The 140,864-nt window shown below is 33.3% G+C and overlaps 18 protein-coding genes and 1 long non-coding RNA gene across 33 annotated transcripts; 8 read left to right on the top strand and 11 right to left on the bottom strand.

Annotated features, from left to right (window-relative positions):
- Positions 1-1,193: 1,193 nt before the first annotated feature.
- LOC124835327 (uncharacterized) lies at positions 1,194-6,990 on the bottom strand. Its single transcript, XM_047310242.2, has 5 exons — positions 5,931-6,990; positions 3,360-5,628; positions 3,013-3,073; positions 2,696-2,919; positions 1,194-1,651 (listed from the first exon to the last, which is right to left on the bottom strand). Exons 1-5 carry the CDS (start codon positions 6,043-6,045, stop codon positions 1,597-1,599), a joined length of 2,724 nt encoding a protein of 907 aa, XP_047166198.2. The 5' UTR covers positions 6,046-6,990; the 3' UTR covers positions 1,194-1,596.
- Positions 6,991-17,832: 10,842 nt separating this feature from the next.
- On the bottom strand, positions 17,833-22,201 carry LOC124835328 (jasmonoyl--L-amino acid synthetase JAR4-like). The gene is made up of 5 exons (XM_047310243.2): positions 21,992-22,201; positions 20,754-21,053; positions 20,555-20,656; positions 19,435-20,246; positions 17,833-18,489 (listed from the first exon to the last, which is right to left on the bottom strand). The coding sequence occupies exons 2-5, from the start codon at positions 21,044-21,046 to the stop codon at positions 17,951-17,953; spliced, it is 1,746 nt and encodes a 581-aa protein (XP_047166199.1). The 5' UTR covers positions 21,047-21,053; positions 21,992-22,201; the 3' UTR covers positions 17,833-17,950.
- Positions 22,202-28,480: 6,279 nt separating this feature from the next.
- LOC124835329 (mitochondrial adenine nucleotide transporter ADNT1) lies at positions 28,481-33,710 on the top strand. The gene is made up of 8 exons (XM_047310244.2): positions 28,481-28,806; positions 29,536-29,584; positions 29,737-29,900; positions 30,104-30,141; positions 30,646-30,758; positions 30,945-31,058; positions 32,229-32,573; positions 33,271-33,710. The coding sequence occupies exons 1-8, from the start codon at positions 28,676-28,678 to the stop codon at positions 33,352-33,354; spliced, it is 1,038 nt and encodes a 345-aa protein (XP_047166200.1). The 5' UTR covers positions 28,481-28,675; the 3' UTR covers positions 33,355-33,710.
- Positions 33,711-34,209: 499 nt separating this feature from the next.
- LOC148198777 (uncharacterized) lies at positions 34,210-35,692 on the bottom strand. Its single transcript, XM_088114956.1, has 2 exons — positions 35,059-35,692; positions 34,210-34,643 (listed from the first exon to the last, which is right to left on the bottom strand). The coding sequence occupies exons 1-2, from the start codon at positions 35,391-35,393 to the stop codon at positions 34,625-34,627; spliced, it is 354 nt and encodes a 117-aa protein (XP_087971082.1). The 5' UTR covers positions 35,394-35,692; the 3' UTR covers positions 34,210-34,624.
- A 1,363-nt stretch (positions 35,693-37,055) lies between these two features.
- LOC124835330 (Nucleotide-sugar transporter family protein) lies at positions 37,056-41,536 on the top strand. Of its 4 annotated transcripts, none has more exons than XM_088091956.1 (9): positions 37,056-37,212; positions 37,343-37,426; positions 37,530-37,744; positions 37,841-37,919; positions 38,853-39,022; positions 39,663-39,801; positions 40,026-40,103; positions 40,250-40,424; positions 41,080-41,536. In XM_088091956.1, exons 1-8 carry the CDS (start codon positions 37,162-37,164, stop codon positions 40,391-40,393), a joined length of 960 nt encoding a protein of 319 aa, XP_087948082.1. In that variant the 5' UTR covers positions 37,056-37,161; the 3' UTR covers positions 40,394-40,424; positions 41,080-41,536. The 4 variants fall into 4 exon arrangements, with proteins under 4 accessions (XP_087948082.1, XP_047166203.2, XP_047166202.2 ...); XM_047310247.2 differs by having other exon boundaries at positions 37,057-37,212; positions 39,615-39,801; positions 41,104-41,536; XM_047310246.2 differs by having other exon boundaries at positions 37,057-37,212; positions 39,615-39,801.
- A 4,667-nt stretch (positions 41,537-46,203) lies between these two features.
- On the top strand, positions 46,204-52,726 carry LOC124835331 (tubulin gamma-1 chain). Its single transcript, XM_047310248.2, has 12 exons — positions 46,204-46,518; positions 47,124-47,324; positions 47,863-47,974; positions 48,369-48,769; positions 49,007-49,060; positions 49,136-49,240; positions 50,312-50,386; positions 50,478-50,522; positions 50,698-50,826; positions 50,957-51,061; positions 51,135-51,211; positions 52,465-52,726. Exons 1-11 carry the CDS (start codon positions 46,390-46,392, stop codon positions 51,201-51,203), a joined length of 1,425 nt encoding a protein of 474 aa, XP_047166204.1. The 5' UTR covers positions 46,204-46,389; the 3' UTR covers positions 51,204-51,211; positions 52,465-52,726.
- Positions 52,727-55,565: 2,839 nt separating this feature from the next.
- LOC148198776 (arabinogalactan protein 20-like) lies at positions 55,566-56,554 on the top strand. Its single transcript, XM_088091657.1, has 2 exons — positions 55,566-55,840; positions 56,235-56,554. Exons 1-2 carry the CDS (start codon positions 55,714-55,716, stop codon positions 56,333-56,335), a joined length of 228 nt encoding a protein of 75 aa, XP_087947783.1. The 5' UTR covers positions 55,566-55,713; the 3' UTR covers positions 56,336-56,554.
- Positions 56,555-57,961: 1,407 nt separating this feature from the next.
- On the bottom strand, positions 57,962-61,913 carry LOC148198775 (mitochondrial carrier protein MTM1-like). Of its 2 annotated transcripts, none has more exons than XM_088114799.1 (10): positions 61,635-61,913; positions 61,472-61,546; positions 61,284-61,397; positions 60,393-60,452; positions 60,111-60,281; positions 59,952-60,033; positions 59,657-59,748; positions 59,414-59,563; positions 58,593-58,651; positions 57,962-58,481 (listed from the first exon to the last, which is right to left on the bottom strand). In XM_088114799.1, exons 1-10 carry the CDS (start codon positions 61,782-61,784, stop codon positions 58,346-58,348), a joined length of 1,089 nt encoding a protein of 362 aa, XP_087970925.1. In that variant the 5' UTR covers positions 61,785-61,913; the 3' UTR covers positions 57,962-58,345. The 2 variants fall into 2 exon arrangements, with proteins under 2 accessions (XP_087970925.1, XP_087970924.1); XM_088114798.1 differs by having other exon boundaries at positions 59,937-60,033; positions 61,635-61,912.
- Positions 61,914-68,563: 6,650 nt separating this feature from the next.
- Positions 68,564-69,562, bottom strand: LOC124824749 (ethylene-responsive transcription factor CRF4-like). The gene is made up of 2 exons (XM_088115912.1): positions 69,122-69,562; positions 68,564-68,989 (listed from the first exon to the last, which is right to left on the bottom strand). Exons 1-2 carry the CDS (start codon positions 69,560-69,562, stop codon positions 68,564-68,566), a joined length of 867 nt encoding a protein of 288 aa, XP_087972038.1.
- Positions 69,563-74,781: 5,219 nt separating this feature from the next.
- Positions 74,782-78,661, bottom strand: LOC124824750 (ubiquitin-conjugating enzyme E2-17 kDa-like). The gene is made up of 4 exons (XM_047297249.2): positions 78,455-78,661; positions 77,459-77,586; positions 75,893-75,997; positions 74,782-75,207 (listed from the first exon to the last, which is right to left on the bottom strand). The coding sequence occupies exons 1-4, from the start codon at positions 78,522-78,524 to the stop codon at positions 75,064-75,066; spliced, it is 447 nt and encodes a 148-aa protein (XP_047153205.1). The 5' UTR covers positions 78,525-78,661; the 3' UTR covers positions 74,782-75,063.
- Positions 78,662-80,860: 2,199 nt separating this feature from the next.
- LOC148198774 (uncharacterized) lies at positions 80,861-83,260 on the bottom strand. 2 transcript variants are annotated; one of them, XR_015779799.1, is made up of 3 exons: positions 82,260-83,260; positions 81,340-81,418; positions 80,861-81,094 (listed from the first exon to the last, which is right to left on the bottom strand). XR_015779799.1 is itself a non-coding variant. In XM_088091724.1 (2 exons), exons 1-2 carry the CDS (start codon positions 83,117-83,119, stop codon positions 81,403-81,405), a joined length of 876 nt encoding a protein of 291 aa, XP_087947850.1. In that variant the 5' UTR covers positions 83,120-83,260; the 3' UTR covers positions 81,116-81,402. The 2 variants fall into 2 exon arrangements, 1 of the variants encoding a protein (XP_087947850.1); XM_088091724.1 differs by lacking the exon at positions 80,861-81,094 and having other exon boundaries at positions 81,116-81,418.
- A 3,037-nt stretch (positions 83,261-86,297) lies between these two features.
- Positions 86,298-91,977, top strand: LOC148198773 (exosome complex component RRP41 homolog). The gene is made up of 12 exons (XM_088091940.1): positions 86,298-86,431; positions 87,562-87,627; positions 88,461-88,507; positions 88,588-88,648; positions 88,818-88,853; positions 88,944-89,011; positions 89,781-89,859; positions 89,945-89,981; positions 90,102-90,218; positions 90,343-90,428; positions 91,498-91,587; positions 91,688-91,977. The coding sequence occupies exons 2-12, from the start codon at positions 87,574-87,576 to the stop codon at positions 91,733-91,735; spliced, it is 723 nt and encodes a 240-aa protein (XP_087948066.1). The 5' UTR covers positions 86,298-86,431; positions 87,562-87,573; the 3' UTR covers positions 91,736-91,977.
- Positions 91,978-93,317: 1,340 nt separating this feature from the next.
- Positions 93,318-98,011, bottom strand: LOC148198772 (putative glucose-6-phosphate 1-epimerase). Of its 3 annotated transcripts, none has more exons than XM_088116326.1 (10): positions 97,293-98,011; positions 97,083-97,178; positions 96,329-96,766; positions 96,070-96,144; positions 95,557-95,613; positions 95,311-95,474; positions 95,018-95,152; positions 94,299-94,401; positions 93,978-94,077; positions 93,318-93,862 (listed from the first exon to the last, which is right to left on the bottom strand). In XM_088116326.1, the coding sequence occupies exons 3-10, from the start codon at positions 96,437-96,439 to the stop codon at positions 93,654-93,656; spliced, it is 954 nt and encodes a 317-aa protein (XP_087972452.1). In that variant the 5' UTR covers positions 96,440-96,766; positions 97,083-97,178; positions 97,293-98,011; the 3' UTR covers positions 93,318-93,653. The 3 variants fall into 3 exon arrangements, with proteins under 3 accessions (XP_087972452.1, XP_087972454.1, XP_087972453.1); XM_088116328.1 differs by having other exon boundaries at positions 96,329-96,542; XM_088116327.1 differs by having other exon boundaries at positions 96,329-96,542; positions 97,083-98,011.
- Positions 98,012-100,831: 2,820 nt separating this feature from the next.
- On the top strand, positions 100,832-103,696 carry LOC148198770 (uncharacterized). Its single transcript, XM_088115911.1, has 8 exons — positions 100,832-100,864; positions 100,949-101,575; positions 101,663-101,788; positions 101,888-102,381; positions 102,467-102,548; positions 103,219-103,322; positions 103,420-103,510; positions 103,595-103,696. Exons 1-8 carry the CDS (start codon positions 100,832-100,834, stop codon positions 103,694-103,696), a joined length of 1,659 nt encoding a protein of 552 aa, XP_087972037.1.
- LOC148198771 (uncharacterized) lies at positions 102,640-103,145 on the top strand. Its single transcript, XR_015786871.1, has 3 exons — positions 102,640-102,730; positions 102,814-102,936; positions 103,025-103,145. It is a non-coding gene; the product is annotated as an uncharacterized LOC148198771 (long non-coding RNA).
- Positions 103,697-106,809: 3,113 nt separating the features above from the next.
- On the bottom strand, positions 106,810-116,924 carry LOC148198767 (uncharacterized). The gene is made up of 5 exons (XM_088115910.1): positions 116,884-116,924; positions 116,384-116,441; positions 107,273-107,347; positions 107,077-107,142; positions 106,810-106,986 (listed from the first exon to the last, which is right to left on the bottom strand). Exons 1-5 carry the CDS (start codon positions 116,922-116,924, stop codon positions 106,810-106,812), a joined length of 417 nt encoding a protein of 138 aa, XP_087972036.1.
- LOC148198769 (protein FAR-RED IMPAIRED RESPONSE 1-like) lies at positions 108,830-111,286 on the top strand. The gene is made up of 2 exons (XM_088092003.1): positions 108,830-110,983; positions 111,077-111,286. Exons 1-2 carry the CDS (start codon positions 108,830-108,832, stop codon positions 111,284-111,286), a joined length of 2,364 nt encoding a protein of 787 aa, XP_087948129.1.
- Positions 114,928-115,739, bottom strand: LOC148198768 (uncharacterized). The gene is made up of 3 exons (XM_088091999.1): positions 115,680-115,739; positions 115,450-115,584; positions 114,928-115,365 (listed from the first exon to the last, which is right to left on the bottom strand). The coding sequence occupies exons 1-3, from the start codon at positions 115,737-115,739 to the stop codon at positions 114,928-114,930; spliced, it is 633 nt and encodes a 210-aa protein (XP_087948125.1).
- Positions 116,925-129,304: 12,380 nt separating the features above from the next.
- On the bottom strand, positions 129,305-135,463 carry LOC124837796 (common plant regulatory factor 1-like). Of its 8 annotated transcripts, none has more exons than XM_088116208.1 (13): positions 135,009-135,463; positions 133,336-133,467; positions 133,193-133,255; positions 132,436-132,534; positions 132,247-132,321; positions 131,834-131,875; positions 131,584-131,744; positions 131,311-131,359; positions 131,124-131,172; positions 130,524-130,759; positions 130,293-130,370; positions 129,965-130,090; positions 129,305-129,882 (listed from the first exon to the last, which is right to left on the bottom strand). In XM_088116208.1, exons 2-13 carry the CDS (start codon positions 133,396-133,398, stop codon positions 129,640-129,642), a joined length of 1,284 nt encoding a protein of 427 aa, XP_087972334.1. In that variant the 5' UTR covers positions 133,399-133,467; positions 135,009-135,463; the 3' UTR covers positions 129,305-129,639. The 8 variants fall into 8 exon arrangements, with proteins under 8 accessions (XP_087972334.1, XP_087972330.1, XP_087972337.1 ...); XM_088116204.1 differs by having other exon boundaries at positions 133,336-133,472; positions 135,009-135,462; XM_088116211.1 differs by having other exon boundaries at positions 130,524-130,756; positions 133,336-133,472; positions 135,009-135,461.
- Between the last annotated feature and the right edge of the window lie 5,401 nt (positions 135,464-140,864).

Below are 140,864 nucleotides of genomic sequence, written 5' to 3'. Positions count from 1 at the left end.
ATGTATTTATTTACTCAAGAATGTTCAATTTTTTTCCCAAAAATGAGTGTCTTCTAAATAAAAAATAATAGTCAATTTTTGTCCTAAATTAAAGGATCAATTTTTCAAATTGAAATATAAGTGTTAGAACTGACACAGATAGTATTAATTTAGAGACGATTGAAAACAAAGTGTAGCAAAAGGCTATAACTAGCCTATCTGAATTTAATAAAGTGCAACGGATAGTATTTAGTGTGACAATTTGTGCAGTTATGATTAGTTGACTATATACCTGTGACATGCATGACATAAACACAACAACAAAAATTTGCTTTCAGTCTTTAATATGATTATGTAATCCTTTGTTCACTTGAATGGATTTGAAAAAAAGTGATAGAATAGATTCGAGAGAATTTGAAAATAATTTTTTTTGTTGTTTATTTAAATAGATTTAAAATAAGTGAGAGTGAATTTAAAAACAAATATTTTTAATTTGTCATATCAATCAAATCTTACACTAATTCTCACAAATGATTGTTTTCAAATTCACTCAAATAAATAACAAAAAAATTTATATTCAAATTCACTCGGTCACTCTTTTCCAAATTCATAATTCATTCAAATGAATACTGCATAAGTGTAGGATTTGGGTGAGTTTTTTCTCCGACAGAAACTCGTCCCCATTCAACCCTACTTTTGCTAAAAACATACCAACAAACACTTGGTATTCAACTCGTAAGCTGAATTTTTTTCGATTTCACTCAATAACATGACTCACCCAAATGAAACTGAAAAACAAGTACAGATGGTTGGAGTAAAATGTGAGAAAGCGTGTGGGTCCGCTTCATGCTAATTAACTAAAAGAAATTGTATAAATTTGCACTATTAACGAGTCCACAGTGTGACGTTTCCACCTACGTCAAGTAATATTAACCGTACTTACCTTAATGGCCAAGTAACAGGCAAGGTTATTTGATGGGAATGAAGAAAGAGTCATGGCCAAATATTATAATCACATACAATATTACACAGATCAAAATGGAGATATGCACAGGCAGAATATGAGTCTTATTTGGATTAGGAAAAACACTGATACTAAGTCAATAATTCTTGTTTAGTTTTTTTCCATTCTTAATAATAAGATTTTAGTTACATCTAATCAAAATGCGTGCACACAAGATAGAACAAATGCACACTAATCTTGGCCCAGATCATAAAAAACCAACCATTTCCATGATTCAATTAGAAACGCATAACTACAAGCTGACCAAGGAATAAATTACAATTTTTTACACATCAAATTCTACACTACATGACTTTCCGCACAATTACTTTTACTTTTCCTAAGACTGCCTGATATCAAGCGTAGAACTTCTAATGCAGTTTTCTTTTTTTGTTACCTATAAGCATTTAAAAAAAATTACAATTATATATGTAATATAAATTCATGTCATGGACAAAACCCCTTGAACTTGTCTTACAATGGAAAATTTTCATTAAACTTGCAAATATCTCCAGCTTGTTCCATTAGCACGTTCCAAATAATGTTTTCCGAATCAAATGAAAAAAGATTCACCTTTTCCAACCTGCGGTAAAATATTTCTTTCTACGTTTTGATTATGTAGAAGCCCTGGGTGCTTTCATGCCAAATCCATGCTTCACTTTCTCCACTCTGTTACATTGTCATAAAAGCACGGGTTGAAAATTAGCCCAAGCAAAATGAATGTCCTTCAAGATAAATAAAAATTTAATGCAATATGAACAAATGTATAAAAAGTCAAATGCTGGAATCATAGTGGGAAGTGAAGTAAACACAATCATGTGGACTTAAGTTCGGACAATGTACGGAGAAAGAAAGAATAATCAATTTGGGGCATAAAATTGAGAAGTGAAGCATCCGCAGGTTTGCTTGCCTGTTGTCCACGTGAATTTGTACGTTTCTACAGAAGCTATCAGGCTTTAAATTCAGCAACTTTTAATCCTTTGACTTGATATTTTACATTTCGGATGTTGTTTCTAAATATTCTATGTCATGCTAACATTTGATTGGTATAAATTTAATACATGGCCATGTATGCTCAATAGAGGTGTAAGTGGCTCGATTTGAGTTTAGTCTAATTTCAATCCAATCCAAAAAAGAAAGGAATATTACTGTCAGAGAATTGGGTGCAACCCGCTACACCCCTCCTCGATGAGAAAAAAAAAATGACAACATCAGAAGTGTACCCTAGATCACTAGTACCAGAAAATACCCAACTCTTCAGCTGTCTTATTTTCTTCATTTTCACACAAAAAAATGATAAATAAATAGTGAACAACGAAGACACAGAAAAATAATTAGTTTATCATATCCCTTTCACAGAACGACAATATGATTCACAAACTATCAGCTGCGGCCTGCTGCAAAACCATGCCTCTCACCCTTGGTAAATCTATGATGATTGGTAAGATTCTGATTATTCTATTTCTAACCTAAAAACCATCTTGCAATAATTGCCAAGTCAAAATGTGTATCTTGGGAAACCTGTTTCCAATCTAGGGCTCAAGATCACAGGCAACTGTGAACATTTGAGTTGCTAGTAAAAAATGATGAAAATGGTGTTTTAGCAAATCAGTAAAAACATATCATCTCTGCGTATAAAGTAGGAAAGAGAAGAGTGAGTTTAAACAAAAACAGAAGACTGGTATTAAATATTAGGAACAGAATAACACTTACGTTGGTGCCAGTTTGCCAAGGCTGTCCAGCTCTTCTCCTGTGTCTTCATCCAGGACTTTCCCAGAAATTTCAATGATATATGATCTATCTGTATCTGTGGGAAGTCCTCTCCCTGCTAGCAAATCCAAGTCTTTCGGGTGAAGTTCCCTACCGTTTACAAAAACACCAGTACCCCCACCAGAACATTGTTTTGGCAAGGGATGATTGAACTCGTCTATAAATGGCTGCAGGAGCATTCACTTAATTTAGTTAGTATGATTAGCTCATGTCTATAAGCAAACACAACAAATAGGTTGTGATAGAATGGTAAAACTTACAGGAATTATTCCAAGACAAGGCCCTCCCAAGACACCCCAAAATCCAGCCCGAAAATCATACCTGTACATAAGATAATCGATTAGTGCACTCTAAGCAATCAGCAGAAAATTTATAATTAGTTCAAAATCGCAAGATAGCACAACTACAAATGCAATTCTGTAAAGGGAATGTAGGCATGAAACTCAGTTTTATTTGGTCAATCGAAATTCACAGCAGCCAATTGCAATTTAACTGAATCCACTAGCTACATCAGGAGTTGATTGGAGCTCTCAGATATAAATCAATCTAAAAGAGCATCAGGTATAAATAGTGTGGAAGGTTACAACTGATCGTAAAGCATACTAACCAATAATTTCCAGGCTGGATTGTTCCTGCTAGCTTTTCAGCCTTCTTGACAACACGATCAGATAATGGCTGCCCGTTTACAGTAACACTGATTTTACTACGATCATCTGTATGATTAGACCGCGAGAAATCTCGGAAGCTTTTTTTGATAATGTTTGCAAAAAATGAATCACCCCCTTTGTTGGATTTATGATGATCATGTTCTCGGCTAGCATATCCAGAATCCTGGGAAACACCTGTGTTTGAATAATCATGGACATCCATCTCCGTTGCAAGTGCAGCCTCTTTCAATGAATTTTGACGTGATGACATTTTGTCCACTTTTGTCTTCTCTTGCTCTGAGCGACTGCTTTGGTTTCCTTTTCCAAACCGATTTACTGCATGGTTATTATTGGAGTAATCAAAATACTCTTGTAGAGGCGAACCAGCAGGAGGAGATAGAGAATCTGTAGTTGGCCGATGAATGGACTTGGTGGCCTCCCTTGGATCAATCATTGCTTCCGGACTATTTTCATCTTCAGAGGTACTGAGAGATGAAGAACGAAAACTTGGCATCTCCAGGGACTTGTTAGAGTTCAAAGCACCCATAGAGAGAGGTTCCCTGTCTACAGAATGAAAATCATAACCAGAATAATCATCAGATGAAAAGTTAGCACCAGTCCTATTGGCATGAACTCGGGAATGTGACAGACGGCTACTCCCAACCTCATTAGAGCTGTTATCACCTCTAGAGGGAACTCCCTTTGTTTCTAAATTAGGAGAAATAATCAGCTTGTTATTGATGACAGAAAAGCTTATTTCTGAGGAACAAGCTCCACATTGCACTTTCTGCCGACGATTTTTCACCAGAACCAATGCTTTTTTAGGCAGTAACAGCAACTCAGAGCAATTATGACATGAGATGAAGGGTGAACCGCCAGCTATAGGATAGCAACGCTGGCTACTAGTAGCTAACATTACTTTGCGAGGACGAGTTCGAACAAAACTACCCATCTCAGAGTTGAAATCACTGCCCCATCTTGCATGTAATTGGCTTTCACGATAAGTCCCAGGAGGAATGGCTGTTCTAGAATTATGAACTTGGGGACCAAATGCCCCTGGGAGGTCATGATGGTATAACATTGGATCATTTGGAATATCAGGGAATCTGCTGTTAATGAATGAAGATGGTGCTGGCACCGAACCTCTTCGTTTGTTATCATAACAATGGAAACATGAGCAAGAAGGTGGATGAAGCATTGAATTATTATGTGAGTATAGTTCATATGAATCTGGATTAGTATCAACATACCGTCCAGGATAGTAGGAATGCAATGGTTGTTTTGGGAACTGGTGTTGACCTCCCCTCAGCATTTGGGATGCAAAAGGATCCCCATATCGATTTGGATTATGCATTGACGGAGGGATGTTGGGCATAGCCATGTCATGACCCCTGGCATAAGGATACGAATCATGATGATGATGATTGAAATGAGTGGAGCCTGCCACGTGCTTATCAGTGCCATAAAATTGCCTTGAAGTTCTGTTCAACCCAGATGATCCATCTGAAAACCAAGGATCGGAGCCACCATAGGGATGAGGATCCGGAGGAATCGTCCTTTCATCAGGAATAATCTTTTCCTTTTGGTTGTTTACCAATTCAGAAGACTTACTGAGGTGGACCTTCAACTCATCTAGCTTCCTTAGAAGCTCAGCTCGATCCTGCTCAAGGTGCTGAACCATGTCTGCACCATCTGCTTCATTGCGATGCCTCCACGATCCCATATAATTACTAGAAAAGCCATTCGAAGGTCCTTCATCAGGATACTTCGAAGTGGAAAATCTCACACTTTCCATCTCAGTTCGTGGCTTTCTCCAAAACCCCTCCATCTCACCTCTCTCTCCATTCTGCATATTAGAAATTCTCCCAGAGAATTTAGACCCATTCTCACGGCTAATTCGAGACTTGTGTGGTTCCTCCTGTTCTCTTCCTATTGATTTACCCACTTCATCTTTACTACCATTGACATCAACACCATCATCAAATACCCCTTTCTCAATAATACCCTCAGGTTGATTCAGAAATTTCTCCTCCATGTTATCTACTTTATCCACTTCCCTTTGAATTTCGTTCCTTGAGGGACCACTACTGGACTTAGCATCAATGTCCGAAGCATCACTGCGATCCACTAAGCCCTTCTCCAATAAACTTTCCGATTTACCAGAATCTCCGCCAACTCCAACCTTCCCGTCATCCGACAAGCTACCACTCACATAACCCTTATGCTTTGCTGCAAATTAAAATCAAACGCAACTAAAATTAGAAACTAGAAAGCCTAACCCGTTTCCAATTTCTTTCCGACTGCAAAATATACGATCATGATACTCTGCCGCAGGTAAGACGCAAACAAAAACTGATTGAAAGTACGAGATCGTTTACTAACAATGAAGTAAAATATAAAACTGCAAATTTCAACCAAAATTTGTCTAATGAGAATGTCTTAATTTTATTAAAGAAATTCGGAAACACGTCAAAATCAAAAAGTAAAAACAAAACCAATGTGACAACACAAGAGAGGGGGGGAAAAGCTACCTCGAAGAACCGCACCACAACCACCACATTGATAAACAGAGTAATCGGCGAGTTCGGGAAGAAGGTTTTGACACTTTGGGCAACGCACCAATCGCACCTTGGCGGAGTCCGACATGAAGAAACGTTGACGGAAAAGGGACTAGGCAAAGAGCATCAACAGCAGCCGAGAAGAATAAACGTTGAAGCACATGAGAAACGAAATGAGAAGAAAGCATATAAAAGAGGGTGTTTGTTTCTCCCTAAAGTGAATGCTTGGCTTCTTGGAAACAACAACGTTAGAAAGGGAAGGGTCGAAGGTGGTGATGTCGTTAAACAAACAACGCTTTCTTTCACAAAGTGAAAGCAATAGGCTCAGATAGTGTGTGTCTGTGTGTGTGAGAGAGAGAAAGAGAGAGAGAAGACTCAAAAGAGAAAGAGAAACTCTTTTTCTCGCTTTTTCTTTTGGCGCTGCAGCTGCTGCTGCATCTTCTTTTGGGTTTTCTTAGTATTTTTCTAAGAATCCAAGCACCAAAGACAAGGAAAAAAGGAAGAAGGGGTAATTAATTAAGAATCACAGCGCGGACAAAATTTCCTCTGGGAATCTAAGAATCTGGGGAGGTTAAACTCTGAAAGCTGGAATTATCATGGAAAATTACTGAAACATCCTGATTAATTTGTGTGTTTGGGCTTCAAAGAGAAAGAGTGAGGGATTAAAAGAGTGTACGAGAAAAACACGGGATCATTTTCCAAGGTTGTAGTGTACTGGTTCTATGCCAACGAGGAGAAACGACCAAATAATTGTGTCCAAAAACCGAAACGAGTAGGCACGAAACGACGTCGTAGGAGGAATCCCCTTTGCTGAGTTGCCTAATTTGTGCATAGGGAAGCGAGAATAGTAGAAGTAGCAGCAGTTTGAGACAGAAACCAAAATCTAAAACCGCAACTTGGTGGGTTAGAATCGAAGTGTGAGGTAAAAGTTTATGACGCTCTTCTCTTCTTCTCTGCTCTCTCTGCTCTGATTCCCACTGATGCAGCAATCACTTCTCAATAGAGGGCCTTTTTTTTCATCCATTGGATTCTTACAAAATTCTAATGCAAATTTACTTTTTTTCGTTCAATTACCATTTCCTAAGATCCAAAATATTCAAACTTTTTTCTAAGAATCTCTCAAAATACTTAGCTTATTTGAATTCCATCTAATCACATGTTTAAGAAAAATATTACCTATAAATGATGTCCAATCATATTTGAGAATGCACGTTTACTAATTCCTCCACAACTTTAGTGTTGGTTAACTTTGCAATGGAGAAAATGTTGCTTCAATTATGCGTCTTCTTATACAAAGTCATGATAGCATAAACATATTGGGGGTTGTTTACTTGCTAAATACTTTATGCGTTTGCATTTTGAATTTTGACATCGTCGGGGCAATAGGGTTTCTATTTAAAAAATAAAATAATATATTACCAGAATAAAGATTATTTATTTATTTAGATAAATTTTAAACACACATGTTTTCTTATTCGATGAGTCAATACAAGAATGCATGCATATGTAATTTGTCATTTCAAATTGTTGAAGTTGTTGTTGATGATCAATACCAACATCTCAGACTCACTGACCATTGGAGATGCTTAAGAATTGTTTGACAAAATGCCTTATATGGTTATAATTTGACGATTAACATGTGCTTTTCTTACAGCAGTCTTTGCTCAAAAGCTATTTGACAAACTGTCTGAGAGAGAAATTGCATCTAGGGTTACCACTATGAATGTGTTTTGATTTGTACCCTTTCACACACTTCACACCCATGAAACTATTCTGGGCAATGCCCAAAACCTTAGTAATGGCAATAATGGATTACATTTTAATCAGTAACAGTTTTAAGATCAATCTAAACCAAACTGGTCGAATATTCCACATAGTTCACGAATTGTATGTATGTACACGTGATATTCTTAACTATTTTTTCCATCAATGATTAACATTATTTATAGTATCCTTGTAAGTAAATTCCTTGTTTTAGATAAGTTTATTTTGTTTTGTTTGGAAGTAACTTTTAGGAATAATATTATATTTTATTTAGGTATCATGATCACCAATGCTAGAAATGCAGATTCACGGATATTATAAAATGGATTAACATAAAAAGTGTTCCCATGTTTGTGCATAGCTTTCACGAAAAAACTGAAACAAAAAAATGGTAGACATGCAAATTTTATCTTTTTCTTTTGTTTTGTATGTTTCAAAACTAAATCCATAGGTGTCAACACAAACATATACTGGTATAACTATGATGTCAACATCCCAGTTTGGTCCACCACATCACATAAAGATGTTGGAGTCATCCATCATTGCTGCCATTGTTGTCTCATTGTCATGCTCTTCAAAGTTTCTGCTCACTCTCAACCATTGATAAGTAACTCTCTAATATATTTTATCATCCATTAACGTTTAACATTTAAGAAATTTACAATTTATGATAAACAAAAATATTCCCAATGCTTAATAAAGAGAAACTGAAAAAGCAAAGTTATGTGGTTATGTGTAAAAGAGAAATTTGGAGAACATATTTACCTACTCACATACAACTGACTGACACCACCACCAACATTTCTTTTCTTTATCACTGACCACTCACTTTTACTCTGGGAATTTGCACACCAAGCTTCCACTTACTATTCTAAAATTTAGAACCTTACATACTTATTATAAATCATTTCAATTGATTTTTAATATTTTTACACGTTTTACTTATTATTTTAAATAGAAATATTATAGTGTAATAAAATTGTCAAAAACAAAAAAGTAAGTGAAATTGGTTAATGAAGAGAGAAAAAAATTAATTAATGCTATTAGTTGTAATGAATAATAGATAAATAAAGGAAAGAGTGAGGTTTGCAACTGGGTGCAAAAATACAAGTATTAAAGAACAAAGACAAAAGAAGTAGCAGTGAGCTTTTTTGGAAAGATGCCAGTGGATGTATTCTCAATACATGCAAAATATGATCGCATGAAAATTATATTTTTGGTACTGAAGATTGATGGAGCCACTTCAAGAAATAATAATAAAAAACAAGATTGGATCCTATATCAACAATATATATAAAATAGTGTCTATGAAAGAAAATTTTTACGTTTTGAATTAGTATTTGTAATTGATTAAGTCTTGCACACAAAATTCTATTATATATCATTAAATATAAAATTGAAATAAGTTATAACACTATAATTATAATTATGTATTATTAACCAACACAATAGTTCATAATAGAAAAAAATGTGTCCATAATTTAAGTTTATTAACAGTGAAAAATTTATCAATAAATTTATTTAGGAATAGTAAAATTTGTTAATAATTATCATCGGTAAATACTTTTAATAAATATTATGAATTTGAATTTCTTTATTTTTATTCTCTATTTTTTTCTTTCTTTTTTCTTTTCTTCATCTTCTAATTTTTTTTTCTCTTATTCTTCTTTCTTCACCTCTTTTCTCCTCCTCAATCTCTTATTTTCTCACCTGTCTCTCCTTGATAATGAAAAAGTCTCATTACATTTCACGGAAACTTTATTACTTATTTTATCAATGAATTAATTGAATTATTTTATTAATAATAAAAATTACAAAATTATCAACAAAATTTACTATTAAATATATTATCGACAAAAATATTTATCAATAATACGAATAATAATTTATCAAGATATCTTACTAATAAAAATATTTATTAGTAACTTAAATTCTAAAACTTATCTCTGTGAATAAATTTGAATTTATCGTAAATTTATTTCTTTCAATAAAAAAGTATCAGTAAATACAAAAATTCTTGTAATAAAATGATTTGTAGGTATAAATAACAAATCTTTTTAATGGTACCAAAGACAAACAAAATCAAATAACATTTTTAAATTATAAAAACTAACAAAATATTTTAAACTTGAGAAAAAAATAATTAGTTTTAAAGTTCAAAGACTACATCATATTAAAATTAAAATTGAATTGTTTTGATGTTTAACTTAGAACTAATAAAACAATGACGGTCTGGATTTTGTTGACAAAGTTAGTAAATTTTGGATCTGATTAGATGGAAGTTAGAAGCTGGTTTTGGTAGTGAAGTTAATGTTATATCCATAATTAATATTATATACAAAAAAAATTACTTTGACCATGTGTTTAATGCACTGCATAATACAAAGTCGCCAACAAAATTAGCTGAATTGTTCTTAGTATCATGGCATAGTGACAAACCTAGCTACAATTATTTGTTGCTCTAAAATAAAGCTTATTTGATTGTTTCTTTTACTATGTTTCAGTGGTTCTTCAATGAGAGAAAGTCAACGGCTTAATTGATTTACTAAAATACTTCAATCGGATATGTGTTTTGTATTAAGATATAGATTTCTTTGTATTTCCAAAGAAAAAAAAATTAACATAAATTAATTTGAAAAAAAAAAACAAGTTCCAAAATTTCATATTTTTTCAATATAAAAAATTAAAGAATTATAGTCAATTTTTCTTCTTAATTTTTTTTTATGTAGAAGTTTGTTACTTGGATACCTTGGTTGGTTAAGCTTTTTCATCTCTGAATATGATAATATAAAGAATTTTGAGGTATAACTATTTTTTAATTTTTATTATTTTATTCATTGGAGAAAGATTCAAAAGCCTTAAGAAGAGGAAGAATATGGAAGGTGACCAAATGTTAATACGGGAGCCAATCACACTTCAACATTTCCAGAGGTCAACATGTGCTGTCTGATGTTTCAAATACATATATATAAATATATTAAACTAAAAACCAAGTGGGAAAGACAACTGTTTTTGTTACAAATTATTATTAATTCTACGGATAAACTAGTTTTATTAAAATATCTGACTGGTTATTTAAATTTAAATTCAAAACTTAGTCAAGAAAGTTGAATATTAATTTATTCAAATAAGTAAAGTTTTGATAAGAAAAAAAACACACCAATCTTAAGACAAGATACCATACATAATACAAGATTCATTGTTGAAAAAGTCATCTGTGTTTAATAACTTAAAATTCTCATAAAACGTAAATGGTCTTAAATATTACCTCGATTACTTTATAACAATAAAATAGTATAAATATTTATTTATAAAATTTGCATTTCCTTAATGATTATTTTACAAATAAAAACTGTTGTGAAATTAGGTAAAAGTACACAAAAATGTCATTCATTAGTGATGAAATAAAACTCTAAAAGGGTAGTATATTGAATAAACATAGATTTTGGAAAGTTTCAACTCACATTCTGTAATAGTTTATATGATTCCTGCTTCGTTGGAAATTCTACTTATATAATATAATTTTTCTGGTACTCAATAAAAGAAAGATACGAACAATATCTAGAATTATATAAATTATATGATATAGAAACACAATAATTTACATATATATATATATATATATATATATATATATATATATATATATATATATATATATATATATATATATATATATATATATATATATATATATAGTCTTCGAATACATTGAAAAGTCAAAGTTACCTACTTATTTTTTAAAAATTCATGCAGTTCTTTTTCTATTCTTCATTTTTCTCTTTCGTTTATAGATTTGTAATCTCGTAATATTAAACACCCCAAAAAAAATTAAACATCTCACACATAAATTATTTCATTAATAATAAAAACATCGTACAGTATTACAATCATCTATTTCGGAGTAACATAGTTCACACTCGAAATACATAATTTTTTATTTTATTTTTAAACTACTCTTCCTTTTTCTGCGGTTTCCTCCTTCACTTGTATTGGTTCGGACGTCGTTCCGTCATATGCTTTCGTCTAACATAAACGTTATACGATCATCGCAAAAATAATATTTTTCGACACAAACAAACAAGTAAGGGTGAGCTACCATGCAAAATTCAAAGAAAAGCATTACATTATTATTATACGTAATACATTCACCATAAATTCTTGTAAGATGCAATTATCATACTAGACTCTATTATCCGGATATAATGTTGATGGAAGTCTGGGTTGGTCATGCACTTGTGGTGACATCTACCACACAATTATGGCCAAATATAATATATCATATCACCCACAAGGTTAGTCCATTAACGTCTATGAACATAGACTAAGACCCCCTACTACTCTCACCACATAACACATCCTTTTCTAATTGAGACTGGACAATTTTTAGAGTTTTAGGATAATCACCAACAACAGGACCCTCAACATCAACATATACACTAATACCATACCATCATAGAGTCTCTCCCGAGACTCATACTATATTTCAAATGCATAATTTCCCATCAAACATCATAAAATACATTTATAATAGAATTCATACAAGATAATTATAAACAAATTAACAATCATAAAATATTACTATAATTGGTCAGAGAAGAATCAAGTATTTGACAATCATAAAAAAAAATCTTAATATAAAAATTCTTGGGGAAACAAGAAGTTGAATCTAGCAGAACCGGTTAGACAACTTCTCATCCTTCCAAAAATACAATATAAATAAATAAGGAAAACAATAAAAGTATGGGGAAACAAGAAGTTGAACCTGGTAGAGCCGGTTAGACAACTTCTCATCCTTCCAAAAATACAATATAAATAAATAAGGAAAGGAAAACAATAAAAGTATGGGGAAACAAGAAGTTGAATCTGGCAGAGTCGGTTAGACAACTTCTCATCCTTCCAAAAGTTGAATCTGGCAAGGCCGGTTAGACAACTTATCATCCTTCCAAAAATACAATATAAATAAATAAGGAAAGCCGTAAAAAGTTTGGGGAAACAAGAAGTTGAATCTGGCAAAGCCGGTTAGACAACTTCTCATCCTTCCAACAATACAAAAGAAGCAACTAATAACATACAAATAGCATAACATAATCAATATCGCATTTTACAACTATCCAACTTGGATCTCCTCAGAGAAGCATGTTCTTATTCAAAATTCAGATCATACAGAAACAAAATGCTTCATATTCAAGATTTAAGATCAAACAAAAGCAAAATATTACATAATCAAGACTCAGGATAATACAAAACAAAAACTTAACAGTAACTCCCCTTACCTCTATTTCAGACTTAATCTTCTCCTTAGAAACCGTTCTCCGAAAACTTACAGAATTTCCCCTTCGCAACTAGAATTTCCTCCAACTCTCTTCTCTCAAAATTTCTCTCAATTTTGGTGCAAGTTTAAGCCTTCCTCCTTGCTATTTATAGGTTAAGATTTGGCACTATTAAGTTTTTTTTTTAATAATATTTTATTATAAATAATATTTAAATCCCATTACAAAAAGTTGTTCCCCCTTAACTCCACTTCTGAAAGTTATTTTGTCTTTTTATTTATTTATTTATTTATTATTTTTTATTTTTAATATTTTATTAAAAATACTATTTTATAAAAAATAATATTTTGATTTCACCACCAAAAGTGTCTTGCTCACCGTTCCACTTCTGAAAGGTTTTTTGTCATTTTGCAATCATATTATTTTATATATATATATATATATATATTATTATTATTATTTTTGAGTACTTTACATATTCCACTATATAGGAGGGGTCTTAATTTAGAGTTTTCATCTAGTCTCACTTTGAAAAATATATATTTTATTGTTATGAAAGTATCTTATTATCTTCTCGTCACAAAAAGAGAAAACTTAAATTATTTATTTATAGTTGAAATGAAAATTCAATCTTATATTATACTACGAGATATAAAATTTGAGCGAGTTTTATTTAATTAAATAAAAAATCTGATAAATTAGTACAACGATTATTTACCTTGTACTCAGGGGAAATTTATTTCCATTTTCACTGCATACCAAATGTATTGGAACAGTGACAGACAGGATACTTGACAAAAAGAAAAAAAAAATTAACTCTTGTAATTTAAAAGATATATAAGCCAACAATTCTTTGATAAACAGAGTAACATTCCATTTTAGAATATCTATACTCCAATACATTGAGTTGAGTTCCTTCTGCTCCTTTGACTAAAAGCTCAAAAAGATAATGCATTTCTTACTACAAACTTGCAAAGGAACAAAAAATCATTAAATGAAGTCGTCAGATTTTGTTTTCTAGTAAAATCACATGAACCACTTTCATTTTTTTAGAGTTTCTAATTTTATCCTTATAAAGAGAGAAAAAATACATTCTAAGGAAGTAGTTTATTCCATATAAATTTTCTAAATGAGGTTGAGAAATAATTTTTCAACGAAACTTTTCAATTTTTTATTGTTTTGGACGTAGTGTTGAGTGAATCATATGAAAATAATATTTAATTCTAAACTTTTCAGTTTTAATAAAAACCATTTGGTAAATTAAAAGGTTATAGAATATTCTCGTGTTAAAGTTAATAAAAATTTGACTATTTAAATATTAATGTTTTATTAAATATAATCACGTATCTTCTTATCTTATATTTAACTTTATATATTTGGAAATTAACTTTAAATTAATTATAATATAATGGATGGTAATTACATTTTTTTTAAACTAGTTAAAATTAACCTTAATATTTCTGTTGATTGACTATTTGATCTTATCTGTCGAGTGTTTGATAATAAAAAAAATAACTGTATGAATTAAACAGTCAATCATATTATAATTAAAGAGTCAGTGTTTGTTAAAATAGGTTGTAACCCGTGAGTCAACTCGACTCACCACGAGTTTGAGGCAAGTTGGATTTGGAAAAAATGTAACTTTTTTATGTGGGTTAGTTTTCAACCTCGCTCACTTAGAACCCAACTCAGTAGGTTGAACCTGTGGTGAGCCAGGTTGGCTCACCAACCCACCTATTTTAATTTAATTATTTATTATTTTATTTTTCAATATTATTAGTTAGTATTTTTTTATTATACTGTAAATGGTGATAAAAAAGATGTTTCAAGAGAGAAAAATATTATATATTTATCTACTCAATACTCTAATATTATAAATGGACAAGTGATACAAAAATTATCAATGTTAAAAACTTATTTGTTTGGATTACGCTTGGATTGTATGATACTTTCTTTTTATTTATTTTGAGTTCTCTTTGGAATTTAACATCATTTCAGTGTAACATTTATTTATATTTTAATTAAAAAAATTGTAATTTTTTATTTTAAAAAAAGTTATAATTAAATGAGTCAGTGAGCCAACCCGTTTAACCCACCAACCCGTGGTGAGTCGGGTCAGGTTCGATTTTTTAGAGCTCGCTAATAAGTGAGCAAGACTGAGTTGGTACACTAAGTGTCCAACTCGTGGTAAGTCGGGCCGAGTCGAGTCGGATTACACATTTTGACTGCTCTTATTTTAATATAAAAAAGAGGAAATTAAAAGGAGAGAAATAAATCCTCTAGATTTGAAATTTTGGTGTGAATGAGAAAAAAGCAATTTGCTTTTGGTCTAAAAAAGGGAACTAAAAGCATAAACAAGCTCGCATGCACGCCAGAATGGCCTCGTGTTACGACCCACATAAACATTTGTTTTCTCATGTTATTGTTTCGTCCACCCAATCAAATTTCTGCCTCACCCCACCAAAAACCTACCGGGAAATGTTTTCCTTACGATAAGAAGTGATTGCTTTTCGAAAAAAAAAAACCTAGAAATGTTTATTATGTTTCATAAAATAAATTCCGGAAATAATAAGCAATACCAGTTTTCATTCACGTAAATACATTCGGGCTTTCTCAATCACGGGCTCTTGACAAAAACCTAATATTTTCAAAGCTTAAATTGTGTTTTATCCTTTTGCAGCCCCAGAATTTCTAACTGCACTCCTATAATTTCTAAGGTGCTATTTTACTTCCACGTGCTTTTTCAGGATTTTCAAACTAGGATTTCTGAAATGGGATTTTCAGTGCAAGTTTTTCAAAAATATATATGATATTTTCTGAAATAATATTTTTGGAAAAAAAATTAAAATATTTTTTTCTGAAACACATTTTGGAACAAATTTTCTGGAATCAATTTTTTGTTTTTATAGAAAACTCTTTCTTCTTCTTCCTCATCTACAGTAAACAAATAATAGAGGTGCAGCCATGATGGTACAGCAATAGCAGTGACGTAGTAATAAATATGAAGGAAGATATTTCTAGAAGAGGTTTTTGATTAAGGTTTTTAAATTAATAAAGATATTATATTTTTTCGTAGAAATTTATTTATGTTCAGAATCTTTGTGGTATATTCCTTTAATATAATCCATTAAATAATTAGTATTTTTTTTTACTAAATACAGTGGTGGCATGATACATATAAAATTAAGATAGAAAAGCATAAGAGAATTGAGAGTATAATGTAGTCAGCAATGAGAGAAAGAAAGAAGAGTGAGAAGACAGTGGTCCACTGAGGAGAAGGACTACATACACTTCATCCAACTATTCAAATTGTGGCTTCCACTTCCACATGCCAAATTCCCCATTTTTTTTTAATCAAATTCTATCTTATAACCACGACTTGTTTGTACAGTGACAAAACTGATCAATCTGATCTACACTTCAAAATTTAAAAAGTTGTTAATTTCAATTTAAAAAGTTGTCTATCATTTCATTCCTTAATAGGAAAGTTGAAATAAGACGCAATGTAGTGAAAATAAAATATTGTTCGGATAGACACGATGCAAGTATCGGATGATGTCTTTAATTTATTGTTAGAACTCTGGATGGATGAGTGAGTAATCTTTTATATTTCCTTGAGGAAAACCAGAAACTGAAGAACAATTTTAGAATATTTGTTGTAACTTTGGTATTTGTTCGTCTGAATATCGTACCAATCCACGTGACAAAAATAACATAAGTCATTTACACAATAATTGTCATCCTTAAAATTACTAAAATCACATCATCAAGTTAATTTCTCTTTTCCTTCCATTTTTCAGTTCCCTTAATTTTACATTGCAAAACAAGGACGCCTATCTAATGGATGAAAAGCCAAGACACAAATCTCGTGTCTCTCGCTTCCGAGTTTCATGTCCTATTAATAAAGCATCGGCATGTGTATTACGAAATAATTTTAATTTTTGAGAAAAAAAAACATGTTGATTACATAATAAATAATAAAGTAGAAACGTGTATTAATGAAGTAATCTGTGAATCACATTTGAATTTTACACCGGTGGAATACATTGAGACAATAAAATAGAAAATGTGATTTGCATCCTAAAAGTATGAGTCACCTCCACACTATGTTAACTTGTTTGTATTTTATATTTTCAGAATTATAAAGTTTAGAGTTTTTGTGGATAAAGAAGCCACCTTACGAGCATAGAATGGTAGAATAGAAGCATTATCAAACTTGTTCGCCACTATCTTTTGTGATGGAGAAAAGAATCGCCAAGATATTTATCAGTCTGTCTCTTGAGCCCAAAAACTACACACATGTATGTCTCTCCAACCTTATGTTGTCTCCACACTTTTTATCCTCCAATCTTTAGGGCAAGATATATTACGCAACTTGGAACTCGCATATCTGTTGGACAACTTTTGAAGGAAGTCTTGTAGTAAGGTTTAAGCAATTTAAGTATATACAAATTGTGGTAGGACAAATCATGTATCTCTTCATTTTTTAGGTATTTAAAAATATTTACATGATATTATTCAAAGTGCCTCACGCCGACACTCGTGGCCATTAGCTTTCAAAGTTCTTACTACCGACATGACATGGGGTTATATCTATCAATGATTGTGGCAGTGGCCGTCAAGGTAATTTATTTTTTAAAACATGAATATATAGACCGAACCTTTTAACACCTTTATATTAATTTATGACTTAATATATAAATTTAAGAGAAACAAAGCAAATATTTATTGACTCTGAGTATAATATTTTATATAGAAGGTGTAACTGTTTCTGGGTCTGACAGCGACCAGATATTGGAGAGATGACGAGGAAGATAACGAGGTTGACAGAGAGAGGATGAAACGACAAAAAGGATAAGGATTGAGAATGGCCAAAATTCAAGACATCTAGAAAGTTACACAATGTGGTAAAACTAAGCCAACTTTGTTTGCAGTTTGTTATTCCTAACGCAAGTTTTAGAAAGCAGTACTGAGATAGTTATTCACAACGTTTTCACTAAAGATCTGCAGCACCACGGCGTTTGTAGGACCCACACATCTCGGTGTCTTATACTGACTAACGGCGGTTCCTAGTCCTAGGTAATGATCCAGAATCTTCTGGAATGTTCCTCTCCGAACAACTCGTAGTTCGAGGGCACCGATGCAGTTCACTTTGCGAGAACTGATGTACCCTGCATCAACAAAAGACTTGTCCAAACAGTTACAGCATTCGTGGAGGAGTTCTTCACTTGCTTCCCCACTGATCTCCCAGAAGATGACGTAGTGTCCCGGTTCTTCGGATAAATCAACGTGGCTGCTGTAATCAACAACTTCCAATTTTTCTTCCGCTAACAACTTTGCAGCTGCTTCCACAGCTACCTGTAAATCCTTCTCAGTGTTCTTGTCGATATTAATGTTTAGCAGAAGACTGCTACGCCGAACAAACTTCAGTTCTGGAGTTGAGTTGTGGAATCCCATAACCTTCACCACATCCCCCAATCTATACCGGTATAATCCTGCAATTTTTTCCACATGTTAAAATGATTAGATTGATGCTGTTCATATCTGTCGGAAAAGAAAAATGTTTTTTTTTTTTCCAATACCGTGCTTCTGTGCCACTCTTCCAAACTGTGCACATTTACTTTGAATTATACTATATCTATGTATATAAACTTGTGAATAGGTTCACGAAATCATGAGTGTGATATATGCGTAGGTTATATGAACAAGTTTCCAAATAAAATAATATTTACGTTTTATCACTGTCGAAAACAAGCACTCCTTTTCATGTTCCTAATTGTGTTTTAAAAAATAAGACGAAGCATGCAGCCAAAATTAACTGAGACAATCCAGATAAGGTCGAATCATACAATCTAATTCCATGAAATAAGCCCATGTAAATCCAAGAATAGTTGTTAAAACTAATTGACTGGGTATAACTTGCAGGATTATATATAATTGCTGCATGTCATATAGTTTATTCTGATTAGGTGTATATATATATATAATGTAACTTTACAAGCATCGGGAAGAAATTTCTCCAAGTTGGTCCCATGAAAGATCATGTCACCGAGCATAAAAAGCACCCACTTCATTTTCTTAGTCCCCATCCCATAAAAATAATAGAAATATTTACGTTTTATGCTATGCACATAACCAAATATTTGGAGTGAGGACCAAACCCCCCCATCGTGCACAAAGCCAACATATGCAGCACTGGGACAGTGAGCTGTACAGAACCACATGCGCAAATCTCATAGTAATTTAACATTATTAAAAAAAAATCTGTCGGTTGATGTCATTAGTTACTTATTAGATCGCCCACAGAAAGGTACACACGTAAGATATATTTTGTATTGCAACATTATAACTTTCTTTTCTGGCTGAGAAGAACAAACAACTAAAATGTTTCTTCAAACTGTATGAACTAAAATAAAATTAATGAAACAAGAATTCAGTACCTGCTGGATTGGTCATAACAACTTCATACTCTTCACCAACCTTGACTTGAGTGAGGCTCAAAGGCTGAGGATCAATACAAAGGAAATCTGGTTGACCCCTGGTGTTGTCAAGCTCTGAGAGAGGAATGAATTCGAAGTAACCGATGTGAGGAAGCACAGCATAGGTGGCATACTCAGGGGGGTATTGTGGGTTCACATTTGCTGCAATCCAACCCTCAGAAGATCCATAGTCAGCAGTCAACAAAGGCAGCTCCCCTGCATAGTGCCTCAACTTTTTCAAATAAGGCTCCATTGATCCAGTCATGATGCCATAAATATACTTAGCATTGGGAAAAAGCTCTGGTATCAACCCGTACCAGTTGCTCAACCCCGTACATTTTTTGTGGATCAAGTTGGCTAATTTCGGGTTTGGCTTCATCAGTTTAGACATAGCCATTCGAATCGAAGGTACGATGACCCTGCTGCTGAGAACCCCTTCTCTGATATCAGTACACAGCTCTTCCCACACTTGTTCAAAGGTTCTAAAAGCATGGACAATACTGTGAGCAAATGTAGAAGACACAAATTGAACCTCGTCCCGGAATATAAGACCACACAACAGATGGCAATACAATGATTGGAAAAAATCAGGACCAAATATCACTTCGTCTGGGCTGCAGCATTGGGATTGCAGTGCCCTCATTGCACACTTATAACCAGCATTACTGAACACATTGCTTGTAGCAGTTCTAGCCGCCAGACCCCCTTTTGTTTTGAACTGCTTGCTTCCGTATATAAAGCTCAAAGCCTTCCCATTTTTTATGGGAAACTCTCTGCAGGAGTGCAATTGTGTGAGAAGACAGAATATATCAAAATTCAGTTTGGACAAACAAAAATGGGAAAACAGTGTAAAGATTTGAACACTATTGTCCAATCATTAATCGTCAGAAAGAGAATTAGAATGTTCTAATAAAAGTGTTCACAATATCATTTACTCTCAGCTTGACATATATGGCTAAGGTTTTTTACTTTTTATAACAACTAATTTAAATGTAGTTTAAAATTATATTTAATTAGTTCATAACGTAAAATATTGAACTAAGAAAAACACTAAAAAGGGGTGAGAAGTGGGGTGAAATACCTGTTTCTAAAGGCAAAAGAGGTCTGGTATATCTGCATTGTGGTTTCATACAATTCATCGTTCCAGGGTACATACTTTGGCTTCCCCTGGGTAGTGCCAGAGCTGCAAGAATTCCATTTAGAAACTTGTCGCTTAAGCGCTACAGTTCAAACTCAACCACCGAGATTAAAAAAAGCAGAGAGAAAGAAAAAAAATGCACCTTAAAGACATGGTTGTGATGGGTTTGCCAGTGAGAATAGGAGAAGCATCGCCATCGATAATTCTGTATATGTAAGGTTCCAATTCTTTGTGGGTAACCAGTGGAACACAAGCCTTGAAACTCTCGGGATCAGTTCTTCCATTGAGACCCAAACTCTGCAAATACTCAGCTGACGCGTTATCTTCCAAAATCTTTTTCAGAGTTTCCCTCTGAACCCTTTCCGCGTCCTTTGACAGTAACTCAAATTCTTCTATAACTTTGTCCATATTTAACTCCTCCACTTTCTCTAACATTCTCGCGCTATAAGAAAGACACAGAAAAGAGGTCAGTGTTGAGTTCTAAGTTCTCACTTTTAGCAATAATCTCTGTAAATTTCGCTCCAGCATTTGAATCGGATATGGACGAAAAGCCAAACTCAATTCAGACAGGAGTAACGCGGAAAAGGCCAAACAATATTATTCATGGGTAGAAAAGTCGGACAAGGCCAAACAAAAATCTAATCCATGTTTCCTTTTAATTGCGTATGTTTTTTTTCTTTAACACGTACATTGAATCTTCTCAGAAACAACAAAACCAAGGGAAATCTTCAAATTGTAAGAAATTAGAAACTGACGAATACACGGTGAAAACGAAAGAAATAAGAATGAAAATTCCGAGAGACTTTATATTTCCTTTTTCTATGCATACTGTTGCGCCAGTCACAAAGGTCAACTCAGCCTTTGGATAGAACAATCTAACAGTCTCTCGAATGAGAAATCCTCAAAAACCAAATCAAAAAATTCATTCATACCAAGCAAACACCAAGAAATTTCAACAACAGAAGTTAATAGAAAAAACAAAAAATGGTTAAAAAGAGTTACTAAGAAAGAAGTTTCAAATTACACTAGCTGCGCAAAAACCGAAGTCAAAGACACAAGAATTAGTCCACGAGGGTAAAAAAGCAGAACCAGAACAGAAAGTGGTCCCATCAAAGATGAGGTATTGGAATAAAAACCAAGTAAGAAAAAAAAAACTGAAACGCAATGACAAATAAGAAGAAGAAACAAAGCAAAAAAAAACAATCAGCTGCTGTTTCTGAGCTATAAGACTCAAGGGAAACATGAAAGAAGAAGAAAAGTCAACGAAAATTATCGACCCAGCTAACAAAACCATATGAATTCATCTGGGTGTACTACAGTTACATGACCCGGCAACAGAACCTAGAAAAAAAAAATCATAGTTAAATAAAAATTGAATACCTATGAAAATCTCGGTGTGTTTGAGGAGTGCTGGATCTGCTGGGTTGAGTAAGTTGAATGCAAGTTGGAGAACGAAAGAGAAGAGAAGAAGGTGTTGTCTGCTGTGTTGCGAAGTTGGTGGAAATTAGATTTGAAAGAAAAAGCGTTGTGTGACTTGGCACTTTGGTGCAGGGTAGTGGAGTATAGTTAGCACCGAAGAAGAAAGAAGGAATGAAGAATCTAATTGAGGATGCAGTAATATATATAGGCCATGGTCAAAAAATCAATGCTACAAAAACCTTAAATGTCCAAAATAACCTCGACCTCTTGTAGAATTACAACTGTTAGAATTTGATTCATGGCCGCACCCATAAATGTCACCTCCAGCGTGGGCCCCATGCCACAAAGTTCCACCGTGTGTTGTCACTAACCCTTTTCTTTAATTTCTCTCTGTCCACATTTTTTTTATCTCTTTCGAATTTCTTTTACAAATTAGTGAAAAAAAATTATCCATGTTTTCTTGATTTTTAATAAAATAAAATATTAGTCAAACATTTTTAAACGCCCATTTTAATGAATGTCTAACTTATTTTAGGTTAAATAAATTTGTTTCTGTTGATTGATGTGACTCAAACCTACAATCCGCCATCTTGAAATATACTCATGCGACGATCACTGTCGTATGTTTTATTTGAGGTATGTTGAGCAAATCCCTTTTTGTTATTAACTAAATTTTATTCCAATGCTATTTATTTTTAGTTCCAAATAATTGAGGCTAATAAAATAATTTAATATTTTTGAGAAATTTTAAGAGATAACAATATTTAAAGGAATATTGCCGAAATAAGTGGTTATAAAACATATTTAAAATGTTGAATTGATTTTTTATTTTTCCATTTTTGTAACGTTACTATCTTGCCTGTCTAATTCTAATTTAGTATAAGGAATCTCTGGAATTCTTAGGTATGACAACTTTGTTCTGCTAATAGTTGTTATAAAATCAAGTTACTCAAAAACACACAAAAAGTTAAACAAGAAAATATTAAAAAGTCAAATTGTTGAACTTATTAGAATAATTGTCTAACATGATAAAATATAAGAATGGTGTTGTGGAAAACAATATACTAATAAAAAAATTAACAGTCTAATTAATTGACTCGATAATTGATGTTTTATTTTATTTGAGCTGATAATTTAATCTATAATGCAAGTAAAATTATTTATTTTTGTGAAAAACAGCGATTCAACTTAAATTTATCTCACTTTTCAAAGGAATAACATTTACTTATTGTAACAGACGTATTTGTGTTGTTATCGATTTTGGAGGTTTAAAAATTATTTCAGTTGTTGAGTAATTTATCATGATAATATTGTAAATTTTAAATATAATTTCCATTAATTGTTGTAAAATTGATTTATTATTAACATGTTAGATACTTTATCACAACAACTTTTTCGATTTACAGTATATATTATATAAATTTGTTAATCGTATGAGTATATTAAGTTAACCGGTCCGATCAATAATTTATGAATTCACGGATACGATATACTGATAAATTGACTAGTGAATAAGTTTAATTGGTCTTTTATATCATGTATGTGAAATCGGGGCCACCACGTTTTATATTTTATAAAATGACAGTGTTGTAAATTTAGCTTGAGATAACATAAATAATATGCTGTTTCTTTTTTTCTTTTCTTTTTTCTCCTTTCTTTTTTCTCTATATAAGAAAGTAAAATGTTTTTTATTTTTATTTTTGGCTTAAAGCATTTATTGTGTTTGATAAATAATTGTTTATCGTTTTGTTTTCTAATCAATACACAAGTGGTTTTAATTATGTACAATTTTAAGAAGAAATGACGTTTCAAAGATTTGTTTTATCTTTGAAACATTAGAAAGTTTTAATTTGGATATTCCTATGGAAATCATTTACAAAATGATTTGTTGATAAAAATAGAATGAAAACTCAATTTCATCAATTATTATTAAAACTCTCCACTGTACTTCATAAATAACACTAATGATAGTCTTTCTTGGAAGACAAGGTTTTTCCAAGTCTTAAAAAATGTCATTAAATACATGATTAATGATTACTTGTTACATGATAGTCATGATTCCTTCACAAATAAGAGATGTAAAATAGTATGTTTTCACTTAACTTTTGTTCACTTTAATGGATTTGGGAGAAAGTGATTGAAAGGATTTGAGAAGATTTGAAGGTAAATTTTTTGTTGTTTATTTGAATAGATTTTGGAGGTAAATGAGAGTAGATTTCGAAGTAAGTTTTTTTAATTTGTCACATCAATCAAATTATATACTAATTTTCATAAACTTTACTTTCAAATACACTCTGACTTACTTTCAAAATCCACTCAAATAAACAACAAAAAATTTAACTTCAAATTCATTTCATCACTCTTCCTCAAATCCATTTAAACAGAATCTCTTAATGATGGTATTAATTGAGGATTTTTTACTATCCAGGAACATTGACCAATCATTTTAGAAAGTATGTTCTTGTTGTAGAAGTGATTTTAGGAGTAAAATCAATTATTTATATTCCTAAGATGTATGGAAAAAAATTACTGATAATTTTAATAAGGTAAGACTATTAAATGAATTAAATAAATTGAAACTTTTTTTATCGTACATATTTGATCACATGAAAAACGCTGTGTACTGTGTTCATTCTTGTCTGTACTGTGAAAGGAAAATAGAATATAACAGAAAGCACTTCCAATGGTTGCTGCTGCTTCTTTGCTCATTCATCATGACGCGTTTGTCCAATGAAGAACCCTACTCTTGCAATTTTTTCCCTTTTCAATTCATCAATTTAACCTCCATCTATATTGTTTTAACAAACTTATAAGATTTTATATATTTTTTTGCTTGATATTTTTCTGAAAATGTTATTACTTATTTTAATTCCTAGATACTAAACTTAATGGATTGTCATCTTTTGTATACAGTTTAAAAATATTGGAACAATAGGTTTAGAAAGTTAAACCTTCACCCTATTACTGTTATTTTTTTTCTTATATTATTCATTATATTTTTTAAATATGTTATCATATAAGTTTAGCATTGTTGAATGATGAGTATGGATAAATTCACAATATCATATATTTAGAGATCAACACATTCTGATTAAAATTAAATTCATTAAAATATAATGTTTATTACAGTTTCATTGAATATTCGACTTTTCATATTGATAAAGATATTGAGACTTTTTTTTCATGTTAAGACATAAAGTATATTGAGACTTTTTTTCATGTTAAGACATAAAGTTACGACAGTATTATTTTCATGTTCATGTTGGATTGATATTAAGGCCCATTTCGATTCGCTATTTGAAGCAACTGAGTCCAAATATATATGTCTCGTTTAAAAAGCCCAAAATTTGACATGGGGCTTCGTTTCCCGTACTTGCCCGTTAAGGTGGGTGTTGCTCCCTCCACCACCACACTTTGCTCCCTTCACCACCTCATTCCTTTTTTATCTTTTTCTTTATTTTTCCATTCCTATTTTACTCTTAATAAAATTTTAGGGTTAATATCTTTTAACCTCTAACCACTCTAATCATTTTTAATCTTTACCCACTCGAATCCTTCACGCAGTGGGAACTCTTCTTCCTCCTCTTTTTATTTTATGTTCTTCTTCTTCATTTTCATACTTCTTCCTCTCATTCTAATTGTGGTATGAGAGTATGGTAGACTTTCATTAGTTAGTGTGCGAGATTGTAAGTGATGGTGGAAGCAATTGATCAACGTGCAAGATCGGTGTGGTGGGGTGCGGTGGTGTGGGAAGATTCGTCGTGAAGGAGATGCGTAATAAATCCTAAAAAGTTATCGTATAATCTTTAAACGGATGTGACCATCCGTCAACGGATGTCAACACCCATTTAAGGGAAAACGGACGTCGATATCCGTTTTGCCTTAAACAGATGTTGACATCCGTTGACGGATGGTCACATCCGTTTAAAGATTATACGTTTATTTTCCAATTATTTTTATTAGTTTATTTTCTATATTAATTTTAAATATATTTTAATAATGTAATTTATATGTTTTGATGTATTGTTTTTGAGAAGACGAATGTGGTGGAGTTGGGGGGGGTGAGAATCTAAAAGAAAGAGAAGGAGAGTTGGTGGTGGGACTGAGTGAAAAGTGAGTGGGTAAAAAAATAGGGTTTGAATTCAAAGTAAATAAATATGATGAAAAATAAAATAAAGGTTATTTTTGTAATTAAAAAAGGTTATTTTTGTAATTAAAATTTTTTTTAGAGAAGGTTGGGGAGGTGGAGGGAGAAGTGGTGGTGGTGGAGGGAGTGACACCCTGTTAAGGTTTATCATTTGCCCCTTTTTCTTTTAAGCTTTCTATGTGCATTTTTTTCTTTAGTAGATTATAATTCATTCTATTTTCTTGTACCTTTTGAAAATTTATTTATATTCTTACAAAGTTGAATATATTCTGTAAATAGATTTTAATTTCATTAACTTTTTTAATTTTTCCTTTATCAACTGTTATTCCTTTTTTTCATTGGTACTTGTCCTCCACAAAATGAATGAGAAGTGTGTTTATAAAAGACATTCTGATATTCAAGTTAGTTGAGTGCATTAGATGACAATTAGTATTGTAATAATGAAAGTTAGAAATATTTATTTCGATAACTGTATTGTTTATAGGATAATTATAATGTTACGAGTCTCATCTATATGAGTTTTGGTGACCTTGGTGGCCCATTTACTTCATGAGCCAATTGTTTGATTCAGATTCAGTCAAGTTACAAAGTAGTACGTTGTTAGCTTTGGTAGTCTGAAAGGTAGTCAAACGTGTTAACTTATAGTGAGGTAGTGATAGTTAGGTAAGTCGACGTGGTCGAGTAGATACAATAATACAAACAGACTTATGACTGGATAGAAGTAGTCAAGTAAGTTGCCTTGTGGATGGGTAGAAATAGTAATACAGACTGACTTGTGACAAAGTAGTTCACTATTGATTCTAATAGACAGTACATAGGTCTCGACAAGCAACACATATGGTGTGTTCTAGTAGTCAACACTTAGTAGGCGACATTTGGTTATCAAGAGAGACGTTTGATTATAATAATGAATAACATATCGGATAGTTAACACTTAGTAAGCATCACCTAATTCTTAGTGACTGACATGACACCCTTGCAAACAACATTCAATGTGCTATGTAATAAATTATTTTAAAAATATATTAATATTGATAAGGCTTACCCATGCAATTTATTTTTTGTTTAAATCACACTTTGTAAACTTAATATTATTAAAGTAAAAACAAACTTTGATACACTACATATTATACTAGCAATGATTTTATTTTTCAAAGTAACCAAATTTTCGACGAGAGTAAGCACTTGGGTAATGTTTGCATTGTACTTCTGTAAGGAGATATCATATTGTCATGTATATGATTAGTTTCATAGTTAATCTGGGGTTGAGATTAAACATTTATAATTCTATTTTTTTATCATGTTAATATACCTTTTTTGCTGATTTTTTAAAAGCCTCGTGAATAAAAGATAATGATTTGTTTGAATGAGATCGAAGAAACATAGAAGAGAAAAAACAAGTAATTGAAAAAAAAAGAAAAAAGAAAATAAAATAATAGAGTGAGAATAAGAAAAATAAAAAAGTAAATACAACAGGAGAAATACGAAAACGTGGTCGTTTTATCTCCCTCGCACCTTATGGTTTGGCCAACACTTTCACCCATTAGTGGACCTTGATGCTAACGTAGCAGCAGAAAATAAAAAAAAAATAAAAAATAAAAAGTTTTTTAATGGTGGGTATTGGACTTTTAAGAAGTGTGGCGGAGAATATACTCAAATAATTTTATTTCTCGCATATTTTAAAATAAATTATATTAAGCAATGAGATAAAGCAAATAGAATGAGGTAAAGAAAATGAAAAATGAGAACGGGCAAAGTATATTTTATAATTTTGTAGTTTTTTATGTGTGTATAAAAAACATGTATTTATTTTTATTTACAGGTAATATTAAACAACCTTTTTATGTAAAAAAAAAAATAGAAGAGACGAGAATTAACTATCCAAGACCGCATTCCTATTTTTTAAACCCGGTTTATCCTAATATGTGTTCAATCAAGTCACTTTTGTAGTTATTGTGATTGAATTTATTCATATAAATTAAAATAGACGAGAATCTATTATTTTTATAACCAAGAGATATAATTCACTGCGGTTCCAATTTTTTTTTAAATAAAATGGTATTTTTAGTTTTAAATCCGAGTTTGGAATTGAACTCAAAACATTAATGAAGTAATCTAAGGATGTGTATTCAATATTTTGCGATTATTATAAAATAATTAAATAATGAAATGTATAGTAATTATTTTTTGCTTAAACACCTATGAAAAAGCATTAAAATAGAGAAATGTGACTTCATTTAAAATGGAGTGATGTTACGGGGTAATGGACTGTGTCCACGTATATATATATATATTATATTGTATGAATGGTACAATCGAAACGAACGCCGTCACAGGGGGAGGTTGGTTGTGGTTTTGGTGGCTCTTCTCACTGTCTCTCTTGTCTGAACCGTCACAGAACATGTCTTTGCCGTAAGCGTTGGGAACCTGAGATCTGAATTTCTCATACGGTTAACTTTATTTTCGCTTAAAATAAAAAATAGAAGGTCAGGGTTTTCATGGCTTCGGAGACAAAGATCGTGAATCTGGCCGAGGAAGCCAAGCTAGCCAGGGAAGGTGTTAAGACTCCCTCCTATGCTTTTACCACCATCTGCAAGTCCCTCGTCGCCGGAGGAGTCGCCGGAGGAGTGTGCGTTTCATTTCTTTAACTTTTCTTTCTTCTTTTGGGAAACACACATACCCCGACATTTGCGTGCGTCTATGTATGCATTGATTGCATGCTCAATCAATTTCAGGAGAATTCGACTATTTGGAAATAGTTTTTTTTTTTTTTAAATGTTATTGTTTCCGGAAACTTCGATGCTACTGGCTTCGATTGAAGCCTGCTATATTAGTATTAATAACTAAACTTTGATTATTCGCTGTCTCAGGAGCAATGAAGCACTTGTTTTCCTGTTTGGCGAAATCTCTTTCTTTGTTTTTTTTTTCTTTACTTTTTTATTTAATGGAATACGATATGATCTAGTAAAAATTAAAGCTTTACTGTTCACCTGGGAAATGGCAAAAATAAGTTTTTGTACATCTTCCTGAGTATGGATTATTTCAATTGTATTAGATAAACTGCAGTTTTGTGGCCATGTAAAAAGCTTAATTTCTTTTATGGAACTAATTTTTTGTGAGACAACTTGTTAAAATATACTAACTCCGATTTGCATTAAAATCTGTTTCCTTGTTGGAATGAATGTAGTGTGTTCCAGTCCAATATGAGAGTCTGCTTAAGTTTGGAGTCTATCGGGTGTAGTTTCATACTTATATCAACATAATCTGACTTTTTTGGATGTCTCTTTGATATAATTTCAACATCCTTTTTGCATTATGTTCAGCCTTTTGACTTGAAAACTTTTTTCTATCTCTGTAGATCACGAACAGCAGTTGCTCCACTGGAAAGGTTGAAGATTTTGCTACAGGTTAATCAATTTAGTTGTTTACTTCGAAATGTGATTTTAGCTATTGTTTATTCTTGTTATAAAAATAGTGCATCTGACAAGCAACTATGTTTGTTGGTGCCGGGATGGATCAATATCATACGTGTGATGTGATGTACCTTTGCTACTAACAGGTTCAGAATCCACACAATATAAAATACAATGGAACGATTCAAGGTCTGAAATATATATGGAGAACTGAAGGTTTTCGTGGGCTGTTCAAAGGGAATGGGACTAATTGCGCTCGAATTGTCCCGAATTCTGCCGTGAAGTTCTTCAGTTATGAACAAGCTTCCAAGTAAGTTTTCCTTTAGATATACGATCATGTACTACACTTTTATGCTGATAATTTTGAAATCCTTTTTTAATTTTGCTTTCAAAACAATGTTCTTTAAGCTGAGGGTCTCTCACTCCTACGCAAAGAAGTTTCAATTTTTATATCTATGCATTTCATACGTAACACTTTCTCCTCTTCTTTACTGAATGTTCCTTTTCTGGTAGGGCTATACTACAACTGTATCAGAAGCAAACTGGAAACGGTATGTCCATGTTTACTATTTTCTCCTTCTCGTGTATGTGTATTATTGTCCAGGGAGGAGGAGTACTGGTTCAGTAGCCTATTTTGGCTTTCATAATTTTGAGTGGAAGTCACTTTTTTAAAAGGATAAAACTTAATCACTTCTTTAGGTTCTGTTCTCCAGCAGAGCATAGCATGTATATTAATTTTGGACCACTTCATCCTCTTTTTTAAATATTTCATACTTGGGTATAAACATTACTATTTTATATTGGAGAGCAACGCTACAAGTGTGTAAAGGAACTCTATCTAATTTTTGTCCTTTTTTTAAAATTCTAGTAAAATTTTGATCATCAATTGTTTTGAACTCAGAATAAGCTAACCCTAATACCCACTAGGTTGACTTCAATAATTTCCTTTTGAAAAATATTTCTAAAAACAATCAAATGGAAACAAGTAGGCCTAAAGAAATTTCTCAATAGTTAAACCCGTTTTTCTAAATATTATTTTCCTTGTACTTCGGCAGAGGATGCTCAGCTGACTCCTGTTTTACGTCTTGGGGCTGGAGCTTGTGCGGGAATAATTGCCATGTCTGCAACTTACCCGATGGACATGGTTCGAGGCAGAATAACTGTACAGGTACTTTCTTTTTTGCTTTTTACCTATTCCCTGTTTTACTTGCTTTTGGTCAGAAAGGTAGCTGGAAACGCATAAAATTAAGATACTTGTTATAGCTACAAGTGGAAAAAAGGTTTTTATCAAAGTGTCTTAATGTTTTTTGTTTTCTTAATACACCATTAATTTTTCTTTTCCTTGTATTTGCAGACAGAGAAGTCCCCTTACCAATACAGAGGAATGTTTCATGCTCTGTCAACTGTGCTCAGGGAAGAAGGTCCACGTGCTTTGTATAAGGGATGGCTTCCTTCAGTCATTGGAGTTGTAAGCAATTTTTCTGGAATTTCTTTATAGGAAGTTGATGATTGGTCGTAATAATAAATTCTATTATGAAGAATTCTAATGATATTCTTATACTATTGGCCCTCTGGAAATTCATATTACATTTGACGGTAACAATCAGGACCTGCAGACTGCAGTTGGGGGAGAGAACCTAGGAAACACTGACTTGATTTTGTTGAGTTCTTGTCAATGTCTACCTCCTTCTTAGGGGACAATTTAATACCATTACTTTTTGGCGCCACTTATAGATGTGGGGTATGTTGGTAAGGATGTGTGACTAATGTCTTTAGTGAGTTATTCCTGGTTATTATCTGTAATTAGATAGCATCTAGTCAGTACTTTGTGCAGACCATAGGATCAACATCAGGGTGTAGGATTGATCATAAAGCAGCATTTAACATTGACATGTTTGGTTTTAATGATTTGGACTTCACTATTTAACTATATTTTCTAATAATTGTTCTTCTACTGGTTAAAATATTTCCAAGAACAATTTATTTACATAAAAGGCTTTCCACTGCTCAATGCTCTGACTCAATCGATTGTAAGTTCTAATAATTAGTACAACTATTGGGGGGCGAGGGGTGTTATGGTGACAAGTTTTTACCTGGTTATGGTAGGTTCTAGGTGGAAAATAGATAGGTGCACAACACGTTAAAATCTAAATCATGCTTCAGCATAAGTTTTCAATTTTTGTTGCAAAACCAGAAAAGAGTTGTTGGGCAAAACAAATTGATAGAATGAAAATGAATAGAACAAAGGAGATAAATCTCTCCCTCTAACCGTTCCATCCACAAAAGATGAACAGATGTCTGCCTTGATAAAGAGCAAAAACTTAATTTACAAATAATAGCTGATAAAATGAATTCCCCTCTTGTCAGTCCTCTTATTTATTTATATCACTAACTCCCTCCCTCAAACTAACTATTAACTAACATACCAGTTGTACTAGTTTGCTACCTCTTCTCTCATTTCTAACATCCTGAAAGTTTATAGAAATGTGAAAAGTTAATCTTATAAAATATTCTGTGTGCTTTGTAATGATAGTTAACTAACTAAAGTTTGCTTTTAAATTTGAATGAAAGCTCCGGTTTGGTTCTGTCACCGGATTTATTGGCTTAATCTTACTTTTAATTTGTTCCTGTTTTTCAGATTCCTTATGTGGGTCTCAACTTTGCTGTTTATGAGTCTTTGAAAGATTGGTTAGTTAAATCCAATCCATTTGGTATAGTTCAAGATTCCGAGCTGAGTGTGACAACTCGCCTGGCTTGTGGTGCTGCAGCTGGAACTATGGGACAAACCGTTGCTTACCCTCTTGATGTCATTCGACGAAGAATGCAGATGGTGGGTTGGAACCACGCTGCTTCTGTCATAGCTGGTGATGGACGAGGAAAGGTTCCGCTTGAATACAGTGGCATGATTGATGCTTTTAGGAAAACTGTTCGGTATGAAGGATTTGGTGCATTATACAAGGGTCTGGTGCCGAATTCTGTAAAGGTCAGACTTCCTCCAGTATTCATAAATTATGTTACGTCCTGAAAAAATGTGGGTAAAACATATGTGCGTAAATATATGCAATGCATCCGTTGAGTAAGGTTTTCCTTTCTTCTCTCGACCAAGGTATTATTAATGTACTATATCTATGAAGCACTTAAAACAAGTTTGTTCATTCATTAATATATGTCATCCGAATGTTTTCTGTGTGCGATTCCTATATCATACTCTGTTGGTGTTACTTTCCTGATTAAAACTGTGAACTTCACAAGCTTCTACCTGATTAGAACAAAGTCTGTTCTTCAATAGTTATTTGTAGGACTCAAGTGTCTGTAGTCTGAGTCAAACATTTCACATTTTGAACTTAAATTATATACTAATCCAGATCAGCTTGATGAAGTGCATGATCAACTACCAATAAAAACATACTATCTAAGGCTTTTAATGTTATTAACGTTGTCCCACATTTTCTCAATCCAAATCAAAAACAATCTTTTAAACTTTATTAGTGAAAACGTTGTTTCATTAATTTATGAATTGGTTATAAGATTTTGGTTTCATGTTAGAATTTGCTTAAAAGTCATTTACAATTAGCGTGGAATCGCCCAAATCAGTGCACTTTGCATAGCAACCTCCATTTAAAGCAATTAACTGAAGATATGAGCAATCTTAATCTCTCTTGAATCTTGATTTCTCGCAGGTGGTCCCATCCATAGCAATCGCGTTTGTAACATATGAGGTGGTGAAGGACATTTTAGGTGTGGAGATCAGAATATCAGACTGAAGATTGTCAGACATCTGATATTTGACTGCTTGTTGTTTTCTTGTAGACAAGGGGATGCTCAGAGATGATAACTTAGGGTTAGTTTCTTGGTTTACATCTCTTCATTGAGATAGGAAGCACTTTAGTTAGTGTGCATAAATTATTTCCCTTGTATCTTATTTGTTTTTCTCTATGAACATGATGTAGCTCTTAGCTTGATATTCATCTTCTATTGCAATAAATGTTGTAGGAAAAACAATGCACAGGCTTATCTGCATGCCTTAGAATTTTTTTATCACTGTTTGTAAGTTACTAGCATCACTGTAACGCAACCAATAGTCCTGCAATTTTACTTTATGTTTTCAAAATAATCTGAAGTTGTACGTGTTACCTTTTATTTTATTACAATCGATTTGACGGGATAAGTTAAAAAGACCATTGCTGAAAATTGACTCGAATTATCCTTATGAATAGTAAATTATTTTTATATATAGAATTATTGGATAAAAGGTGGGTCTACAATTGGAAATATATGTGGCTACAAGCCCCTAATGAAATATATCCATACAATCTTAACAAACCGGTCAATATCTGAACATTTTTCTCTCTGATTCCTAGATCTTATCAGAATATGATAAAGGGCTGAATGATAGTCAATGACAAGTCTTTCCCCCAACTATATAGTACTTAGCCATTCAAGTAAACATGCCATGTAGTTGGAAATCTTGGACATTTATCAGAATATGGATATCTAAACAACATTGATGGACTGCTGCTAAGTACCATTCAAGTAAAATATCATTTTAAAACAGTATTTAGCCCATGTTTGAGAGACTCTTTAAGAAGGAAAAGAATCGCATATTTTAAGAAAACTCCGTGAAAACAAATGATTATACCTTCATAATAAGTTTATCTAATACAGCCAATTTAAATAAACTAAACACGGACTATAAAATTGTAATAACCACCCAATTCAATCTAAGCAATTCATGTATTAATATATTTAATTTTCAATCCTAAACATTTCTTCAATTTTAAATTAGGTTGGGTTTTAAACATCCCTACCGATCGGTATTCAAATCCCAACTAACACTGTTTCATATAGTATATACATGAATTGCGTCAAGAATGTTAACTGGTGTAGTCCACCATCATTCTTACTTCAATTATCTACAGCTTCTAAAATGGTATTCATATGTACCTTGATGCAAACAAAACCCATTTCCAAAATCTTGCCATAAGCTCTACATATGTTGATATGTGTATTCCTCCACAACAGAAAAATTTTACTTCACATTTTTCTTCCATGCCTGAACACAAGAACAATCTCTGATGTCAATGACTTTGTACAATAATAATCACTCAGATTTTTAGGCTATACGTTTTTTTTTTTGGAAACAAAACTATAAAATGAAAAAAAGAGTTATGAATTGTTTTTCTTCCACTTGTTTGGTTTCAGAAAAACAAGCAGGATGAATTCAGGTGCCAAAATCCAAATTATACTCCATCTTTTCCTAATCTTAGAGAATCTTCTGTATTTTAATTCAGATTCTTTCTTCCAAACAGGAGAAAATCAATCAGTACCACTAAAAAATGCCGAGTCTCAAGCTCTAAGTTTGTATCATGTTTTGAAAAGAGAAAGATAACGCAACAATTCATACCACAAAGCTAGAAAAACTTAATGTGTAATAAATGATATAACATAACGTGTGGAAGCTCAATTACCTGGAGTCTTTTACTGTAGTTTGAAATCTAGCTGAAATTGGTTTTCTCCCAAGCTTAGGGTCGTGTCTCCCTCGTTTCTTTCTTTGCAATCGTGATGTGCATTTTCTAATTACAGTAACCTCATCCTTTATCTTCTCTTTACTCTCCTCGTGTTCTATACACTCATCGCTTGAGAAGTAGAATAACGAGAGCAACACAAGCAACATGTTCAGCTCAGCTAGAGATGTATTTGGCATGTGTGAATCACTCAATGCACCAACAACAGCATTTTCTTCCTCTTCACACTCTTCCAGCGTATCGATCTCGCTCTTTTTTTCTTTCTCTGGTTCTGCCATATTCTCTCTAATAAATTTGGTTCTTCAAATCAAACCAAGATTTTAAACTCTCTGCATCTGTTGATTCGTACATGTGCTTGTGTGCATGCCTGGAACTTGTTTCTGTGAGAGTATATATACATAAATAGATCATAAGGATGTGTACAAAAGCCCTTGACCTAATTTGAGTTGAGCTAAAGTTTGAACACATTCGATTCTCGATTCCATGTTTCCAATTTTGTGTTTCTATTTGAAAATGTGAGGTTATTTTGATTGTCTCCCATAATTGGTGCATGCAATATATAGAAAATCTATTACATTGTAACCATGGCTCAACTATTTGTGGGTTTGTTAAATTGCTTCTTCAATTTCTTATTACAGCCACCGAAATTTCTGCTTCAATTTCTCACAAGATTACCCTAAATGTTGTCTCTTTCGTCAGGTAGGGTTAATTAAGTATACTTGGTATAGGGATGAAGATAAAGAAATTACTATTAGAAATAACAATACAAAGTACAAACAAATAAATAAAAAATTATTTAGCTTCCTATTATTATTATTATTATTTTTGATTTAGATTGCCTGAACGTTTATGTTTTGTTAGTTGATTAAGTTTCTTTATTTTTAAATTAAGCAATTTTTTAAAATATTGTTATTTTATTTATTTTTACAGGTTAAATCAATTAGATTGTTTTAATTTTCTTACTTGGATTACTATAACTAAAATATTATATTTTTTCATGAAGTAAAAAAGAAGAAAATACTGATTTTTCTTCTTCACATTCTATAAAATTAAATCCTTCATTTTTTTTATCAGCATTCTACCGAGTTTCATGTTTCTTAAATTTTAAATTACTCTATGTTTCAAATCTATTGTAAATATGGAAATGTTGAATATGAAACAGGAATTCGAGGAATTTACATGGAGAGATAAAACTGACAAAAAAAAACCGACCACTTATGCTTAATTTTAAAAATGATGAGACTTATTTAATTTACAAAATATTTGTCAGATAAAAATCATGTAGTTTAGATGAAAAAAAAAACTAAAAATGTAATTAAATGAGTAGTATATATGTGTGTGTATATATATATATATATATATATATATATATATATATATATATATATATATATATATTCTAAACAATGTTTCTTTAATAATTTTTATATAAGTTATATACTTTAATAATATTTAATTTAAAAATATGTATATTATATCATTCTAACTCTTTTTGTTAGAGTTGTAGAAGAAGTGTTTGTTCTAGTGATTCACATAGTATATCTTTTGAACACAATAAGATGGTATTTTGATTGTAATGTACCTATATTATTACACATTATTTGTAATCAGTTAAGTATGAATTATAGTTTGATTACTTTAATTTAATTCATTTTAATTTGATTATTGTTATTCCATTTGTTGAATTTGAGACATAAAAGTTATTTATGACAAAATTTCACTTTTCTCTTTTTTATTTCGTCTTTTTAATCAAACCCGCATTTTATAATCTTTTAGTTCATTATTTTTCCTAAACAAATTTGTCATTAATTTTTATTTTTTCTCTTTGTTCTCTCTCTTTTTCACACCATCCAAAGGCTTCGACTGAGGTTGTTGAATTTAAAAGACATTATTCTTTTTTGATTCACATAATAATATTTTGGTATTAAATAACGAGAACCCGCGCCAAAGCCCTTCATAGCAAATGAAAGAAAATTGGCACTAAACGGTGCGTTTGGGTGCGTGTTTCTTGAGTCTCTGTGCGTGGATCTGCGGAAGTGTTAGAAGATGCAGTGGTACTTCGTCGCTGCGCTCCTCACCGTTCTCACTAGTTCTCAGGTAACTCTCACTCTCTTCCATTCTCCCAAATCCTCACATTCAAACCCTAATTTCACCCATTTCCATCGTCCATTTACGCACACTTGAAGTAGTTAATGTTAATTTGATTTCGATAAGTTTCACGTGGCAGGGAATACTCACAACCCTCTCGCAAAGTAACGGAGAGTACAAGTATGATTACGCTACGGTCCCATTTCTTGCTGAGATTTTCAAGGTAAATGGAAAAACACTTAATGCGTCAATTTTTATTCGATAGGAACCGAGTTTTTGTGCTGCGTGACATCGGTTTATGATTTCATCTTTGTCATCACACTCAGCTTGCGGTGTCAAGTTTGTTACTGTGGAGGGAATGCAAAAAGTCTCCTCTGCCAAAGATGACAACGGAGTGGAAAACGGTGGCTCTATTCCCTATTCCCTCAGTTATATATCTGATCCACAACAATGTGCAGTTTGCTACACTCACTTATGTGGACACTTCCACCTATCAGATAATGGGAAATTTGAAGATTGTTACCACTGGGTTGCTATTCAGGTGCCTTCTCTTTTCACGGTTCATATTTCAGAACAGTGTTTTTGATTTCTCAATTAGTGTCTGAAGTTTTTAAATTTTCATTTTGTTTCTTTCAAGGATGTTTTTGGGTAGGAGGCTTTCTAACTTGCAGTGGATGGCTATTGTGCTGTTGGCTGTCGGGACAACCACTAGTCAGGTGCCAAAGACTTGAGTCCCACAAATTTGGTTTTGTGCCTTTAATTTATTTTTATTAGAAGTTATGTACTATGATTTATCCATTGTTTGATATGGATTATGAACTGGAAATTCAATGTTGAGGAGTTAGATGGATATCTAGTCCCGACGTTTGTACAGGCTAGGGTAGCTGTGCTGGAATACGGCTGGATATATTTTATCGGTCATTTACTTATGTGACACTCATAAGGCCATTTTCATCCAGAAAATTTGTTGTTTCTTTTTGGAAGATGGCTCACGTGCACTACTTCTACCTCATCCTTTCCTCCTTCTAACAATATTTATTTTTCCTTAAATTTCTGATTTATAAAACTGCATTCATGACATGATATTAAGTCATTACATGCTAAACGTGATTTATTCTGTGATAATTGTAGCCTGTTAAGATCCTGATAGCTTCAAATGTTAAAGTTTGAGCAGTACATTCTTGGATTTAGAAGGTTTCAAATAAATTCAACAGGCTTTGGCTTCCTCTGCTGACATTTGTACATGGTATCAGAAAGCATCTATTAATATACACGGCATCTGTATTATTTTGACGGGGATTGGACCGAGTGTCTCATTGGTCACGAGTGAAGTGCCTTTTAGGGAGGACAAGCACTTTTCCTAAATAAAAACAAAACAAAACAGAGACAAAGTGGCTGACTAATCACAAATGGAACAGATGATTTGGTTCCGTTGCATGATAGTAGCAGAAATTTCCCTTGAAATGTCCACGAGTACAAGACCTAAGAGATGTAAATAGATAGCATGTAAAATTATACAAATTGAAGCATAAATACATCTTTGTTCTGTTCTGTATTTTTTCTTTCATGTTCAATGGTTTATGTATTAGGTAAATTAGTCTTGTGACATAAATTTTATTTAGAATGACCACTACGGTTTGTTGTTTTAGGTTAGGGGCTGTGGAGAGACTTCCTGTGAATCCCTTTTCTCAGCACCAATTCAGGGATACATGTTTGGAGTTCTATCTGCTTGTCTCTCAGCATTAGCTGGAATTTATACTGAATTCTTGATGAAGAAAAACAATGACAGCTTATACTGGCAGAATATGCAGTTGTACACGTAGGTATTTTTTCTTGAATTTGTCAAATGTCTACGAATGTATAGGCACATGTGTTTTTGATCTCTAAAACTATTTATTTTAGAAAAAACTTTTTCTCCATTTCTCCTCCCCTGGCCTTTTAAATGAATGTGGTTATTTTATGTACCAAGAAATGAGTGCTTTGTTTTCACTTTCCAAGAACGAGCAGAGCATATATAACTGTTGAGTTCATGCAGTTCATTCAATGTAGATTCCTAATTCCTAACTCTTTGAACTTGACATTTTTGTGGTTTTTCTGCTTGCTTTTGGGCTTAGCGGTATTATATGTTTAACAGATTTGTATCTCCACTATTATTGGAATGTTTGGTAAAATAAACACGTCGTACCTTTTTTAAGCAATTTTTTTTGGGATGTCTTTTTTAATTCAGAGAATTTTTATTTGTGCACTGTTCTTTGTTAAAGAGAAATTAATATGTCTGTAAACTTGGTAGAGGTGTCAAGAAGGGCTTCTTGAGTTCGTTGCTATGGCACTCTGGGAATGACTAGTTGTCATTGTCAAATACTTTTTTACATTTACTTGGAGGAATACGCATGAAGTGAATTTTTTTACAGGTTTGGCACACTTTTCAATATGGCAAGACTAATTGTGGATGATTTCAGAGGTGGATTTGAAAATGGGCCGTGGTGGCAACGTATTTTTAATGGATACACTATCACGACCTGGATGGTGGTATTGAATTTAGGGTCTACTGGACTTTTGGTTTCTTGGTTAATGAAACACGCTGATAATATTGTGAAGGTATATCCTTGGACCAACCTGCCTCCTGCCAGCATCCTTTTCTCTTGTGTTTGTTACATAATCTACTTTACCATAGAGCTTGATGCTAGGTTTACCTCCAAAGAATAATATTTGTCCTACAAGGGAAATAATTTTAACACTGAAATTAGTAAAGTATACCATCACAATTGATATTTGTTTATTTATATTCTCTCCTAATTATTAGTTGTTGATGCTTTCGTTAGGTCTATTCCACATCGATGGCAATGCTGCTAACAATGATACTTTCGCTATTTCTCTTCAACTTCAAACCTACATTGCAGGTAAATTACCTTCCACTCTCTCTCTCTCTCCAGCATAACTCTTAAGTCAAATCAATTTGTTGCACATAATTTTGCGGATACCTGTATTATATGTTCTAAGGCTATAAGTGGTTATTATTTTTTGTTTTATTCTTTCCTCTTTGCAGCTTTTCTTGGGCATTATCATTTGTATGATGTCTCTACACATGTATTTTGCCCCACCAAACATGCTCTTGGATATGCCATTAACTGTTAAACCAGAGGAAGAGAAGCTCGTTGAAGTTTCTGTTGATCGAAGACCACATTCATGATGTTGTATTGACGTCTAAATACAATGTTTTGGTAAATGAAATTTATTTTAATTGTGTTTTGTTTTATTTTTTAAATGCATAATATAAAATATTCTCATACAACATCTAAAAGTGCTACATAACGTGTGGCATTAAGAAAATATTATTTGATATTAAACAAGGCTTTCTTGCTTTCTTCCTCGTGTCATGCTGGTCCTGGGTTTGTGGAAAGCCACAAATTGCCTCCTGTTCATGAGGTTAAGGTAGTGTATGGTTAACCCTTCCCAAATCTCAAAAATGTTGGTAGCGTCATGCATTGAGTCACCCTTGTAAGTGTTTTTTTTTATATGTTAGTGTAACTGCACAAACGTCTCATTATATCCTTGGATTTAATGTTGTGTTGTTTATATGTGTGCTGATCTATATGAATGGAGTATCAATTTGAACGGGTATGCGATACTATACTGCAAGCAATTTAAATATAGCAGTATTGAGCTTCTTTTAGATTGAAAGTCAATCACAAGTCCCTTTGCGCTAATTCTACTTTCAAGTTATGGTATTCGAAATATATGGCCACTAGTGTTTTTAAATTATGCTTGGCTTCATTGATCTGATATCCTTGTGATAACTTTTTTATGGCCATTGTTTCACTTGTAGGCAAACGATTGGTAATTTTGGTTTTCAGTATTTTCTTATTGGTTCTGCAGGTAATTTAATTTGTTCTTTCCCAGGTATTCCTATAAGGCCTATAAAAGTCAATAGTAGAGCAGCAGAATGCTGAATATTATTCCACGCTGCATTGATTCAGTGACTTTGTAGAGCATAGGCATATTCGGTGGTGTGACTTAAACTCTATATAACAAATTCGGAAATCCCTTGTGTTGCCTGTGTTTAAGTATATTAGAAGGATGTTGAAGGAAAAGAGAGTTGAATGAAAGTGAGCAGAATTTGGTTTAGACGGAAATGTAATTTTGCTATTGCCTTTTAGTAAGTCTAACTTCTCTAGCTGTTAGTGAGTGATAGGGGTGTTGTTATCCATTGACACAAAGTCACATGAAGTCAAACCAACATTGTAGTCCATCATTCTACCGGATTGCTATATTCGCTATAGAATTCTTCTCCATCAATGAATTTAAATAGAATTCTTTTGCAGTTTGATGCTCATGACGAATGTCCTCTTTTTTCTTAAACGAGCATAGAGAAAGCACATTGATTAGGGGGAAATGCATTATACTTCCCTTCAAGCAGTGATTGTGTCTACCAAACTGAAGTTTGTATCTTTTGGGCTACAACTATTTGCCAAAAATGGTCATTGAGTTGAAGTGAGGTTAATCACATCAACATTCTATGAATCATAAAAAAGGAAGATGAGTTAAAAAAAAATCATGAACATTCAGCATCCAGTGGCATTTGTTTGATATGGTGAAGGTGAGATCGGTGTTTTTTCCCTTTCAATTCAGCTGTAATAATGTATTATTGAATATTGAATAATCTTGAAGGAGCGGTCTATTTTTTATCATTCAATATTAATAGTTGGGCAAATTATAAAACATAGGAATCCAAGAATAATGTAAATGTAGGATGGTAGATAGGGGATGCAAGAAAGGCAAAAGATGTGGATTGAACGATTTAGGCATATCTGGGCATCAGTGCATAGTGAGCATGTGGTTTGGCTTTGTCAAAAACACATGTCATTGCTGTACTTATGATAAGGGAATAATTAAAAATGGATAGTGAGAATCTTTATTCTACTTTTTCCTTTTGCACCATTGTATTTTCTTGGTTCTCAAGTGGGTCTAAACTTTTTATTATTATTTAAGATTATTCAAAGTTTAGTTTTCTATTATATATAAGCTGTAGTTACTCTCTGGCTTTCTTTAGATTAAGGGGTGGAAAATGAAAGAAAATAAGTAAAATGAGTGAAAAGTGATATTATTTGGATTGAGAGAAAGTGAGTAGAGAATGAGTGAAAAGTTTATTGTTAATTTGATTGATGTAATTGTATAAATAATTTTAATGGTATATTAATATATTTAGAAAATAATTTATAAAATATATTTTTTTAAATAATTTATATAAAAGTATCCTTTTGAAAATTAAATTAAAATTTAAAAATTTATTACAAATATTTAATGTATTAAAAATTATAATCTAAAATAATAATAATATTGTAACATCTAAAAATACAGTAATAACCATAAATCAGAATTAATTACAATTAATAGTCACATAATGCAGTCTTACAATAAGGATAGAATTCAAAAGCCAAAAAGCTTTAATTACAGAAGTTCATACAGTAAAGGCAGAAATACTGGAAGTTGGGACGAACAGTTTTACAAAATAATTAACCGAACGTCAAAATAAAAGCTAACATCTAAGCGCTACAGTGAACGAGCGTTCTAAAGCTCGGCTTTAACTTCCACTTCGACCAAATTCTCCTCTTCAACAATATCCTCCAAAGTGGCCTCGCCTTCTGCTCACATCCACACGGATGATCATTGCAAGGACAGGACGAACGTACATAGACAATAGACAACACAAGGAAAAACGAAAGGGTAAGCTTACGTAATTTAATTCATACATCAAGATATAAAATAAGCATTCACAATACACATCAAAACATAGTTCAATATATATATAACATCATATGACATATAGTACTAGACAGACCGTCCGGACTGTATGAATCTGTGTAGCTACAGGCGTCCTTGCACCCGAGTGATGTAGTAACTGGGATACACTCAACAGCTGACACTCGAGGTTAGCCCTATCCAAAGTACCCCTAAGGACTAGGACCTCCTGCTGTTCTCACACATGACCTACCCTCTCTACGTGAGGATGAGTACTCATGGAACATCAGGATGGACTGCCAGCATTAGCATAACCACAGTCATACTTTACCAAATCCAATATTCAATATATATATGAGTCGTTCCTCCCTGGAACGCTCGTACAAAATCCATAATCGTATAATCATTTCATATCATATTCATCCTTTAAAATCTTGTACTTCATTCTTATTTTTATCTTTATTTTCCAATACCTAAAATAACGAACGTTCAGCCCTCTGAAGGACGAGGACGCACGTTAAGGACGAGATCTAGAAAGACTCGTTGCCAATCAGAATAAATCAACACTTGATTCTTTGACGAACGTCATTACTATTCAAATCGATTAAATGAACTGATTCTAGAACGATACAATCAATATTCAGAATAATTTAAATACAAAGGCTCTAGGCCGAATCCAAATGGATAAAGATACAACAAGACGAGTAATTGACTATAATGAAAAAAAAAGATTCATTTAAAGAGATCGACTGCCAGTCAATGACCAAACGCGATAATACCCGTTTACTAAAATATTTGGACGAACGCTATTTACGCACGTTTGGTAATCAAATGTAATGACGAGCGTTCGGTATAAGACCGAATACTACTTAAGACGAACGCTAGGTGTAAGACCGAGAGCTCATTAGAACGGACGCTAGGTATACGACCGAGCGCTACTTATGACGAACGCTAGGTATAAGACCGAGCATTACTAGTTTTTAAAGTATAAGGGTATAAATGTATTATGGCTTTATTTCAGATATATAGATTCAACTAGACTGAACCGAATGCTCAACCTAGTACCTCACAAAAGGACGCTCGTTCTCGACCAGAGTCCTTCCCGAATGGAAGAATTCCATTTTTAAACTATTTAATAGGAAACCGAACGGTAGAGGACCGTTCGATGACGAGTGTACATTTTCATAATAAGAATGTCATATTCCAGATTTTTCATCTATTTCTAACTCAGTTTCAACATATCAATTTATACTTCATAACTTCATATTAAATATCAATTTACATACCTCATATGATTCATGTTAATCAATCATACTTTTAAAATAACTTCTCATATTCACAATCATACGCCTCGACCATTCACATACATATCATCCAACATATATCATATTCATTCAGTACAACAGCGATCATTCATACAGCAAAACAATATACAAATCTAAATTAAATTATATAAGCTTCCCTTACCTGGATCAGTAGTGAACGTCCTAAGAGTGTGATTTTGACTCGTCCCACTATGGTTTTCTACCCTCAACGTTCTTCTTAAGTTCTCCAACTAAACTAACCAAAAGAAAACGCACAGAACTTAGTTTATAACCTTGCATGCAGCTGAATCTGGGTTCGCATGTAACTCAGAAACGAACGTCTAGAGTTGAGAGACTTACCGGTTTCAGAACCTGGATCTATTCGGTTCAGATTGAAGCTCACAACTCAGGGAGTGCTCCTATGGTTTCTGAAACGTGATCGGAGAAGAGGGTGGTGAGTTACAGTAGAGAGAAGGTGGAGGTTTTCTAGAGAGAAGGTGGAGAATTCGAAAGATCAGATTTTTGGAGAAGATGAGTGCATGCAGAGAGTGACGCTGTTTTCAGAAAGTCAGTTTTGTTTAAAAACCAACGTCCGTTCTCTTGCTGACACTTGTCTTCCACTACTGATTTCAGAACATTTCATTCTCGACACCTGGCAGACGTGATCAGAGTGTTTGGGTGCGTTTTTAATGCACTGCAGAGGAGTTTTTAATGCATTAATTTGATTTGACAGAGGTTTTGCAGAGTTAATTTTCTAGGGTCTTACAAATATACTATAAGAAATTATTTTACTTAATATTAAAATTTAATGAATTAATTTTATTTATTTAGAAAATATAATTATTAATAAATCAAAGTTTTAGTAAACATAAACCATTATACCATCAACATAATCTTTTATATATTTTCTCTCCGATTTCTTTACAAGTTATAAAAAATGATAATATCATTATCTTTTCTTGATTTTCATACTATTTTTTTTTTCTATTTTTAGATTTTCTCACTTAATAATAGATCTATGCCTTCCTATCATGCGAACAAGTAGAGGTTTATCTCTTTTTTAAGCATGGAGTATTTATGTTTCATCTTCTTTTCATAAAAAAAAAACATTTTAATGGAGGAAACAAAGAGGGGATTTATCTCTTTCTAATTTTTCAGTATTTATGTTTCTATGTTTCTACTTCTTTTTATCAACAAAAACCATTTTAATGTTTGCCCAACTGAGCTCTTTGCCCTCTTTATATACAAGTATAACCTATTTTAAATACACGGATTTTACGTATTTACTAGCTAGAATACGTGTCTATAAAATGTAACAATTTAGTTGACTAAATTACATACATTTGCTTAGAGTTGTTTATTAATAGGAGAAATGGTCAACAATCTTATAGCTATGTGAGAAAACATTAGTAATTAGAACTTGGTAACAATTGAAAAGCTTACAAAAGATTGCATCCCATTTTTTAACTTGTCCGAAAAGAAAAAATAAAGAGTTTTTTTCTCAAATGGTTGCCGTAGAAAATCGAAAATTACATTTTGAGCAAGAATGTTAAATTATTTTATTGCGACCGAGTCTGTATTTTGTTCATTGTTTTATCTTTCTTAATTTCTTTAAATTCAAATCCTATTCGATCTCCTTTTTCTTATCCATTATTATTATGGCTTGCTTTGATTTCAATAAAATAAGATAAATTTGATCGGTCTTTATAAACTTGACCCTATTCATGCTTTATTCAAATATTTCTTTTAAAAAAGGAGTTTTATATCTAATAGTTTAATAAAAGTCTCCAACAGTACTTAACTACTAAATTTATATGTATATTCATTTTTTTATAATAGCCACTTTAAATTTATTTTCATTCATTACTAGTAAAGTATTTATATTTTCAACATACAAAAAACGCAAATATCTATAGAAAAGTATAAAAAGAAAAAGTAATCTAAGTGAGTGAAGAAATAAAAAGGAAATGTAGAATAGTATATTGATGAGTGTGTGAGTGAAGTGAGTGTTGAGAAAACAAAAACAAAAGGGGAAAGGAAGATTGGAACGAACGAAGGCATAATTTTGAATTGATTTGAAGGTCATTTTGTTTTTGAAAAAAAGAGTCTTCCCCGCCACCAAACCCTAGCTACCACCGCAAAAATGCCGAGGGAAATCATCACTCTTCAGGTTGGCCAATGCGGGAATCAGATCGGCATGGAGTTCTGGAAGCAACTCTGCCTCGAACATGGTATCAGCAAAGACGGCATCCTCGAAGACTTCGCCACTCAGGTTCAATTTCAAATCTCCATTTTTGTTTCGGTCTTTCAAAACACCGTGCCTTCTTTCTTAGGCTAATGCTCTCTGTCCTGCGTTTGACCGGGAATGTTCGTCAATTGTTAGTTGGGGTGTCCACTCCGTGGATATGCGTGTCTCAGGATGTTAGATATTTACCCAATTTCGCCATATTTGCGTTTATCTCACTTCTCCAGGGTCCACCTTTGGTCTCTGTTGAACTTTTGTTAATTCTGGACTTGGGAGTAGTGCCATTTTTCTTGTTAGGGAGAAGGCATATAAGTATCTTTTTTTTTTCTCCTTCTCTTACGTTATTTTAAAAATGGGGAACTGGGGATCATTACCTTTGAGTTTTGGCTGTCTGAGCATTTTGTTTTTATGTCTTTATGTGGCTGGCTTGCTAAGTTGCTAGTTGCCATGAGTCCTCAAAATTGTATGTGCTAAGGTTTCTTGCTTCCACTTTTATGTGAACTTGATTTAACTATGAATTTTGATTAGTGGCATGAATTCTTAGAAGCAATCAAAATATTATGCGCCGTTACTCATCTTGTGATTGGTGGCTGTTAGTTCTGCATTTGCTTATATTAATCAGAATGCTGCAGGGAGGTGATCGGAAAGACGTTTTCTTCTACCAAGCTGACGATCAGCATTATATACCACGAGCTCTCCTGATTGACTTGGAACCAAGAGTGATTAATGGAATTCAAAACAGTGACTATCGAAATCTCTACAATCATGAGAACATTTTTGTCTCAGATCATGGAGGTGGTGCAGGAAACAATTGGGCCAGTGGATATGATCAGGTCTGTTACTGCTTGCTGGAGCATTTTGTAATTAAGATTTTCTAACCATTCATTTACTCTGTCTTTGTTACTTCCAATAACTTTTGCAATACTTAGCAATAAGTTATTGTAGACTTGTGTCATGGTCATCAGAGTTCTTGTCTGTTTTAAAGTTGGGACATCAATTCTTGCACTTTCCAGTGAAGGACATACATTTCAATGTCTGTGATGTTTCTTGAAGCACAAACTGACACTAGATTGTTGTTTAAAAATATTGCTTCACAAAATCATGTAATGTTGTAGGCCAAACATCTAGACATGCATAACGTTTGTTTTGTTTTCTATAACTAGCGTGGTCTCAGATGGTTTGACCTGATGCTGTCAGCCTTATACATACGCAGTTTACACTGAAGTTGATTTACGCTTTTCCAACTTTACAAATGATCACCCTGACAAGTCTACCACAGATCATTTTGACTGTTTTTAAACATTTGGAAGATCTTGGTATGCAAGTAGCAAAGTTGTTATTTAACTAATACGGTTATTAGTATCTGTCCAGGGACAACATGTTGAAGAAGAAATAATGGACATGATTGATAGAGAAGCAGATGGCAGTGACAGTCTTGAGGGGTTTGTTCTTTGTCATTCAATTGCTGGAGGAACAGGCTCAGGTGTCATTTCCTCTCATCTTTGCTGGAAAGAATTTTTAAAGTTTCTTCAGTTTCTCCTTTTCTTATTTGAGCATTTGTTTATCGGCTACATCTGAAAAAGTAAAAGGTTTGTGATATGATCGACTGAATCTGGACCTGCTTCATACACTTTATTAAACTAAACATTCAATTAATTGTACACTTAAGAGGGGAAATTGAACATTCCACCTTTTAGCTTTTTTCGGGCTAAAATTGCTTATAATAAAGTGGTTGAAATTCCTATTTGCCTTTGAAATTTCTACATGTTCAAGATGAAAGTTTTTTGAGATTTCTCAAGTATGCCTCACCTGTAGTTTTATTATAATTATTTTTAATCTATCTTGTGTACTGAGTACACTTCCTTGCTTGTGTGAAGGTATGGGCTCATACTTGTTGGAGACTCTGAATGACCGTTACAGCAAAAAACTAGTTCAGACATACAGTGTGTTTCCTAACCAAATGGAGACAAGTGATGTAGTGGTCCAGCCATACAATTCACTTTTGACACTCAAGAGACTGACACTTAATGCTGACTGTGTTGTAGTTCTTGACAATACTGCACTAAATAGAATTGCTGTGGAACGGCTTCATTTATCAAACCCTACATTTGCTCAAACAAATTCCTTAGTTTCTACTGTTATGTCTGCAAGTACAACAACTCTTCGTTATCCAGGGTACATGAATAATGACTTGGTTGGCCTTCTTGCCTCTTTGATTCCAACACCGAGATGCCATTTCCTAATGACAGGATATACACCTTTGACAGTGGAACGTCAGGTGAGATAACTGCCATTTTTTTTTCCAAAAAAAAAAGTTGATTTTGGAGCATGAAGTTTTCACACAATTTTGTGTCTTAACATGTAAAGATCAGCACAGAAATTATGAATTCATCTCTTCCCCCCTGTTTTACTCTCTCGTAATCTGATTGGTGTATACACCCATTGCTCATGAAAGTGATTTTGCCTGTAACACTTCCAGAGAAACATTGAAAAAATTGATGATACATCCTTGCAGGCTAATGTAATTCGTAAGACTACTGTACTTGATGTTATGAGAAGACTTCTACAGGTATTATGACTTCCTCAGCAGTTAAGCTTCAAAGTGAATGGCTATGTTTTTTACCGACAATTATATTCATGGCAGGCAAAGAATATTATGGTCTCATCTTATGCTCGGACCAAAGATGCTAGCCAAGCAAAATACATATCAATTCTGAATATCATCCAAGGAGAGGTTGATCCAACTCAGGTAAGCAGAATAATTTTGCAGTATTATCAATACTTCTAAAATTCGCTGTTTTGTTAATTGAAACCAAGTTATAAACAGAAAATCATCTCGGCAGCTATTTGCTAACTGTTTGTTTATATCTGTTGTGTAATCTATGTTTTTAATACAAAGAGACATATTTATGTGTGTTTATGCTATTTGCTAACTTTTCTGCTTCTATTTAAATTAAATGTTTTGCTTCTTCTGTTATAGGAACTGATAGTCAGGGACAGTAAAGACAATTATGTGTAAGAAACAGACGCATTAGAAATTAGTTCTGTATTATGTATTACAAGTTCAAGATGGCAGTTATCTGTAGAAAATAACTGCTAGTAGTTGGTTTTGTATTAGAAACTGTTGGATATAAATTTTGTATATGTTGAAAATTTCACATCGACTAGAGATAAGATCAATTCACAATATATAAATGAATATAAACCTTATCTTATAAGTCAGTTTTGTAGGATTGAATTAAGTTAAAATTCACTTCTTAACATGGTATTAGAGCCATTGTTAGAGTCTATCCAAGTAAGATATATATATCTTAGCATGAGGGATGCCAATTCACAATATTAAATGTATACAAATCTTATCTTATAAGTCGGTTTTGTAGAATTGAGTTGGGCTTAAAATTCACTTCTTAACATTATCCTTAGTATACATTTAAATAAGAGGAAGGATTCTCTGTTGGAGGTTTTCGTCTCTGATACAGCAAGTCTATGACTGTTATATGTGATTTTGATGTTCAATATCATTTTTTATACTTCTTACTTGTTCTATCATTCTATCACGTAAAATATTTAGCAATTCTGTACTTTAGTAAAAATACATTGAAAAATTACAAGTATTTTTTTAATAAAATTATATTAACCTTCCTCTGGTTGGGAGAGCATTTCTAGTTTTGTACTGATTTGAGTATTTTTGGAAGTTTTTCATCAAGTTCCCGCTTGCCAAGATCGATTTGTTATCATAAAGTATCATATATCTAGTATGTTTATATTTGAACAGAGCTATTATACTATGTCGTGATTTTATCTTTCTCCATGGATTTAGGTTCATGAAAGTTTGCAGAGGATACGTGAAAGAAAACTAGTTAACTTTATTGAGTGGGGTCCTGCAAGTATTCAGGTCTGCGCAAATTAAAGTGGTGTTTGGATAATTTTTCTTATATTTAGTTTCATGACAATCTGATATTTCTTTATTCCTGCATGCCTGGTAGGTTGCTCTATCAAGGAAGTCTCCATATGTTCAAACTGCACATAGGGTAAGACTCTCATCCTTTTATTTCAGTCTTTTGATGCTTATCTTACTTCTCTGCTTTTCTTTACCTTATTATAATGGAGAAAGATCGTTGTATGTATTCTTTTTTAAGAATTTCGTTGAGGTTAAAAAACAATAAATCGGGCTATGAAATAACCTATAGGTGCTGCATTTGGTAGGTCAGTGGCCTTATGCTGGCAAGCCATACTAGCATCCGTCACCTTTTCAGTAAAACTCTGAGCCAGTATGAGAAGTTGAGAAAGAAACAAGCCTTTATAGACGCGTACAGGAAGTTCCCAATGTTTGCCGTAAGTGTGACAGTTTCATTTGCATAATCTGATATAAATCTGGAGCTTTTGAATACTTCTTTGGCTTGTAGCATCTTCACCTAATACTTGACATATCATGTGATGACTGACATCAATAAAAAATGGACAGGATAATGACCTCTCAGAATTTGATGAATCAAGGGACATAATTGAGAGTTTGGTTGATGAATATAAGGCCTGTGAGTCTCCAGATTATATCAAATGGGGAATGGAGGTAGGTTCTCTACAACCGTCTTACCATTTTAAGCACATCTTGCGAACTGCTAATTTTTTACCCTCTGGTTTAGGATCCAAACAACATGCTAACGGGAGAAGGCAATGCTGCAGGATCATTGGATCCAAAATCAGTAGCATGAAAAACCATGTAAGCTATGATTAGGCTATAATTTAGGTTTTAAGTTTCTGGATTTGGTTTTACTTTCCTTCTCTAGAAAGATAAATAGGACATCCACTTTATAAATTTAAGTTCACATTTTTGGACAAGAATATTTCTTACTTTATTCTTTTTCTCCTTGTGACATGTGGTTTTACCGTTATTTAGCACTTATTTGTTATATTATTTGAAATCCTCGAATTATTAATTGCAATGTTCTCTTTTGCATTAAAGTTTCTGTTGTTCCTCCTTCAAATCTCCATTTTTTTATATAAACTGCTTTTACTATTTTATATAAAAAATATTTTGTTCTTCTTAAAAATTAAATACCTATATTTTCAAATTTCAAGAAAAATTATTTCTTTCCTCTAAATACTTTTATTTGTATATTGAATGTTAAATCTGGATTGGATAACTTTAAATGTCGACCTCCTAGGTTCAATCAGCCAAGTGAAATCTTTTGGTCTGCTTTTCTTCCTGTAGTGTCTTTTGCCCTGTGAACGGTAAATTTAGTGCTTGGTACAGAAATGTGCAGCTTCTGGGTCTATTATTTTCCATAAGAATAAAACTTTCTTTTCCGTGTTATTTTCTCCAATCTACCTTGCCCCATCACATCTTTTCTCTCCCCGTCTGGCGTGGTTTCTGGAACATCCAAATACTATCATGATGATTATGTTTGCATATTAAATTTTGCATAATTTTGTTATGCACTCTAGTTAAAGATATGTTAAGCAATATATTAGATGTTCAAATAAAATTGTGGGATGATGTTAAGGGAGTCTAGTTCATTTGATTGAGCAGGGTGTCATATATATCCTTATACCTATTCCATTCATAACGTGCGATTGTGTATCAAGTAATTTTTAAATTATTGCATTTAAAGTACTTTATGAGATCTTTTTCGCACCCATTGAAAAATACATGTCCTAGTGTAGTGATTTAGTGTAATAGCTTATATTGTCCTATTACTCCAACTTGCTAGTCATCATTTTAGAGTTTCGACTTTGAAAATGGGAATTTTACAGTGAACGATTTCTAAATATATCGATTTGAAATTTGAATATCTGATTCACTGACAACGACACTTTATGCTGTCAGTGCACAAAAAAGTGTCACATCACAGTAACTTATTTTCACTTGAAGTCCAATATTTGGAGAATTTCTTAAATAGGAAAAACCACATCTTTTGGGAATCTTGTGAATACTTGATAGAAAAGTGACGAGCCTGAACCAAATCGTTGCAGGTACCAGAAGTGAAGCGTAAAAAAAGGAAAGGATTGTTGTGTAAGATCAACAAGGTTTCCAATGAAGTTTTCTACCATTTTAGGGGTATGAGCTGGTTTGCGGTGTGATTATTTTGGTTTGTATTTGTTTGCTAATCATTTTGTGCCCAAGGGAGATTGAGTACAGAATCTCTCTGTATTGATTAATTTTTAGCAATGTAAATGGTTTGTTGGATGGTCATTTAAATGTTGAGAATCAAGGAACTCAGTTTCATTATCTGGATCTGGCGTGTTTGTTTGGTAATTTTGCTGTTGCTTTAACATGAATCTTGAAATATTTTAAATAATGTGGCCATAGATTTACACCATTCACGTGGTGAGAGATTCATCTCTTATACGGTCCCCTTTGAATTGCTTTGGATTCTTCAATTATCGACACAGTGACCTGTGGCGTTTGTCTACTAATAAATTAGAGAAAGTGACTTGCTTGAAAAAAAAAACAAAAACAAATGAATGGATGCGCTCTAAGACAACAAAACTTCATTTGGTAACAGATCAAACAAATGTTGTGCCACGAAAAATCAGTTTGCCAACTAAGAAAAAACCGTTTTTACATTTAAATAATCCTAATTTTGAACAGAACAAAACTCTCGTTGCACTTGGTAAAATAGCTAACCTGATCAGCGAAAAAATGTCTTGTTCTTGGCCTACATAAATCATTAATTTTTTCCTTGGTGTCAAAGTTAGGCCGGACACTTGACATTCGAATAATTATTTTCTATTTTTTTTTCACAATTTTTACTGAAGAATTTATTTTGGACTTAAGATTTGGCAAGCCAAATAAATACGGTTATTTTATTAACCAAAAACATATTTTCAACATTATTTATTTAAAATTGATTTTTGTGAGAAATAATTTTATTAAAATCTAAAACAAATTAATCCATCGGTTTGAATTGTTGCGGTGGTAATTTTTATGTAATTTTAACACAAAGGACGTAATTTTACAAACGTACGTTTATGGCTTGATAACAACAACACAAAATGTTGTTATTAAACATTCTGAATAATGATTTCACAGGTCCCAAACCCCCCTTTTTTTCCTCTAAGCTTCTCCTTTGGGGAAATAAAATTCTTAATCTTGAGATGTACATTATTATATCTAACTAACGAATTGTTGTCTTTTGTATTAAAGATATGTTTAGGTGGTAAATGTTGGATTGGAATGGGACAAGAAAGTAGTTAATGCATCGGAGAAAAAAAGGATTAAATGTGGTGTGAGGTCATATCATGATTCATGAACACATGGGATGTTCTGTTTTCATGTTGTGTTCATCTTTAAACAAGGGATTTTGTTCATCTTCAAACATAATCTCCATTTTTTCTCTTTGCTTATCGTCTTCTAAACATCATACAACCAATACAACATTTTGTGGCCATATCTTTAAACCTTTGGCCCACCAAACTTTCCATTCAAAATATCAATCAATTCGTGGTCCATCAAATCATCAAACCAAAACTTTTTATTCCTCTTTCTTTTCCGTCACATATAGCCCTAAGAAATAAGATAATTCATATTTTTAAGGACTTTCTATTTCACCAGTTTTCATTTTTTTAAAAGCCTAAACTATAAACTGACAGCACATTCATGATCCTCGAAGTCTTCCTCGCTACCTAAATTAATTTTGTTTTATTCAAACTAGATCTAACACAACACATTATTATCTCACCAAAGTTCCCATTAATTTGGAATTGAAATTTAACTAAAATTGCAATTCCACATTTTATTTATTTATACAACTCAAACATAAGAATTGTAGTTAGTCCAGTAAAATTATAATGAACATCTCCATTGTCGTAGAAAATTCCAAACTGCCAAATGAATTGTTGCTGTAATCCAAACCTTCTAAGTTCATAAAATAGAGATATGTATTATTATTAGGAATGGTAAATGACCCATTTATACGGATATTATCCAAGTCCATCCCGATTTTGATTAATAATTTTGTATTGATTGCGTATGTGCATATAGATATGGCTAATACTTTGTCTTTGAAATTAGCATGAAAATGAGCATGTGGTATCTACCTGGTCTTCATGTATTATTATTTCTATAGATATTTTCATACTTATCTACATTTTAAATTATTAGAATATTTCTAGTTTAAACTTACTTTCGTTATTCTCTTTTTCATTTTATTTAAAAAAAAATTATTTCCTTCTTTTGTCACATAATTGTTCATTATGTTTCAACTATTGTTCGATGTGTTGAATATTTACAAAGTTCATTTAGATTTTTAAAATATATATTTTTTCTTTTCGTGTGATTTTATTCAAACAGTATATTACCTTGAAAAAACACAAATTTCAATTTTATTAAATTAAATAATTTTTAAAACATAAATTTGATTTTTTTTCACGTAAAAAGCATTTTAATTCTAAGTATTTAATAACATAAACTCTACATGTGTCTCTTTTACATTAAATAATTAATAATACCGTATTTTATTAGCCGTGATTCTTTTTGTGAAAAAATATTTAATTAATATTTAAAAATTATTAAATATGAATATACCTACCCGATGGAAACCAAGATAAAACCAAAATATCATATCTAATAATTATAGAAATGAGAATCTGAATAAATTTTTACTTAAAAAAATGTAATAATCAAACTCACATTGTCCAATTTACATCCCTAATTTTATCTAGTCAAAGTTGTGAAAAACGAATATTAAAAAAAACAACAACTAATATTAACTGTTCAAGTACTTGACTTATTATTTATTTAATTCCTAGTCAAAACATTATTGATTTAGATAATAATGGTCAATTAATTGTATAAAAAATGTTTTCAATATCACTTTCCTGAAATTAAAATTGGTAGATAAAAGAATCCAAGAAATTAAAAAGTATATTCTACTTTGTTTTAGCATAGAAGATTGATTAAGTCTAAGACACATACATGTGGCAACAAAATGTAAGAGCAACAAAATAAAAAAGACAGAGAGAGAGAAAACAGAATAAAAAAGTAGCACATGGCCTTCTTTGATCGATTTCAAAATAACAGAAGAAAAGATGTGTGATAGGTGGTCCCATTACAACTAAAGAGAATGAACAGAGACACTCAAATCCCTACAAAGATGCCATCATATTTCATATTTAACTCATATTATTTCATATCAAACTTTCTCCATTTTCACTTTATATTCAACACATATTAACCTCTTTCTGCTTTTCGTTTTCTGTTACTGAAACTTTGAAACAAAAATGGCTTTTTTCAGAGCAGCTTCTGAAGTTTTCGCGATCTATACTTTTATCTTTGCCATTTTCTCACCTGCTGTTCTTGAAGCACAGTCTCTTTCCCATGCTCCTGCTCCTGCTCCTTCCAGTGATGGTAATTCTCTCATTCCTACTTTGAAAAATCATCCCTTATCCATGTGAAAGAATCAGCAATGTAGTGTTACATTCAATACTGAAATTTTTACATGTCTCTAAGAAACTGCCGTGCTCCATTTCAGCTCTTGGTTGAATTTGATCTTTCCGATGTGGAAGAAGTAGATGTTGCAATCTAATTTAGTTGAGGAAATCTAGATCCATAGATGGTCCCTGAATTATCTTACATGTACTTGTTCACCATAGTTGTCAGTTGTCATTATGAAATTAATGTCAACAACACAGTGACATTTGTGTTCCAATTTAGTTTGCATGACATGACATGACAGTTGGTGAATGTGGTGTTTGTTTTTAGCTTATGTTTTTGTTGGGTTTTTGGGTATTTATATGTTCAGGTACTTCGATAGACCAAGGAATTGCATATATACTGATGCTTGTGGCGCTGGTGCTGACTTACCTCATCCACCCCTTTGATGCGTTTTCTCATCAGCTCTGATGAATTATATGTCTGTAACTGTTTTTCATACGAATTGAACATAGTAGGAGCTTTTTCAGGTTGAATGTATTAGCATGGATAAGGATGTTATAGTGAGTGGTTTTTTTTAATTTCTCTACTTTTCTCTTCTAACGCCACCATTTTATATTCTGTTATCTCTTTGCTAGTTTCTTGTCAATGTTGGATGATTGTTAATGGAGGAAATAGTGTGTTTCACCACACCATCATCATCTTTTTTCTTCTTTATTATTGTAATAATTAACAAATCAACACTACATACCTTTTTGTTGGGTGTGGCTGCAAATATTCTTCAAATCCTCCTCCAATTAATTAGTGGCATACATGTTCTAGTTGATGGAGGATATAATGCTAACTTCGCACTGTCTCATAGTTTTGATTTGAATTTTTTTGTGGACAATAAACTACACATTAAGCTTTTCAAATAATTTGACGTGAAAAGTCTGACATACGTGGGTTGATGGTGATTGAACAAAAATGTTATGCCCAAAATGCATGGGTTTGCTTTGAAATAAATTGGTGACGTCACATGAAAAATCATCACCCAAATTCTAAACCAAAACACATTGTTGGGCTCATATTAAATTAAATACTTAATTATAAGTTTAAGCAACTTTGTTTTTAGATTCAAAAATTTATATTGAATTCTACTATTAATTTGATAAAAGATTAAAGTAGATTTAAGGTCTGGATAAATATAGTGATAAGAAAACATAGTAAGTTTTTGTGATGATTAAACTTACATTCAATTATATTTTAAGGAACCGAAAACACGCATTGTTCATGTTTTTAGAATAAATATGTTCAGACAAATATTTTACTTCACAATTAATTAGCACTAAAACTAGTCTTACAAAATCATTTTTACACATGCTCACCCAAACACTAAAAACCGTCATCCTTTCCATTGCCAATTATGTAAATTACGTAAGTTTTTTTCTTCATAATTGCATGTTGATTCGTTCTGTTGATACACTAAGATTTTAAAATCTCTCATAATTGATTTACACCACGCAATAACTTCCTATGGTAAGAAACTCTGGTTCAAGATAAAATTTTAATACAAATATTTTAGAAAATTATATAAAACTCATAATACCCAGTCCTTTTATTTGTGATAATTCAAATCACTCTGACGTAATCTACAATCAAGAATCTAACGAATCTGGTAAACTTGAAAACTTGACAATATTACATAATGTAATTCTTGGATAGTTAGTATTTTGAAAAAAAATTCATTCCTGCAAGTGGCATTAGAAACATCACTACTGTTAAATTATTAGAAATAAGTTTTGCTGAATGGTTGATTTTTCCCAGTTTGTAAGTTTAATATCTGGGAAATCATCGCATGAATATTCTCCCTTACTCATTTAGATGTAATTTGCGTTATAACAATGCAGTAAACAAAAGATCCAAGAAACTCAGAATGAGAAAGGATACATCTAAAAAAAGGACCTGTAGATACATTACGTAGTTGCAATACTCAACATTTTAGCACAGCTGAATCATTTTTAATGGCATTGCTTTGTCCTAGTTTGTTTCTTAGTTTATAGGATTTCCTTATAAAAGTGCTCTAGTTTACAAAAATAATTGTCTAAGAAATGGATATTCCGAAAGAATCTTAGCCCATATAAGTTAATGAATTGGGCTTGTGATCATTCATAAAGTACAAAAAATCGTGAGTTCCAATTCAATAAAACAAAACCTATTTTCTATGTGCAAGTTAATCAACTTGCTGATCAAACTGTACCATTCGTACAAAGGCATTTATTAACTTTTCTTCTGTGTTGCAAATGAGATCAAAATTATATGCCAAACGTATACAAGGGGGGCACTACAATTATACCGTCTGTTCTGTTGCCTCTTGAGCTGAGTTCTTGAAAATCAGGATCATGATTCATTGGGCATGAGACTGCTGTCTTGGATGTAATGTAATTAACTACTAATCTAACTTTCAACTGGAGTTAGAAGCCTACACCAAAGAAATATACTCTATGATGAAGTGGGACGTGCATGCTGTATGGCATACTTGACAACCTCGTAAAAGGAGACAACTATGCCAACCGATGGACCAGCACGAAATACGCGAGGACCAACACCTGTAAATAGCCCTCTTAATCCTCCATCCCTGTCCCAAGAAAGTGTTAGTCCCAAGGTCAGTTAACAAGCCTAAGTCCAAAATTTACCTCTAAAGTAATGTTGATTCGTACCAATAACAAGTTTAGGAAGATGTACATACCTCCAAATCTCAACTAATGTTGTTCTTGTTGTCATGTTTAACGCTCTTTCATGGTTCTTCTGGAAAAATGTAAATGAGACCATTTTTTAGAAAGAAAACAAAAAGAAGAATCAAGTCATCAAACTATGTATTTTATGCGTGTCAAATAATTAAATGTATCCCCATTGAAATTTAAAAATGGCGATGAGTGATGGGGGAGAATCACACCAAAACATTGGGAAAATATCCCTGTTGATTCTACATTAGGAAACTATTCCTGTAAATAAAATTGCCTACTGGCCGTTCATTAAAGATTAGAGTTGCTGGAAAATGGGCAGTTATACGACTCTTAAAATTAATCTACATCATGAACGGAGCTTACTTTAATTTAACAGTGGCTAAATATTCTAAATGCGTTGAACTTGCTTAGAATTATTCATTAAATTTGAAGCCCAACGTCATATGTTCACATAATGACAACCATGAACAGGTGAAAATATGCACATACAGCACATCCAACCCCTTGCAGGGCACTCTAAAAAGAATCAAAAGTCAGTAAAGTTGTGATAAACTACATAATCTATTTGATATAAAGTATTCTGATTGATTTCTGAGGCTTGGCTTACAGGTTTAAAAGCCAAAACAGAATAGCAACACAGGCTGTTTGACTCGAGTGAGGAGCTAGCTGGTATTTTCTAAATGATAAATGTCGCCTTCTACGAGAACCTAGGTTGGTTGCTTTTCTTGAAGATGCAAGGTCCAAATTTCTGCCTTTTCTTGGGAACGGTAGAGTGATTAATGGAATAGAAATTTTATACAAAGTCAGGGCTTTGAGAAATAACCTCTATTTGTCGTCGAGTTTTTGCCACATCTAGTGGACATGTGATAGCAGATGCCAAAGTTCCAGCGACAAAACCCGCAGAAAAATTTGCTCCAAGGACAGCGGCTGCACTTGCTTCATCACCCACAAGGCCCAGAATGTTTTTCCTAATCTGTAAAATAAGCTCATTGTTAACACATAATACCCTTAACAAAAAATAAAAATGAACTCCTCATTTTGCTCATTATATGTAACAAAATCTCACTGGCTCAAGGGTTGACCAGCAAATAGCAGAGAATGGAACATCCCGAGAAAGTTGTGCTCCAAGGCCAGTCCACAAGAAACGGTACCTATGCACTGTTCAGAAAAAGTAATAAGAATGACAAATAGAGCCATCATACAGTCTAACAGACACAGCAAACTTGGTCATTTATGAGAAAGGTTTATGAAGAAAAGTACGCCTAATCAATAATCACGTACAGACTCATAAACTAACAAATTAACGGAGAAAGATGAATCAAAAAAGATGCCAAGAGTACACTAACAGCTTTGAAAAATACTTGTGCCCTTGTCAGGGTGAACGACTCCAAGCAATGTCTTCCACACCCCCGGAGGCTTGCCACTTTGGGTTATTCTAAATGCCTAAAGAATGAGACAAAAAAAAACAAGTAAGGATAGAAATTCAACATACTCCCAACTTTAGCATTTAAAATTATTACCTGCATGCGAGTCCTGGCTAGTTCTACAGGATAACAAGAAATGCAAGCAAATGAGCGAGCAACTGATCCAGCAAGTAATGGAACATAAGGTGTTAAATTTGGAGTGTTCTTTGTTGTAAACTCCTCCATCATGTTGCGTAAAATATCATAACAAGGCATGTAGATTCCAACCTATATGACAGCAGAAAAACACAGACCATTAACATATATTATATAAGGAGACTCAAAATATACAGCCTTTAAAGTAAACCATAAATCATGGAACAGAAAAAGATATCTTACAGTTGGCACAGCCAATGCTAAACTTGCACTTGTGCCTCTCCACAATCTCGTAAAACCCTCCTGCAAAAGTTAATCATGTGAACCCTCTATTCGATACAGACTTGAATAATTACTGTATTTGTGAAAACATGGCTTAACATGCAACCCCTTTACAAACTATTTTATCGTAATATTATCAGAAACTTCATGCAAGTTTGATAAATCCATTTCACCATTTAACTCTATTAAGGTTAGAGTTCCTTATAGGCAGACTTGCTACATCTCAGCCTTAAATCAAACATAAGTTATCAGTTATATTTGAATCTAAACAGGGGCATACCACAGAAATCCCCCTCCTTCACCATACAATCCTAGAAACATGATTTCATTCTAATCAACTTTGAATATGGCAGAGAATTTATCAACCTGCTTTTTTTCACAAACTTAAGGTCTAAGAGGATTATATGCCTAAACTATCAACCAAATTTCCATATTTTGCGCCTTGTCAAAACCATAACTAATTAACTACCTTGACACATAAAAATATAAATCTAATTCTATCTCCAAATGTCCTGTGTATCAGTAGTGGCAATTAGTTATTGTCACAATCCTGTTTTGTTAGTATTTTTTGTTAATGGAAAAGTTGAACTCACAACCTATCCTCTTCCACCCTCTCTTCCAACTTTTCCTATTAAACCAACCTTATAGCTCTCAAAATTAGCAAAATTAACAAGATTACAAGAACAAGACCACTTACACAACATGTCTTTATGGACGACACAGTAAAAATTTCTGATTTTCCATTGTGACAAAATAATCCAATATACATAACTACTGTTAACTAATAACTATTTTCACAATAAGAAAATGAAGGTTCATTTGACAAGAGTGGAGTGAAATCTTGCAACTTACATGCCGTGTAACTTTGTAAAAAACATCTAATGTCCCTTTATAAGTGTAACACCCAGAAGGACATGGCCGTGATGGCTGAGAGCCAGAAACAGGACACATAACATCTTGTAGCCTCTGAAAATAAACAAAAGTTAAAACTGTATAAAACTCAATTCAGTTAAAGAACATAAATTTTAGAGAATCTTTACCGTGTTAGTATGAAAATGTGTCATTCGGCAATCACCCTGGTAGGGAACACCCGCGGCCTGTGCTTGTAGTCTTGTCTGAAAGCAGAGTAGTATGTCACCATGACATTCATACAATTATATTGGAACTTTTTTTACTAACAAAAACCATAAAAGTGATGGATACCTTGGCGACATCGAGAGGATTAACAATAATGGCGGACAGGAAGGCCGCACCAGCGGCGGAAAAAGCTCTTTCTTCGATTCTCAGTTGGGTGTCGGAATTGGTCTCTATATGTGGTCGTGACATTTGAGAAGTGATTTTCCGAATCAACATCAGATACGGCGTAACGATGATTTAGGTTTTAGTTTCTTCTTGCAGAGAGAAAGAGGGATTCGTGGCGTCAATTTGAGGGCGCGGAACAATACACATGGGCTTTCAGCCTGAGGCAGCTGTGTGTGGTTTGGACTTTTAGACTCAAAACTAAACCTGTTTTCGAACACGAAAAATCTAGAAACCAAACAATTTTTTTTTTCTTCTATTATTTTCTTTAAAATATTATTCAATTATATTTTGTTGTAAGATAAATATGTTTGAATGATTTCATTTTGATAGATAAGATAGAAAATACTCAGAGATATATAAATAGTACTCTTTTATTTTCTTATATAAATATTACTCTAAAAAAGTATTTTTAAATTACTAACTGGAGTACAAAATTGTTTACTGTCAAATAAATATGAATACTATATTTATATTTTATAATAATAAAATGATTCATCTAAGAAAAATTATTCATTTAAGCCTGTTTAATTTTATTATAACAAATTTAAAAAATTATATAAATAGCTTTTAATATGCTATCAGTGCAAACAAATTTGTGTATATATTCACTAAGTTAACTATTTCTATTACACTATAACCTCATGCTAATTGTGATATATTAACATAAAATAGTGATAGGAAGAAATAACTTTCAATTCAATTCTACCAAAATTAAGTATTTTTTTTAATTTTAAATATATTAATTAATATTTTTAATTGTATAAATTAAATTAATTTTTATTTTTATACATTAAATTAGTTCAATATAGTTAATAACTAAAATTTAATTTATAATTATTAATGAATAAATTATAATATTATTATATGATTACATTTTTAAATTATCTTTTATCTAATTTTGAATTTGAAAAATCTCAACCCATGCAAACTCTTTGACAGTTGATACCTAGCGGGCTTAGGGCTATTTGGTATTAATTTCAGTGAAAATATGATATGGTTAAAAATGTGATTTTTTATGTAATGAAACATTGATACTATATGGGACTTGAAAGTACATGTTGATTAAGCAAATAATGAAAACAAGCTACCTAATTAAAATATAAGTAAATAAATCACAAATGATGAACTCACATTAAGAATATGATAACAAATCACATGTTAAAAGTGAACATAATCAATCATCTACTTTTAAATAACCATTATCATAGATTTAAATTATTTAAATTATGATTTATTTAGTTGAATTTTCATAAAAACTTAAAACATAAAAAATAATATTTCTTCTTTTATCATTTAAGAATACCTACCGTGAAAAAAAAAACATGTTTAAAGAAATTAATATGACAAAGATTGTATAAAGCAAAATATAGTTTAAAAAAATTATTTTACTTTTTTTTATTTACAAATAAATTTATCATAACCATTGTATAAGGTTTGAATACTATTTAAAAGTATGTGAGTTTTATTTAAATGAATTGAACTGTACTGCACGTTACATTTTTTAAAATAGAATGACAAATAAATGTGTTTTAAAAGAAGAAATTAAAATTACATAATGAAAATAATAGAAAGAAATCAAAATTGTATTTAAGAAAAAAAATAGTATTGCAACAACAAATTAATAGAGTAGATTTAGAAGAAAAAATAATAAGTTTGCAGATTTAGAAACAGGTACAAGAAAGATAAAAAAGAAAACAGGTGGAAAAAAGTTATGAATTCTTAATAGAAAATATATAAAATTAAGAAGTAATTTGGGTGTTACAACCTTTTTACACATCACAATGCAAAAATAAAAAGTGTGAAAAAAAAAAGGAATAAGAAGGTAAACACCATAATTTATCAAAAAAATATATAAAAAATTATATTGATCATAAGTATTTCACAAACAAAAGAGAATACAGAGTCAAATCAGATAAAGAAATGTTAAAGATTTCACGAACTCAAGAAAAATCGTCATTGTTCTAATCAATTTAATAACAAAGTTTCTTTTTTGTCTATCCAATTCATAAACTCACAATTTATGTATTGAAAAAAAAAATCTTTAGAATGTATAATTTGAGTCTAGATGACACATTAGCTTAGATGAGTGCAAATGAAAAAAAAATGTATTGGTGTAACTTAAAAAAGATCATAAACAAAATATATCTCATATGACATAGCAAAAAGAACATCATATGATTTTTTGTGAAAAAAAATGCACCTTAGTGTTTAAAAAAACATCATCCTAACTAACCAACATCTAGACTCCTAATCTACTATAAAGAATAATTTGTTCCTATCAATTTAAACATAAAGTTTGACAAAAATACCTTACAATATACACATACTTACATCTAACATTCAATTATGTGGAACAAGAAAAAAATGTTAAGAAGACTATCAGACTTACTTTTATTCTTAATAAGAGTCTAATAGAGATGTTTTTTATTTTCCTTTTAAGAATAAAATATTAATATAATAATTTAGTATAAAAAATATAGTGGAAAGTTAAAAAAAGAAAAACTATTTAAAAACTAACACTTGGAAGTAGACAGTGAAAAAAAAATTAAGTTAATATCAAATTTTAGGTATGTGATAAAATTATTTGTTAAATTAAAGTGATAAACACAATATCTTAATACGATATCATACATAAACTTTAATTTTATCCTATTAAAAAAAGTTTGGAGCACTTTTGAATTTTAATTCATTTAAAACGCTAGTTTTCTATTTATTTATGAATTGATTGTTTTAAATTTAATTTTTGTTTCAGTAATTGTGTTTATATTATTTCTCTGGTATTGTATCTTAAAATCCATTGAAATTTTCAATCAAAATAAAAATTAGTATATTATATTTTCATTGTGTTAACTAGTAACATGTTTTTTTCCTTCTATATTTTTTAATATTTTATAGTAACTGTTTTTCTATTTAGCTATATGAATAGAAGTTAAAATCTAGTGGGCGACTCTTGTCATTGCTGACTTTTTTTTATCTTTTGAAATTTATGGATAGTATTTGCAATTTTTTTATTTCACTTAATGTTAAATCACATTTATAAAAATAAGTGTTGAAAAAAAGGATGACATTCAAATATGAAATATATAGTTATTAAACTTCAATAAAAGAATATTTTAACTGATAAAAATAATATAATTTTCATTTTTAATTTAATCACTTTAAAATACATTATGCTAGTTTAAAATTAATAGAATATATATAGTCACACTTGAAATTTTAAAAATCAAAACAAAAATTATTCAAAAAAAGTAAAAGGCAAAAGTCTAATAACTTATAAACTACCAATATCAATATCTTAATTATGATATTAGAACAATAAAGTAAATATTGCAAATTGTGTAATAATTAAAATAAAAATGTCAAAGTAGATAAAATTATTTAAAGTAAAAATTATATTAAAATTTCACTTGAGTAAGGGTGGTAAAATGAGTTAATCAGTTTGATTCTGACTTATCAAAAATAGGATGGGCTAGGCTAACTCACCATTTAAGAACCGATCAAATTTTATAATCTGACTAGTCGAATTTCCAGATTGTTGAGCTCTTGGGCAAGGAGCTTATGTGTGACTGCACTTGAATAATTTATCACTTATTTAAATATATCATCTTTGTCTGCATTTGAATGATGCTGAATTGTTAGAGTGATCTATCAGGTTGGTCTGTCAGACTGAATAAGACGGATTGTGTCAAACTGTCAGATTGAAGAAATTATCTCAACCTACATTTTTTACTATCGATTTGTCGAAATCACATGTTAGACGGAGTCTTTTTGCCACATCTACTCTTGAGTGTAAAGGAAAAAGAAATACAATAAAAATGTAGTATAAAAGTTTTAAAATCTAATAGTAAACTTATTATATATTATTATCAATATGTTGTGAAATAAAAATGTCAAAGTAGATAAAATTATTTAAAGTAAAAATTATATTAAAATTTCACTTGAGTAAGGGTGGTAAAATGAGTTAATTGATTTGATTTTGGCGTGTCAAAAATAGGACGGGTTAGGCTAACTCACTATTTAAGAACAAATTAAATTTTACAATCTGACTAGTGAAGTTTCCAGATTGTTGAGCTCTTGGGTAAGGAGCTGATGTCTGATTGCACTTGAATAATTTATCACTTATTTAAATATATCATCTTTGTCTGCATTTGAATGATGCTGAATTGTTAGAGTGATCTATCAGGTTGGTCTGTCAGACTGAACAAGACAAATTGTGTCAAACTGTCAGATTGAAGAAATTATCTCAACCTACATTTTTTACTATCCATTTGTCGAAATCACATGTTAGACTGAGTCTTTTTGCCACATCTACTCTTGAGTGTAGAGGAAAAAGAAATACAATAAAAATGTAGTGTAAAAGTTTAAAAACTAATAATAAACTTATTATATATTATTAGTTGTGAAATAAAAATATCAAAGTAGATAAAATTATTTAAAGTAAAAATTATATTAAAATTTCACTTGAGTAAAGGTCGTAAAATGAGTTAATTGGTTTGATTTTGGCCTATAAAAAATAGGACGGAACTCACTATTTAAGAACCAATTAAATTTTACAATCTCATTAGTGGAGTTTCCAGATTGTTGAGCTCTTAGGCAAGGAGCTGATGTGTGACTGCACTTGAATAATTGATCACTTATTTAAATATATCATTTTTGTCTGCATTTGAATGATGCTGAGCTGTCATAGTGATCTATCAGGTTGGTCTATCAGACTGAACAAGACAGATTGTGTTAGACTGTCAGATTAAAGAAATTATCTTAACCTATATTTTTTACTATCTGAGTTGTCCAAATCATTTGTAATAGTCTTTTTGTCACCTATACTTTTAGACTGTCAGATTAAAGAAATTATCTTAACCTATATTTTTTACTATCTGAGTTGTTCAAATCATTTGTAATAGTATTTTTGTCACCTATACTTTTAGACTGTCAGAAGAAATTATCTTAACCTATATTTTTTACTATCTGAGTTGTCCAAATAATTTGTAATAATCTTTTTGTCACCTCTACTTTTTTGAGTGTAGAGGAAAAAAGTTGCAATAAATATTGTGTTATTTAACAAATAATAAAAGAAGATATTTTGTTATTTATCATATTCCAAATAAAAACTATTAATTCGGAAAGGATAATATCGTCATTTTGGTTAACTAAATGGTTTAAATATGGAATATTAATCTATTGGTTATGAACCATCTTTTATAAAACAAGTATTTCAACGAAGATGAAGAAAATAAGGATGAGAGTGTATTTGCTGGTCGAGATGCTAAGTTTGAGAGAAAAGAAGAAAGCAAGTTGTGAGTAGCAGAGAGATGGCAGAGCAGTGGCATGAAAAAGGAGGAATTAGAGATGCTCTCCATTTAATGCTGCTTTGCATTAGACGACAATGGAAAATGCCGTTTTGAATTTTTGACCTAGGCCAGGTGCTACCTTGGGCACTGTCAATCTGTGCTGTCCTGATTAATTATTAACCCTTCATCTTCTCAATACAAATTTATGGGCACAGTAAAAGGTACGTGAAAAAGGACCAATGACAGAGTTTTGCATTTTACATTGCATGAGTATGAATCTGGTTTTGAACACCCCTTTGTTTGTGGACAGGCATGCAACTTGCTCTGTTCTGTTCTGTTCTCTTCTCTTCTCTTCTGCTCTGCCCTCTCATTTAAATCTCATCTCCTTCACATGTACACACAAAAGCACCCGACCAACAAAAAGTCTGTACCAACCTCAACCTATTTTTCTCCCTAAACATTTGACCAAACCCAAAATTAGTCATTTATAGCTAGAGCCAGTTCAATAAGCGTGCTGCCATTTTTACCATAAACTCACCATTCTCTTATTTCTCTTACAATTTTAAGATCAATGTCCACACTTTCCAATACACCGTGATCTTTTTTTCTTTCTAGGCAAAGCTAAGAAATCCCTAGTGTATAAGATAGAGAGAGCACAAGGTAAATATATCTAGAAACATCACTCGACAATCAAGGCATTCTGTTATATTCCAGTGTTTCTTTTCTACTTCCTAATCAATATTTTTTTTTCTTCAAATCAATGGGTCAATACAATGTCTGTTGATGGGACCAAGTGACTCATCTTTAGTACCCAAAATCTTTGTGCTGGAAGTTGGTTTGGTTTCATAATAGACCTTTTCTTACTACATTCCATCCACATTCTTTTAAAAAGATCATGCTGGTACTCCCCCATCTTCAGCTCATGCCGACATCTATCATATCTATTTCAGGTCTACATCATTTCTTTTAATAGTTGTGAGGTGTCAGTTCACCACATGCCTCTTCAAAGCTAATGTCCTCTTCAACAAAAGACAAAGCGGAATAGTATCTTTGACAAAAATTCTTATAACTATCTTAATATTTGTGCAGCTAACAAATAAACATTTTTATATATATGTCTTTAACCATTTTTTCTGAAACCTAATCTTGCTTAATACCTTCACTTAGTCTATTTAAATTGTAGTTACAATGTCAGACAAAAAGAACATGTTTATTTTATTTCAAAGAAAAGAAATTTTACCTCCAAAAGTGTAGCCAAAGATATGTGGCTGTGAGATACTTAATGGTCAACCAACACTACACGTGAAATTAAACTTCAGTGCATAACTTGCAGCCTTTTACACTGCTCCTAATGACCAAACAAAAATATTTCCCCTATTCTTCAAACTTAATACATGAACATCAAAATATGTTATTCTTCTAATAAAGATCAAGAATCAAAACTGAAAATTAAGCTTGGTTAAGATTACCAAATATTTGTTACACAACAAAATTGAAAGCATACATTCTGTGATGAGATAGCTAAAGAAACCATCTAAAATTTCATCCAGATGTCTTAGGAGAAGAAAGATCATTGAAGTAACTATCTATATCCCAGTTGAATGATTGAAAATTCTCATTGTCAAGAGGGGAAATATCACACCGATCGTCATCAGACGGTTTTACATTAGTGTCAACCATGAAATCTATTCCAGAATTGAAATCAATGGAGGGTAAATATAAATCTACAAAAGAGAAAGTATCTTCGAAACTTTGATCTTCTATAAACAAACCCTCTGTTTCAAAAACTTCTTCCGGCACAAGTTTCTCATGTTTCTCATGTTGAAGTCCCAGCACAGAAGTGGGTGAAGACAGATGAGACTCTCTACTTGAACCAGCCCCACCACTCACATTCTCAACCAAACCACTCCAACTACCTTGAGATTCATCATAACAACCATACTCAAAAGAAACAGCATCCATGTGCATGTCTTCCATTGTAGGCATGTCTTCCTTGGTAGAAGACTTGTGCATGTCTTCCATTGTAAGCATGTCTTCCTTGGTGTAAGACTTGTGCATGTCTTCCATAGGCATGTCTTCCTGGGTAGAAGACTTGTGTATGTCTTCCATTGTAGGAGGTTTGATAAAATTAGTGAGAGCATGACAACCTCTGAAACTAATAGCTGCTTTGTCATAAACCATGGCAGCTTCTTCAGCAGTGTTATAAGTCCCTAACCAGATTCTTGTTTGCTTGAAAGGATCTCTGATTTCTGCTGCCCATCTTCCCCATGGTCTTTGACGAACTCCTCTAAACTTTCTTCTACCAGGCTCTTTAATGTGTTGTTTCACTGACACACTGGTTGAAGGTTTCTTCTTCACTATTCTGATCTCATTCACAATCTTCTTTGTCTTATGAAGTTTAACTAATCCTTCGTCTTCATCATCTGTGACATCTGCATCCATCATCGAGATCCGAACTACCTTTGCTGTTTGATTCAAAATACCATGGTCGACGTGCTTGTAAGTGACAAATTTCTCCTCACTGAAACTGACTTCTTCCATGGAGTGAATATAAGGCAGAGAATTTTAAAGAGAGAGAGAATGGTATTCCTTTCTGGTACTTGGTTACACACACTCTCCTGCCCTGGATTTTATATAATTTGTTGTAGATTATGATAGTTTTATCCTTTAACATGTTTTCTCAGTTGGTTTCTTTTATCTTTTTAAATAATTAAGTCAATTTTATTTTAAAATTTACAAAATATTACCTTTTAAAACGTAATTAAAAATATTATTTAATGTAATAGGAAAGTATCTATACTATATATTATATTATATATACTTCTATAATATCTATATTTTCATAGATATTATATATTATATTATATATACTTCTATGATATCTATATACTATTATATACTATTATATACTATACTATTTATAAGAGGACTTTTTTTTGGTGTACACAATTTTTTTCCTCTTTTATCCTTTAAATATCTATTCTTTTAAATTAAAATAATTAATTTACCATTTTTTCCTTTTTCTATTAACATTCTTTAAATTTAATATTCTTTATTTAATTATTCTTTTAATTTAACCCTTTAAAAGAATATTAAATTTATTTGCATTCCCTTTTTTAATTATAGTACTAATAAATTTCGTTATTTTTTTTATCACAAATATATATATATATATATATATATATGGTTTGTTAATTTATGGAAGGTTTTTTTTAAATCTTCTCATTCAAATAAAAACCCACTTTAAATATAAGGGTATTTTAATAATTTTAAAATTTAATTAAAAAAAGATAGTTATTTATCCTTCATAGTTGTTGTGTATTAGTTGTTTTTTAAAATAAAAAATAAATAAAAAGTAGTTATTGACTTTATAGTTACTGTGTATTAGTTGTTTTTTAAAAGAAAAAATAAAATAAAAAGGTAGTTATCTATTATCCATGATTTTAGGAATACTTTTAGTTATAATATTTTTAAAAATATATAAATTTTAGGAATATATAATTTTTATAAATGAATGTGATTGCATAAAATAAATAAGATTTTTTATTATAACTTTTCACATATAGCATTTTTGTAGTTGGTGATTTAATGTAAAACTTTGTTAAAATGTGGAATTTTAGAAGTGATCAATAGATATTGTTATAGAAGTGCCTTTTAATATCTTAACTCCAAATAAAGTTGAAATTTATATATTTTTTAATCGATTATTATCCATAAGAGTTTAAAAATTAGTTGAAATAATCACAAATATGTCAACTGATTTATGCATAATTATTCAGTTCAATTACGACAAAAGTATGTTTAAAAATTATATATATATATATATATATATATATATATATATATATATATATATATATATATATATATATATATATATATATATATATATATATATATGAGATTAATAATTAACTGTTTGGAGGAGATCCATGAAATAATAACCATTACTTTTAAAAAGAATGAAAATATGTTATTAAAAATATAAGTAAAAGTTGCAAAAGAAATCTGTTACCAAAATGACATTAATGATCCACTCATATTTTTTTAAGACATTGAAGTCAGGAATGATAGATAATTTCCTTTTATTTTTATTTAAAAAAAAACAACTAATACATGTGGCAACAACTATAAAGTTAATGATAAATAACTACATTTTTTTTATTTTAAAAATAACTATAAAGTCATGATGATAAATAACTACCTTTTAATTTTTTTTAAATTAAATTTTAAAATTATTAAAATACTCTTAAAAATATATTTTTATTTGAATGATTATATTTTTGTAACCTAAAACTTGATACACTTTGTTAAAATATACCAACTAAAAAAACATTTGTAAATTAGCAAATCTCACATATATATATATATATATATATATATATATATATATATATATATATATATATATATATAATTAAAATTTAATATTTAATAAAAAAATTCACCATTTAGTTATAAATTAATGAATAAATTTTATTAACTTTTGTAGTAACTAATTTTTAAATGTTCGTTAAATAATATAAAATTAATTAATTAAATATACTATTAGACTACATGAAAGTAAACTCATATACAAAATAATATATCAATTTAAATATTAAATTAATAAAAAAATTGTAACTATTGTTTGCATGTTCCAAAACATAGGGTAGACAGATGATTTTATTTTCGCTCTCATATGTTTTCGTTAATTTTACTTAGGATTAAATATGTTTTTAGTCCCTAAATTATTGGCCGGTTTTCGTCCCTTTTTCAAAGTAAGGTATAATTTGATCCTCATTCTTTTCAAAACGTTCGTTTTAGTCTTCGGAACTTTGGTTTTAGTCCTCATTTTGTTGCTAAATGAGGACCAACTTTTTAAACGGTGTTAGTTTTCGAGGACTAAAACGAACGTTTTCGAAAAGAATGAGGACCAAATTGTACCTTACTTTGAAAGAGGGACGAAAACCAGAAACGACCAATAGTTTAGGGACTAAAAACATATTTAACCCATTTTACTTATAAATCAAACATAACAATAAGTTGATTTTATGTTCTTGTATCACATATCTTCTAAGATCACATAGGGTGATTTCATGATTTTCGATGGTAGGGTGAAAAATGGAAATGGAAATGATTTTCGATTAATTTAATGAAAATATTATTTTCTTTTCATTTTTAATATTATTAGTCGTCATTTGGAAAAGAATAACATTAGAGAATGTTCATAAAAAGATGTAATTTTTGTCATCTATCATCTTTAATGTCAAGAGGAACAGATAAGAGAAAGAAAAAGATGAGTGCATGCAAGAACAACATAGAAAAGAAAAAAAGTGTAGATTTATTTATTACATTACCAAACATTTAAATCTTTCAATTCACTTGATTAATGCAATTATATTAGATAGAAACAAGTTAATACGTTTTAAAAAAATGAACTAATTTGACAGTAGCTCCTAAATTTGAAAACTAATTAAGTAATTAAATCTTATATTTATAATTTTTATGATTAAAATTCAATTACTTCTTACTATTTTTTTATTTTTCTCTTATATTAACTTAATCAATTTACTTATATTATCAACTTATAATACATCTATACCTGTATATAAAAAGATACCTCCTTTTATACATTCAGTTTTTATTTCCATTTTATGCTTTATAATATAATTACTAAATGGTTCTTTTAAAAATATAATTATTAACTGATTTTGTAGATTTACGTGTTATTTTAAATATTTTGTACGAAACTATCACAGATTTCTTTTTTTATTTATTATATTTATAGTTTTTATTAATAACATTCCATTACTTCTTAGTAGTCATTATTTTCTCCAATCTTATTGTTTAAATATTTTTTTTAAAACAAAATAATTATTTAATCCATATTACCTTTTAAGTGACAGTTTGTTTAAATTTAATTGTTTTTTTATTTTATTATTTTCTAAACTTAACTATTTTTTAATTAAAAAATTTCTAAGAAAAAGTAAATAGAAACTAATTACAATAAAATTATTTATATTTAATTTTATAATTATGATAATAACAAGAATAATCATTTTGTTATTTTTTATTATAAAAAATAAAGTAAACACACAGCATGTGCTTTCACTGGATACCTATACGAAGGAATTTCCCTTTTTTGTCCACTTTTTTTTTTCAATTTTACTATTTGAACAATTCTTTTAAAATTAAAAAATTATTTTATTATTTTTACCTTTTAAGTTACCATTTTTTTTAAATTTAATTGTTTTTTATTTTATTTTTTATTATTAGTTATTATATAAGGGATTCTTTTTTGTTGCACGCATTTTGTTTTTTGCACTTTTATCTTTTAAATAATATTTTTTAATTAAAACACTTATTTTATCTTTGTCACCCTTTATGTAACAATTTTACCAAGTTTTAAGTGATTTTTTTTTAATTTAATAATATTTTAATCTAAAATAACTATCTACAATAAAATTTTAAAAATTATATGTATTTACTTTTGTAATTATAGTAATAATAATTTTATTATTTTGATTATCATAAAAAAGTGGAATGGATATGTTTTCACTATAATATATATATATATATATATATATATATATATATATATATATATATGCATTTCTTTACTTTCTTTCTTTATTTCCAAAATCCTCCTTTCACTTCTTTGATTAAGAATGAATAGATTTTTAAAAACCCGGTTAAAAGCAAAATTATTAAAATTTTAATCAATAATTTTAATCAAATTTTGGAAGTCGATTAAAAAAATTCTTTACTCAATTTTCAAAAATTGATTAAGAAATTTTTTTACTGATAAAATCCAGTTAAGAAAAAGAAAAATTCCGACTCTCAAAAGTCATTTAATTTTTTTTTAATTTTTTATTTTAGTTTACTTTAAGATTTTTAATATTATTATTATTGTTGTTATGTTAACATAATTTATAAAATTTAATCTAATATTTTTTTTAATGCATAAGAAATTAATATATGTTAATCGATTTTCTAAATACCATTAACATATTTTTAAAATTTTTTAATATGTATTATTTGTTATTATTTGATATTATATTTTATAAATTTAAATATTAATGTATATTAAATTATATAAAATATTAAATTAAATAAATGGAAATATTAATTTTAAAAATATCAATTAAATATCAAGTTAAAAAAATAATTATTATTATTAAATTAAAAATATTATTATTATTATTTTTAGTATAAAAATAAAAAAGTAAACTAAAATATATAAAAAAAATCTCAGCTGATTTTCAAAAACCGGTTAAAATTTCTTAAAATTCTTAATTGATTTTCCAAAATCAATTAAGAAATTTTTCTTCACTGACTTTCGAAGTCGGTTAAAGAATTTTCTTAATCAATTTTCAAAAAAGCTGACGCTGACTTTCAAAAATTGATTAAGATTTTAATAATTTTCGAAACACGTAAAAATTTTAACTAGTTTTCAAAAGCCCATTGATTCTTAATAAAAAAAGGATAAAATTGAAATTTTGAAGATGCAGTAAGAAAAGAAAGAGGTGCACAGGGAGAATCACTCATTCTTGTAACTTTTGACACACCTTTATGTAAAGAGAAAAAATAGTTGTTGGAGTTTGAAACAAAATAAACAAAACTTGGTTAATTTAATAGAAGGGTATCCATGAAACAACTTTTCACCAAACAGAACAAAAGATGATTCCATAGTCAATAATACAAATATATAGTTTCGGTATATAGCTATCACTATAATGTCATAAAGAAGTGAAGTATTGGTAAGGAATCCGAGTAAGTTGTAGGAACTAGGAATCATCATAGTATGCAAAGATAAATAATTGTGAGCACAAGTGAAGAATATCAGCAACTGATATTTCCCAGCACTCACAGAGGAGAAGTTTCATACAAACACACTAAAAATCCTCCCTATTGTCTTCACAGATGTATGTGGGCAACAAGAGACCTATCCACGACATAAGTCAACAGCGGGAATGGAAAGATAGATTATACATTAATGTCTTTTAACAAATGGAAGGAACATTGTCCTATCCTATAATATAAGGCCTCATTGCAACATACTAGCCCATTGCATACTTCTGAGTCCAGCTCCTAGCAGTTGTCTCATACTTGGACCTGTCTGTCTTGTACATATGAGCAATTTCAGGCACCAAGGGATCATCTGGGTTTGGATCCGTCAATAGGGAGCAAATGGAGAGCAGCACCTGAAAAAGGAAAGAGAAACCCTTCCCACCCATTTAAAAAACAGCAATAGTCTAAGAGAAACAGCAACCATATACATAAAACATTGCAATAGGAGGCCTTCCGATGTTTCTCCCAGAAAAAGTTTCACAAGACCACATTAAGAAGTGTTCCTTGAATGATATACAATATTGCTAGCCAGAACTTAGGTTTTATATGGTGAAACAGATGCATGGAATAAAATAGTATACTACAAGTATTGCACGCAGTCCAGGCCCCAGAATGTGAAATAGACCCAGCATACTTTTCATAACTTGAGAAACGAAAGAGCCCACCCTACTATTTTTGGGTGAAATTTATTAGAAATCATAAAGTTTAGTGGATTCCAATTCATATTTAATGAGTCTCATTCATGATTTTACAATTTCCAAGAAATTTTAACCATCAATTTATAGATTATGTATGGCACTCGCCCCATGCCATACGTAACCATCAATATTCTGGATTATGACAGACATCCTCATATCACACAGACCACAAGTAGCACGATGCTAAATTAACTGTTGGATTTCTCTACCGATTACTTGTATATTCTTTGCCTCAGAAATATTTGTGATTATAAGCATTGTTACTGTATTGCAAAACTACCTTTCCATCACAAGTAAAGCCATAGAAGATTAGCATTAAGAAGTTTAGTACAGTCATAACCTTAGATATTGTCAAGGCAGGGCTCCACTGCTCCTTTAAGATATCGAGACAAATGCTACCATTGCTGTTGATATTTGGGTGAAAAACTTTTGTCCTGAATGCAACCTGCAAGAAATAAAGTAGACATACAGAAAAAGAAGGGTTAAAGCATTGAATAAAAGGAGCTTTATGTGAATTGGAGGTCACGTCTAAAGAGTAGTAACGGTGAACATAAAAGTAAGTCATTGGAAAAGCTAATTCCATTTTCCAAAAAACAGAAGAGTTGCTAACATATACTTTCTAAGCAAATAATTCAAATCTAAATTCTGAAATATCAAATAGAAAGACTGAATCCAGATCACTGAATTAGAGAATTAATTATGTTTTGTCTTTAAGGTGCAACCAGACAATTTTCCTTTAAATGATTTAAAGGTAAAGTTAGAGTAACGATACCAGCCCTCAGTGACAGAAACCACAGTAAATTTATTTGCATACATCACCACTCATGGTGAATCGGATGAATAAAGTAGGAATTTTATGATTATGGATAATAAAAAATAATAATGTTGATATTTTTATAAAATACAAGCAAATGGAAATTTATGAACATGTAAACTCTTGAGTTACTGTTTACACTTTACTCTCTAAAGTACACCCAATCACATGAAGGATCTGAAAATCTCTGGTGGTCAATGGTTTCTCTGAACCAAGAAAAACAGGTTCTTCTGTCGTATAGATATTGAGTAACCACCAGTTCCACAGTCATATCTTCTAATACCTCTCTCCCCAACTGCTCTAACCCCAAAATCTTCCCCTTGAAATTTAATTTGTCAACTCCTTCGGTCCCCTCATATGCTATACAAAAAACAGCATCCACGACTCCTAGTTGCATTCTCCAAATAGCGGCTACTTCAAACTTAGCACCTTCACTTCACAGCTTATAATTACAGAATTCATTATTTAGCTAGTTTTTTAACATTTTATTACTCATTGAAAATTTTTGGTTTTAACGAGGTAGCTCCATCTATACAGACTACAGGTAACTTTTAGAAACTTCAGCATGTGAAAACAGCAAATAAGCAACTCCCCATCCAGGAAAACTAATATTTGTTTCTAAAGCAAGCAAGCACATATTGTAAACTTCTAGGCATAAAATAAAACTCAACAACCAAAAAACTAGAATAGTCCACTACATATAAAATAACAGCATTTTCATTAGTAAATGGTATGGACTCATCTAACTCCAAAAATGCCACCAGACTGTGATTTAGCACACACATCAGTAACTGCCAAAATTCAATATGTCACTAGTATAAACATCTCAGTCAAGGCACCCAACCCAAGTTACATTGTGAAAAGATTTTAACAGCATAGCGAAGGAAGCGTGCATTGCATGTTTCAAATCAAAACAAAAATATCTTTAAAAAAAATCATAAAATTTATTCAACAAATGGTAGGAACAATCTAAAATTCAGGAAAAATATAAAATGTATCAACATAAACGAAAAAAATCCACTATTCTCTTAGCATAGATATAATAAAAGCAGAATTGTTGAAGTAGTATTGAGCATGACACTAAGGCAATACCTTGGGTGGCTTGAATGGATAATCAGGGGGAAAATGAATAGTGACTAGAAAAACACCCCCAGCATAAGGACTGTCAGGGGGTCCCATTATAGTTGCTTGCCAATGAAACATGTCTTCTGCTACGGGACCTGGGAAGGTAATAATCATCAGAAAACAACAAACTTAACATTAAATTTGAAATATAGAATCAGAAAATAATGTATAATGTGTAACAGACTAAACAATGGAGCTTAAATAAATTTTTCAAATACATACAGACTTCAAACTTACATCTGCATGTTTGATAAATACATTCTTAATCTCAGATAACAATACATCAGTCACATATAATCATAAAATGAGAGTTATCTTCCAATGCATTCAACAACCAAAGCAGAGATAATCATAATAGTCTCTCCATCTACAAGTTATGATAGTTCTTGCAAATCCATAACTCAAGTGTCTCAGACTTTGGAGAGAATCTCCATTAACAGAAGGCAATAGAGACCCGTGAGATTATAACAGTCGCAGCGTTTGCACTTTAAATGCAGAATTAGCTTCAGTAGAAGGAACACAAAGGGGATTTAATTTAAAATCGAGACCTATTAATAAAAAACTTTAGAAACAACAAACTTACGAATCGTTCGTTATTAATTATGGCCCTTAACCAAGAAAAGCTTCTGACTAGCAGAAAAATCTCACAAGATATAGTATTTGAGAATAATCTTCTAAGGTCACGCCCTGGGATGAGAAGCTTGTAAAAAATATTTCATCCTACCACCTCAAAAATTGTAAATTTATTACATTCACACACGTAAACCACCATCTAGTAACTATAACAAAATCCAGACAAACCCATGAAACAAAGAGAGAAAGAAAAAAGAAAACAACGACCCAGATGCTTGTAAATTCCAAAAGTCACAGATCGAGCAACATAGGAAGCTTAATTAAAGTTTGGCGTGGAAACAACGCGAAAAGGGGGAAAACAGAAGAGGAATTGGGTGAAAGAAATTGTACCGGCACTGCAAGAGGTTGGAGGGTCTTTCTGGAGGTCCTTGAGCTCCTTCAGAATCCGCTTAGAGGCCATGGAAAAAGAACAGAAGAAGATTCGCGTTCGATCTACGAAGAAAAGGAAGCGTTGCAGAGAGAGAAAGAGAGAGAAGCCCCTCTTGAACGAAACAAAGGTGGAAGAGAAAACCAAACCAAGTTGCAGATATGACTAAGTAAGGAAAGAGACAATAATTATACAATAGAAATCTAAAATCGCAATCCATTTTTACTAATCTTGCGCGGACAACAAAACACAGACCCGTGTTTTTTTTTCTTTTAATGATTGAGTTTTTTTATTTATTTATTTTTAGGAAGAGTTTATTGTTTTCATCTTTTTTTACTGCTTTCATCTTCTTTTTTCATTTAATTCTATAATAGTTTTAAAATTAAAATTATATTATTTGTTTTAATCATTTAGTTTAACTTTGCATAGTATTTTTCTTTTCATTTCACGTGAATAAAAATAAATTTATGATTGGAAAAAAATAATAATCGAGAGTATATTTAAATTTTAAAATAATTGATAAATATAAAATATTGGAATTACTTCTCACGCATTTTTTACCAGGCTCCCCATGAGTGATATTGGATTGGGTTTAAATTCTTAATTGTAGTTAGGTTAACGTTTTCATATCCTAAAGAAATATATAAATATGTGTGTATGAAAGACAAAGGCAGTAAAATTATTTTGGTTTAAATTCACTTTTACTACCTATAGTTTCTTGAATATGTAATTTTAATTTTCATTAAATATTAGTTACTTACTCGTTTTGTAAATTAATTAATTTTACTTTATTACTAATATATATTTCAATTGTGAAAATATATTAACATATTTATTAAATAATATGTTTTACATTTTTTTTAAATCTTATTAATGTTTTTTATAAATGAGTATGTGACATTATCAATTATATATATATATAATTATTAAATAAATACAAAACTAACAATTGACCAAAATTACTTTATTTAAGAAAATTAGAGAAACAAATCTGTGGTTGAAATTTGATAGATATTAAAATATCACATCCAAAAAGTAGTAGGAAAATTAAGAAAAAACTGAGCACATTATTGTAGGCGTGTCATATTTATTAATAATTTTAATTTACGCTAAAGATCCTTTAACTGCAATAATTAGTGTCACAGGGAGCATCAAATTAATTTTTCAAATGTTAAAAAAAAAACAGTGTTGAATTAGAGTATATTTATAATTCAAAATTGATGTTATTCATGTGCTCTTAATTGATTTTATATATTACTTCCTTCATTTTAAAGTAATACACAGTAATAAAAAAAAAGTCAGTTTATCGGAATTTTAAAAACAAATATCATCAACTTTTCAACTACACTAAAATAACTATGGAATGGCATTTTTTTAAGTGCCTTTCACCCTTTGTTTTTCCATGTATTTTTTTTTGTAGTAAATGGAACTTTGGAATGGCATTTTTCCGTCAATGGCTTCTTTAATTATTAATTTAAACTTGAAAAGTGGGTTAAAAAAATAGCCCATGGATTATCTCAAGTTTCTATTATTTTTAAACCTAAATTAAAAGATACTAAAATAAGTAGATTGAGTAAATAAGTTTTCTTTGCTAATAATATGTTTTGGAAGAAATTAATAAAAATACTTTTATTACATATTTTTATTTATTACATAACATCTTATGTTTGTCACGCCAGTTTTCTGATCTACGTATTACATAAAATAATGTTTACATTATATGATTAAAATTTATATTGCTAATATATATGTGAAATTGAATTTTGTGAAAGGAGAAAATAGAAATTACGTTACTACAAGTATTGTTATTCGAAAAAACACTTCTTTTCTTATTTTGAAAGGTCCAACTGCAGTAACCGTCATAGAACTGGTTGCCTGAATCTATTAAAATGTAAACCATAAGAAGGATTCCATGTTTTGTTTTCTTTACCTCAAGTAGAAGTAATGCAAATCAGATAAACAATCATTTTTGCTTTTGCTTCAATTCACTCACATTATTATTGCTCCTTTTTTTTCCCATGTGGGACTTTTATACACTATTGTGCTCAAACAACCACCCAAATTTCTTTACATGTGCTTCAAGTTCCACATCGCTATCTCAACAAATTCTTGTTTCTCCACCCCTTTTCTATCCAGAAGGCTATATAGGTCAGATATTTTTGTCTAATTTTCTATGGGAAAAGTTAAGGAAGTGAAAACAACACATGCAAGTTGCTGCAGCATGTGGCCTAATACCTAGTTTTTTATAAAGGAAAAAGTATTCGTGTAACCCAATATTATGCATGTAAAACGCAAAGCTTTCCATGACAGGGAAATTAAACCCAAAATGCATTATTACTTTACACCAAAATAATTAGGCACAGGGTAGCTATGGGCTTTAAGTTCTCTTTCTACCATTGTTTACCAATGAGAATGATACGTTACACCTTAAAAAGCTACCATAGCTGGTATCTAATTTGCCATCGGATGACTCATTTCTAGTTACTCTAGTTCTAGTTAATTTACAAGGGGGAAAAACTGAGTTACTCCACTGATCCAGGTGCTCCATCACATTGTGGTTTTCTTCTGATTCACAAAAGTAGACTGTGAACATTTTATGATTCCTATCACCAACCACACAAAAAAAAAGAACAATAAATGTTTTGATAAATACAAGCTGGACTTATGTGCATCCCACTTTGCAATGGGGAGAACCAGCAGCAAGTTAAACTGCTGTAGACGAGACCCTTTTCTATTTTCTAAGCAAAGAATATTACATTTCTTTTTTACATTTTATTCTTCTCTACTTTTGTAAAGTGAAAAAAAGAATATAAAAAATAATTTAGATACAAGCACACAAAATCTTCACCTCTAAATCGCACGCAGTGAACATATCAGTCCGCCATGAGTATAGAACACATCTCCAACCAACTCATCGTATTTTGATCCTGTGGTCCATTCAAAGCGAAACAACAACATCAAAAAAATAATCAAATTAATTACAGACCAATGTACTCATCCTCACTCCCCTTCTCACAGATAGAAACAGACACCTATTGAATCATCCAATACCCCAAAATCCAAATTCAAAAGCCACATTCAAATGAAATATCAAAATCCATCACACACACCTAATGCAAGAAAAATAACAGCTGACCATTAATTTGTATTGCACATTCAAATGCTGCAGATTCATGAAAAACAACTTTACGCTTTTAAACAAACTACACACTCCACCCTACCCTCATAAATTTTGTATTCTGGTGAATGATAACTATATTAAATACAGAAATACATAATTTTGTTAGTGTAGCGGCACGGCTTATGAGATTCATGACATAGCAGCGGGGACCAGTTTGAGATGTTTTGAACATAACCAAAAAGAAAGCCAGGTCTTCAATTCCCCCACACATGATGTTTTTGGTTTTCTATTATAGATAAAAGCTACGTGTAAGTCATGTTATTGTACTAGTTTCTGCACTAAGAATTAACCTTAACCCACGTAACAAGTGCGTTGAAAAGCTGTGATCCATAAGCATAACACTTTTACGGTGTCTTAAAATATATGAGGTTTAAAAGAGGGACACACATTTGAGAAACTAAGATATTTGAATAGATGGCTTTTCATGGTATATAGAGTGATGAAATTTCTGATAACTGCAAAACATAGTTATCTGATATAAATGTGGCACACCATGACGCTATGCTAGCACTTAACAGCAATTAAGAAACAAGTACGAAGATAGGTGGGTCGTAGCAAGCATTAAAGAAGTGAGTAGTGTAGGTTACCATTTGAGGAGAGTGATGGAGCAAAGGGGAGGGTCTCCGTTTTCAAGTCTTCTCATGGTGACACCTCCGCATACGATAGTGACGGCGATGGAGGGTGACTTCCAACCCTGCAAGCCCACACTGGTTTTGGTTTGAATCTCCACAGTGGGGGTCAACGCTTTGCTCTCCACCTTGCCCTTAAGCTTTCTCATCTGCCTATCTTCCAATGCAAGCTTCCTCACTTTCGTCGCCGCCTTCACCTGCGCCAAGCCCTTGTGCTCCACCACGAACCCCGCCACCGTCGACGACCCCAGACTCAGGTTCCCGTCATCCGCCGACACCGACACCTTGCTCTTCCCGAAGTGCCACGACATCTTGCCACTCCGGTTCCGCACCTCCACCCGCGCAGTCGTGTTGGCGTCGAGGTAGGCCCCGTCGTTGCCGTTGGAGACGTTGAGCATGGGGACGCGGAAGGAGCTGAGGCGGAACGCCGGCAGGGCGGGGTCGTACAAGAGGTAGAAGGCGGCGGCGGCGATGACGAGGACGAGGAAGATGATGAGAAAGATGATGCAGAAGGTGCAGCAGCATACGCGGCAGAAGCGCCGGCGGCGCTTTGGTCTCGGCTGGAAGGAGGGTGGGAGGACGGCCTTTCGCTGAGGCCCAGGCGGCGGTTTGAAGTGGGGATCTCGGTAGGCGGGGGGTTTCTCTAGCCTTGGTCTGGGTTGAGACTTGGGGTCTCCATGACCGGGGGGTTTGGGTAGAGGCTGTTCGGGTAGGGAGTTACGGTCTCCGTGAGCGGGGGAGTCGGGTAGAGGTGATTGGGGTTGGGGTTGATAACCGGGGTGGTTGTGCAGCGGTGGTTGGGGTGCGGATTCTTCCATGGTGGAGGGAATGAGATGAATGGGAATTGTGGAAGGAAATGAATCAATTGGGAAATGTGATGGAAGATGAATGGTGTTTGAGAATGTAAATGAATGCAGCAGGAGTTAAAGGGGTTGAAAGATTGAAGGTGATGGACATGTTTGTGAGTTTGGTGTGGTGATGGATGAGAATCTGAGAATTGAAGATGATGATGAAAATGCAGGCAGAGGAATTGAGGTGAAGAATGTTGTTGGATCTAAATGTAGTGCGTGTTGGGAGAGAGAAGATGACAATCTCAAAATGGCGTTTGAGAGAGAATCGGAAGTAAGTATATGGAACAGAACAGGTAAGGTTGTGGAGTAAAAAGAGGCTGAAAATGAGCAGTGCTGAGAGATACACGCGCCGCTTTTTGTTTGGTAGGGAGTGAGTGTGTGAGTGTGTGAGTGAGTGACGTTGGCATGATATTGATTACACAGGTGCACTGTCACAACGCTCATTTTCTCCGCGTTCTACTTTCCTTCTTAGGCTTAATCGCTTCCGAGATTCCTTGCACCTTCCAAGAATAAAAGTACAAACAAATGCATTATGGTAGATTTGTTCCAACTATGTTAATCCTCCAACCCTGTCTGGACTGTAGTCCACGTCTCACAAAGACCAAGGACTGATACATTAATACATACATCTACTCCTACTCACTCTTCCATCTTTCAAATATATTAATTTACAGAAACTAAATTAATTACTTCCTATGTTTTACTCCACTATTATCATTATGTCAGTCTTCAATTTTTGTAAAAATCTCTTTTCATTTTAGCACTATGTTGAACAATATTAAAACTAATATTCAAACAAAAAGAGGTGAATTGATTTTCATAAAAATTGTTTAGTGTTTTAAAAATATTTTATAAGCTTCTTCTAAATCATTTAACAAAATTGATATGAGATGTATATATAAATCCAAATTAATCGCAAAGAGAAATACTTAGATCAAGAAAACAACAACACAAAAAAAAAGTATATTGATTTAATTACTAAAAATTTACATTCAATTTTTCTGGTCAGCTGAATTAGAAATTTCATTAAAAATAAACAAAGTTAAATTGTAAAAACTTTTATATAATTTTAAACTCTACACTCAATCAACCTCTTGAATAATTCGTTTGAAAATTATAATAACACGTGATGTTACACACAATCCTCACACACTACTAAATACAAGTGAATTATAAAAAAAAAAATTACAAAACAAACATACAAGAAAGATATCACTTGATTGAAGATATTACAATCAAAATTTATAGCGAAGCAAAAAGTTTTGCAATTTTTAAATTTTTTTAACAAAAACGTTTTCCTACAAATATGTGACACTTATATCTCTCTCACACATGTTCTTTTTTTGTTTTAAAATAACAAAGTATTTAAGTGAAATGAGATGCAATATTTTTTTATTTAAAAAATGAGTAATTATCAATATTAATGAATTAAAAAATGTTCTTAGCTCAACGTACAAACCAAAAAAGCCATTGTCCACCACTAATAGCTACATCTACAACCATTCACCATCAGAGTAACCAATAGAGTGTCCAACGGCTCACCATAAAAAAAATTACATCCATGGTCATTCACTAATTGAGCCATCTATTCACTAGATTATCGTTTAATTGTACTATCATTACACTTAAAAAAAACATTCAATCCTATACCAAATTATCAAGATTTAATATATTATCATTTATTCATACAGCATAATATCCATTATTTCATTCTCAATTTAATGATTAAAATTATTTAAATATAAATTAGTGATTGACCAACAAAATATAAATTAGTGCTTGACTAATAAAATATAAATTAGTGCTTAGTATAATTAAATAATAATTTAATTTATATAATTAAATTTGTAGGTTTATAATTTAATTTTAAGTAACATGTTTTTATTTAACCAAAATATTACAATTATTTATTTTATTGAATAATTTACTTTTAATATTGTATTTTCATTCAAAATAGTTATAATTTACCCCATGTTTATTATATTATAAAATCACTTAATTATTTTCATTTCCTTCTTTCCACAAAATAAAACCAATTTAAAATGATTTATTCCAAATATATTAGTATGTTTTGCTATCAATCCTTACTCTTGATTAAAATGGATAATATATAATTGTCAAATATATATATATATATATATATATATATATATATATATATATATATGATTATTCTGTTTAAATACATTTTATAAATAAAAAACAAACTATCAATTTTAAAATAATATAGAATGTATTTCTCATAATATGTTAAAAATATTAGATGTGAAAATCTTATTTGTGAAAAGTATTCAATATATTACATAATGGAATATTTCTCTTAAAAATAATCTAATGTTGTTAATTTATATTTATATATTTTATACTAAATTAATTGTAGTTGGTAATAAGAAAAAAAAACACACACTAATAAATCGGGACAAAGTTAAAAGTTATGGAAGCAATGTATAGTTTATGGTTATCCAAAGAGAAGAACAAAAAATAATGATTGTTTTATATTACATATATAATTGTAATATAGTGTAATGATTAACTTTAAAAATATAAACAAAATTTTATGATAATCAAATTTTAATATTTTTTTTTCTCATATCGATATTTTTCTCCAACATAATGTGATTTGAAGACTAGTTCTCGCAACTCATTAATGTCTTTGGACTATTGAGGTTAGGCTAGGAAAGAAAATGGCCTTGTCGTAGTTTATAATGTAATCCACCAAACATTTTACCTATAACCAAATTCCACAGCATTATAATTTAAAATATGTTGGTTATTGATTGCATCAACAATATTATGGTTATTGAAGCAATATAAAATCTTTGTTTTTTAATTATTCTTTCAATAAATTTGTAAAACAAAATATAACTCTCAATCCTTAAATCAGAATGTACGAAAATAATTTTTTTAATATTAAAAATATGTAAATATATTGGAATTTGATTTAAAACTATTTTAACTTCATTTTAATCATCACTTTTTTTATTTTAAAAGTTCACATTTTAAACCAAAAAGCTGAATACAGCCACAAATCCTTTTCCTATGGTCTTCTATTTTCTTTTCTTTTACCAATATTAAAATGAATCTTTCCATGTAGGCAGAAACGGTTCAAACCGGGTTCAGTGAAGCTACTATTTTTTTTTTTCTAGAAAAATCAAATTTAAACACTGAACAGCGGAACCCTGCCTAGACTAGGCTCGTTTGCAGTGCGCGGACCAACTTCCGTTCTCGCCGTCGCCGCACAGAGCGTAACAGCCACCGTCAAATCTCGCCGTCAGCCAGGTACTTTTCCTTTTCTCTCTCTCTGGTCATCAAAATTCAAACCCTTTCAATGTTTGCTTTGTCATGTGTAGTGCCTTGCAGTGTCACCACTCACCACCCAATCCCTATTTTCTGTTAAACTCGTAAAAGTTGCTATGCTTTTCTAATTTAATCAATTCAACATTTACAACCAAGAAAAATGGAGTTTACGACAGTTTTGTATAAGCTTCAAACATTGAACTTCTTGATAACCAATTACTCCTATACTATATCGTTCTCTCAATCAAACTTATAACCCTTCCTTGCCCTTTGTATCGGTCCCACATAAACTCTTCTTAAAAAGCCTGCATCTTGAACTTGCATACCACTCAACCATAAAATTGATTTATAGCATAACCGGAGAGTCACTAAAATCATTGCTCTGTGTTATTAGTTTATTAAGTGGGAAGGGAACACTGTCCTTCTCATATATAATTGACCCAAATCTTTCTTCTGTAACTATTAAACTAAAAGCCTGCTCATTCTCCTTTAGAAATTTGTTGAAATTTGGGGAGTGCTAGAATAAAATAAAAATAATAACAGTATGCAGATTGAATTTGCTTTGAGAACCCCTTTACAATATCTTTCTGTCCGTGGTGTACTTTCATCTTTTTCTTTGCTTGCATTAAGATTAAGAGCAAACTTAAATGTTTAAAAGAGTAGTGACACGAGCAGAATTATTTGTTGTTATTTTGTTGTTTGCTGATTTCTAATATTTATTTCTGCAATATTATTTATCTAGTGCCCCACTTATAGGGTAAATGTTTGTTGTTGTCTATATGATATTCATTCAAAGTTCAGATTGCTTGATTTTTTGTAACCTTATTTTCATCCTAATCTTTACAGAGCAACTGGAGTTTGTTCGGTATGTTTTCAATTGAGCAGTGTTATTAATTCAAACTGCTCTCTCACTCATCTCACTGAATGACCCACAAACTACTTGAGCCAACACAAACTTTTAAATGGCTCAAATTCTGCAAAATCTCACCATTTTGTTTCAATAACTTTAGTAGAAAATGTCATTTTTTTTTCGAGGCCAAGAATATAAAGCAAAATAAAACAACTCCAGCTGCTTATGTCTCATATTTGTCTCCTTTTTGTCTCTGCCATAGATTGACCTGAGGATGGAATACGTCAGCCCAGAAGGACTTCGACTGGATGGTCGCAGACCCATGGAGGTACAGCTATTATTTTTTTCTTGGGCTTTTTTTTTCCTTCTTTTTTCTTCACTTAATATTCATTCCAAAAAAGGTTCCTTTAGATCTTTCAAGAATACTCATGAAGCGTATGAAATGCGGAGTATTAATAAAGAATAATATCCTACATGCATTCTTACATAGTCATGAATTACTGAAGCTTTAGGTTAATTAGTATATATAAGATCTGCAGATAGTTCTGCATATGGGTTATACATAGATGAGCCATGCCATGGGTAATGGAAATGTGTAAGGGCACATTTTGAACTGCAAAAAAATATATAAACAGATTAGAAGCAGTCAATAACCTTAGTTCTGATAAACATTAAAACCTATCACTTAAAAGCTAGAAATGTTGTAGTTTGCCAAATGATAAAAGTAAGAAAATGGAGGGTTCTAACCCTAAGGATGTCTAACCAACCTTTTTTACTGAGATATATGAACTTGGTACTATGACAAAATGAGCTAATTGAAAGCAGCATTTTAAGGTCTGGCCTATGGAATTCAGTCCTATTTAACAGCTGTGATTTGGACATGATTATGGGATTCGACTATTTAAAATGAGGAGATGCACTTTAGAGGATAAGGTGAAGTTATTACTATTTATTAAAAATTTAGTATTTAAGAGTGTGATAAAATATATGTACATGTATAAGAAACTATGAAGTTATTAAAATCTCAATGACTATTACTGCACTTTATCCTCTAAAGTGCTATTCCTTCACTGCAGAGGATCTAAATCTATGATTTTATATTTCTTTCTCTACTGATCTTTTGCCCTTAACTTTTTCTCCTCTCTTTATGGTATATCGTAGATGCGACAAATTCGTGCAGAAATTGGTGCTGTATCCAAAGCAGATGGGTAAATGAATTTTAGCTTTTTAGAAAATTAAGTTGTGATATCATTTGAAGCATTTGACCATATTTTCATTTTGAAAACAGTTCTGCCATGTTTGAGATGGGTAATACAAAAGTTATTGCTGCTGTCTATGGCCCTAGAGAGGTACTGTTTAATTATTTACCTTGCTAATGAAAATTTGTCTATGTAATTTAAGGATTGTTAACTATCCTTTTTTCAGTGTTAGTTGGTTTAGACGTTTAAAAAACTTTGATGTTGTAGTTGAGCTTTAGATGATTTGCTGTTTTTCTTTAGTAACCTCTCTGCATTTCAGGTGCAAAATAGGAGCCAAATAACCAACCATGCTCTGGTAGTTTTTTTTTTCCAAGTTATGTTGTCTGTATTTATATGCATTGTAACAAAAACTTAATTGTTGCTTATGTGCAATGTATGTCTATAGGTTCGGTGTGAGTACAGCATGGCTAATTTTAGCACTGGAGATCGCATGAGGAAATCAAAGGGTGACAGGTTTTGCTCATTTACTTGCTTTTGTTTAACTTCCTATTCTTTTTGACCTTTCACTTATTTTTTATATATTCGTAGTTTTATACTTATCAAAATGGTATTGGAGCATAGACTACTAGGATGATAGTGAATGTTGCATTAGTAGAATCTATCTTAAGAGTGCCTTGTAATTGTAAATTGGACTTTTTGATCTTTTTACTGAGGTAAGAATTTAATGGCAATGGTGGTAATGCATGTTTAGACTTTTAGAGTATAAATTTTGATTATTAATTAGTAATATATATATATATATATATATATATATATATATATATATATATTGCATTTGTTCATGTGATACAGTATAATTTTTTTTTTAATCTTGCATTCATAATTTTCGATGTAACAACTATCTTGCTATCCACTAACGTATGTTAGTGTTTTTGGGGTTGGCTGCTCCATGCCTTTGAGATAGCTGACTACATGCTCAGCAATGGGTTATGTATCATAAAACAATGAAAAGCAAAACCCCATGCGCCCTTTTACTGTCTTTTCTCATTTTTAATCTTTTTTGCCAGCTTTGACTTTTTTGAGTAATCTTTGGCCAAAACTCACTGAATAGTTTTGAATGGCTTAACCATCAATGTTTGCAGATATAAATGTTATCCTGTTTTGCTTTTCCTTCATAGTTTTAATATGGTTCTCATTGTAAGGTTCTCTTACAGAAGGATAATAGGATCACTTCTTATTTTTTACTACTTCTTTAGTGTTTTGAAGTTTTCTCATTCTACAGGAGATCAACTGAAATTTCCCTGGTTATTCGGCAAACCATGGAAGCATCTATATTGACACATCTATTGCCTCGATCTCAGGTTTTATTACACATTAAGAACTTATTTTGTCATGTGCATTGCTTTCCCCTAGTCCCCCCTAATGTTTTAGTTATTAAATTTGCAGATAGATATATATGTCCAAGTTCTCCAAGCAGATGGAGGTAACTAAGACCTGATAATGGGATCTTGTGATTCTCTTCTCTCATTGCCATTTTATTTTTCTCTCTTTACTCATTTAATATGTACATTAATATTGGGTGATGTTGACATGTCTTTTATAGGAACTAGATCTGCTTGTATAAATGCTGCAACTTTGGCCCTTGCCGATGCTGGGATCCCTATGCGTGATCTTGTAACATCCTGTAGTGCCGGATACCTTAACAGCACAAGTCTGCTTGGTATATATCTGTTTTTACTCTAAATTTGAACTGTCTAAATACAAGTGTGGTATGTCTGTTTTGTTTCTGTCAACTTCTGATGCACGGGCTGCCCTAATTATTAAAGGTTTCTGTATGTGTATAGATTTGAACTATGTAGAAGACAGTGCTGGAGGTCCTGATGTAACCCTAGGAATTCTGCCAAAGTTGGATAAAGTGACACTGCTTCAGGTTAATTCATGTCTTGTTATTTTCTCTGTATCTATTGTGTAGTCAACTAGGTAAATTAGTTAACAGAAAGGAAAACTTTTTATGCTTCCTCCTGACTGTTTGGTGTAAATTAAGGTGTGTATAGCTTGTATATTGCGCAATTATTAACCTTTTTCTTGAGTCCTTGAGCATCTTCGTTCAAGTATTGCTCTCTCAGTCATTGGTACTCACGTAGTAAAGAGTCTGGTGGTGTTGAAGCTGTAATTCCTCTTCCTTCAAAAACTGTTCTTGTTATTAGAGATTTTGGAGAGAACAGTAGAGTTTTAACCCTTGATTACTCGAGGGAATAGGTGCATGTTCGGAAACCCCCAAAAGAAGCTTATCTAAGCTCGCCTCAGATTTAACAACTTAATAGTTTGCTGTACACATGAATCTTTTTTCCAAATATCAGTTGTTTTTTAATCAACAGATACTTCTTACGAAGGTTCTTGATAGAGTGATTTGCTGTTGTACCCTTTAATGGAGTTATGTTATGACAAATCTTCTTTTTAGTCTGAGTTAATGTTTGATCAAGTGTAACTTAATTTTCACTAGTATCATACTTGTTAACTCTTTATTTGGAATTCCAGTTTAGCATCTTTTACTTTTTTAGTTGCAGATCTTTTGTTGGTTCTTTAAATTTTGACTGAAGAAATATACTTGATATATTCTTTCCGCCACCTTATTATAGGATGAAATTCATGTATGGTCCACAAAACAGAGAGGGAGGGTAACTTCATTTGGTGGGGCTGGCATAGATTTTTTCCAATGACAGTTTATCAGTCAGTTTATTGCTACCATTCTAGATTGATATTATGGAGTTAAATTTGTTTCGAACACGTGCCACTATGTAAAGGCTGGTTGAGATTGTGAACCTTCAAAGTTTTAATCAGAAATTTACCACTATCATTATTATGAAAAGCATGCAATGCTTTTCTTTTCTCATCCAGCTTATTTCTTTCGTTCACTCCCTGCCATATTCCGTAGTTTAGAATGGAAAAGCTCCTAGTTTAATTTTATTTGCACTAATTTCTGTTGTTACTGTCTATAGATGGATTCTAAACTACCAATTGACATTTTGGAAAATGTTATGCAACTGGCAATTGAAGGCTGCAAAGCAATAGCAAACTACATTCGAGAAGTAAGAACCTGCTGACACTTTTGTGATTATACTAAGAGGAGTCCAAACATGTTTTACGTTAATTTCACTGCTTAAATCCTGTTTCTTTGTTGGCTGGCAGATTTTGCTGGAGAACACAAAGCAACTGGAGTATCGACGAGGTGTATAGTTTTTATAGCAGAAATGATGCTATGATTATTATTACCTGTGGTCACGGTTTTCCAGATTTGTAGGTCCGTTCTTTCAGCATTTGTGCTTTTTTTGGTTATGGAGGAGAATTCTCTTGTATTTACGTGGAACAATTTTGTTTTTAGCATACGGTGCTGAATAAAACGGAAATTTGTTGTAGAATTCATTTCTCATTTCTGTCACCTTATCACTATGAATAAAAGGTAGCAAAATTATGATTTATTTTGGGACCACTTTCTGAATTTCCACCAATCCCCCAAAATAAGACATGTAGAATGGAACTAATGATCTAACACTTCAACGAATGAAGAATTAATGATTGAAGTTAGAATCAAAATAATCAGTGGGTTGGTTGAGTGTGTGTACATGGTGGTTGCATCCTCAGAAAAAGCAATGACATCAGTATTGACAATTTAATTGCTAACTAATTTCAATGGTTAGTTTCCTAAATTTCCTTTTTGGGTACGATACAGTTTGATAAAGACAGCTTTGGTGTTAAATGTTTGTATTGCAGTTAAAGTCTTGATAGAGCGAGTTAAACTGATTAATTATGTAAATATAAAAAGTAAATAATTTATAGTAATTTCTAAATCCTGGTAAATATAAAGTAGTTTAATTAAGTTAACATTTTTTTATTTCTTTTAAATACGTATGCTAGAGCGGAATACTGAAGTTTTTTGGTAGAGTTGAATACTGTAAGTTTGAAACATCACTAATACAGATTCAGAAGAAAAAAAAGTATTTGAAGTAATAATATTGTATGGAAAAATGTTAATTTTTCTGGGAAAAAAATTTCACAGAAAAAGTTAACCTGAAAGTTAATGATCAAGAAAATTTTAGGATTATTTCTATGGTAAAGGAAAGTATTTTGGTGGTTGAGTTTGTTTTCAACTAATACCAGACTTCATTAAAAAATATATTATAATACTAACTATTTATAAAAATAAGTTTGAAGTAATGAGAATTATGAATGGAGAGTGATATAACGAGAATATAATTGAACCCAAAAATTTTACCTCTTGAAAGAAACCACTAGTAAATGATGAAAAAATTAAGATAATTATGAGTGCAGATGAACATATGAAGCTCAGTTGAAAAAAAGTAAATACCGATTCATAGTTTGAATAACCAACCGCAATGTCTCGTATCTCAGCAACTTCAACCTTTTAATGCACAGCCCATCGGTCCCATTTGTACAAAGCAGGAGAAGTGCTATTGCTTTTTGACGCACCACTTTTGACCCACTTTATTGAATACAGACATGAATTTAATTACATCACAGTCAACATCAGAATTCTTGACAATGTCATTCAATTGTAAACATCATTTATAATAAAAATATTGACTTCTAGATTACTTTAAAAACCATTTATAGCATAATTCAGCCAACTAACCATGAAATAAAAACAGTGATAGTATACAAAACTTATGTGAAGGTTATTGAATTATGCACGTATCACTGTAAAATGGAAAATGCCAAAAAAAGATGCATGATCACATTGTCCACTAATCACTCGTTTTATCTGTCATGAGAGGCAGATCATAGCCGTAACCATCCAATATAAGCAAATTGGAACACCAAAGCTAAATTATCCATGCCGTGGAACATATCATCAAATCCATGGAGAGAATAAACTCGGCACCAACTCAACAAATCTAATGCTTAAAGAAGGAGCATCCATAGCAGAACAGAAGGAACCAACTGACTAATGACCTGGTAACACTTGAAAGCCATTCTCACAAAAAACATAAGCCTCTCTAAAGCACTATTTCTAGCCTAAGATCACAACAACATAAAACCTGACACTCCTACTGAACAGCACTATTTCTACAACTAGATGCTGCTACATTGCTGGATGTAGTAGCAGCATTAACTCAGACCCATTTTGTACAATTCCTCAAAGACCACTTCTGTCAAGACCGAGACGGTCACTGCAAAAACTTGATGGCACAACTGATAGCTGCAGCCGACCGGTCCATTCCTCTCCCGGCTTTAAGCTCACCGGTTTCTCTATCACCGCCCCGTCAACACAAAGCATTTGTTTGTACTCTTCATCACCAAAATCTACCATGGATTTTGATTTCTTTTCCCATGGATTCCACACAGCTGAACACACCATAAAAGTTAAGATGAAAAGGACTGATTTTATATTTTCTACAACTCGAAACCTTATCTACGTTTGTATTTTGTTTGCGGAAAAAATTTGCTACTTAGAGCTTACCAACATCAGGGAGACCTTCCTTCCTTATAACAAATGTTCGCTTCTTCTCATGATCTAGCACTGCAATTATGTTTGGAGAGCTAAGATAAACTCGATCCACCTGCCATGAAGGAAGTATGGATATTAAAAACATCTTCATTAGCCTTCATTGTGTCAAAACCAAAAGACTTTAGTGGATATTGTGTGTGATTGACAAAACTGCAGCATAGGCCAGGAATATAGTGCTCTATTTATCTCAACCTGAAGTAATAGCTTAAATTGCAGCATGGAACTATAAATGTCTACATTTTGTTAACATCAATATAACCTAGAAGGGTTTACCTCAGATTCAAATGTTATTGCATCTCCTTGTTCAGTAAATCGTTCTTTTTTGAAAAGGTTGTCTAGGTAGTCCAGTGTCTCCAGACCTTCAATCCTTATCTCACTATAAAAATTGTTAATGTGACGTTAATAATGATTGTCAATCTTAAAATAAAATTTCCTGTTCTAAAACAATCAAAAGAGAGGTAGTTCAAGTAAAAATATGTAAACAAGAATCTATATAGGTAACAAGCATTGCAAACAGTAGTTTGCTTCAAATGCTTACAAATTCTATAGGCTGTGTAAGAACTTTGTACTTTCATTACGACTGATCACTTGATTACATATTTCCCGATAACTGACATGAATAAAACTCATAATTCCAGTATTCGGAGAAGAATCCACCTAATATATAGAGTATCCATGCTAGTTTCAAATGATTAGAGTGTAAGTTGTTATTAGTTTCTCAAGAAGAGAAACAGTCCTCTAAGATCTGCTTGAATGTTAAAATCCCACAATTTAAAGCATTCAGCAAATGCAGAAAATACACGTTTCAGAACAAAAACCAAATATTTGTCTACTATAAATATTGAACAAGGAAGTACCATTAGTGCTAAATAAAACTCTGATCAAGTGTTCAGCAATCAATTTACTATGGAAAAGAAAAATGATGGTTGGACATCACCCCACACACTCAGAAAAGGGAATGCAGACCAAGTACAACAAAGAATTATCCATACCTAATGTCAGAAACCAATAAGTATGTGTGATACGCGAATGAGAAACTAAATGGCTTGCCATTTATATTCCTGACTCTAGATATCAAAGTCAGGTCCCCATCTGCTGCAAGAGACACCCGAAGACGGAATTCAAAACTGGTACAATTATTAAACAATCGTTAGATTACTACTGCTTGAAATTTACTGCCAAACACAGGAAAAAGTAATATCGAGTGCATATATGCCAGATTCAAATTATCAAACACATGGAGAGTGGATATCCCTGTTATACTGTCACATCATGCTATTCATACCTGTGTGGCCAGCACTTCATATCTTCTTCAGATGATTTTAGCACCAGGTCAATGAAGGATTTCCCACTGGAGTCATTCCCAGGAAGAGGAGGAGGGTTTTCATCAATTGCCCACATTCTATTTCTTGCAAAACCATGCTGCTCCAGCGATCCACAGTTTCCAAACTGTGAAACAAATTCAGCTCAAGATATGTAAGTATGCATGTTAGAAGATATATAAAATGAACGTAAAAAGGAATAAGCTTGCCTGTGGAAAACACATGGGAATTCCTCCTCGAATTGCTTTTGGAGCCTTGAAAATTGCCTACAGATAATGGAAAAGGAAACAAAACAGTTAGTTATTACTACTTGCCTCTTTAAAAAGTATAATTGATTAAAGTTCTGTGTTCCTACAAAATCATCAGTTAAGAAGTTGGTTTTGCCGTCAAAGTTTTTCATTATACCAGTATTCAACCCCAGTGGTTCCAAAGGACAAAAGCACCATTCTTCCCTGTTTTTCTCTTGCATCGATGTGATTGATGGACAGCATAGAATACTATGATTCATCAAAATCCAAACTCTTCTTAAATTTATTGATTATTTGGGCCAATGCCTTTCTCATGCCAGTTGCAATATAATGCAGATTATCCCAAAATGAAAATTTTCAGAAAGCAAGATTATGAAATATTGACATGTTTTCCTTATACAGCGCTGACAACTAACAAAATTCATATAATTTAAAATGTACAAATTGATTTTCAATCAAAATTGAAAGACATACCTTGCTGCTTGTGAATAGAAGTTCTTCCCCGTGCTCATTCCGCCATGAAGTGACCTGCGCCCCCTGTAAGCTTACCTAATTTCAAGAAAAAACAGTTAATCTAAGTAATCGTAGTAATTAAATTACTCAAACTACAAATATCTTTACAGACCAAGTTATCCACATCAAGAATTCACATTGGATGTCATAGTAAATTTTAAAATCATAACTTTACCAAATGTTAAAACCGATACCAGTTTTGCAATGAACAATTTCTCACCCGTGCCGAAGAACCCCTTGGGGTCCGAAGCAGAACTTGATCAATTCCATTCCAGTCCTTTGTAATTTCAGTTGCTGCTCTATAGTCCCATACGGCTGCAGAATGCCCCATTCAAATTACTGCAGATCCTAAATTTCTTCAGCAAAATCCTATTAAGCTTCTCAAATTCGGAACATGCAAATGCCAGAGGATTGAAGGGGTCTCCACCTCACACCTATACCGTAACAAACACGTGAATTAGCCTCCTCGTCAGTTAAATCCAAAATCCCAACACCCAATTTCACTCAAAATTTCTTCTCACTGGTATGATTCAGATCTACGGAACAATAAACCTATTTAAACAAGAATCTGGAATGTGTGATAGAATTCCATGAAAACTCCAGAAAGCCAAGAGCAGAAACATTACACTGAACATTTAGCAATTGAATACCAATCTACCTGGTACACATCCAAACATGTCCTTAAAACTTGTCAGATTTACAGCAGAAAAAGACAATTAAACACTGAACAAACATAATAACTATCAGTAAATAAATAAATCACGCACGCATACATACATTACATACACACACATACATATATTACAGCTGTAATAAAATTAAAATTTTCTTTAATAATATAAGCAGAATACAATAACCATGATTTCTTCAGGAAAATTCAAATTAAGGAAGAAAAACCAAACACTAATAAATCTCAAGAGAATACTGAATAATAAATCTCCCATTAACCAAACACTGGTAATAAGTTTACTTACTTCAACAATCCGGAATCAGGAATTCTAAGTCTAAACCGACACCAGGTCTTGGATGCAGAGAGAAGCAGCAGTAGGAGCCAGAATAATGCATGAGCTCTGTGAAATGAGTTAAGAAAATTCACACATCCAATGACACGAGGCAGCACATGCTCATCAAGTACATAGATACATAAATGACGAAGAAGAAGCGTTCAAAAAGTCGAAAGTTACCCTTTTCTTAGAAGTATGCATTCAAGACCATACTTGCAATTGAATCAAGAAAGTTCAAAACTTTCAACAACCCCAAGATTTGAAAAACCAAAAAAACTACAGCAAATGGTAGGTGGCAATGTTGTGTGAAGGGGAGATAAAACTTTTACAGAAGCTTAAGATAAGGAGCAAAAACCGGTCTTGTAAATTCTGTGTCTGTTGGCTGCTGAAGAGATCTAGTTCTTGGACGTGGAGATACGAGAAGTAAATGTACACATGTACAAACCGTCAAAAAATTTAAACATTTTTTAATGACAATTAAACTACATTAATTTTGTGTACAAGATTTAAAACCAGAATAAAATATACACCATTCCAGTACAGGGTTGAAAGCTACTTTTTCTTTGGACTGTGGTGGAGAGAATCAAGAGTCACATACACAACACACAACACAATCGAAGGTGATGGATGAATCCATCTCAAAATGTAAACCAATAGAAAAAACAAAAAAAAAAACACTTATGTCTTAAACACAGAACACACAACACAGAGGCATCACATCACTTCAGCATACTATTATAAGGGCATGCGTAGATGTTCGGTATTTCTTCCAATGAGGTGTGCAAAATGGATTTGTCACCGCAATCCCGGGCTTATCTTTCAATTTCTCTTTCTTTTTTCTTTTAGCACGGAAACACTGACCATTTTCTTTCTTTTTAATATACCGAGACAGAGCACACAAAAAAAGAAATTGAAATTCCCACAATAAAAAATTTTAGTCTAATAAATTATCATTATCCTCACTATATTATTAGTATGACAATAATATTAATAATAATTATTATTATTATACTATCATTTCGTCACGGCTGTTCAATTGAGACGATAAGGGCAAAGAGACGTCCATGGAATTCTAGACTCTGCATCACCGTTAGTATTTTGAACATTAAATTTACATTTATTCATACAATATGCTGTTTGGTAGTATTATCTTCATTATCTTTTTCACTGTGCACATTTATTTCTTTCCTGTCTCTTTCAATCATGATTACATACACATTTTTTGCATTTTGTTGTACTGAAATTATTTTTTTACTTTTTAACCTTTTCAATCTTTTCATTCTACAGTAAACCATTGTATTAATGGCTAAGGTTTAATATTTTTAAAAACAAAAACCTTGAACTGATTAAACTTTTAGTTGGAGTCTTAAATTAGAAATTATAATTTTGATCTTCTGCAACTTATAAGGAGTACCTGAAATTATTTAAATCGATACAAAATATTGTTTTTCTTTGACTTCGAACCAGTAAATTAACTTGAACTCGCTTATAAAATTCGCAAACTATAAACGGCATAACTAATTATATATATAGATTAAATACTTAATTAATTTTTAAAAGTGTAGATGAGCTATTTTTATATTATAAGCTTGTATTTGATTTTATATGGAAACCCAGTTTCGTTTCATTCATCTATTTTTAAAACTTTAAAAATATCAATTATTAATTTTGAGTTATGTCATTATCTTTACTGGATATTTAATAAGTTTATATAAAGAGCGATAAATTTATTGAATATTCAAGAAAAATAATTATATGCAAAACAATTTCAAAACAATGTTGTTTTAGTTTGGGGTTAAGGTTAAGTCTTTTTTTAAAAAGGTTTTCCTGTTCGATCGAACCAAAGTTCTACCTACAAAGAATATTTCAACGTTAAAATCAGTGTTTATTTGAATGTTCTATATTAAAAGACAATCATTTATTAGATATTTTGGAATAGACTTCTTATTAGTATTGATTATTTATTACATAAATAATAATAATATGATATAAAATTGTAATTATTTTTAGTGTAAATTTTACTTAATTCAACAACCAACCGATTTATCACTGTTTATATAGAATTAAAAGACTGTTTTATATAGAATTAAAAGAATTATTGACTGTTCAATTCATGATTAACAAAGACATAAATTATATTTCTGAATTAATATGTCACCTTAGTAAGAATAAATAGATAAAAAGAACGAAAGTATTATTACTTTTATTTATGGTAATTGACCATCACCGTTCATCATATATATTGAGTAATGATAAAGTAAAGTAATATATTTTAGAGATTTGGTTTGGTTTGGTTTATCGTGGTTTGAATATAGTTTTGATAAAAATAATGAAACAACCTTTTACTGTCTGTGGTTTGAAACCCAGAAGACCAATATGAGGAATTTAAATTCCAGAATGATGATTTTGAAAAGGAAAACTTTATCACTCACTATGTTCATGTGGGTGTTGAAGATTCCTCATGTGAGTATTGAAGACTCTGAATAAAAAAAACATACTTTAAATAAGATGTGTTGAAGGAAGGTGCGATGCGAAGGATGATGGGAGAGTTAGCAAAAAATAACAAATGTAACACATTTTTTCCCAAACATGAACCTTCCAAACTCATTCGTTCCCTGTTTATTGAATATATGAAAATGTTGGGTTAACAGTGAAATATAAGCATGTGTTCACAGTTATTGATGTTGTAGGGTTTATGGTTGTTTCGTGTTGAGGAATGGGCGTAGCAAACTACCTTCTGATGTAGCCAACTACCACCGCCCCACATATCTCATCCTTAATGTCCACTATTCAACGACATTGCTTTCCATACATGTCACATCTCTCACATCACATCCACACAATCCTCAATCTTCAACTCGCTTATAACAATTCATAATATTTTTTTAGGAAAATGATACTCAGACAACATATTTTGACAACATTTCGACACAGCCCACGTGTCAGCGAATGAGAGGGCCACGTTTAGGTGGAAAAAAGCTGCCGCGTTCTGAGAAAATCTGACTGCGTTCTGAGAAAACTTCAAATTTGACGTGGTGGCGAGGACGGGCACGGGCAGCTTGCGTTTGTGCGTTTCAAATTTCAAATGGTTTTTTTATCACTTGGTAGAGAGAGAAGAGGCGCGAACAACCAAAACCCCCATTTGTGTGACCTAGACGAGAGACAAGCGCGAAAAGGGTGCACGAGCGAGAGAGAGAGAGAGAACGAGTCCTAGCCGGAGTGCCGCCGTTCACTGTTGAACGCCGTGTCGGAGACATCGAACGCCCTCCAGCCCGTTCCTGTGTGAGGGGCGGTCGTGGACCTCTCGAAGCGAAGACGGCATCGTGTTCCGTCCGTTCCGGCCCAGCGACCTACGGAGGCTTTGAAGGTGTCGCTTCGTCCCAAGTGGTGCCGTCCCTGTCGCGGAGTGCCGCCGGAGGTTCGCCGGAGTCTCGGCTGTGAGGCGGACCAAAAAGAGGGGTTTTCCGCACTGTGAGTTCCACGGACACCTGAGGCAACCGTATCTGTTCCAACCGCCACACGTGGTCTTCACCCAAGGTTGGTTTGTTTTTGCATTTTTCACTGGAATGAAGGTTGAATACATGGATGATGTTGGAAAATGGATTGGATTTGGTTTTGTATGAAACGTCTCCCAAGTGGATGTTGTTCTGTTTCTAATTTTTATACAAGTTCTCTGCTTAATGTTACATTGTTGCTGTAATTCTGTTGGATTGGTAGTCATGGATTGCAATAACGAAGAAGCTTACAAGAATGTAAGTATATTTAATAATACGAAAAGTGTAAGCTTTGTTTCAAAAGAGGGTATGATGGTTTAATTGTTTGAAAATGAATTGTAGTTGCGGTTGCGGGCATGGAGTGACACAAAACCGATAGTGGACCTTAATTCCATACTACGCGACAGTGATAGGACACGTATCCAAATGACTCCCTTCAAGTGGTGTGTTTATATGAACAGTCCAATTGACTTCTGCACTCCTTTGTTGAAGGAAATGGTTAGACGTTGGGTTAGCCGGAACGAATCTTTTGTTTTGAAGCAAACAATGGTACCATTTACAGTTGCGGATGTTTGCATGACTTTAGGGTTGGGTGTTGGTGGTTCAGATGTCAATTTTGATGATAACTTTGATGCTGTTGTTTGTCATCAATTTTCGTCAAAGTCATTCACTGTAAAAGATGTCATACATAGGATAAAGGTGTTAATACAAAACAATGAGACTGATGTTGATTGTGTTTGTCGTTTGTATATTTTAGTTTGTTTTATTGTTTTCTACTTTCCTAGACATTCAAGGGCAGTTAGTAATATGCCTTTTAGAGTATTAGATAACATTGATAATTTGTACGACTATAATTGGGCAAAAGCTGTCCACACATTTGTGGTAAATAGTTTAGGAAATGCTTCACGGAAGATCAGGGAAGGTGACATAAGGGACCTAGGTCTTAGCGGGAATGTTGCAGTGTTGCAGGTAAGAAATTATAAATTTTATTACGTTTGATGTGGCCGTAATTTGTTTATTATATGATTAATGGTTTGGTTAAAATTTGTTTTTTAGCTATGGGCGGTTGAACGTTTGGGTTTAGCCGACGGTGCACATGACATTGTGTTCCCGCGAATAATGAATTGGCGTTCGCTTAAGTTAAGGTCTAACAAAATAGACGAATTGTTTAAACGGAAAGAGGTAAGTTAGGTGTTATTTGAATTGACATTTTTATGATATGCAGTACATGAATTGTGTTTTACTGTTATTAAATGATTAATTACATAAGGATGTTTATAGATATGTTGGGAGTGGTTTTTGCGGGACGAGGACCGTCAAAACTCAATCATTTGTGCGGCCCTTCATTTGGAAGAAGGGTCAATAGCGGAAGATGATGGAGATGAGTTAGGGTTAAGTTGGGAAGAATTGGTCATGAAGAAAATTGAAGACAACCAAAGAAAAATGGTTGCAATGGATAAAGAATTAAGAAGTTTGGCTACATTGGTAGGTGTTGGGAAGGAAGATTATGACAAAGGGAATGATGATAAAGAAGAGGATGGTGATGTTGACGGTGATGGTGGGCCACATGGGGAAGGCGAATGTTTTCAAACATTCAGGTATACTGATGGGGGTGGTTGTTGCGAAGGACAGAAGGATGACGTTGAGGACGTTATGGATATTGAACCTGTTGTAAGCACTGAGGCAGTACATGATGACACTGAGGTTGATAATTTATTGAATGTAAATCAAACACAGTTGTACAACATGGTTATTCCGTTTAAACTTCCTTGGAGGTAATGAATTTGACAATTATTAAATTGGATTTAGTATTACTGTGATGATGAAACATGTTGACTTATGTCATATTTTTGTTTCAAGGGTTGTTTCTGAAATTTGCGGTCAAACATTTGGAACCCAAGAGTGTTATTGTTTTGGACCTAGGATGCAGGTTGGCAACACGGTAATAATCAAATTTGGTTTGTCAATTTATGATTTATTTTATTTGATATGTCGGTTCAATTGTATAGTATTAACAAGTTGTTGGTTGTGTAGGGGATTTTGTTTGCCACATCAGTGTTCATGTTCTTTGAAAGAAGGAGTACTGGAGTAGTGAAAAGGATATGTTTTAGTCCATTATATGCGGTAGGTTAAAATAGTAGTTGTTTTATGCTGTTAATAATCTGTTAACATGAGAAATGAAACCTAACCGTGTCAGTTCCTTGCAGACCCATGTTTTAATTGAGTCAAGAAAGAGAAAGAGTAATCGCAAAGTTTGGACATTGAATGACTACTCTCACTACTTCCAGTCTAATATCATCGGATTTGATGACATTGTTAATGCCGAATTTGTTAGTGCAATTACATTTCATTGAAGTAATTTGGAGAGTATGTTTATGGTTATTCATAGTTGATGGTGTGATATTAATTTTGTTGTAGTTGTTTGTCCCAATTATCCATGACGGCCATTGGTGGTGCTACGCTGTGAAGATTCCATCATTGGAAATGTTTGCACTGGACTCTTTTGGGCACAAAAGAAAGGAACGACAAAAGATTGACAATGTCATTGTATGTATAGTAATTGATGTTTACTTTGTGATTCCAAATTTATAAGGGAAGTATGTTGTTTCCAGGCACATAATCTTGCATTGCTTTTTGGACATTTGTTGAATTGTTCGGAAGAGAACAAACCATCATTGGAGGTACAACACTTGCATACTCCAATCCAACCAAACAAGTATGTTTGTAATGTTGATTTTTCTAAGAATAATATTTTATTGTATAATTCATATGTTAAATATCATACTGGCGTTGTTGGACTTGTTTTGATGTAGCTTTGATTGTGGAGTAATTGTTTTGAAAATTATGGAGTTGTGGGATGGCATTGACAAATATGAAAGAAAGACAATGCCCACTTACACAACTGTAAGCTGTGTAAATTTGTATGTTGTGCATCTTTCATACAAATGTTGCATTGGATTAATGTTTTGTGCATTATTGTGTTTGCAGGAAGAACTACAACAAGTTAGGGAGCATTATGTTTGTCAATGGATTTTGGATGTCGACAACGTGCGGAGGAATCAAGTGTTGCAAGATTTAGGCATGTTGTAGAATGTTGGGAATTAATGATGTTTGAACATTTGTTGATACATTTGATATTTATGTTTTGGTTGCACATCCAATGTCAATTATGAAAATTTAGAGAAATATATGTGGTAGTTCAAATTAAGTTATTTGAAGTTATTTGGCTGTCATGTGCAAAACGTTTTATGGAAGTACGTACTGGTCCTGTGTGTGCAAAGACTTAAACCAAAGTAACCACTTATTTAGCCTTTGGTAACAGTTGTGGTCCTGCAGCTGGACTTTTTCAGAGACCGAACGCTCGTCCAAGTGCGGAAGCAGGAAAGGACGCTCGCCCAAGAGAACTAACGGTCGTCAGGAGAAGGAACGTGCAATTGACGGTCGTCCAGCGAGAAGAGCACGCTCGCCCTGTGGACGGTCCTCCAGGAAGTTAGGGAGCATTATGTTTGTCAATGGATTTTGGATGTCGACAACATGGGGAGGAATCAAGTGTTGGAAGATTTTGGCATGTTCTAGAATGTTGGGAATTAATGATGGTTGAACACTTGTTCATACATATGATATTTATGTATTGGTTGCACATCCAATATGAAATTTTGAATTTTTGAGAAATATATGTGGTAGTTCAAATGAAGTTAGTTGAAGTTATTTGACTGTCATGTGCAAAACGTTTTATCGAAGTACGTAGTGGTCCTGTGTGTCCAAAGAGTTATACCAAAGTAACCAGTTATTTACCCTTTGGTAACAGTTCTGGTCTTGCAGCTGGAGCGTTACGAATTCAGGTTGGAGTGGGACGAATTTCTTAATAAATTGAGAAATTATTGTATGGAAATGAATGACAAACACAACCAACGAGGGAGAAGACATTACGCACCCCTGAATGAGTGTGGTGAACGAAGTTGTCTTTTGTGTGGAAAAAGTTAAACCTAAGTACCCACTTATTTAACCATTGCTACCAGTTGTGGTCGTTGATAACGGTAATTTTGACCATTATATTTGAACAAATTTTCGTTCCAAATCCACCCTTTTTAAGCTTGAAACATGTATAATCCTCCCTTTTTATATGTAAGTTGTGAATAAATGTAGTGTAAGCTTTACATTTAAGTTATCATGGTTAATCCCTTTTGGAGAACTACTTAACTGGGAACCAAGGAAAAGATGCAAAAGCATGATGCTAAAGGAACGCTCGTACAAGTGCGTGACTTTTTAAAAAAAGGAAGGCTCGTTGAAGTTCCTAAGCAGGACAGGACGCTCGCCCAAGAAAACGAACGCTCGTTAGGAGATTGAACGTGCAATTGACGCTCGTCCAGCGAGAACAGGACGGTCGTTTTTTGGACGGAAGTCAACGAACGCTCGCCCAGTGAGAAGTGGACGGTCGTCCACCAACTACGTTCAGTTGACGCTCGTTCAGCGAACCGTACGCTCTGTCAGCCAGAAGAGGACGGTCGTCCAGCCAGGGAAAGAGGACGGTCGTCCATCAAAGTAAGAGGACGCTTGCCCATGTGGACGCAAGTCAACGAACGCTCGCCCATTGAGAAGTCGACGGTCGTCCACCAAGTACGTTCAGTTGACGCTCGTCCAGAGAACCGTACGCTCTGTCAGCCAGGAGAGGACGGTCGTCCAGCCAGGCAAAGAGGACGGTCGTCCATCAAAGTAAGAGGACGGTCGTCCAGAAGCGCTGAGTGGGACCTCAGGGAGGTGGTTTTGGGCAGTGGGAACTCTCCATTCTTCCTCCTTGGATCCCCATTCTTGCATTTTTGTCCATTGTAAGCTGAAGTTCTCCATGACTATGGAGAACAAATTTCAATTTGTTGGAAATTAATAATGTAATTACGAAACTTTCATGTAAATGCACTTGAGTTTTAATGAATTTAAGGTTTTTTCATTTGATTGTGAGTGTTTAATTTGCTTCTCTTAAAGGTTGTTGTGACTTGATCAACCATAGCATGATTGTTACATGTGCTTGATATTGGGAAATATTTTGTGGATCTTGAACTGGAATTAACACCTATAGGAGATTCTATGTAGGGTAACAGCTTCATCCTGTAGTTGTCTAGAACCTCTAATTGTAATGGAGATGAACTTTCCGAGTTACCAAGGGATTGGGAATGCAAAAGTGAATCTAGGGTGTTTCTACCAAGGGATTGGGTAATTACAATCATTCTCCAACATCGGAAATCCATATTGTTTCATCATCCATTAACCACTTTGAATCTTGTAGTGTCTAAGAAGTTAATTTTATTGACATTGGAGTCGAACGAATTTGTTAGTTAATACATTCCCAAATAATTGTTTCTAAATTAATGACAAATAGAAGACATGACCTAGACGACATTAGACATCCCTAAATGACTGTGGTGTATGAAGTTGGCCTTTGTGTGCAAAAAGTTATATCTAAGTCCCCACTTAGTTACCCTTTGGTACCCGTTCAGGTGGTGGAGGTGGAGCGTTAGCAATTGACCTTCCAGTGGCACGAATTTGATAATAAATTTATAAATAATTGTTTCTAAATTAATTACAAACACAACGATTGATATGTGAGGACATTAGGCACCCGTAAATGACTGTGGTGTACGATGTTGGCATGTGTGTGCAAAAACTGAAACCTGAGTACCCACTTATTTAGCCATTGATACCAGTGGAGATCATTAATGTCATTGTTTGGAAATTACGTACAAGTCGAACACATTACCCCAAATGTAATTGTAACAGCATGACGGAAAACATAACGTGCGTAAATGTTTAACAACAAAACGTTCGCATCAGGGACTAACAAGTTTCCTTAGTATGTCGTCTATTTCGTTGGATGAAGTGGGGTTTTGTGGGATCATTTGGACGGACGACTTGGTTGTTGGGTATGTTGTCCTTCCATACAGGCCTTCTAGATATGAAGTCAGCTCCATTTGTTTGACATGAACGATGTCGGATGGATCCAATAGGAAATGCTGAAAGCAAAGGAAGGCTACGTAAGGTGGGTCACAATGATGTCCAACGTAAATTATGGTTATTATTTGATTTCAATTGTGAATAGGTAACCTTCATTGATATTGAAATAAGTGCATACAGTACGTTACAAAACATAACTAATATTTATGTTACCTAATGCTTGAAATACAAACATAACGTTAATTTCTAAACGGTCATCAATCTTCCATGGGGGTTGTTGTTTTATTATTAGATGCAGAAGGACAAGCCTTTTGAGATGGACCAACATCTTTGTCTTTGTTGTTGTTTTCGGCACATGGGTTGGATCGAATCACAGGTCTTGATGAAGCGTTAAGTAGTTCCTCAGTTGGAGGTCCTATGTCAGCTTTGAAGACCTACACATTGGTTCAAGTCACTTTAACAATACGACGCCCGTACGTATGGAACAAAATAATTACGATTTAGTTATGAGTTGACGATATTACCTTCACAACGTTCCGGACTGTTATATTCAAGTAGTAAATCCTGCCAAAAGGACTCAATGCACCAACCTGTGCGTAAAGACATGTATAACATTTTAAAGCAACGAATAAGTTAACGTTAACGTGCTGCATGATTCTTAAAGGTTATAATTAGAAGGTGTAGTTGGTTTACACTTTGCAATAATAACACAGCACCAACTCCTATATCCGGCCCAAACTCTGGATGCAGAAGGACTTTGTTGTGAACCGAAGCAGACAATGACGTACTTTGATCCTGTTAGGAAGGAATACCGAAAAAGTTAACATAGCACGCTTTTAACAAACTTAACAATGTAGACAGTGTGGCAGTTCAATCCTGTAAGTGATTGACCTTGACAACAATTTTCATGTCACCCAATCCATTTGGGTTGCACTCTTTAACAATACATGCTACAAATGGAAGGACATGCATTGACTTAACGCGTTCTAGCTGGGTGACGTTGTCAATGTTGCCATCTTGTACAAGTCCTGCATACAATATCATACCATTGTTATTCAAAACATTCAACATTTTAACTACATAACCGTGTCCACTTATAATGAAAAAGTTGACCATGGTGTTTAATGAACTTCTCAGCCCATATCCAAGGATTAGATTTAAAATCTCGATCAAATGTTGCCTTTGCAATGTCATTAACAAATTCCTGTGTTGACTTAGGTTCATCTGTTTGCCGGTTTAGCATGGCCGCTTGTACATTTCCAGCTGGTCCTGGTATCAATGTTGCAGTTGAGTTGCACTTTTTTAAGAATGCTTTGAGATCACTGTCGTCTATATCAAGTCCCTCCCATGGCTCCATTCTTTCAAACTGCATGGTTGAAAACGAATTAGGTTATGCATGGGCCAACGAAAAAACACAGAACTTGTAGTTAAAGGAAAAGCTACTGTACCTGAAGTCCAAACAACTTTGAGGAGATATGCCAATAGCAAATCGAAAGCTGTATTATATAGACGAATAAAATATTATAATATTGACTTAAATCGCCATAATTACACATCAAACTTTTTTAACACAACTTACGCAGGGATAACTTAACAATTGAATAATCATATAATAATATTATATTAATTTGACATGACGTTTGTGCAGCTAAAACCCTTAATTGGCTTGTCATGCAATTAATGTTTAGGCGTTCCAGCCGTTGGAGTTTCCCGCCCATCCACCAACTTCCATTTAATGCAGTATAAACCCAAATAAAGCGGACCTTTTCTGATTAATTTGGTTGTTCGCATTAGTCACCTTTGCTCATTCAAGAATTACAGTGTATGCCCGAAAGCAACAGCTTCCGTGTATGAAGTTGGTAAGGCATTGAAGAGCATTTAATCCCAGCAAGTTGTTCAGACATTGAAGAGCATTTAATCCCCAGGGGCTTGGCCGTTGGACCTTGGTGGGATATTGAAGGCCATTTATTGAAGCCGTTGTGAAAGGACGTTCCTTCTCTTAGTAAGTTAATGTTTTAGTGATTTCAAATGTTATGCCTTTTATTACAGAGTTATTTTCTGGTTGATTGAACAAAGAAAAATGTTGGCTTTTGTTACAATATTGTTTCAAAGTTCCAAATACAAGAATGAGAGTTTTGACAAAGTGTGGGCATGAACATTAGTGGTCCCGGAATACCAAATATGTTGTTGTCATGTTTTAATGATTGCTTTCATTAACCTTTGACGTCCATGTCATCTTGGACTAGGCGTTGCTTTTGAATGTGATTGTCACGTATTATGGCGTCTGAAGAAGTAGCTTGTGCGGTGAACAACGATTCCATTGAGAATGTGAATGATATTGTCCCTAAAATTCATATGTGGTTTGATACAATCGAAGAGGTTAAAAGTTTTTACACTGACTATGCTGTGAGGAGTGGTTTTGGTGTTCGGATACGGACTTCTAGGAGAAATAAGAACAACGACTTAATCTTCCTTAAATTAGTTTGCTCTAGGGAAGGGAAGTACCTATCTTCCATTGCTCCAGAATGGAAAACCCAGCCAAGTCAGAAAAACCAATGTCCAGCTGGAATAAGTGTTGCTATGAAAGAAGGAAGATGGCAGGTGAGAACAGTTGTTACTGAACACAGCCATGACATGTGTCCAAATAACTCCAACCTTATACGTGGTAATCGAAGCATTAATATGCATGCGAAGCACACCCTTAATATCAATGATAATTCTGGTGTTCGCATTAACAAAAGTTTCATATCTTTGGTCAATGAGGCCGGTGGGTTTGAAAATATGCAATTCGTGGAACGTGATGCCCGTAATTATATTGGGCAGCAGAGAAGAACTCTTTGTAAGGAAGGTGATGGGCAAGCACTTTTAAGATATTTTTCAAGAATGAGAGAATTAAACAATGAATTTTTCTATGATATGGAAATGGACGACGAGAACCGAATAAGCAGTGTGTTTTGGGCCGATGCACGAAGTCGCGCAGCATGTCTAGATTTTGGTGATGTTGTGTCGTTTGACACAACCTACCTAACAAACAAATATGATATGCCATTTGCACCGTTTGTTGGTGTTAATCATCATGGTCATTCAATATTACTGGGTTGTGCTTTGATTTCCGCAGAGGACACTAGGACATTCACATGGTTATTTTCAACTTGGCTTAGATGTATGTCAAACAAGGCTCCTGAAGGTATCGTGACTGATCAATGCAAGGCAATGTCCAATGCCATAAACGTTGTGTTTCCAAACACAAAACACCGTTGGTGCTTGTGGCACATTATGAAAAAAATACCTGAGAAGTTGCAAGGCTACAAAGGCTATAAAGCAATCAAAAGTGAACTTAAGCGCCTTGTGTATGACACACTCAGTTATGAAGACTTTGAGTTAGGCTGGGCAAATTTGATGTCATGCCAAGGCTTAGAGAATAATGATTGGCTAAATTCATTGTATGCAGATAGAGAAAGATGGGTTCCTTGTTATATGAAACATCAATTTTGGGCGGGAATGTCAACTACCCAACGAAGTGAGGGCATGAATGCATTCTTTGATGGATTCATAAATTCAAGTACAACACTTCAACAATTTGTGCAGCAGTATGATAACGCCCTACGACAAAAAGCGCAAAAAGAAGTTGAGGCCGATTTTTGTTCAATGAATACGACACTACCATGTGGATCTCAATCTCTTATTGAAAGACAATACCAAACGGAGTACACACAGGCAAAATTTGTGGAAGTTCAAAACGAATTTCGGTCACGCATGAACTGCTTCATTAAAAACAGGACAAAAGAAGGTACAATAACTAGGTACAGTGTTAAAGAAGACTTCATATGGGAGGCTGAGTGTCGTTCAAAATTTCATGAAGTAGTCTTTGATCCTGTGACAACTGACACCCACTGTAGTTGCCAACTCTTTGAGTTTAGGGGAATCTTGTGTAGACATTCCTTATTGGTCCTAGGTCAAGAAGACGTGCGTAATGTACCAACAAAATATGTTTTGCGTAGGTGGAGCAAATACGTGCGTAGAAGACATACGCTAATAAAAGCATCTTACACCAACAACATTGAAGACCCTAAGATGCAGAGGTATCAAGCCTTGTGTAAGCGTTTCTATGACATCGCAGAGGTTGCTTGTGACTCTGAGACTGCATCTGAAAACTTGCTTTCGGATTTAAACTGTATAGCCAAAACTTTGGGTGTATGTACATCAACCACATTGTCCACGGTCAATGATGCATCTGGCATGGATGGACGCGTGCATTGTAATGAAGAGGTTCCACGTAGCTGTGAAATTGACGGCTTACTTGTGCGCAGTCCTGTAGCTGTCAAACGCAAAGGCCGACCCAGGACAAAAAGGTTGCAATCAACAGTTGAAAGAATTACGAAAAAGAAAAAGTCCCATGCTGCTAAAACCAAACATGGAAGGAATTCCAATGTCAGTAACAGACAAACATGTCGTTTCTTTTGATGTACTTTTATTAGTGATCAATTTCATTCATTTAAACCTTAACTAATACTCTTATTTCAGGATACAACTAACCAACACATAACGGACGTCCACAATGTTCAGGAAATTCCAACTGAGGAGATAACGGACGTCCACAATGTTCATGAACTTCCAACTGAGGACATGTTTGAATCTCAAGTCACCCAATCAGATTTCATGTCTTTATTGACATCAGGAGAATACATTGTTCACAATGATGAATTTTCACCAAATACTTATACACACCTTTAACCCATGTACTGTGGGTATAAACTTATTTTTTGGGATATGTATGCTGTTCAATATTATGTGTGTCATTTCATTCAAATAAATAACATTAATATATTACTTGGTTACATTTAATTTTCATTAATATGGTTACTGAGGAATGTTTAATACCGAACCCTGTGTTTGTTGGCTAAACGTTAAATGGGTGGGAACCACCACTTCCTGAATAAGGAAGCTAATGTTCCGTAGTTTGTACAAGTTGAGAATTTTGAGGAAACTGTCTTTCCTTTGTAAAAGTTTAGCTGTTTTATTGATTACAAAAGGATAGAAAGATGTGCAAAGAAACCACCACCACCGACAAAGAAATAAGCAAAGTTGCAGTACAGAAACAAATCTGTGTGAGTGTCTGCGAAGAGAGGGACAACCACTGGAAAATTGGTATAGCACCACCGTCAAGAGACAAAGTGAGTATGTTATTTATTGTGTTCAGTTATTGTGATCTGTGATGATTGTCTGCACCACTGTGAGAGAAAAGAGTGATTGTTGTATTTCTGAAAGCTTTTATTTACAATAAAAGTATATTTCGGACCAACATTGTTGAATACCGAACGCTGTCCACATGATTCCGCAGAACGCAAAGCATGGACAAAGAATGTCCTCCAAAACGAACGTCAACGAACGAGCGTCCAACAAGGAGCGTCAAAGCGTTCGCTGACGTCTAATACCGCTCGTTATGAGGCCCTTCTTTAAGAGGGCGTTCGTTAAGAGGCGGTTTCTGAATACGCCGTTCGTTATCCATGGTCACCGTTCGGCCCATTGTTAGAGCCGTTCGGTTTCTGCTTGCAATGATCCCTCTTTACTTATGGTTCATTTTTTACTTTTAACCTTCCGCGTGCTGTGCTTCCTTCGTATGACGCTCGTTATGTAACGACCGTTCGCCCATTCTTAGCACCGTTCGCCCACGATGGGGTTTGACATGTGATCTACTGCTGACTTTGAACGTTCGGTTTGTCAACTAGGTTGTTAGGACGGTCCTTATTTGGCGCCCGTTACGTAATATTGTTATTCGGAGAACGTTCGTTCTCAATGTTACTAGCGTTCGTTCTTAATGTGGTTTTTCTTCTTGTCTTATCCATTTAATGTACCCCAACCACCACGTCATAAACTAGTACGACTCATTTATTATGAAATAAATGGTTGTTGAAACGGTTCAACACATTTACTTTGAACGGATTCAAATTCCAGACCTCCCAATGGCATTCAACGTTGTTCTAAGGAACCAATTAATTGACTCTACCAATTCATTGGAATGGTTGTTGAAACGGTTCAGCACATTTATTGCTTCGTTGAACGGATTCAAATTCCACACCTCCCAATGCCATTCAACGTTCTTGTAACCAACCAATTAATTGACTCTACCAATTCATTGGACACGTCTGACGGTGCAGTGTTCTGATTTTTCGTCAAACCTCTTCATTGTGTATATATATTTGTGGTTTAGGGTTGGGTTAATGGAAAGAGCCAAACATATTGGTTTTGCATTTTCGAGTTATGGCTGCCTCAACCTCCGCTCTAACATTACGAGTCTTGTGGAAATTTGGATCCATCCACTTTTCTCATTCGGTAAGCATGTTCTTCGTAATTAATTTCTTCTCATCAAAGTAAGCTTATACTTGCTTAAAACTTGTGCAGGACATTGGGTACGTTGATAGGCACTTTGCTGCGGCCTTTCAAAATGAATTAGGACCGACATGGTCCTTGGTGGACAACAATGGTCACACGCATGTGGTGACTTATAACATGGATACCGTCAATCCAATAATAACTAATGGTTGGGGTCAAATGAGAAACATATACCCCGAAAGATTGAACGATTCCCACATAAGCTTCGACTATGTGGGTAATAATCATTTCCATATCACCATATATTTCGGTGCTTGCTCCCAAGAGAGTAGGGAATCCTTCATTTATGATGCTACCAATTATCCTGATACCTCATTGTTTCCGGTGAAGTTGACAAAATCACAAGCAGAGGGTAGTCATTTGGTACGTCGTAAGTAAATTTTTATTTTGTTATAAACTTGTCATAAATTGGACAATGTGATTTACTTCATTTTTGTTACTGCCACAGGACTTGCAAATTGCATTTGGGAATCTTATCAGGAGCAAAGGCTTGACACAGGTTATGCTCCTTGGACAGAAGGACGGCGTCATGTGTAGTGTTTTGGTTTCTGTCAGTCGCAATTCCACAAAGTTTGGAAAAGGATGGAAGGAATTTTGCAGGGAATATGGGTTGAAGGAGGGAGACGTCCTAGTCTTTGAGGTTAACAATCTTGGAAATGATATTTTAGTTCAAGTTTATATTAATGGATGTCCCTGTACTGTTATACATCCAATCTCAGTGTAAACCATAATCTACATTAGGAATTCATGTAACTGTCTTTCAATTTTTATGATCTAATGAAAATGCAATTACTACTTTTTGCTGTCAACCACCTTGGTCTTGATTCAATTGTTCTAGTTCAAGTTCATTATTTTTTACTTAACTTCATTTGTTATGGTAAAAATAAAAAAAAAAATTCATTAAAACCAATGCAATAAAACATTTGTTGTCAAAATGATCACTAACATAATAAAGTAAATAAATAATCTTTTGGAAAATATTCTACATAAGTTGGACTTTACTTAAAATATTTGGGTACTTACGTTATCAGTTTTGCCCACAGGGGTTTCTGAACTTCGAAATCATCTTTCTACCTGACAAAAATGCCCAATAAGGTACACTTAGTTGGACATCAAGGTTTTCATGTACTGTTGAAAATTTAAAAAATTAAATCATGATAATACAAAATCAACAATTAACGTGTGGGATGGTAGTTAATATGATTGGGTACTTACTTTATAAGTTATGCACACTACGGTGCAGTAGGTCTTTAATAAACGGTTTGAAGTTCTAATATTCACCACCATGTTTAAAATTATTATATTTTAATATAATAAGCGTGGTAAATTATCAATATATAAGACTACCTAAGTCCCAAAATTATGTTACAAAACAACACCTGGACCTAACAAAACACAAATGGGATCACCATTGAATTAAGTGGGGACTAATGTTTCAGAACGCTCGTCCTCGACGCTCGTTATCTCCACGTGCTCAGGACGCTCGTCCTGGCTCCGCTCGTTCAGCCCTCTTGCTCCCACTCGATCAGAACGCTCGTCCACGGCGCTCGTTATCTGCACTTGCTCAGGACGCTCGTCCTCGCTCCGCTCGTCCTAACAATTTCAATCTTCAGTTTGCACAAGGATGCTGTATGACCAACAATATATTTCCATTTATTTAGTTTTTCATGATTTCTGGTGTAACAAAAATAATAATCAATTTCAAAACCATATTTCCATCCACAACCATGACAAAATCTCCACTGTCATGCCTCAAATTCCCCATCAATATCAAACAAACTTTATTTCAAACAACTTGATTTCATGTTCATCCCATTTCAATTGAACTCCCTGCTTCTGTCATAAACTATTACAGACAACAACAATGAAATCATGACAATTCAAAAAAGGATTCCAATGTTTTCAAAATTAAAACAACTATTTCAACATGATTCCAAACATCATAACATTATCTAAAAGTTATATTCGTAATGTAATACAAATTACTCAGCAACTAATTTGTTTCTTCTAACACCTGCAGTATAAGGACTTCTTCTTACGACACTCTTAACCCGTATTCGGGGTTGCGCTTTCATACGATCATACATTGTGCTTTGTTGCATTTGAAATCCACCTTCAACCACAGCGGTTTGCTGCTCATGCTGAACCGGCGTACTTTGACAACCATCTTCACTTCCCCAACACGGTTCTTCCACAAATTCTTCATTGTTATCTTCATTTTTTGCTTCAACCAACTTTCTTAAATCCTTAATACTGCTTTCCATGTCCGCGATTACCCGTGTTTGTTCTTGTACAACAAAAAGTAATTTTTCCTTATCTCCTGTATTTTGCTTCTTAAATGGAATACCAAATTTCTCACAACCGTCTTTCACCATACCATAACAAAGCTCCTCTTTGGACACACCAACATCAATAACAACCTGCAATGTGATAAACAATTTTTGTTTCATAATAACACAAATGATAAATAACTTTGCACCTTCCTGTAATCAACAACTACTCACCCATCCCTTTGCCAAAGCATTTTTGATAAACTTATCCCCAATATTCATATCAATCCAGTTCAACAACCTTGGGAATTTTGTTACACGTGTACTGTAAATGGACTTCGATGTCACAAAATGGTGACAAAACCATACCTGCAGATGTTTAATCCATCAACTAACACAATAAAAATAATTCAAAGAATAAAGAATCATTGTCTTTCACTAACAATTACATAACAAACAACTACCTGCAACAGGTAAGCACATCCTTGAACATGAATATGGCTTTTGGTTGTTTCATTCTTCATTGTTGTTGAAGCACTACACACACTTTCAACAAAGTACTGAAAAACTAAACTGCCCCAATTGTACTTAGCCAGACACCCCAACTCCCAAACAAGGTAAAAAATGATTGGAAATACTACTCCACTTCGATTCGGAAGCAAGAACTCTGATATCCCTACCAATATATACAAGCTGCAAAAATGTTCTATTGGAAAATTTTCATGTTCCTCTAACAAAAAGTCATATACCATGCTGACATCCACTTTCCCCTCAGGGAAGTACTCCCTACAAACACTACGATGCCCAACTTTATTTAAATCTATCACTTCACCAACAATAGGCAACCCTAACGACAGACACACATCAAGTTCAGTAAACTTAATAACTTTGCCCCCAAAATAAAACCCACTCATGTTATCTACCCATTGACCACATAACTTAGATAACAAATTCCGACCTATCTTAATACAACTTGGCAAGTATAACAACCAACCAAAAACAGTCTTCTCAATGTAACCCTTCTGCTCAATAGTCAACCGTTCGTTCAAAACAGCTATCATCTTGGTTCTGCAGTAATGTCTGAACACTAACTGCATACGAAGTCATGATTACTAATTAAATACAGTCAAACAACAAATGGATCGAAATGAAATACAATCCTACGCACCTTCTTCCTTCTATCACTTCCTTTGTCACTTTGTTCACCAAGTTCTTCCTCCATCACACTACACCAACACAAAAACTAAAATTACATTACACCAACACATTTAACTAAAACAACAAATTGGAAATCATAACAAACATTGTCACCGTTTCTTAAAACACAACAAAATAGACAACAAAAATATATTTGTCATTTATGAATTCATATAATTCGTGCCACACAACACAACATTTTCAAACACTCATGCTCCAGGAACAGGACTGGTACCTTAGGCATAATAACTGGGTACCTGGGTTCCAGTTTTTGCACACGAAGGCCAACTACGTCCATCACTCTGATTTTGGGGTGGCTTGTTAGTTTTCACCTCATTTTATCTACTTCTGAGTAATGTGGGAACACTCATGTTAACATTATTTAATGTAATTCGTGCCACACAAGACAACATTTTCAAACACTCAGGCTACAGGAACAGGACTGGTACCTTAGGCATAATAACTGGGTACCTGGGTTCCAGTTTTTGCACACGAAGGCCAACTACGTCCATCACTCTGATTTTGGGGTGGCTTGTTAGTTTTCACCTCATTTTATCTACTTCTGAGTAATCTGGGAACACTCATGTTAACATTATTTCATGTAATTCGTGCCACACAATACAACATTTTCAAACACTCATGCTACAGGAACAGGACTGGTACCTTAGGCATAATAACTGGGTACCTGGGTTCCAGTTTTTGCACACGAAGGCCAACTACGTCCATCACTCTGATTTTGGGGTGGCTTGTTAGTTTTCACCTCATTTTATCTACTTCTGAGTAATCTGGGAACACTCATGTTAACATTATTTCATGTAATTCGTGCCACACAATACAACATTTTCAAACACTCATGCTACAGGAACAGGACTGGTACCTTAGGCATAATAACTGGGTACCTGGGTTTCACTTTTTGCACACGAAGGCCAACTACGTCCATGACTGTTATTTTGGGGTGGCTTGTTTGTTTTCCCTCATTTGACATACTTGTAAACCCTAAACCAACATTACTGCTACGAAACCCGAATGAAGTGGGTGATTGGGTTGAAGTTTTTTGACAGCAAAGCCAACTAGGTCCATTACTACCAATCCAACACAATTACAGCAAAAATGTAACATTAAGCAGAGAACTTGTATAACCATTACAAACAGAACAACATCCACTTGGGAGACGTTTCATACTAAACCAAATCCAATCCATTTTCCAACATCATCCATGTATTCAACCTTCATTCCAGTGAAAAATGCAAAAACAAACCAACCTTGGGTGAAGACCACGTGTGGCGGTTGGAACAGATACGGTTGCCTAAGCTGTCCGTGGAACTCACAGTGCGGAAAACCCCTCTTTTTGGTCCGCCTCACAGCCCACACTCCGGCGAGACTCCGGCGAACCTCCGGCGGCACTCCGGGACAGGGACGGAACCACCTGGGACGAAGCGACACCTTCAACGCCTCCCTAGGTCGCTGGGCCGGAAGGGAGGAAACACCATGCCGTCTTCGCGAACAGCGTTCCACGTCGGAGCTGCGGCGCCGTCAAACGGAACGGGCTGTGCACGGCGGCACTCCGGCTAGGACTCGTTCTCTCTCTCTCTCGCTCGTGCACCCTTTTCGCGCTTGTCTCTCGTCTAGGTCACACAAATGGGGGTTTTGGTTGTTCGCGCCTCTTCTCTCTCTACCAAGTGATAAAAAACCATTTGAAATTTGAAACGCACAAACGCAAGCTGCCCGTGCCCGTCCTCGCCACCACGTCAAATTTGAAGCAGACGCGATCAGATTTTCTCAGAACGCAGTCAGATTTTCTCAGAACGCGGCAGCTTTTTTCCACCTAAACGTGGCCCTCTCATTCGCTGACACGTGGGCTGTGTCGAAATGTTGTCAAAATATGTTGTCTGAGTATCATTTTCCATTTTTTTAACATCGTTTATTTGTTTTTATACAATTAGTTCAAAATTATTTTATAATCAATAATAATAATTATAAACATTAATATTAATTACATAATAACACATGATCATGTTATTAAAATAATATTGTTAAAGTTTTGTTATCTTTGTCTCAATAATCGTCAATAACATTTTAATAACATTTTTTAGGTGACTACTTTCTATGAAATTTGTTTTAAACAGTTCTTATATTTTCTTTAAAATATAAATTTTAAATCTAATTTAATTTAAAATAATTGATATTTAAATTTAATTTAGTTTTATAAAATCAATATTATTTTAATAGAAGAGTTAAAATTAATTACAATTTAAATATTATTTTCTTTTGATGTTGTTAAACTTTTTTAAAGACAAAATTGAGTTTTAAATTATAAATTGAATTCCAAATGTCAAAGAAAAATACTTTCTGGATGTGGTGATTGATCTAATAACAAAAACAAAAACTTTCTTAGCGTTCCATTAAATTTTATTTCAATATATTTAATAATTTCATATTATTTAGTAATCAAAATAAAAACAACTTAAATCCTATGATAAAGTTTCATATTTAAAATCAAATAATATCTCAAATACTATAATTAACTTTAATTGTGCTACTCATGGAATTTAAAATAAAAAAATAATCAAATTCATTTATATAATGTAAGTTTATTTATTTTATTACTTGAACTAGATTCCATTGACAAGTATAAATATATATACATATATATATATATATATATATATATATATATATATATATATATTAAATATAATATAATATAAGTGTATACTCTGTTTATTGTATTCAACAGTATAATTATTTGTTTATTTGGCTATACGGAACCTAATGTAGTAGGGTCAATGCACATGTTCTGGATCTAAGTTGTTATTCAACTTCAAAAAAAATTAAATTTAAATGTGAATGTAAATATTATATTAAATAAAAATAAAAAAGAATAGAAACTATATAAATTTTAAATTATAAATTTATTATTTTAAAATATTAAATAAAAATAATATTAGGGTATTTCTTTATCAAAATCTTAATATTATAATAATCATGAATCAATTTTTTAAAACTTAATTATTAATTTATTTAAATTAATTAAATAATTAACTAATTTTGACCTTAATCAGTCTTCCGCAAACCTAAGCGATCAATTGAACTACTTTGATCAACTAATGCAATATAAGTTCTTAAAAAAAAAAACTCAAATAATGCCACACATGTATGAATAATTATCTCACTTTATTCAACAAACATGTGCATAAGAAGTTTAGACCTAAATTACAAACAAAATTAAGAATTTTGAAGAATTATTCTAATTTTCTTGCAGAGTTTTCCATGAGTAATAATATCATAAGGACATGCAATAGTGAGCCACATTAAAGAAAGGAACGCCTGAAATTGGATAAGTCCAACGTGGGCACTGAGAATATACGTGCCATGGGCTTAAGTTAAAATAATAATAGGCTGGACCAATTGGACCACTAAAATAGTCTACAATTGGACCCAGTTCAGGACTCCATTCATCAATAGTACATAAATCTTGAAAGGGTGTTGCTTCCTCCACCACCACACCTTTCTCCCTCCACCTCCCATTTATTATTTTGCCCCTAAGTAAAATTTTATTTTTAGGGTTATTTTTTAATTTTACCCATTCACAACCTATTTCACTAATAACCTATTATAGTGCCCCCGTACATGAGTAAAATACTTTTCTTTCACTTTAACATTATATTTTTTCCTCTCTGTCTTTCGTCGCTATGAGATACTACAAGTTGCAAAGATTGGTGGTGGTGGAAAGAATTATAGTCTCCCTCTCGTGGTGTAGTGTCGCTCTTGTGGTGCAGTGTGTGGAGTGGTGCAGTGCGTGTGTTGCTTCCTCAAGGTGCGTATTCGAATAAACCTTCAAATAAAACCCTAAAATAAAAAATGCAACCTTTAAGACATCCTTCAACGGATGTCAACATCCTTCAACGGATGTCAACATCCGTTTAAGGTAAAACGGATGTCGACATTCGTTTTTCCTTAAACAGATGTTGACATCCGTTGAAGAATGTCACCTCCGTTTTAAAGGTTACGTTTTTTATTTTAGGGTTTGCTTTATTAGTTTATTCTTTATTTTGGAAATATTTTAATATTTTAATTTAAATGTTTTGATTTATTATTTTTGAATATATTTTTAGTGTATTTTAATAATGTAAGGAAAATGAAGAAGAAAGAAACGGAGGAAGAGAAGTGAAACGGAGAAGACAAATGGGATTGTAGAGTAAAACGAAAGACAAATTGTTAAACGAAAATGAGAGATGGAAAGATTAAGTGCAGGGAGTAACGTAGGAAAACTATGTTTGAAATAAATTAAAATAGTAAAAGTAAAAAATTTTAATCTGAGGATATAATTGAAAATAAAAAAAATTGGGGAGGTGGAGGAAGAAAGGTGTGGTGGTGGAGGGAGCAACACCCATCTTGAAATCCTAAATATCAATGAAACAATTTTTTTAGATATTAAAATTGAGTTACTTTATAGAAATTATTTCATATTATTTCTCTAAATTTAAATTTTAACTTATAAATATTAAAATTTCAAAGTTAAAAGTTTTACATTTAGTAAAGATTATTGAAATAACTAATATATAAGTAGAAAAATTTATAAATTTATTATCTTAAAATTTTGGATTAGAAGATTATTTTAGCTTTTTATTCATGAGTATTTCCTCTCCAAGAAACCTTTCGGTATATAAATAATAATCTAGTTTTTGATAACTTATTCACTTCTTTTTATTCTTATTTAGGGTAAGTTTACTCAAAACCCTTTAAAAGTTTGAGATTCTTTCAAACCGAGCTTAATCCACAGTTCCAACTCTTTAGTTCTTGTTTCGGGGTACATTTTCCTGTGTGTCTCTGTTGCTCCTGGATGTCTGGGATGCTTGCATTTCTTCAATTGTTGTTCTTCATGTTCGTCAAAGGAGGGGGAGGTACCTGCAAAGATACTCCGACGCTCAAGTCAGATATGAGTTATGGAGCTGAAGCTCCTGGCGAGAGCAATTGGATACTGCTCTGAAATATTATTCAGGATCTCTAGAGCATAAAGAGAACGTACCTGGACTTGGGTCCTGTCACTGTATTTATAAGCAAAATAATAATAACCACCTTACCTAAAAGTGTGGTTAGTGGCTTTGACTGATATTTTAACTGTCTAAAATATCTAAGATATTTATGTTATTACATAAATATCCTTACTACATAACATGCCCCCCAAGTCCGAGTTAACCGTTTCGTTTTATGAACGTGGTAACTCTAGGACTTATGAGTTTGATGGAGGCTGTCTTCGCTGTAATTAGAGAGCGTGTGCAAGTAAGGAATTTGATGGACAAAAAGGAGGCGAAGACGAACGGCAAAAACCAGAAGGTTGAACAAATTTGAGGCCGAACGGCCAACTTCTTGAGTGCTCGTTAATCATGAATGTCGAGCGATGTAATCATGAATGTCGAGCGATGTTTGAACGCTCGTTGACGTGCATTTGATTGTCGAGCGTTGAGGTCGACCGATTGACTGAGTGGACGATCGTTGACATTTGATTGTCGAGCGTTGAGGTCGAACGCTGACTGAGTGGACGCTCGTTGACATTTGATTGCCGAGCGTTGAGGTCGAACGCTGACTGAGTGGACGCTCGTTGACATTTGATTGTAGAGCGTTGAGGTCGAACGCTGACTGAGTGGACGCTCGTTGACATTTGATTGTCGTGCGTTGAGGTCGAGCGCTGAATGAGTGGACACTCGTTGACATTTGATTGTCGAGCGTTGAGGTCGAACGCTGACTGACTGAGTGGACGCCCGTTTTGACAATTGAATGTCGAGCGTTGACGCTGTACGACTGACTGAATGGACGCTCATACACATGAGTTGGCGAGCGGTTTGAAACCAAAGGGAGGCCGAACGGCCGACTGCTTGAACGCTCGTACATGGATTGTCGAGCGGTTGATGTTCTTGGGCGAACAACTACCAGGGGGAGTGTATCCCGTAGAACGCTCGTGGACATGGATTGTCGAGCGGTTGAAACCAAAGGGAGGCCGAACGGCCGACTGCTTGAACGCTCGTACATGGATTGTCGAGCGGTTGATGTTCTGGGTGTTCTTGGGCGAACAACTACCAGCGGGAGTGTGTCCCTTTGTTCGATGCACCTGGGTGTTCTAGGGCGAACATCGGCCAGCGGGAGTGTATCCCTTTATGCACGTGTTGTCTGATGCACCTGGGTGTTCTAGGGCGAACATCGGCCAGCGGGAGTGTATCCCTTTATGCACTTGGGTGTTCTTGGGCGAACATCTACCAGGTTGAGAAGTGCTTCAGGACGGACGGCTCTCAGGTGTCCGCTTTTATGTACAAGAGATGCTCATCTGCACTGTAAAAAAATAATATTAAACATATAGGTGAGACCGTTTGGTCGAGTTGCAAACCTGGTGACCGAACGTTCATTAGGCCGAATGCTGGACGCTTGAGGCCGTACGTCAAAGAGATGAAGTGACCGAATGATTCCTGCGGAAGTAGCCGAACGTTAATGAAGTGATTGGCCGAACGGTTGCAGCAAAGATGCTGAACGCTAATGAGGCCGAATGCGGGATCGCTCGTCTTGAAGAATGGTCGAGCGGTAGAGACCGAACGTGAGGACGAGCGGTCCGCTGTTTTGATCTGAAAGGTGAGGACGAACGGTCCGCTGTTTTGATCTGAAAGGTGAGGACGAACGGTCTGCTATCTTGATCTGAAAGGTGAGGACGAACGGTCTGCTATTCGAACGTTCGTCCACATTTAGTATCGAGCGTTATCGCTCGAATCCGAAGACGTGGACGAACGTTATTTATTCGAGTGGGCGAACCTGAGAGCCCGAGCTGACGAATGTTGGTGACCGAGTTGGCGAACGTAGAGGGCGTGGTGGACGCGCGTTGGGGATCGGGTGGACGAACGTCGGGGACAGTGTGAACGAGCGTTGGAGATCAAGCAGACGAACGTTAGGAGGCCGAACAGGAGTCAGGCCGAATACTGGAGCGCTCGTGTTGAAGATTGGTCGAGCGGTAGAGGTCGAGCGTCAGAGTGATGAACTAAGAGAACTGGAGCGTCATTGGACGAACGTTACACATTCGAATGAGTGATTGCTGGAACGCGCGTTTGAGCTTGGGACGCCTCAAAAACGAACGTCGTTGACGTACGCGAAGCTGAACTTGGGACGTTCCAGGACGAACGTTATTGACGCACGTAAGGCTGTTTGCGGGATGCGCGAGGATGACCGTTAGTTAAAGAGGCCGAATAAGAACGTGGCCGAACGAAGTGACGAACGGCTTGGGCCGAACGCTTGGAACCGAACGTCAATGATGTCCGAAAATTCTAGGTCGAACGTTACTGAGCGAACGTTACTAAGCGAACGTTATGCGTGTGGACGAGCGCTTGGGATCAGAAAGGACGAACGTTCCCAGGAAGAACGTCATGAGGGACGTTCGAGGACGAACGTCATTAGGGACGTTCAAGGACGAACGTCATGAGGAATGTTCAAGGGCGAACGTCGTGAGGGACGTTCAAGGGCGAACGTCGTGAGGAACGTTCAAGGGCGAACGTCGAGAGGAACGTTCAAGGGCGAACGTCGAGAGGAACGTTCAAGGACGAACGTCGTGAGGAACGTTCAAGGACGAACGTCGTGAGGGACGTTCAAGGGCGAACGTCGAGAGGAACGTTCAAGGGCGAACGTCGAGAGGAACGTTCAAGGACGAACGTCGTGAGCAACGTTCAAGGACGAACGTCGTGAGGGACGTTCAAGGGCGAACGTCGAGAGGAACGTTCAAGGGCGAACGTCGAGAGGAACGTTCAAGGACGAACGTAGTTGGCGTACGTTCCAGGACGAACGTAATTGGTGTACGCGTGGCAGAACTTTTTGGACTAATTGGACGAACGTTGTGGATGAATTGAACGTTCGTCCCATTATTTGTAGAGCGGCCTAAACCAAGTGGAGTGTCGAGCTGCTGGGCGCGAGGACGTTTTGAACGCTCGTCATATGGCTTGTCGAGCGGTTTGTTAACGCTCGTGTTGAAGTTTGGTCGAGCGATAGAGATCGAACGTCCTCGAAAACGAAAGGCCGAACGTACGCAAGGCTGATTGCGGGGCGTCTCAGGCCGAACGTCCTTGACGAAGAGACGAACGCTCTAGGCCGAACGTCAGTGTCGTACTTGAGGCTGAGCTAGGGACGCTCCAAGACGAACGTAATTAGGGACGGTTCAAGACGATCGTCATTGATGAGCGACGTGACGAACGCTCTAGGCCGAACGTTAGCCGTTTCGACATTCGTATACACTCATTGTTGAAATGGTTGGACGAGCGCTTGTTGAAAAGGATGGACGAACGCTTGTCCAAATTTTGATTGTCGAGCGTTCGTGCTACAAAGCGAGGGCGAGCGGTTTATTGTTGGACGCTCGTCCAGTTGTTGAGGCCGACTGTTGGGACGCTCGTACATAGTGATTGTCGAGCGTCCTCGAAGCCGAAAGTCGAGGTCGAACGCTGGAGTATTTGAGGAATAGAAATTAGGTTGGATGACGTGGAGGCCAAACTGAATGACGCGTGGGTGGAGCGAGTCTTGCGGAAGACGTGGAGAATGGGTCTGCGATCAGTTTGGCGATCTTTCGGGTGGGAATCTTCCGCGCAAACGGCGAGTCTGATGACATGGCTGGAACTGAGTTCAATTTGGGGATTTAGGGTTTCTGTTCTCCGATTTTGGGGATTGTGGTTTGTGGAAATTGGGAAATTAGGGATTTCTGATGTGCCTCCTTATCCTTAAGTTCTAAGGAGGCAGGAACTGAAGTCTGGTGGATGAACCGTGACCCTGTGATCAGAGCGTGAGTGATGGCAGTGGTGGTCTTCTTTGCGGACCAGGCTCATCACCAACTGTAGAAGATTGTTCCCGTTCTTACGAATTGGGGTTGGTTGAGGGAGAGCGGCGACCCTGGCCGGCACAGTGGTTGAGCTTGCCGAAGAGTCGATTCATGGAGGAGAAGACTATACTTCTCGCGCGCAACGAGAAGAGAAAAAAGGGGAGCCTGATTTCGCGGCCGGTGACGACCTTGACGAATGGCGGTGGCCCTGGTTTGGTGGCTTCAGCCGCGACTGGTGATGGTAGGACTCCTTCAGACAGTGACGCGGCAAAGAGAGAATCTCGCACGCGAGAGAGGAGAAGGGGAAGAGCTCCGGTGACGGCCGGTTTGGGCGGAGATATTGGCGAGTGTGCGTGACTGGGTAGGGGTACTTCTCGTTAATTGCTTTGGAAGAAAAATCTGGGTTTGTGGGCGTTGGTTCTGACCCGCATGATTTCAAGGGGTGTGATTTCAAGGGGTGCGATTTGCTGATGGAAGATGAGTTTGGAGGCTTCTGCTACGAGACCCGCATGAGGGGTTCACAGATTTGGGATTTCATAACTGATGATTAAAGCGTGAGGGAGTAAGGATGGTCTTTCCGTGGTGAAGGCGGAAATGAATGAGTTCTGATTTGCACCGTTTCCTCTTTGCAGATATGAATGAAGGTCTCCGAGGAAAATGATGAACGAGCTCGTGAAACTCGTGATCTGGGTTGGGTTTGATTGCGCGCTTTGGGGTCTGAGGAGTGGCGTCAATGGAGGTGCTGGTGTGGGTGGTTTCCGTCACTGTCGCAGGATCAGCGTGACCATGTTTGGGAGGTGATGGAGATGACTTAATGATTCCCCTGTGACGGTGGTGTTCGGTGACGGAGGCTGATGGACGGACTTGATCTGGAGGCGTTCTCTACGCTGGGTCTGACCCGTAAAGAGGCACAATTTCGCAAACGGTGCTTACAGTAGCACTAATGGCTCAGGGGGAGAACGATGCTGCAGTTCCATCTTGTTGGAGTAGCTTTATCCGGAGAGGTGATTTCTTGAGGCCGAGTGCTCTTCTTGTGGTTTTTGTGAGATGACACTCGGCCCCACGGTGGGCGCCAAAATGTTTCGGGGTACATTTTCCTGTGTGTCTCTGTTGCTCCTGGATGTCTGGGATGCTTGCATTTCTTCAATTGTTGTTCTTCATGTTCGTCAAAGGAGGGGGAGGTACCTGCAAAGATACTCCGACGCTCAAGTCAGATATGAGTTATGGAGCTGAAGCTCCTGGCGAGAGCAATTGGATACTGCTCTGAAATATTATTCAGGATCTCTAGAGCATAAAGAGAACGTACCTGGACTTGGGTCCTGTCACTGTATTTATAAGCAAAATAATAATAACCACCTTACCTAAAAGTGTGGTTAGTGGCTTTGACTGATATTTTAACTGTCTAAAATATCTAAGATATTTATGTTATTACATAAATATCCTTACTACATAACAGTTCTTAATTATTTGAAGTTAAATATCTTTTATTTCTAGTATTTTCCACTATTTCTTAATTATCTTTTTATTTTGATGCTTTTGAATACTCTTTTCATCACTCTATTTTGAGTGCAATGTTATCAAACTACTTTTCATCACTCTTTTCATCATCTAGAATAGTTATCATTTGCAGTTATCAAACTACTTTTTGAAGCTATATTGCAAATGTTACTTATTTTAATAATTCACAGTTATTTAATTTTTGTAATAAAACATGTGTCCTTTATTAATCAAAGTTCAAGAGTTATAAAGAAAACAGCTGTGTAAATGTTTTTAAAAATTCTAAACACAAACATCTTTGATTTTAAATGTATTTTTTTACTGAAAACATTGCTATAAGAGATGTCACCGCACTCCATATTTTCAAAAGCTATAGATGATTAATTTTAATGGAAAAAAAATCAATAAAATCATAGGATTAAAATATCTATAAATGATAAAGATGATAAATTATTCGAAAAAAGTATAATTATTTAAAAGTATAAAATTACTAAGGGAATTATGCATTTTCAGCTACATTTTTGTTACACATTCAGGACTTGTTATTTTCATTAGCTTTGCATTTGATTTGTCATAAACTCTATTAATTTTATCCTAAAGTGACTGAATTAAAAAAATAAAGCATTGTTGATGTCGATATTTAAATTGTCATTGATTTGGATTCTTAAATTATGTAAATGATGTGGGACATATTTTTAAAACTAATCTAATATTTCAAAAACTAAAGAAGATATTAAAAATTCTACTTTTAAGCACGGATATGAAATATGAACAAATCATTTAGTTACTGAAGCTATTGCTTATTACTTTGTAGTTAAAAAACAATAGTACTAGCATTATAGAATTATAGATGTGAAAATGGATTACAATCCGTATACCAATCCGGTTTATCACGATTTCGAAATCGAGTTTGGTTTGAAAAAATTATATTTTTTTATGTGGGTCAGATTTTAACCCGACTCATGCGGGTTAAATTCGTGATGGACCAAGGTTGACCCACCAACCTACCTATCCAATTTTATTTTATTAAAATTTAATTTTAATTTTATAAAAAATATTTATTATTTTTTTTGCTTGAAAAAATTATTTAAATTCCTTATTTTCAAAATTAATTAAACACTTATGTTCGGAGTGAAATTTAGGTGTGAAATTTGTTTAGATTTGAATTACAAAAATTTGGTAATGTTTTTTATTTAAAAAACAATTGTAATTAAGTGAGTCAATAAACCAATCCATTTATCCACCAACCCGCGGTGGTTCAGACCGGATTCGAATTTTTCAAACGCGTTAATAAATAAGCTGGGTTAAATTGACTCTAAGTGACCAACCTAACCTGTGCTGGACCGGGTCGGATGATCAATTTTCACATCTCTAATTGACATGTGACAATGCTAATCTTGGGGACAATATAGTTATGGTGATTTCTTTTTGGAAGAGAAGTTGAACTATGCTACAGAACTCACTACTGTTTGAGGCTGGCTATCCTGTTTCTATTTTCAAGCTTTTCCTAGTAAGTGAACAGGAAAATAGAAGTGGTGAAGTGCTTTTGTAGTGCAAATGTTAATTATTGGAGCAAACTTTGTCTGCAAACAATTTTTTTTTATTTCTTCACTAGCCATCATATTGACTTTCCCTGCCCCTCCCCACTTTTCCCTTTCTTTCAACAAACTTTCTTTTCGTGTTTCTACAAAAGTGGCTGACACCTTTGCCTCCCCTTGGATCCATCCTTGACTCTCGATAAATGCAAAACAAAGGATAATGTTGTTTATGTATCACTGTCTTACAGCACATTGTTGTACAATGAGAAGAGGTGCAGCAAGAGAAGAGAAGAGAACTGTGAAATGATGTAAAAAAGAGAGATACTCAGAAAAAAAAGTTTTAAAACAATATATACTTTAATATTTGATATTATCTTTTCTTACTTTTCTTTACTCCAGAAAGCCTCCCTCCTAAAATAAGAGTACAACAGTTAATCCATGTTTACTACCCATCTTAGATTTGGTGTTTTCCACTACATCTAATATTGTTTTTAAATTGTCGGTGCGTAATTCTATATTTGTTTGTTCTTCTCTTCAATACAATTACTATTTTAGCCAACATATGGCATAACTTCTCCATACTTTATATAGTGCTACCATATATTTCTTTTTTTTTTTCAATTTTTTATAAAAAACAGTGAACATTTCTTGCTTCTTTTTTTCTTTTCTTTTCCTATTAAAGTCTTTGAAAACTAAGAACAGACTGAAACATAGCCATCCAAAACGTGTATGGCCATCATATTTTTCTCTTAAATATAGCCATCCAATCCAAACACTATCTAAAATAATAGACTGTTTAATAAAATCAACACATTCATCAAGTACCCTATCGACTTTCTACAATAGCCAACCCGTGTGGAAAGGTGTGTAGCAACAAACTCATTGAAAAGCTAATGAATTGATTTACTTTTTAAAATGAAAGAGCACACTCTAAAATATGAAATGCAGAAGCTATTAGTGCATTTATGAGTGGAGTAAAAAATTATTGACATTGGCAAAATGAATTGGTAGCACAAAAATATAAGCCAAAATAACTTTATATCAGATACCATTGGGAACTCCAAACCAATAGTTAATGATACAAACACAATTATGTATCGGTTCAACAACCCTCTCCAAACTGAAATCTCTAGTTCTCTTGTTCATTTTACAAACTTAGTCATCCACTTTTGTCAAATCTAATAGTAACAGATTTTGTCCTAGGTAAACTGACAAGCAATGAATTAGTTCTGATTTTGATGGATTTAGATACTAAAATTCAGCTGATCCATCCCTCTGGAAACTGTTAGCGGTAATTTTGGGCTTGTAATATGCCAAAACCACCTGATCAGCCAGTACAATTACTGGCTTTCTGTATCAACCAGCTGCCACAGCATCAGCTCTAGGACTTGTGTCCAGTAGTTGATGCAGCTTTGCACCAGAGTTTGGTTTATTTTCACAAAAATCATTCTCATCCTCCATAGTTCTATCGTTGGAACTAGAATTATTATTAACTCTAGATAGTAAGTTTTCTGTGCTTACAGGTGTAGCCCTCTCGCTGTCAATTATGTTCAAAGTTATCTCTTGTGTTTGTCCCAGTCGAGCAATTTTAAGTTTTTCCTGAGTCAAAGACAGAATGACATTCAGCATTAAGTAACACAATTAAATGCATGTGCAATGAGGAATAGTCAGTGAAGAGTACCCTTAATGTTGCATTTTCCACTCTCATTTTTTCGCAACTTTCAGTCAGTCGATTTATTTCTGATTTCAGTGTCCCATTCTCAGAATTCAAGGAATCAACTTTTCGTGCCAGTTCTTCAGTTTCAGCCTGAGAAGCATGAATGTGAGCATTAGTCACAAGTCCATCGAATACAATCTTTACTTTTGTTTTTCTGGAGGGTTGCATGCGCAGGAATCACGTGCAACAAATGTTCAAGTGAGTGATATCAATTATGATTTTTAAATTGGCAACGCAAGAAGTAATAGAAGGTTTACAATGTTTTAGAAGAAACCCCACAATATTTATATACCTGCTTCCTTAGTCTGGACCTTCTAGCAGATTCTCGGTTAGATTGTTTCCGCCTCTCTCGTTTCAGCTCACGCTCATTCTACATAAGTACATCATACCCACAAGAATTACTTTGGTGTCAGAAAAAGACGACGAAACCTCATTATTATTACATATCATACACATTTACATGTATATAAACGTGCTATATATGATCTGAACAGCTAGGATGAATTATATATGCTGACCATACCTGTAACCAAGTTTCTGCAGGCAATACAGAAGGTTGTGGTGCACTTGTGGTATTTGCTTTAGAATGAACACTGGAAGGATTTCGCAGCTCCAGCACGGTGGTCATACCTGAAGAAACTACAGGTCCAACTATTGTTCCTGCAACACTGGCGGGGGCAACTGCCACGATCTTATTAGAAGCTGCAGTATCTTTGGAAATGGGACTGCTTTGTATCTCAGTTTTCTCTTCTCCATCTGCTAAAACAGTGCAGAAAAGAACAACCATCAACACAGATTATGTTCGGAACCTACTGTAAACTTCAGACTCCTGTACTTAAAATAACACACTTTGGCTTGTAAGACATTTCAACAACAATTGTAATTTGCAACCATGAGACACCAATACCCCATACCACATTTACCAAACTAATGGCAAGTATGAAAACCTCGGCAATTTCACCTTGATGAAAATATTTAACAATAGCATTTAATTATCAAGACCCAACTGAATAAACAGATTGAACACCATGCGTAGAGTGATGACAACAGAAGAATAATCGTGATCCCAGGTCAACTCTATTATTCATCAAGATGTGATACTTGGTGAAGAACAGAGTCATACCAGTGGTTGGTGTTCCCCCACGGCTTCTTTTCCTTCTTGTTTGATTAGCCTGAGCATAAGATGGGCAAATATCATATTTTAATGTTTTAATTTAGTCAAGCCATTTAAAAAAAAACTACATGTGAATAATTTCAAATAGTCAACAAAATGCAGCAAAAAAAAATGCTAATTGCAAGCAAGTTCTCACCCCTGAAGTGTTGTCATCACTTCCATCACTGGAACCCTCAGTATCCACACTGTTCACATCATGGTAAATTATTCAGTCATCCACAAGACTCCCTTACATTAATCAATTCGTGGACCACTATTCTAGGCAGGGGGAGAAAGTAGTTTTTACTCACTTAAGAGTGTCAAATGACATAGTTTCCCCTCTCCACCACCCCCAACACGTGGGAGATGTCTAGAAACTCAGATAGCATGCATTAAAATATTCATACAAAAAGAAGACAGATCAACGAACCTCGGTGACAGCCTGTTTTCACCTCCACGCTCTGCACTTTCAGCATGGCCATTGCCTATTGACATAGCAAGTCCATCAAACTCCTTCAATTTCTTCATTAAACCCTGATCATTATTTCCTGATGATTTGGGTGGCGTCTCTATGCTTAAAGGAGTCACAGCCTGTATTGATATACCAATTCAAACCAATCATAAACTAATAGTATTCAAGGACTTAGTAAGAGTTGGTCTAGGATGAAATTAAAACTTACAGCAGGTGAAGACGGAACTCCTTGACTATGTGTATGTGGCCCCTATATTTTGTACATAAAACTCATAAGAACATGCCTCAAATTTCCTACCAAAAGAAACATACTACTTAGGAGTAAAAGCCTTTTATTACCCATTTTATACGCTATAAATAAATCAAGATTTTATTATATTAAGGTTATCATGGCATGGAGAAGTTAAGCAGCCAGGTGTAAACAACTGCTAGATTACTAAGGGCCAACAGAAACAGAAGAATCACATCTCACTATATTCTTAACATCTGTTGTCCTTCCTTTTTCAATACATTATAAGTACACCCATGCATAGACCAGAGAAAGAAAACTAGTTCCAATAAGAGAAAGGTTAATTAAATAAAAATAAAAGGAAAAAGTAAATTGCAAGAATGCTAGCTTACGATAGGAACTGCAGGGTAAACCCCTCCATGTGAATAAATTGCTGCATAAGGAGGCCCATAAGGTGGCATCATAGGCTGGAAGAAATAATGTCAGCAAGTTAATCAGCCTTGTCATCTGGAATACATACAAAACATGCAAAAAAAAAAAGAATCCTTATCCACACACAAATGATTGCATTGAGATACTACTACCTGTGGTGGACCCCACATGTATGGGTGAGGAGCGTGACCAGAAGCCACAGCCGAGTTGTAGTATGGTGGCATGGTGACTCTTTGCCCATAATATGCCTGGAGATATATAGCAGACATTTTAATCCATAAAACAGTTTCTATTCCCTAATTAGAGGGCAAATATGCTCATAAAGAATAGATTTGGAAGGGATAAAACTTAATGGCCTCATACCATCAAAGCACGTCTGATCCTAGATATTAACGCAACTGGTTGCCAAAATTAGTGGCAATTCAGGGCATAATTTCAGTTTGGCATTGTTTATGGAAACATATTGATAGCATATAAAAAATACGAACTAGGTAATAAAAAGGACCAAAGGAATGGCCCTCTAATACTAATATTCAGAGAGAATGATAAATAATTCACGAGAGGGAATATAAACAGCTTTTATCTGTTCATTGCTTCGTCCAGTGAAAAACAAAATAGAAATACAGAAACAGTATTTTTAGATGTAAGATTTCAAATATGGAATAAATAAGACAATGAAGATAATGTTCTCCAGGTTGTCAGTGTTAAGACAAACTCATTGGCAAAAAATCTTCAAAGAGAGCAAAGAAGCCGGTAGACAATCAAATAATTGATTTTGTTAGAATAGTACAGCTTAAACTACTAAAATTTGAGTGTATTAGTTTACATTGAAGCTAGCTAACAAGAAACTGATTGACTACTTCAGTCACCAACAGACAAAGTAATTCAAGGCAAAAGGTAGGTAACCTGCATGGCTGCCCAATCAGGATATACATGAATATTGGGCTGGTTGGTCTGATTGGCCTGATCCTGTTCACAAGTTTAAACAGCATTAAAATACAAGCTTGTTACAAATTTGTCGAGAACCAGATACACCCTTATTAACTCACCATTGTTGCAGGTGAAGAAGGCTTTTCAGTCTTGGTAGATTTTTCTTCCTCATTGTTTCCCATTGTACACTCCAAATAGAGAGCACTAAGCCAAATAATGTATAAGGAGCTTCCCTACTTCTGGAAAAATATCTGAACTGCGTTAACAGGAGGCATGTCAGCTTGTTAATTGGTATAAGCAAGAGAATGTCCCAACGAAATTAATAACTTTCATTTAAAATCTACATGTCATCCAATATATTCTTGGCAACCAAGATAATACAATGTTTACTGATTATAAACGGTTTACTGTTGTATCCATGAAAGTATATACAACAATAGCAAAGGGGAAGTGCGATTCCAGCAATTTCAAATTAGTACATGATAAATCAACTTAAGAAAGGGGGAAGGGGCTAAACAAAGATGCAGGACTAACATACATCATTATTACATCGAAGGAATTGATGTTTTAGAAGCTATAACAGCAGGTGGAAATCTGATTCAGTGTATAAACACTACATATCAGTAGAAAGATTCCACCACAAACAAATAGTGCATAGCAATTTCTGCCGTCTAGTTTACCTTCTATGCTAGCATAAGAAAGCACCCTAAATAAATTATAATTTCCTAGATGGAAAATCAACCATCGGATTAGATTCAACGAGTCTCAAGTGAAAAATCTAGAACCCAACAAAGATGACCATCCTGATATAGGTAAAAAATTCACGATGGAGTTGGCAAGGTGAAACACGTTTCAAAACATGTCAGTATAACCGACTGATCTATACCGAAGAGAAGTTCAACAGTAGAGAAAAATGAGATGATTTCATAATCAATTAGAGACGGTAAATGCTTAAGGAGCAGAGGGGGACCTAAAGATACTACTGGGCCATCAGAGAAGGTACCAACACACAGTTCAACTTTTCTGGCTCCTTGTTTTAGAGAAAGTGAGATTTCAGAAATACCTTTCAGGAAAGGCTGCAGTATTAATGGTAAGCTACAGATACATAATTCAATCCCGAGTAGACGCAAGAGTCAAACACAGAACGGTAAAGGGTCAATTCTGTCTTTTGAGCACTCCACAAGCCGTATGGAAAGGGAAGAACACACGCAACAGACCGTGCTATAATCCCTCCCAGGAACACAACCCGCTAGCTAAATGACAAAAATACCCTTCCAAATCAAACATTTTTCACTTTCACACGAATCAAGGAAGCTGAGAAAACGAGTGAAACTCCTTAATTAGCCAATATTTTAGCCCCGATCCAGACACCCTCTCCAGTTACAGGAAAACGAATTTCACAAAAATAGCATGAGGCCAAAAAAAGAAAATAACATCCACGTGAAATGAAAAACGCTTCACTGAGCAAATCAACACAAAGAAAGCACACAGACTCGAAACTCTCACATATGCAAAACGAGATCCAGATGAACCCCAATTCTAACCCTCTTGTTTAAGTAGGCAAAAATTCAAATGAAAAAAAGAACAGAAAATTCACGGTACCTCAAGTTCTCTTGCTGTTTCCAATGAACAAAAATCTAAACTGAAAAGCATATAATATGTTCCTCTTCTACTCACTCTCCAATCATGAAACTTAAAATTTTCAGGCATACATTCAGTTTTCACATGCCCGAATACAAAAAGCATTAAAAATCAAAACTTTCGACCAACGTCACTGCAGAATTCCACGTACCTCACCAGATACCCAATTGGCCAAATGTTATCCTCACCTACAAAACACCGAGCCAAAAAAACCATAAAAACACAAGGGGAAAACACTCCTGGTAGCTCCAAGTATCCAAACAACGGGTCAAGGTATGGAGAAGCAATTAATTTAGATGGTAAGTGTGCATTTTCTCTTTCTAAAAAACGAGGGAAACAGCAGTGTGCCTTGACACAAAGATGGGGTATGGTGGTGGTGGTGACAAGAAGGGAAGGAAGGAGCGCGAAGGCGAAGTCCACCTCACCTCCCACGTGTCGTATGTGGAATTGGGCGTATACGTAGGGTAGAGTAGAGCGTATATACGATGTGGGTGTGGTGGTTGGTTGAGGTGGCGATTTGTTTATTCCAACGTCACCAGAGCCGTACACGTGGTGGTCGTGGAATCCATCTACGCGTCTTGTGTTAGGGTCCAGCCTAGCTAAGCCACACCACACCCTCTTGTCATGTGCCTTACGTGCCCTTTCAGATTCACGTTATCGATTATATTAATTTATTATTAATACTTTCATTTCATTAAACTAAATTGAATAGGTCATTTGGAATCCACCAGTAGCCACCTATGCTCAATTTTCTCACGCACACCTTGTAAGAGGGATTACTGTTTCTGATATTTTGCTTACTTTTTGCCACACAGAAGTGCATCGTATCTTCTTTCTTTCTTTTCTCTTTAATCCCTTTTGAAAGCCTTTAGGTCTAACCTATGGTAAAGCCCGCAAATTTTTTAATTCGCTTTCATCAGCAACCAAAGTTAGGGTTGCAGAGGTGGCAAGGTTGTCTTTTCGTGGTTAATAATAATGCCCAGAAACTGCCATGTCTTCACCATTAATTTAACTGGTCCTTCAAAAATTAAACATGACAACAGTATTATGATGGTGGTGGTGAGATGCTGACTCCTGAAACTGAAATCTGCATAATCCATATACATGGTTAATAAACAAAAAGTAGCATCAATTATACAGCACTCCATTCTCTCTGTAGTGGGTCTCAATTCTCAGCACAAGTTGTTATCCCATGTACGAATACATTATAAGAGACAGAGTTTCATTTTTGTTTATTTTATTTTTATGAATATATTTATTCAAACTATAGAAATGTATGTATGATTAAAATTATTACAATAACTACTACTGGTTGAATTTATAAATACAAATACATGTTAAACTAATTTTCAATTTTCTCATACCGTGAAGTGTCAACGTGCAATAAATATATGGTGACAAATATAAAAGTGTTTATTTCTTTTAACAAGACAAAGAGTGCAAACAAAATTTTAAATTATCGAAAAAATAGAACTACAAGTTTGTGTAAAAGTAAAGGAAAAATATATGTAAGTTTTAAGATAAAATGAAATTATATCGATAATTAGTAATATTAGAGGAGCTAATAAAATGTAGAGAGAAAAAAAAACTCAGTTACAAACATATATTAATGCTTTAAAAATATATGATTGGATTAAAATTGTAAAAAATATTATTGATTTTGGTCGATTTGCTCAAATACGACGATTTTAAAAAGTACAGATTTGTTTTTTTTAAGTCGAGCATTTCTTGTCTTTTATTTGAAAGAAAAAAAAAGTTTAACTATGTTATTGAAACAAGAATATTTATGTGTATTTTATATATATATATATATAATTAAATGAAAGCTGGTAACATAAAACAGGTGGAATAAAACTTTTTATAAATTTTTTTGAGAATTATTAAAATTATGTCATTCATTTAATAGGTATTATTTTTACTTTGCAAATTTAGGAATAAATAACCTGGTGAAAGACCACAATGTACTAGAAAAAAGAATTCTGAATTTAAACCCAATTTTCAACGCACTCAACTACGGAGAAAAAGGTTAAAATCCTTCTACATTTTTATTTTTACGAAAAATCAATTTTTTTAATTTTTATTTGGTTTAATTTAGATTTTTAGTTTTTAAAAATATTCAATTAACTCTTTTGTTAGATTAACGTTAGATTTTTGTTAAAATTTATATATTAAATCACCCACCTAAATTAACATAAATATTCAAATTAATTGTATTTTGTAGGTAAAGTTATTTGATATATAAATTTTAAAAGAAATGTAACAAAAATAACTTAATTGAATCATTTAAAAAATTAAATGACTACATCAAAATAAATAAAAATTATGAATTTAATTGAATTTTTTATAAAAATTAGAAGACCACGATAAAATTTTAATTACGGAGAAAGCAGTTGGGCTAAAAAATAAATATTTATCCACGAAAAATTATAAAAATAATTACAAATATGAGTAGTTTATTGTCGAAGTATTTCATATATGTAATTTATATGCAAATTACTATATACTAGTATTTTGACTTGTGTTTTGATTTTTAATTTGAATACGCATCAAATAATTCGTGGTGTTTTAATTTTCAATTTGAATTTCGTTTATGAATTCTAAAACGATTTCTGTATTGTGATCAACAATTTGTCAACAAAAATTACAAAACCAAACATGCAAATATGAACATAGGAATTAAGTAGGAACATATGGAAAAAACATTTACATCTTTCACAGGGAAAAACATTTATATCTTCAGATATAAAAGAAACCAAATTTAGGAATAAGTAAACAAACCTATATGCAAGAAAAAAAAGAGAAAGTAGGAGCTCACGTTGTATATGTACCGAGCTTATATACAGAACTTGTTGAGGTTGTATTTTGTGGAGCTTATCTCCATGTTTCTCTTGTCAAGTTTTTTTTCTATTGAGATTGTGTGAATGTTTTTCCTACTAAACTTTTGGGACGACGAAAAAATATTTCTATTCAATTTGTGTATTGTGGTTAATAAAAAAATCTCATTTACATTTTTTTTAATAATGTATTCGTGTTAGGTTGTAAAAAAGTAAAATAGTCACGTTTTACAAATTAAAAGAATAGTATATTCTTTCTCTTAATTAAGTTTTGACATTTATTTATTTATTTTTAGTTGACCTTTAGAAAAATCCTTTTTGTGATGATTGTAAATATTATTTATAGTTAACTTTGTTATTTTAATAGTATTGCTAAAAATAAGGGCTTGAGAAAAATGTGTTTGGATATCATGATATGAGTGCTTGCGATTTAAAAATATGGAGAAATATGATGAAACAATTTAAGAACACTGAAAATTTCACGTAGAATAATAATAGAATCAATTTATAATTATAACCTAATCCTACCCATTTTGTAAGATTAAATTAAAGATATAATGGTTTGTATATAAATATAAATACTAATTAAATCTAAACAAGTGGGTAACACTCATGTATTTTTTTTAATTTAAATATTTTTTTATAAAAACCTCTAGAATCATTTGAGTTTATAAAATGTAGAAACTACTGCGAATAATTAAAATAGCAAAAGTAATCATTTTGGATAATTTTTGTATAAATATATACAATAATATGATGATGTTTTTTTGTCAACGTCAATTTTCTCACATTTTCTCTTATTTTTTTCTCGTTAAATTTCTTTCACTCTTCTACACGCTCTTAAAGTTTTGTATTGGGTATAGCCAAATTAATATCAAATTATCAACCTATTGAAATCCTTAAATTCCTGAGTTTTCACTAAACTCATAAGATAACCCAAAATATATATAATTTTATTTATTTATTTACATTGTTTTTAAATCAATTTATCATCTTTCAGTTATCACTATATGAAGTCATAAACAATAACATTTTCAATCATTTGAGTATCATGTATTTTTTTTTTATAAGATCATATAATACTACGCTCAACAAAAGAAAATAAGTAAAAAAGAATAAGTTAGGTTTACTTCTAAAGAAGATAAACTTTTCGTCTAATAATAATTACATATTCAAAACGATGCAGTTGTAAGGGTAAACAAAAATAATAATATTTTTTAAAAATCAAAGATATGTATAATGAATATTGTGATATTTTTAAGCAAGTCAACGCAACTGAAAGCTGAAAGGTAGAAGACGAATGAAGTAGTTGAAAAAAAATTGTAAAACGTTACCAACAAGTCTATAAAAGAAAGCTCATGATGACTCTAAAGCAATATTTCACAAGTTTATTAAAAAAAACATGCACCAAGGGCATGCACAATGAACATAAATATCTTAGGATTTAATTTTCATAACCGATGTTTTAATTTAATATTTTCTTTGATATTGTTTAAGAAAATATTTCAGAGAATTTAAAAAATACACATATTTAAATTATAAGTTAGACATATTTCTAATCTCTAAGTTTTAAAATGAAATTAAAATTTCAGTATTTTAATATTTTAGTTTAAAAACTTTAAAAATAAATAAATATAATTCTTTTAACATAATTATGTTAAATTTTTTGATGTATTAAATAATATTTGAAAATAGAATTTAAACTGAGATTTAAGTTGTTTATATTATTTAATGTTAATATGAAAGATCACTTAACATATAAAACTTTTAAAAAACATTAATTTAAGAAAATATATTTATTAATTTTTAAAATGTGGAAATCAAATTAAAATTTAATACAAAAATGAAATCCAACGTCGAGTACAAAATTAAAAATTAAAAATATATTTAAGTCATAATTATTTATAACTTCAATTCTTAAACAATACAAGACCGTTAAATATATTGAGATAAATTCTTTTAATAAAGGTAAAAAGAATTTAAAATTTCTTTTTCGTTTTCTTGGTGTAAAGTTAATAGAAAGCAATTAATTTTAAGACTAATTTTATGTTTTTTTTGTCTTAAACTGCGTTTTCATTTTCAGAAATAATGCTAATATTATTATCTTAGTATATTTAAAGTAAAAAAACAACCTACGTCAAATTATTTTCATACTATATAATAAGAAGTATGAATGATGAAATTTTGACATATGGAAGGTTGAAAATGGTGACAGAGAAATATAGTATATAATTTTGTGGTGATCCATGTCATGTGTGATGTCTGACACCTCTGTCCATTGACTCACCAAAGAAGCAGTTGCCACCTTCTATTCCAACTCATTCACACGTGTCCTCCTTGGAAAACCAAACTCTGAGTGGGACCCACTCCTTCCAACATCACAATCACACTCTATTTGCCACCCAAGCGCCCCCTTCAAAATAGTCAAATTCATCTAATTCACTTTAATTGTTCAGTAAAAAATTAATACCTAAAATTTTTTCTTACTAAATTTAGGATAATATATTGTCAAATTAAACTACTTTAAATAAAATCATTTATTTTGACTTCCTTTACAAAATAATACATTGGCAACTACTTTTCATTAAATTTTAAGCCTTACAAAGGAAATCTAAAGACATAATTCACAAGAAATTAAAAGTATTTATTAAAGTTTAGTGTGACACCCGGGTACTGAGGAAGGCGGGGAGTGAATCGCCGGTGTAAGAGGCACGATGCAAGGGACACTGACAAGGAGCGGCTCCTGGCAAGGCTTCTAGTGGAAGGGGCACAAGGACAAATCGAACATACACCGGAATGAAAGGGATCTAGAGACTGTATAGGTATGGGACTATACAGTTGAAGGATAGCTTAAAGGGATTGATTTGGCTACTCATATCACCAAATGCATTTGTTTTTCGATAGTTTGACCCATAAGAATTCCATGATTAAACATGTTTGGCCTGGAGCAATTTAGGAATGGGTGATCTTTTGAGAATAAATAATTTTTTATAATAAATAATTATTTGAATTCAATAAGATAATTATTAGAATAATAAAACTGAAAAAAGATATTATGTATAATTATTTAAATTTAAAAATAGTAATTAAAAAGAAAAAATCAGAAAGAAAAAAAAACAAAAAAGTGTAATTTTTTTTATATAGTTATAAAATATAAATGTTCTTACTTTTGA

Source organism: Vigna umbellata, chromosome 5 (assembly GCF_029865625.1).
Source record: "Vigna umbellata cultivar VRB3 chromosome 5, Vumbellata_1.0, whole genome shotgun sequence".
In the NCBI taxonomy this organism is placed as follows: domain Eukaryota; kingdom Viridiplantae; phylum Streptophyta; class Magnoliopsida; order Fabales; family Fabaceae; genus Vigna; species Vigna umbellata.
Note: the sequence above shows the minus strand (reverse complement) of the source record. Positions and strands in the feature narration are given on the sequence as shown.

Coding starts and splice junctions, on each gene's coding strand:
- LOC124837796 (XM_088116208.1), bottom strand. CDS start 133,398: ATGGGAAACAATGAGGAAGAAAAATCTACCAAGACTGAAAAGCCTTCT. Junction 131,745..131,833: donor GAGTTCCGTCTTCACCTGCT/GTAAGTTTTAAT, acceptor ATATCAATACAG/GCTGTGACTCCTTTAAGCAT. Junction 130,371..130,523: donor CTGCAGAAACTTGGTTACAG/GTATGGTCAGCA, acceptor GTACTTATGTAG/AATGAGCGTGAGCTGAAACG.
- LOC148198770 (XM_088115911.1), top strand. CDS start 100,832: ATGGATTGCAATAACGAAGAAGCTTACAAGAAT. Junction 102,549..103,218: donor GGATGCAGGTTGGCAACACG/GTAATAATCAAA, acceptor TGTTGTTTCCAG/GCACATAATCTTGCATTGCT. Junction 103,511..103,594: donor CAATGCCCACTTACACAACT/GTAAGCTGTGTA, acceptor TTGTGTTTGCAG/GAAGAACTACAACAAGTTAG.
- LOC148198768 (XM_088091999.1), bottom strand. CDS start 115,739: ATGAAGAATGAAACAACCAAAAGCCATATTCATGTTCAAGGATGTGCT. Junction 115,585..115,679: donor GATGTGCTTACCTGTTGCAG/GTAGTTGTTTGT, acceptor AAACATCTGCAG/GTATGGTTTTGTCACCATTT. Junction 115,366..115,449: donor ATGCTTTGGCAAAGGGATGG/GTGAGTAGTTGT, acceptor ATCACATTGCAG/GTTGTTATTGATGTTGGTGT.
- LOC148198777 (XM_088114956.1), bottom strand. CDS start 35,393: ATGGCAGAACCAGAGAAAGAAAAAAAGAGCGAGATCGATACGCTGGAA.
- LOC124824750 (XM_047297249.2), bottom strand. CDS start 78,524: ATGGCCTCTAAGCGGATTCTGAAGGAGCTCAAGGACCTCCAGAAAGAC. Junction 75,998..77,458: donor ATCCATTCAAGCCACCCAAG/GTATTGCCTTAG, acceptor TATTTCTTGCAG/GTTGCATTCAGGACAAAAGT. Junction 75,208..75,892: donor CTGCCTTGACAATATCTAAG/GTTATGACTGTA, acceptor TTCCTTTTTCAG/GTGCTGCTCTCCATTTGCTC.
- LOC148198776 (XM_088091657.1), top strand. CDS start 55,714: ATGGCTTTTTTCAGAGCAGCTTCTGAAGTTTTCGCGATCTATACTTTT. Junction 55,841..56,234: donor TCCTGCTCCTTCCAGTGATG/GTAATTCTCTCA, acceptor TTATATGTTCAG/GTACTTCGATAGACCAAGGA.
- LOC124835329 (XM_047310244.2), top strand. CDS start 28,676: ATGGCTTCGGAGACAAAGATCGTGAATCTGGCCGAGGAAGCCAAGCTA. Junction 28,807..29,535: donor GGAGGAGTCGCCGGAGGAGT/GTGCGTTTCATT, acceptor CTATCTCTGTAG/ATCACGAACAGCAGTTGCTC. Junction 30,759..30,944: donor GAGGCAGAATAACTGTACAG/GTACTTTCTTTT, acceptor TTGTATTTGCAG/ACAGAGAAGTCCCCTTACCA.
- LOC148198767 (XM_088115910.1), bottom strand. CDS start 116,924: ATGGACGTAGTTGGCCTTCGTGTGCAAAAACTGGAACCCAG. Junction 107,143..107,272: donor AGTTTGGGCCGGATATAGGA/GTTGGTGCTGTG, acceptor CTTTACGCACAG/GTTGGTGCATTGAGTCCTTT. Junction 106,987..107,076: donor CAGTCCGGAACGTTGTGAAG/GTAATATCGTCA, acceptor ACCAATGTGTAG/GTCTTCAAAGCTGACATAGG.
- LOC124835327 (XM_047310242.2), bottom strand. CDS start 6,045: ATGTCGGACTCCGCCAAGGTGCGATTGGTGCGTTGCCCAAAGTGTCAA. Junction 5,629..5,930: donor TTGTGGTGCGGTTCTTCGAG/GTAGCTTTTCCC, acceptor TTTAATTTGCAG/CAAAGCATAAGGGTTATGTG. Junction 2,920..3,012: donor CTTGTCTTGGAATAATTCCT/GTAAGTTTTACC, acceptor ATGCTCCTGCAG/CCATTTATAGACGAGTTCAA.
- LOC124835331 (XM_047310248.2), top strand. CDS start 46,390: ATGCCGAGGGAAATCATCACTCTTCAGGTTGGCCAATGCGGGAATCAG. Junction 50,523..50,697: donor ATGTTCAAACTGCACATAGG/GTAAGACTCTCA, acceptor TGCATTTGGTAG/GTCAGTGGCCTTATGCTGGC. Junction 51,062..51,134: donor ATATCAAATGGGGAATGGAG/GTAGGTTCTCTA, acceptor CCTCTGGTTTAG/GATCCAAACAACATGCTAAC.
- LOC124824749 (XM_088115912.1), bottom strand. CDS start 69,562: ATGGAAGAAGTCAGTTTCAGTGAGGAGAAATTTGTCACTTACAAGCAC. Junction 68,990..69,121: donor AACCTCCTACAATGGAAGAC/ATACACAAGTCT, acceptor ACAATGGAAGAC/ATGCACATGGATGCTGTTTC.
- LOC124835328 (XM_047310243.2), bottom strand. CDS start 21,046: ATGTTAGAGAAAGTGGAGGAGTTAAATATGGACAAAGTTATAGAAGAA. Junction 20,657..20,753: donor ATCACAACCATGTCTTTAAG/GTGCATTTTTTT, acceptor GAATTCTTGCAG/CTCTGGCACTACCCAGGGGA. Junction 18,490..19,434: donor TGTTATGACCAATCCAGCAG/GTACTGAATTCT, acceptor AAAAAATTGCAG/GATTATACCGGTATAGATTG.
- LOC148198769 (XM_088092003.1), top strand. CDS start 108,830: ATGGCGTCTGAAGAAGTAGCTTGTGCGGTGAACAACGATTCCATTGAG. Junction 110,984..111,076: donor AACATGGAAGGAATTCCAAT/GTCAGTAACAGA, acceptor CTCTTATTTCAG/GATACAACTAACCAACACAT.
- LOC148198774 (XM_088091724.1), bottom strand. CDS start 83,119: ATGGAAGAATCCGCACCCCAACCACCGCTGCACAACCACCCCGGTTAT.
- LOC124835330 (XM_047310247.2), top strand. CDS start 37,162: ATGCAGTGGTACTTCGTCGCTGCGCTCCTCACCGTTCTCACTAGTTCT. Junction 37,920..38,852: donor TCGGGACAACCACTAGTCAG/GTGCCAAAGACT, acceptor TTGTTGTTTTAG/GTTAGGGGCTGTGGAGAGAC. Junction 39,802..40,025: donor ACGCTGATAATATTGTGAAG/GTATATCCTTGG, acceptor TGCTTTCGTTAG/GTCTATTCCACATCGATGGC.
- LOC148198775 (XM_088114798.1), bottom strand. CDS start 61,784: ATGTTGATTCGGAAAATCACTTCTCAAATGTCACGACCACATATAGAG. Junction 61,398..61,471: donor CACATTTTCATACTAACACG/GTAAAGATTCTC, acceptor GTTTATTTTCAG/AGGCTACAAGATGTTATGTG. Junction 60,453..61,283: donor TTTACAAAGTTACACGGCAT/GTAAGTTGCAAG, acceptor TAACTTTTGCAG/GAGGGTTTTACGAGATTGTG.
- LOC148198773 (XM_088091940.1), top strand. CDS start 87,574: ATGGAATACGTCAGCCCAGAAGGACTTCGACTGGATGGTCGCAGACCC. Junction 88,854..88,943: donor AAATAACCAACCATGCTCTG/GTAGTTTTTTTT, acceptor GTATGTCTATAG/GTTCGGTGTGAGTACAGCAT. Junction 90,429..91,497: donor ATAAAGTGACACTGCTTCAG/GTTAATTCATGT, acceptor TACTGTCTATAG/ATGGATTCTAAACTACCAAT.
- LOC148198772 (XM_088116327.1), bottom strand. CDS start 96,439: ATGGGGCATTCTGCAGCCGTATGGGACTATAGAGCAGCAACTGAAATT. Junction 95,475..95,556: donor TTCCCATGTGTTTTCCACAG/GCAAGCTTATTC, acceptor TTTGTTTCACAG/TTTGGAAACTGTGGATCGCT. Junction 94,402..95,017: donor TTATTGGTTTCTGACATTAG/GTATGGATAATT, acceptor CAATTTTTATAG/TGAGATAAGGATTGAAGGTC.